Genomic DNA, 136,758 nt, shown 5'->3' with positions numbered 1-136,758 from the left:
TAAGCATTTACTGCATGCCAAACACTGTGCTAGGCACTGGGGATACAAATGTGGTTACAGCTTTAGAAAACCAAATCAGTGAATGGATTTTCTGGTCGTATTAATCGAGATCTTTGGCCAGAAAGATGGAGGGGTTGGAAAGCTTTGACATGATTGAGCCTCCACTAGAATTTCATGTTTGGCTCTGGGGGCTGTCATTTCTGAAGGGTATTGCCATTTGGAAAGTTATAGCTTAGGTGGCTCTTCCTGGAGGTCCACGGACAATCCTCCTTGCATGCAAGAGGGAAGTTTGGAGATTTCTCCAAAAATAATTTTTCCGTCCCTTAAAAATAGGTGGCTTGATAAGTTGTCACCCTGAAATTGCAAGGCTCTGAGCTTTCTGTCCCAAGAGATAATGTATGCAGTTGAGACAAGGAAAGGAAACACAAGTGTGCAATGTTCTGTGAAAGTTTCATGTATTGTCTGTCCAGAAAATTCATACATGTTTGCTACCATATAATGTTTTTGTTAGAGCTGTGGGTCTCAAAAGTGTGATCCTACAGCATCAGCATCATCTGGAAACTCTTTGGAATTGCAAGTTCTCAGGCCCTATCCCAGGAGGACTGAATTAGAAACACTGAATAGAGGGGTGGGGTGGGGGCAGGGAGGCAGGATTCTCATTATAACAAGCCCTGAAGATACTTCTTCAAATTGAATAACTACTGAACTAAAGAATACGAAAAAAACCCATCTCTCAGTGACTCACATGTTAGAAAAAAAAAAAAAAGATGTAATTAGCTATCATCACTAAATTATATTGACTATAAAAGATGAGAGAATCAAAACAACTCAGTGCCATCTCCCATTAGACACAGTCACAGTTGACATTCAGCTGATTCACACTGATAGAGCTGCAGGGATTGTTAAAATATTGAAATAGTTTCATGACACATGGTAAATGGTCATAAGTGCAAAGACATAGGGCATTGCTGTGGCTGCAAAACTTGTAGTTTCTGCTGAATTAGTTCCAGGCCTTGCTAGACTAGCCTTGGCTTGTGGTTCCTCACACAGAACAGGTATCACTACTGACTGAAAACACACAACTCTTCCAGCCAACCGGCCAACCTCTTCTGAGATTCTGTTACTCTCACATTCACCACTGCGACATCCTGAATCCTGCCGCTCTCCTGCTCCCACCAGAAGGGGAACCTCACAATCGATCCTCTTACCTCAATTGAAAAAATTTCTGTACCCCATTCACATGTGTTAGATTCCACCGAGAACCCTGACCTAATATTTTTTGTTTATGCATCATAATTCAAAACTGAAACAGGACCTTATCAAGCAGGATATGCAATCACTTAGAATATCGTCCTCTACTTAAGGTAAAATCAGCACAGAGGGCAGAACTTATAGGATGTACAAGGGCTTATTGACTAGCCAAAGACCAGAGAGAAAACATATATTCAGATAGTAGGCACGCTTTTAGAGTAGTACCTGATCTGGGGATGCTTTGGAAACAAAAGGGGTTTCAAACCTCTTCAGAATCCCTCTCAAAAATGCACGGGTTAGGGCTGGCCGGTCAGTTCACTTGGTTAGAGCATGGTGCTGATAACACCAAGGTAAAGGGTCTGGATCCCCTTACCAGCCAGCCACCAAAAAAATAAAAAATAAAAAAATAATAATAGTAATAACGATATAGTCCTAGAAAAGCTGCAAGGTGGGACATGTCCAGGAACGTAAGCCTCAAGGAGCCTTAGAATATCTTCATATGGATTTTATCCAGCCTCCATCCTCCATGGGATTTGAATATGTTTTAATCATTGTATGTTTATTATTAGGATGGGTTGCAGCATTTCCTCGCACAAAGCTGCAGCTTTTAACATTCACTATAGAGCAGCTTGATTTTGTGCTTCCAGACAGGGGTGTAACTATTTTTATATCAAGGGCCAAGGTACATATTTTATAGGAGGCATTATAAAAGCACTCTGTAAAAATAGGTTAAAAGAAAAGAAAAGAAAAAAGAAACAAAAAATAACAACAACAAATAAAAAATAAAAAGAGAGGGGGGGAAAAAAAAGAACTGTGTAAGACATTACCCCTTACTCAAAAACTATACTCCCTATCTTAGATTCTTATTGCTATTGTACTAATTACTACAAACTTAGCAGCTTAAAATAAAACAAATGTATTACCTTGCAATTCTGGAGGTAAGAAGTCCTAAATGAGTTTCACTGGGCTAAAATCAAGGTGTCAGCAGGGCTGCATTCCTTCCAGACGCTTCAGGGGAGAATGCGTTCCCTTGCTTTTTCCAGTTTCTAGGGGTCATGCAGTCCCTGCCTCATGACCCCTTCCCCATGTTCAAAGCGCAATGGCCAATCGAGTCTTTCTCACATCGCATCACTCTCTCACTGCTTTCATCATCACATCTCCTTCTTTGACTCTGACTTTCCTGCCTCCTCTTTCACTTAAAAGGACTCTTGTGATTACATTGTGTCCATCTAGATAATCCAGAACAAGCTTCCCATCTCACAGTCTTTAACTTAATCACATCTGCAAAATCCTCTTTGCCATGTGAGGTGACGTGCTCACAGGTGCCAAGGTTTAGGATGTGAACATCTTGGGGGGAAGGAGGCATTTTTCTGCCCATCACACTGTCCTTACCACCCATAATCTCCTGGAAAGATTGAAACAACGAATGGCATCTTTCAATTAAAATCAGCAAGACTTTCAGAAATCTTTGTGCTCCCTTGACCAAAGGTTCTTTCACTACCCATTATGGCCATATGGTCCACTCCCTTGGGACACACAAATTGCCCATTATAGACTGATTACCGAAAGGTTTACATACTTAAAGATTTCACCTCTCATACTCCCCTGTGCCCTGCTGCAGGTAAACATGGCACGAGGTACAAGGAACTCTTGTACTACACTCAGTCCTGTCACCAACAGGGGGAGGACACTGCCCCACACCATCCTGCTAAACAGTCTCTTCATAATCCTAAACCAGGACATTTGTGTATTGGAAGATACATTGGAGAAAAACTGCTCTTGGACCTCACTGAAAGGGATCTCATCAGGAAATATTAACAACAAATACAGCACCGAAACTTCAGAAGTCAATGCTTAGGTTCACATTTCACAACAAAAGAAGCCATCCAGATTCCAGACGATGGGAAGGCTACTCCTAAAGTGGCACTCTAACTAAGGATTCTCAAAGATCCTTTTGAGGCAGCCAATCATCAGAAGTAGACAGCTAACCCAAGACCTTTGCAACAAACAGATGACCTTAGATAGTGGGCTGCTTCTGCACAAAACATCAGATCGAGACCTCTGTCTAATTCCTGTTTTGTTTTGCATCTGCTTGCTTATAATTATTCTTCTAATTTTACACATACACCTGGTTGTTATCCACCCATAATTGCCCTTTTTTTTCTTTTGTTTTCTCTTTATATAATTCATTGTCGGGACATACTCATTCTGACACTATTCTTAGAATATCACCAATGGTACTCACTGTCCTCAGTTTTTTTGACGGATAGATACACCATCCATCACCAGACCCCCATGATAAAAACGATTTGACAATTCCAGTCTCATCAAGTGAGACCACAGGCAATCATAGCCAATGGCATTTCCCCTTGCACCTACATGGACAAATGACCTTAAACAAGTCAACGGGAGACTTTGCTAGTGTCCCTCTGTTCCAGAAAAAGAGTCAGTTATGACAATCTATTGATCAGACCCTAAGTAATTCTAAATTTTTATTAAAATGTTTTTTTAAGACTAATCAAGTGAAGCAGTGGGAGTGGAGAAGGAACAAAGAAATCTGTAACTGGTTATGATCAATTAGTTGTAAGCACCACTACACCCAGATGAGCCAGTAATTCTAAATTTATTATTATTATTTTAGGTGGCTGGCCAGTACGGGGATCCAAACCCTTGACACTGGTGTTACCAGGACTTTGTTCTAACCAACTGAGCTAATGAGACATCCCCCAGTAATTCTAAATTTAAATTCAACAACTTTTGTAGGGAGATGGGACAAGTACTTGCCACCTAGAAGAACGAATATTTCTTGCTATGCTTGGATTAATGAAACAGGCGAGATAGAATAGGCTATCCATGGCCTTAAAAACAAGCTTTTTGGCTCTCAAAAACTGATTCTCACAGCCGATGAGATTTGTCCTTTTGGCTCAGGTTGGGTAATTGAGGTGCCTGGTGCTGAAGCATCCAGGGGCTATTCATCACTTTTGTTTAATCTGGGTGGCCATGCTGCTAGTCAATTGCAGTCCATCCCGTCTTCATGCTGCTGCACAGATGCTCTCTCATGGGATGATTGTCATTGGTGTTAGAATAACAAAAAGGTTGTACAGTTGACTGTAAAGACACCTAAACAAACAGAAAAGACAATTGGACCGTTCTCAAGCAGTGGCCATCTGGATCTCTGTTTTTCCCTGAATTGGCTAATCTCACACAAGCAAGGGAATGACAAAAGGGGAGACTGAGAGATAAAACATACAAGCAAACAATGGCCAGACTATAAATAACAATAGAATTCTGACCTATGACCTCTACAACGACCAGTCTGGGAAGCTGCACCACAAGCTTTATAGCAATCAGCCCCAAACTGTCAGGACTCGATGACTGTAGATTCCCTACAACTTGCCTGCTTTCAACTCAGGATCAACCTGAAAAAGCCAAATATGCTTCCCAAAATAATCACGGAAGATGCCTTACTTCTAGCCCACCTCTGGCTTCCTCATGCCAACAACTTCCAATAAGAGCATATCTTAAGCTCTTTTTCTCTTTCTTTCCCCACTGTAAAACTTTCCCATACTCCTGCCTGCCTTTGAGTCTCTAACAAATGCAAGTGGTGCTGGCAAACTTTCTTGCTATGGAAACCTCTGAACAAATAGCTTCTATTTGTTTCCATTTGGTTGGTCTTCTTATTTATTTATTTATTTATTTTAAAAAAGATGACCGGTAAGGGGATCCGAACCCTTGACCTTGGTGTTATCAGCACCACACTCTCCCGAATGAGCCGTGGGCCAGCCCTGGGTGGTCTTCATTTATTTCCACAAATGAAACACTACGCAGGAAAAATTTTAAAAAGGAATGAATGATTGACACGAGCAAGAATTTGGATGAATATTCAGGGCATTATGTTGAGTGAAAAAAAAGTCAATCTCAAAAGTTTACATACTTTATGATTCCATTTATTGAATATTCTCCAAGTGAGTTTTTTTGTTGTTGTTGTTTTTTTACCAAGTGACAAAATTATAGAGGTGGAGATCAGATTAGTGGCTGCCAGGGGTAGGAATGGAAGGGAGTGGGGAAGGAGAAGGGAAGGTGTGACGATAAAGGGGTAGCATGAGGGGGTTCCTTTGCGGTGATGGAACTGTTGTATATCTTGATTTTAGCGATGGTTACACAAAACTATGCATGCACATACACATACACCCATGCAAGTGCATGTAAAACTGGTAACATCTGAATAAAGTCGGTAGATTTACTAGCATCAACTTCTTAATTTCACTATCTATATTACTATAGTTATACAAGATGTTACCAGTGGAGGGAGCTGGATGAAGGGCACAGAGAACTTCTCTGTACTACTTTTGCAACTTCCTCTGAGCCTATAATTATTTCAAAATTGTTTTTTAAAAAAACCATACACACACACACATATTCCTCAAAAAATTAAAAACAGAATTGCAATATGGCCCAACAATTCCATTCCTAGGTATATATACTCAAATGGAAACATATTTCCATATAGAAACTTATACACAAATTATAGCAGCATTATTCACAATAGCCAAAAGGTAGAGATAACCAGAACGTCCATCAACTGGTGAATAAATAAACACAGAACCATGAGTGATAAGATGCTGGTTGTTTTAATCCATTAAACTTGGGGATGATTTGTTCCATAGCAGTAGACAATGAGAATAGGAATCTTCAAACTGCTGGAGGCGTTGTTGAGTCTGCCCTCTAGAGTGTCACCCATAGTGACACAAATATGCTGTGGTCACCAGTAACTCTTTCCACCTGCTCATACATTTTTCCACCCCCTTTCTTTTGGAGGAACACCTCTGCCCACTCTGAGAGGTTAAGGTGGGAGGCTGTCAGTTAAGCTAACCCCTCCCTAATCAAAAGAGGAGGTTCATGACCTAAGTCTGGCCAATTAGATAACCCCATTGCCTGGGCTACAGGGATTGGTTCAAGAGTGACCACATGCTCCAAGCTGAGCCAATCAGATTTTCCCTGGAGATCCTTAACCACTATGGGTGAAAGCCTTCCTCTTGCTTTGACATCACCATGTGGCCTGGCTGCCCTGGTGTCTGTGTTCCCTACCATGTAAACATAATCACAGCTAACATTTATAAAGTGTTTGCTCTGTGCCAGGTATGTCCTAAATGCTTTTGCATGTGTTTAAGTCATTTAATTTTCAAAGCACCTCTATGGAGCATGTGCTATTGCTAACCCCTATTTTATACATGTGGGAAACTGAGATGTGCTAGCTTCAGTAGCACACATACTAAAATTAGGATGATGCAGAGAAGATTAGCATGGCCCCGGTGCATGGATGACATAAAAATTTGTGAAGCTCCGTATAAAAATTTTTAAAATAATAATTAAAAAATATATGGGGGAAACTGAGGTCCTAAGAGGTTAAGAAACTCATTTAAAGGGGCTGGCCAATTAGCTCAGTTGGTTAGAATGCAGCCTTATAACACCAACATCACAGGTTTTGATTCCCAGACTGGCCAACCACCAAAAAAAAAAGACAGAAAGAAAGAAAGAAAAAAAAACTCTCTCAAGGAGAGAAGCCAGATCCCAAGAGTTTATACTGTATGAATTATCTATTTAAAGTGAGAGTGGGTGTTAGAAGGTTAACAAAGCCAATGCCATTTTGTGCCCCTTCCCCCATGTTGACTTCTGTTTAACTTCGTTCCTTTGTTTCACCGACCAATTATACCTTAACCTTAGGGCAAGCTGTAAAAGGAACATAAGTTTCAGGGAGTGAGTGATTTATCACAGCAGGTGGCATCAGTGGTCTGAGCACTAACATCATGAGACACCCCCCTGACCCCGTGAATCTGCAAGACACCTGGTCAATGATGTTATCACCTGATTTTTTTAAATGTGTTTCCTTAAAGTTATTTTTAGTAACAGAGCTTTTGCTATAAAACTACTTTACCTAAATGCAGAGAGCTAGAGCTCTCATCTATCGATGTCTGTCTGATTCTTCACAGCATCCAGCTTTCCTGTGTGTAAGTCATCCCCATTAACAGATATCTTGCTGGATCACCGTACTGGCCAGCCACCAAAAATAATAATAATAATAATAATAATAAATAAAAATTAATAATAATAATAATAAATACCTTTGTATATCTCTGAATAGACCTGCCAAATTCCTTCTTTCATCTCAAGGTACCCTCTCAATTTGGAAGGCTTCATACTTTAATCCCCTTCTCACACAGTGGGCAAACTACCACTGTGGGCCAAATCTTATCTGCTGCGTGTTTTAGTATGGCTCACAAGCTAAGAATGTTGTTTACATTTATAAATGGTTTAAAAAAAAAAAATCAAAAGAACACTATCTCATGACAGATGAAAATTATGAGAAATTTAAATTTCAGTATCCATAAATAGTTTTACTTGAACACAACCAAGCACATTCACACATGCATTGTCTGTGGTTACTTTCACACTACGTCAGAGTTAGTTGCGACAGAGACTCAGTGACTCACAAAGTAAAAATATTTACTATCTGGCCCTTTATTCCGATTTCACAGGTAAAAATGGGTAAAACTATTTTTGGTGTGAGAGGTATGAAAGTTGGTAGTTCAAATTGAGCATTCTTGTCATACCCAAACTAGAACTGGAGTTGAGGGGCCAGGTGGAAAAAGCACTCAGGCCCCATAAACACCTGCTCAAAGAATTTTCTACAAACCCAGCTGTTTGTTACAGTCTCCTGTAACCCTAAGACTAGGTTTCATGTAGTAGCTGCTGAAACAACCTGCCATGATTCTAATTTTTTCTATCTACATCACTCACTAATCAAAGCCTGTTATCTCCCAAAAACCTTGCTAGTGCCAATGAGCTTTCTTTCAAATCAATCCATAACATTTCTATCTCTAATAAAACTCTGACTTTTCTTTGTTCTTAGGACATACCAGAGACCATCATGGTCTATTTGTGCCCTGGATTACAAACCTATTTACCCAAATAAAATGTTCTCTTCGACTTATAACACCAAGGTCAAGGGTTTGGATTCCCATACCAGCCAGCCACCAAAACAAAACAATAAAACGTTCTCTTAGAAATTCTTTTTTTTTTTTTTTTCACTTTAACAAAAGTCAGGGTAGTGGTTACGTTAAGGGATAATTACTGGAAGAGGGCACAAAGGGCTTCTGGGGGGTCTGGGGATATTGTTCCTCCATCTGGGAGCTGTCTGCATGGATTTGTCTGTGAAAATTCAGCCAACTATACATTTATGAGGTGTGCAGTTCTTTGCATGTATGTTAAATACCAATAAAAATGTTAAAGTAAAAAAATTTGCTCAAAGTTACACAGACATTAATCTGAGAAATCCCCAAGGGGAGAACCTGATGTCCACATTTGAGCCCCCTGAATCCTGTTGGGCCCCTCCTGGACTACCCAATACCGTGGTTAGACGACTTTTCTCGTTTATACCTGATGGAGTTGGATTTCTGTTTTTTGCAAACCAGAAACCCCATCTCCCAGACATCTATTGTGTCATCAGCCCACTTCTCTGAAAAAATTCCCTTCTCCCACTCCAATCCTATGTCAGATGGAGGCTTCCACAATCCCACCTCCCTGGCCATAATCATTGGCTCAGGGCTGGTTCTTTATTCAAGTGGAGCCAATCACAGTAGATGAATCTGCAGGTCAAGTTGATTGATCTACAGATTGGCCAATCACAGCTCTCCCCTGGTATTTTTGAACTTTGGGGCCCAAGGCAAGGCTGCTGGTTGATATGGGCTTTGAAGCTGCTGAGTGCCAAGTTTTCATTCTGTAGAGAATGCTGTTTCAAGAGAGAAATGCTGACTGGATGGCTTTTAAACCCAGAGGAACGCCTGCACTTTCTTGTTTGGCTATGTAGGCCAACCATGTTGTCTTCTGGCCCAAGTTAGAGCAAGATGATTTCTGTCACTTGCATCCAATAAAGACCTAATAACAGTCCCTTATTAAAAACACTGTAACACACACACACACACACACACACACACACACAGAAACACTACAGTCTATGCACACACCAAAAAAATACACAGACCCTGACACCACACCTCAGTGCACGTTTTTATTTCTGGATGATATAAAAGAATAAACTTAAAAAAACACCCCAAACCAAACACCAATGGCTCCCCCAAAGCAATGTGACCCCTTTTCCTACCCCGATAAATAGAGATTCTGTCAGTCCACCCTCCCACCCTAATAACCCCCTCTGCTATAGACATAATCTGGGTATATATTACTCTACTCGGCAATAGACATCTCCCGAAAATAGAATTCCAGCCCTTTCACCTGACTCTATCCCGGCCCCGTGTCCCTGGGAACCCTGCTTCAGACCACCCGCCACTGCAGCACGCTGGTGTCTTTGCCCCCCGTGGTCAGGACGATGCTGTCATCCCACAAGAAGGCCACGTTTGTCACGTGGCTGCTGTGTCCACCATATTTGTGGCCGAGGGCCTGTTATAGGGAAAGAAATAAGTTAAAAAAGGTCAGAGGGGTTGCTGCCACCTCACAGTCTTCTTGTCCTGATCCTTTATTCTCTGCTTAATAAACCCCTCCTTTAAGAACCAACAGGGCAACTGAACAGGTTTTTTCAACAAGGTAAGGGCATAAAAGAAAAAAATGAGTGTGCCTGTCAGGGAGGCTGTTCTACACGAAGAGATTTGAGACATAAGCATATGCAATGTTTGGATCCTGATTCAAAACAACTGTAGAAGGCTATTTGGGGGACAATCAGGAAAATGTAAATATAGACTGGGTATTAGATCATATTAAGGAATTAGTGTTAATGAGTAGATGTAATCATAGATTTGTGGATATGTAAAAATTACATATCTTTAAAAGAGGAATGGGGCCAGCCCGTGGCTCACTCGGGAGAGTGTGGTGCTGATAACACCAAGGCCACAAGTTCGGATCCCATATAGGGATGGCCGGTTAGCTCACTGGCTGAGCGTGGTGCTGACAACACCAAGTCAAGGGTTAAGATCCCCTTACCGGTCATCTTTTTAAAAAAATAAAAAAGTAAAAATAAAAGAGGAACACTTAATTTGAGGAGCTAAAAGGCCAATATGGTGTTTGTTTTTAAAAATTACAGGAAAGGGGTAGGGTGAGGGGAAAAAAAAAAAAAAAAAATTACAGGAAAAAGGGCCGGCCCGTGGCTCGCTCAGGAGAGTGTGGTGCTGATAACAGCAAGGCCACGGGTTCGGATCCCTATATAGGGATGGCCGGTTGCTCACTTCGGAGAGCGTAGTGCTGACAACACCAAGTCAAGAGTTGAGATCCCGTTACCGGTCAATTAAAAAAAAAAAAAAAGTTACAGGAAAAGAGAAAAGGAGAAAGCAGAAACAAACATGCCAAATGTGTAATAGTTAAACATAGGTAACAGGTACAGGAAGGATCACTGCACCATTCCCTCTTTTTTTTGGTGCCTGGCTGGTATGGGGATCACACCCAGGACCTCGGTGTTATCAGCACCATGCTCTCACCAACTGAGCTGACCAGCCAGCCTGTCTCTGCTTTTACGTGTGAAAATTTCCTAGTAAAATGTTAAAACAAACTCCTCTTCTGTTAGAGCCAGAGAATGGTAAAATTAATGTCCAGGTGTATCTTAGACACAGGTTCGCTGCTGGTGAATGAGTTAAATATGATCCACAGTGTTTTTAGAAAGATAGCTGTTGACATTACTTAAAAATTGAGGGAGTTTACATTAAAATCCTGACTTATGGACTCTTAAAAGCTTGCAAGATCTGGCTGCACTGAATCGGCTTCCCAGTAAAAGTGGGGTGTAAGTAGTGGCTGCCCCTTAGTCTCAGTCTATTTGTTTGACCTTGTGGCACTGGAGCTTATGACTTTTGTCCTAGGACTGCAGTATAATCATAGATCTTAGACCTGTAGCATCTTGGAACCATCATGCCACTTAGAATGTCAGCCTGTTGAGGGCAGTGACCTCACCTGTCTTGTTCACTGCTATATCCCCGGTGCCCAGGCATAGTAGGTGCTCAATAAATATTTCTTGAGTTAACAAGGATAAGAACCAAAGATCTCAGAATAGCAGATCCTAGAACTTTAGAGAGCCATGTCTTCAGCAGTAGATTGTGAAGTTCATCAACCTCCAGGTTAAGAAAGGCCCTTGGCATCAAGCCCATTGTCCTTCTCATACAGATGGGGCCTGGAGAGGAGTGTGGTTGGACCAAATCTGTTTGAATCTTGCCCCCAATCCTGTTTGCTATCCCCTGCCTCACCAGCCCCCCCTGAGGGACTCACTCGAGGCTGAAAGCAGGGGTAGCTAAACAGGTGGACTTTGCCAAAATCATCAGCTGAAACCAGTAACTTCCCATCGTGTGAGCGGGCCACAGCGTTGATATCAGTACCATCAGCCCCCTCAGGCCAGATCCCTGTGGGCAAGATGGGAGATGAGGGAGTGGTAAACGTCAGCTGGGGTCAGGGACCCCCAAGGGGAGCAGGCCCTGCCCCAGCCTCCCTGCCTTTCCTCCTACCTGGCCTTTATCTATTCAAAGATAGGAGTCAGAATTATCTTACAAAAATGCACATCTGACCCTGTCCCTCCACTGCTCAAAACCCTTCCATGGCTCCTCAGTGTCCTCAGGAGAAAGCATATGACCCTCAAGGTTCTGCTTGGCCTGGTCTCACCCAATGCCTCAGCCTCATCCCTCACCAGTGCTCCCCTTGAACTCTGCAATGACTTAAGCACCCTGACTTCTTCCATTTCTCCAAATGCCAAGTTCTATGTCACCTCTGGGCTTTTGCGCATGCTATTCTCTTTGCTTCAGACGGCACTCTTCTTCATTGCCCTGGAAGGTACCTCCTCATCCTACAGGTACTAGCTCAGATGTCTCTTCCTCCAGGAAGCCCTCCCTGCCTCCCTCCCCAGACTGGCTCAGACACCCTCCTGGGCTTCCCTGTCCCAGCCCTGCCCACTCTGGGTCATCACTGTCTAGGCGCAAGTCTGTTTCCCCGACTGGACTATGAGCCCCATGAGAGCAGGGCCCGGGCTGTCATCACTTCTGTGTCCTAGCACTGCCCAGCTCAGGGCTGGCACAGAGGTGCTTAGAGAGTATGTGCTGACCGCATTAGTGGCTGAATGAATGGGTGGCTGGGGCTCTGGCAGTGTGAGTCTCTCCAGGCCAGGTGCCACCAGCCATTTGTTCTCATTTCATTACAGCTCTAAGGAACATCAGCAGTCACCTCACCCTATCCTTTCCTCTTAAACAAATACTGCCCACACATGTAGAGGAGTTAGTTCCCTGTCCTGGGGGTAACCAATAAGAGACCAAGAAAACCACCAGTCAGGGATATTCCTTGAACTCTTACCCTTAGTGAGATCTGCCTCATTGCAGAACTTACCAAACACCCCAAACCCCAGGACACAAGTAGCTGTGGCCCATTCCACATTCCTCACAGCATCTGCACTGGTGATCTGCTTACAGGTGGCCGGGTCCCCTGGGGCAGAAAATGACGTGAGGCGTTCAGAGCCAAAAGAACTACTCACTAAACCCATCCCTTTCACAGACAGTGGGCACTGAAGTCCAAGACAGAGGAAGCAGAGGTTCCAGGGTTCATTCCACCTCTCTGGACTGGCTGAGGAAGCTGGATCCTGGGTCCTGACACCCCAAAGCCTGGGCAGGGGCATCTGCTTAGAAGCCTGCATCCCTCTCATCCAACCAGAAAGGAAGGAATTGGTTAAGGGAGAAAAGCTGAAGCCAGGGGTCCCTGAATTCCAAATCAGAACAGCCCCCTGAAAACTGAGAGCCAGAGGAGAGAGACTTGAAGTCCCTATCTCCCCTCCCAGAACTCGAGGGAGTCTATGCACATCATATATGCAAAGAAGGCTAATGGACGAACATCTTAGGGTCTTGGAGAACTCACAGTACAGAATCTCGTAGTCCCCAGAGTTGGTGACAAAGCAGCTGCTGTCCTGGGCCCAGTCCAGGTGAGTTATAAAACTAGAGTGGCCCTGTGGGGGAGGGAAGGGGTAGAGTTAGAGCTGGAGAGGGTAGAACCAAGCAGAGGGGTCGAGATTAGATCAGGAAGGGTGGAAGGCAAAATACAGAAAGATAGGGTGAGAACACAAAGGGACTAAAGAAAGGATACACAGGCCTTTAGAGTGTGGGGGCGGGGCCAGAAAACATGGGCGGGGCCAGACTGTGATGGGTGGAGCTAGACAAAAAGCACTTAGAACACAATGGGAGTTTAGCACATTTAGAATGGGCAGAGCTAGACACGGAGAGGCGGGCTTTGAATGCAAGGGGCTGGGCTATACAGAGGGTGTGCTTAGAATGTGAGGGGCGGGGCTACACGAAGGGGCGGACTTAGAACGTGAGGGGCGGGGCTACACGAAGGGGCGGTCTTAGAACAACGAGGGTGTAAATGTGTTGGTGGGACCAAGGCTCCTTGAAGTGATCAGGGAAGTCAGTTGAGTGTTGAAGCTGTGCTCCCTTGAGGTAGAAAATTGGTTAATTCTGCATTCCCTGGGCTGGGTGGCGGCGCAAGCTGGGGGCCACTGCCCACTCACCAAGCACTTGCCCAGTCGGCTGACCTTGCGGCCGCCCTGGTCCACCGTGTACACGTACACCAAGTTGTCGTGGGAGCCCACGGCCAGGTACGCCCCGTCTGGGGGAGGGGGAGGGGGCTATGAGGAGGCACCCAGGCTCCGCCCCCTCCTCTCCCAGATTCAGCCTCTTCACTCTCCCAGACCGACTGCTCAACAGTCCCAAGCTCCACCCGCTTCCACATTAGCTCAGAGGTCTTGCCGCCCACTCTCTGTCTCCTCCCGCTGTCAGTAACTCTGAGCCTCTGTCCTCGGCCCGGCCTCTCCTGGGTCCCAGGGATACCCCTTACCTGGGGAGAAGCTGACCACTGAGATCTGCTCGTTGCCGTCTGTATGGATAGCCACCAGGTCATGGGTCTCCGTGTCCAGCAGCAGCCATCTTTAAGGAGAAGGCATGGTGGGGTAGGAGGAGTGAGTTGATCTGGCAGAGAGGGGCAGCAGAGGGACCCCAGAAGAGATTTGGGAGATAGGCTGACTCCAGAGGAAATGCGGAGAGATCAGGACATAGTAAACAATGGTAACAAATTAACCTCTGTATGGGCTTTGGGGTCGTAGGGAAGGGGGAGGTCAAAGGCCATTTCCACAAATGCCCTCCCCAAATGCCCTCCTCAGCTTTACCTGCCAGTCACTGTGCCCACAGCCAGGACAGAACCATTGGGGTGGAAGCTGGCAGAGCATGCAGGGTCCTGAGAAGGGAGAGAAGAGGCAGGGCCGAAAGCTGGCACCCCACATCCATATAACCATTCCCCTACCTCAGAGCCAACTCTCAGCCTGGCATGAGGGCTCTCCCCTCCTGCTGCTGCCCTCCAGGAACCCACCAACCCAGACACCCTGGAAATCATTCCTCTTCCTTTAACGTGTCGGCCTGAACAGAAAATATTCCTCCTGTCACTGCTGTCTCCGGATCCTTTATTACTCCTATTCTAAATTCCCTATTTGATAATTAAATATTATAAAGTAAAAAAATTTTTTTCCACTTAAATAAATAAGAAAATTCCCCAGATTTATTCATCCAAGATGACTTCCTTAGGTAATTTCCTAGATATGGATCTGTTGAGACAAAGGGTATCCATATTTTTAAGACTTTTGATATATAATACCAATTTGCTTTCCATAAAAGTACATCAACTTATCACCCCTTGTGGCTAAGTGCCTGTTTTCCCACATCTTCATCAGCACAGGGTATTAACATTTTTTATTTTGGGGGCATCTGGTTGGTTCACAGGCAGTACAGCACAATGGAGTCAGGCCTGGGTTCAAACAGTGGCTCTTACACTTTCTAGCCGTGCAAATGACATCAAGTGACTTTCCCTGTTCAATCCCTGGTTGCCTCATGTGGCCAACAGAGCTCATCAATACACACTTTCCAGGGCTGGCCGGTTAGTTCAGTTGGTTAGAGCACAGTGTTATAATACCAAAGGTCAAGGGTTTGGATCCCCTTACAGGCCAGATGCTCTGCCCCCCACCCAAAAAAACCACTTTCCAGGACTGTTATAAGCAAGGTGTAAAGTCCTTAGAATGGTAAGCTAGTAAGATGGCCCATAGTAAGTACTCAATAAAGGTTAGCTGTGACTATAACTACACTGTGACATTGGGTAAGTGATTTTGCCTTTCTGAGCCTGTTTCCAAGTGGGGATCCATCATCCCTACTACCTTGTGGAGTTTGGGGGAGGAGTCAGAAAGATGATGCAGGTAAAATGCTAAGCCTGTTTCTCTGGGCAAGGTCCACAGACCACCTGAATCAGAATAACCTGAGGGAGCTTGTTAAAAAACTGTAGATTTCTGGTCCTACATTCAGACTGCCTGAATCAGACTCTCTGTGGATGGTGCTCAGGAATCTTGTTTCTAACAACTCCCCGGGTGACCTGATGCCCTAGTGACCTGGAGAACTTCTGTGCTGAGCACAAGGCCAGGCATATGTAGGTGCTTAATTAAGACAGCCAGGATGAGGATTATAATACATTCCCCTAACAATTTCCAGAGCACACTAGCTATGATTCAGAGGTTCAAAGGCCATAAATTGTTCAACGATCAGAGGTAACCCTAGAAGGATTCCAGAAGGAAAGCCTCAAAAGACAGTGTGGGGGATGCAGTGGACTGACCACTTTTCTTCTCACATGCCTGCCCATACTGTACAGGCAGGAGAGCCAAAAAACCACACTTCCCAAAATCCTTTGCAGCTAGAGTGCTGCTGTGATTTGGGTCTGACAATCGGTTGCACTTTTGAGGGCTCTGGAAGCCAGAAGGCAGAGGCCCGCTTCTGCCACTCCTACTGACCAGTTGGGTCATGAAAGAAATGGGATTTGCTATGCAAGTACCCAGTGTGCAGTCACTAGCCTTGTGCATATTAAAAGGAAATGGCACAGAGTATGTTTCTAGACAGTGCAAATCTAGCCAGCATTTGAGTAGCTCTGGAGCACAACAGTCCAATAGGACCTTCTGCAGTAATGGAGATATTATATATCTGCACTTTCCAATATGGTAGTCACTAGCCACATGTGGCAATAAAGCCCTTGAAATGTGGCTAGCGTAACTGAGGAACTAAATTATTAATTCTATTTACATTTTAATTCATTTAAGTTTGAATAGCCACATGTGGCCAGCGGTTATCGCACAGGACAGTGTAGCTCTAGAGTCAACAGTTGCAGGAGCCACAGCCCCTGGTTCCTGGATAGCAACTATGCAGCGCGTCCTTGAACTCAATGGTTCCTATCTCCCTACCCTCCTCACTGTGGCACAGGCTCCCTTGGAGGGTCAGTTCTGTGCATTGTTCTGGTCTTCCTTTCAGCTAAGAACTTGTTCCTCCAGCCCTTCCAAGAGACTTTGTAAGCACCTAATACCCCGTATTCAATCGTCCTCTGCTTAAAAAGACCTGTGTCGTTTCCGTCTGATATTCTGAGCCCTGCCTGATGCATGAAGAAAGGTATTTCTGGTAGAACGGTGTGTCCAGTCCCCTTTCCCCTCACCTCAATGATCCTACTCCACAGGGGCTGGTGGGACTCTGTACTCCACAGATGCACCAGCTTATCCTGCCCACAGGTCACAAACTGTGCCCGGCTGGGGTGTGTGGCCAGGCCCCACAGCTCTTCCACATGGCCCTGGCACAAAAGGAAGACAGCAGGATGGAAACTGCAACCCTAGCACTTCCCCACCCAACCCTCATACCAGAAAGAGGTGCTGGACTAGCCCCATCACCCACCCTGCCCCAGTATGACCCAGGAAAGACCTCTCCCCAGTGTGTCTGACGGGGATCGAGATCACGCCAACCCCTGCCCCAGTATGTAGCTTGAGGCAAATCTTGCCCCTTCCCCCTGGGCCTCTCCTTTCCTCTTTGCACAACGGGAAGCAGGAGGGTGTGGTGGCTCAGAGCTTGACATTGGGAGCCAGACAATCTACAAACACCCTGGCCACACACCTCTCAGGTCTCCAGCTCCAAGGATCTGGGAAGGCCCTATGGGAGTCTTCCTAGAATCAGACAGACAGGGTAAGCAGACAGAGGCCAGGAGTCTGTGGGGTCTCATGGAGGGTCCTCAGGCTGGAGGGTCGGACCTTCAGCTCTCTCTTACTGACTGTGGGCACTCAGTCACTGGGGCAGGCCACCTCTCCTTGGAGCCTCAGTTTAATCTTCTGTAAAATGGAGCCAACCAATGAATATGCCTCGTAGCACTGTTGCGCTCACTCACATCATGGATGGAAAGTTTTAAACATAAGACTAGTTCAGAGAAGGTGCTCAAGAAATGGAAGTGGCTATTATTATTATTAACAACATAAAATATTAATATACTATGAATTAATATTAATATTAACAATAAATCAATACTTAATCAGATAATAATATTGTGATTAATGGCAATATAATTCTAATAATATGATTATGCTATATTAAGAATATAATAAATCATATTAATATTATTATTAGGGGTCTCTTCAGTCCCTTTGGCCTCGGGACACCTAGGAAATCCCTCTAGCCTTTGTTTTCCTTCATCTTCTTATGGAAACCAGAGCCAGAAGGGAATCTAAAGGCAGCAGCAAGGATTTCAGCTAGACTGTCAGAGGGAAGATGCAGGGAGCAGGTGAAGGAAAGGGAACCACTGAACAAGGAGTATGTCTGGCCAAGACATTGTGAGCACTTACTCTGCCCAGCTCCATTCTTTTACTTTATTTTATTTATTTATTTATTTATTTATTTTATTATCATTATTTTTAAAGATGACCGGTAAGGGGATCTTAACCCTTGACTTGGTGTTATCAGCACCACATTCTCCCGAGTGAGCCATGGGCTGGCCCTCCACTACATTCTAAATGCTGTGTATGAAATGACTCATGGAATTCTCACAAAACCCTATGCAATAAGTTCTGCTGCTCTCCCCATTTCACAGAGACACAGAAAGGTTACTCGCTTGCCCAATATCACACAGCTCATGAGCAGCAGGGCTGAGATTTAAACCCAGGCAGTCACACTCCAGAATTCATATTACTAACCACCACTCTATACTGCCTCCCAGTAGGTGGGTTTTTTTTATTTGGGTGGGGAGTAAGGCTGTTGCAGGCCTTGAGAAATTTGAGCTGCAAGAAGAAATATAGGGAGACTCCAGCAAGGCCTTACAAGATCCTTGTAGCTAGAGACCTGGGAGGTGTGTGGCCAGGGTGTTTGCTGCCCATGTGACAACCTGCTGGAGCACCTACCAACCAGACAGACAGATGGACTGCAGCCACCACTCCCAATCAGAAGGGCAGGAGGCAGTGTAGTTGGAGCCTGGGGACCCTCTGCTGTGCTAGCAGTTTACTCATACGCTGCTGGATCATGGGGAGTTCTGGAGGGGTCCCAGGTCAGGGCCAGGGCAGGGTAAGGTTATGAGGGAGGGAGGTGAGGACAAATGGGAGGGGAAATAGGGAGGAATGGATGGTGCAGAGAAGAGAAATAGTTGGGGAAAGGGGAAGGGGTGCAGAAGGGAGACACTCACCTGGATAAGCAGTGAGAAGCCCGTATGGACCGAGCCCTGCAGGATGCAGTTGCGGGTGGTCCCCACATACAGCGTGTCTCCCCGGCCCTCTGCCACAGTGCGCACAGGGCCGAAGTCCTCAGGGACCTGGGAGGGCAGATGAGTATAGCACACAAGCAGGGGTGGGGGTGGGGGTGACACATTGGAGGAAGGAGGGTCCCGTGTTAGGAGCCCTGGTGGGGTGATGGGGGGCCTCTCCACCCTCATATGGCCCACTCCCCCTCCTCACCTCCACCTCCTGCAGCTTGCTGTAGTCAGAGCCCCAGAGGACCACCCGCCGATCACGGCCCCCTCCAGATACCAGCGTCCCGTCCCGCAGGGCGCAGAGCCCAAACACACCACCATCATGGGCACCCAGCACTGCCTGTGAGATGCGGTTTCCACCTGTAGGGTTCCAGGGGCAGATGTCAGCCTGGGGAAGCTGCCGCTGCACTGATGCCTGAGAGCACCTCAAACTCTCAAGCCTATATCTATCCACTCACCCACCTTTCCATCCTTCTCTCTGCCTTTCTACCCCCTCCAGCCATCCAACCACCCACTACCCATCTACTCAAATACCATGCATCCATTAAACCATCTGAACTAACATCTGCCAATCCACTCACCCACCCATCCACTCATCCACTCACCTATCTATCGGTCTGTCCATACCTCTATCTACCCAGTCATCTATTCACTTACCTATCCAGACACCAGTCTGCTATTTATCTACCCACCCATCCATTCATCCACCAATCTACTGATCCGTCCATCCATCCACCCTTTCTTCCATCCATCCATCAATCCACCTCTCATCCATTCATTCACCCTCTCTTTCATCCAACTACCCACTCACCAGTCAATCCATTCTTCCAAACAAACATCCACCCATTTTCCATCTATTTTCCCATCCATCGACCCATTTACCACTCACCTGTGTATCTACCTATCCTGTCATTCATCCATCCATTAGCCCATTTAATCAACAATTATTTGACTAGCATTTATTCTGGACCCAGCCCTATAGTGGGGACACAGTGATGACCAGGACAACCTCAAATCATACCCTTACATGGCTCACAGTCCAGTGGCAGAGACAGACTCACTACAAGCCAGTGACAACCCAAGGCAGTTGGGGGCGGAATGGGAAAACCCAGGAGACTCTGAGATCCCATGAGGGTACCCAGCCTGGTGGGTGAGGAAGGGCGTCCTGGAGGAGAGGATGGCTGAGTGTGGATCTGAAGGTTGAGTAGGAGTCAGCTGGGACAAGAGAGGGTAGGAAAATGTTCCAGGCAGAAAGAACAAGTTCTGTTGCAAAGGGTACAGAGTAGAAAAGCATAGACTATTTAGGGATCTAAAAGGAATCTGGTGTGATTAAGTGTAACAAGCAAGGGCCAGAGTTTCAAGGCAAAAGAAGACGTGGCCAGACCACACAGGGTCTTGGAGGCCTCAGTTAGGAGCCTAGATCTTGTCCCCAGGGAACCAGGGAGTAGTGGAAGTAGAGGGACAGGGTCAGATTTACATTCGCTTCTAGAAACAAACTGAATTGGAGAGGGCAAGACTGAAGGCCGTGAGACGAGGGAGAAGGCTTAAGCAGGAGAGGAAGGAACCACTCTCTTCAATTCCCATCTGTCAAGACTCAGATGTGGTATCACTTCCTGCAAGCAAGCCAGCCTCTGTTTACACCTGACGTGTCCGTACATCATTCTGTCCATCTATCTTTCCAATCACCCATCCCCCTGACAGGCCGAAGCCCTGCAGGATGGGCCCAGGGGTGGGCCTGGGGATGTGGAAACGAATCAAACTCAGTCCCTGCCCCAGAAAAGTTAACAGTCTTCCAGGAAAGACACAGTGTCACTGATTATTCAGAGCTTATTTTTAGCTGCCTGATCTCAAGGAAAGCTCAGAACAACCCTGTGGGGAATTCGTGACAGTATATGCACTTTACCAATGGGACAACTGAGTCTCAGAAGGGACATGACTTTCCCAAGGCCACACAGAGCACACTACGCCACTGGGACCTAAAACTCAGGCCCTCCCAACTCAATTGCCCTTCCACTATACATCTGACCTCGGGTAACCCCACAGGGGGCCAGGCTCCCCCAGGTCAGCAGAACTGGTGTTTAGAGGGAGATAATCCCTGTCTCCCATTCAGCTTACAGGCAGAAAATCTGAGGCCCAGAGAGGGGAAGGCTTTTACCCAAGGACACAGAACACCACCTAGTTCAGGCCTATCTCTCACCCATGTACAAGGGGGCAGCTGGTGTGAAAAGGACAGGGGCCTTAGAGACCAAGTGCCCTGACTCAGCCAAGCTTGGCCTTATGCTGGGCCACTTCCCTTCTCTGAGCACATTGTTTCTCATCTGTGTAATGGGAATAATACTCAGTGTAGCCTTGAATAAGGAGTATAGTGTAAATGAAAGCAAAAGTACCCAGGCCAAAATACTCATTCATTTGTTCATGCTTTCCACTGGCTGGGACAACCCATTACTTCCTTTATTCACACATTTACTCAAAGACTGAGACAAATTTTTACTCACTCCTTTATCCTTGGCTGGAATAACCCATTAATTTATTAGTAGAGTCATCTACTGGTTGGAACAAACATTTATTCATCCATTCATCCATCCATTGGCTAGGACAATCAACTCATTTATTCATTCATTCATTGATCCACAGTCTGGGATAAACCACCTATCCATCGATCCATTCATCTACCCATCTGTCTTTCCTTTATCTACCCATTCATTCATCCATCCATCCATCCATCTGCAACTGAACTAACCCATTCATTTATAATTCAGACTTGATCCCTAACATGGGATCTGCAGAGGACAAGTGTGCAGGGAATCAATAAAGATTTCATGGAGGTGGAGATATTTATACTGAGCCTTGATGGGCTGCTGGAATTGGACAGGTAAGAATTTAATCCATTTTATCATTCATTCCACACAAACAGGGTTAGAGGAAAGGAGGCACAGCCAAGGGTGTTTGGGAAGACTTGGTTGGTGACCAAAAGATGGGATGACACTGACCTTTGCCCCACACATAGAGGTTCCCCCCAGAGTCTCCAGTGACCACGTCACCACCCTCCAAAAAGGTCACACACAGAACATATTTCGGTTTCTCGTGTTTCTAAGGTAGGGGAGAAAAGGAAAGTTTCAGAGTGCTGCTGAAGCAGAGTGGCCTCCCAGAGGTCACCTATCACCCAGGACCATGGGCCAGAGGATCCCCTCTGTGCTTTTGGGTGTAAGGCCTCATGAAAAGCATTCCCATCTCCAACCTGCCTCCACCCTGGATTGCTTAGGTCGCCCAGTTTCTGACCATATTGTCTCTCCTTCCCACCCCATCCTCCTCTCTCTCCTCCCTGACTTCTCTCCCCTTCTCTCTGCCCCTCATTTCTCCCCTCTCTCTAACTCCCTCCTAATATTCTGTCTGTCTCTCCAGGCCCCTTTCTCTGCCTCCCCCCATCTTCTTCTCAGTATCTCCATTCATCTCCATCTGCCTGGTGTTCTCAGGGCCTCTCTTTTAGGGGTGGAGGCCCCAACTCTAACCAAAGGCAGGGGAGCCCTATCAGAGGTACCCCTGTATCTTCTCTCCCAGGCCCTCTGCTTCCTGCTCAGTTTGTTCTGTCTCAGTTCTTGTCTCTCAGCCAGTCAGGCTCGGACCTTTCTTTGGTTATCTATAATATCGCCAAGCACAGCACCCGTTTATTGAACATTTACTATCTGCAGGAGCTGCTATACTCTCATCCCACTGAGAATTAAGGAGGATCATCCATGGATCTGAGGCCCTGGCAGGCACCCTCGCAGCAGCCTCTGGGACCCTCTGGCTGTCTTGTTATCTGCCTGGGTATCTCTGCCTGCCTCTCTCAGGGCCAGCCTGTAGCTGCACCCCTGGCACTCACCTCAAAGAGGCCCTGTCTCTTGCTCATACTGCCCCCCTCCAGGCTCCAGAAGTAGATGTGGGACTTCCCGCAGGTGATAAGCACAGTGGGGTCCATGGGGTGGAAGGTGGCCACCAGCACGGCCTCGTTGGAGCACTTTAGAGGTGGAGGAGATTCTGAATGAGGACCTCAAAGCCACCAGGACTACCATACCCACCCCACATAGGACTGCCTTATTCGGCTGTGTGGGTTGTGCACTGCATACTCTACTTGCCTGTACTTTTCCTATACAGCAAACTAAAGTACAGGAGGCAGGACCAGCCAGTGAAGCATTATCAGCTTCTTTATCACCAACATAGCAGCAGACACTCTGAGAGCCCCTACTCTGCACTAAGCACTGCGGTAAACATTTTACATCCATTAACTCATTTAATCCTCACAGCACTCTGTGAGATAAGGTTCCTTACCTCTCCCCCCGCATTGCAGATAAAGAAGTGAGGCTCAGAGAGGGCAAGCCACTTGCCTAAGCTATATGGCTAGGTAAGAGCCATGTCTGAAATCCAACTCACCGAGGTCTGACTCCAGAACCCAGCCTTTTAACCATTTTTCCTTTCCCTAACAGTGAGCCCTGATCCAGAACCCAGGTTTCCTGCTCCCGGCTGAGGACAGGCATGTGACCTTGGGCAAATATATCTCCCTCCTACCATGCCTTATCTATAAAATAGGCCACTGACCAGAAGAAAATCAAGGTCTATCCTGGACCTCACAAGACTGTAGAGTCAGCAGCCACCTCATATTGACCTTTCTGTTGGGCCTGGTCCACCCACCCCACATCCCAACATGTTCACCGAGGCCCTATGAGGAAGTTGCTACCATTATCCCCATTTACAGATGAGGTAACTGAGGCTCAGGGAGGGCAAACTTGCTCAAAGTCACATAGCGAGCCAACGGCAAAACCAGGACTTAGACACAGGTCTACCTGATTCCAGACTCCTAACCACTGAGACTGGGTGAGTCCCACAGGGGCACCCCAGGGGGAGGGGATAAGAATGGTCACCCCACCTTGCTGTCTACCACTTTGGCCTCCTTGGCCCAGTCCCACACGGAGAGCATATGATCATTGGATTCATCCACCGCACATAGCAGGGTGCCCCCATTCTACAGAAGAGGAGAGAGAAGGGGAGAGAGGCCAGGTGGGTCAGGATCCGCCCTCCCTCCCTAAAACACACTAGGGCATTCACCTCGCAGGCCTGTTTTAAGACTTTCGAAGACCCTCGCCCACATCATATGAAAAACATTAAAAGACACCCTCCCCTCCAATCTAGGGGCCATAAAAACCTTTAAAGGGTTTTTGCAATTTGCCTTTTAAAGTGACTCATCTCTGAGAAACTCATCTAATTTACCCTTAGCTATGATTTCTCTGCAACCAGCATACATAGTTGGGAATTCTTGCTGACACCAATCTGCATTTTCCTATGGAATGACTTTTATGAATATAAAATTCAACAATTAATAAGGTTGGTATAATGTTGGGTTTTTATACCTATGGTTAAGCAGGTTAATTTTGATTTGGCAGGGTTTTTTTCTTCCCCTCACTTTGGCACCAATATAGCTTTTCCCCCGCAGGCTCTCCTTAGGCCTCAGAAAGCCTGGGAGGCTCCAATCCAGTGCTTCTTAAACTATCTGTAAGGAGTACTGGTTGTATTTTACTCTCCAATCCAATTCAGACCAATATTTTCATAAAATACGACAAAAATGTAAAATATGATTTTAAAAAAAAAAAGCCTACCAATTACACACTTGGATGTTGTGGCAATGTCAAATGGCTCTACAAATTCCTAAAGGCTTACTCTCAATTTCTATACTTATCTATGCCTGGACCTGCCAACACCGCTCCGAAACTGCACAAGGAGCAACTTGGCTTTAGACTCTGGGCCTAAGGGACAAGGACCCATCAAGAGTGAAAGGGGGTGCGAAAAATAATTCAACAGAATTAGCTGATCTACAACAAGAGAAGAACATGGAATTTGTCTGGGGCAAATCAGGTTATAGGGTCTCCCGCAGCATGGTTAATAGAGCAGGCCTGTGAGATCAAAAAGATGGGAGGACCTGGAATACCGCCAGGGGCGTGGCCTGCCTTTACGACATCACAATGAGGGTGTGGCCTCATCTCCAAGGGGCAGGTGGGAAGGTGCCCACACTTGCCCCTGCTTTTGGAGGTGAGGGGGTGGGTAAGGTGGGCACAGAACTTACAGATTTGGAGAAGCCTACACAGCACACAGCTCTGTCAAACACCCCCAGGCCCAGCACATGTAAGGTGGAGAGTGACACTGAGTCCCAGATGCGCACATGGGGTGGCAGCGGCTGAAAAGAGAGAGGCCTGTTACCTGGGGGGACCAGCTGCCTGCCCCTGTGGCTCCACCCCAGTCTCCCAGTCCTGCCCCCTCTTTTCTGCTTGCCCCCTCCTCTCCATTACCTTCCCATCCTTAGTGGTGCCTGCCACCTGTCCAGTGGCGATGGTGACCATATCTGGGTGGACAGCCAGGCTGAGGCAAGAGGAGACAGATAGACAGACCACAGTCACAATGCCTGGTTATTCATTCCACAAATTGGTTGATTGAGTTATTTAATCAAAAAGCATTTATTTAGTCCTTCAATAGCAATAAGGGGATACACTCTGGGTACACGAGCTCAGAAGCAAGACTCAGACTTCAGGTCTCTAACTAAAATGCTCACAGGGCTCCAGCACATACTATGAATAGTGGCCAAGAGAATACACTGATTTAAAACGGCCACCATCACCCTGCTTCAACCCCCCCCCCCCACCAAATTGTCTGAAGTGTCAGTTCAGAGTTTTCAAAAGAAGTGAAAAATCCAGGCAATGAGTGAATTCACCAATCAATCCACATTTTCCCACTGAATTCAGCCTGGGGATAGCTGGTGGCTTTCCAGATGGACCAAAGGCTTGGCCCTGTCCTGCACCTCAGCTCTATCATGTCTTCTTCCCATGCCTCACCATTTGATGTCATCATTGTGTCCCAGGTAGTGTCGCTGCCTCTGCTCCTCCACACTGTATAGCACAGCCACAGAGGCCACAAAGTACACTATCTCCCCTGTGGGCAGCAGGTAAAGGTTGGCCCGGCAGTCTCGGCCTCGGTAGCCATAGCTGGAGATGCCCGGTGGCTGGTTAAGGAGCCTGTTTTGCAGTGCGGGCGCTGGCTGACTACCAGACTCAACGAGGTCATTGGAATGAGGTGTTCCTGCTTCCACTCCTACCTCTGTAGTGGGTTGAATAATGTCTCCCTAAAAATATGTCCACATCCTAATTCCTGGAACCTGTGAATGTGACCTTATATGAAAAATGGGTCTTTGCAGATGTAATTATGGTCTCAAGATGAGGTCATCCTGGATGATCTGGGTGGGCCCTAAATCTAATGACAAGAGTCCTTATAAGAGATAGAAGAGAAGCCACAGATACAGCAGGAGAGAAGGCCACGTTTAGACAGAGATTAGAGTGATGTGGCTAAAAGCCAAGGAACCCAAAGATTGCTGGTAGCTACCAGTAGCTAGGAGACAGGCAAGATACAAATTCTTTCCCAAAGCCTCTGGAGGGAGCACGGACCTGCCAACACCTTGATTTTGGACTTCTAGCCTCCATTACTGTTGGAGAAAGTTTTTCTGTTGTTTTAAGCCACCAAGTGTGTGGTAATTATTACAGCAGGCACAGGAAACTAACACTCCCTATCTGTGCCATAGAGGCCACAGGGATCCTGTTAAAACCTGTTAACATTCAATTCAGCTCACATCTCTTCTGTGGCTCCCATCTCACTCAGATCAAAAGCCAAAGTCCTTATAAAAGCCCAGGCCTGCATGGATCTGGGCCCTGGTTCCTCTCTCCCCTCCCACCTGCTCAGCTCCACTCACACTAGCTTCCTCCCTGTTCTCACCTCAGGGCCTTTGCACTTGCTGTTTGCTCCACCTGAGTAGTCTTCACCCACTGCGCCACAGCTCCCTCACCTCCTTCCAGTCCCTGCCCATTCTATTTAAAATTGCAGGGGGCTGGCCAGTTAGCTCAGTTGGTTAGAGCATGGTCTTATAACACCAAGGTCGAGGGTTCATATCCTGGTACTGGCCAGCCACCAAAAATAAATAAATAAAACGAAATTGCAAACCCACCCACTCTTTCCCTGCTGTATTTCTCGAATGCACTTATCAGCATCCCATATGTTATCTATTTAACTTATTACCTGTCTCCCTGACTAGAGTGACCGCTCTAGGAGGGCAGGGATTTTTGTGTTTGTTCACTGCTGTATCGTTTGTCCCCAGACAGGGCCTGGTACACAGTAAACACTGAGTTTAATATCTGGTGAAGGAAGGGCTGTCCCTTCCCTGTTCAGAACTTCCTGTGGTTCCCCAGTGCTCTGGGAGAAATTCTAAGCTCCTTCCTACTGGCCTGATGGGCTCCTCCCTGGCCTTAGCAGGGCGACTGTCCTCCCTTGCTCTTGGAGTTCTTCAAAACGCCAAGATCATTACCACCACCCCAGGCCTTGCCATCAACCTTTCCCTTTTCCTACTACACTCCTCCCACCACCTTCTCAGCTGCCACCTCCTCAGAGCAGTTCTTGGACTCATTTCCTCCAATGGACTTATCTTCCTTAGTAATTATCTGGCTTATTTGTTAACTGCCCATATTCCCTAATGAGACCTATGAGCACCATGGTGGCCAAGACTGAGCTATTTTGTTCACTTCTATTTCTCCTACTCAGGAAGCCCTCCTTGACCCCAGGCTGGGTCAGCTGGCCCACATCCTGTGGGTTCCCCCATCCTGGCCTTGCACACTCTGGGTCATCACTGTCAATAAGGCTGTTCCCCCATTAAACTGTGAACTCCAGGAGGACAGGCAGACACTGTCATGGTCACTGCTGAGTCCCTAGCCCTCTGCACCAGATGTTCAGAAAATATTTGAGTGATGCCAATATGCATATCCTGACTTCACAGAAACTGATCCACTCTGCAGTCACTGTAGAGATGGGCAGTCTGAGGTCCACACTAACTTTTGCAATCTCAGCCACCTCTCATCAAATGCTTATCAAGTCCCACCTAGCAGGACAGTTGGCACAGATTCCCATGAATATTCCCAGTTGCTGAGAAGGCTCTGGGCTCCCAGAAGGAAAAGCCATTTCACCAACCTCCCTGACTCCTCCTGAGGAGAAACCAATGCCCAGAGAGCAGTTCCTGGGGTGCAAACTTCAAGCCCAATGGGCGTTTTGGAAAAGTTTGGGTCCCAGAGTCAGGGTCCTTGCCTCAGATCTGCTCTGACTCCCTAGGACAGGGCTTAGCCCTCTCTTCTGGCCTCAGTTTCCTCATCTGGAAAGTGGGGATAATAATTCCCAACATGCAGGCCTCAGAGAGCTCTTAGAGGCCACTGGTGTAAAAATACATTCTCAGTGCTACCAAAGAGAAGGATCATATTATTCAACATATTTATACAAGAAAGAACTTAGAATAGTGCCTGCCATATAGAAAATGATCAACAAAGGTTAGTTGTTATTTTTTAAATTGGAATTAGTTATTATTTTTTCAATCCCTGTGTATGGGGCGCATACTATGAGCTCAGCACCTTTGCACATTATTCCACAGTCCTAAGAATCTGAGATCATGAAACCTATTTTTCGAAGGAGGCAACTGAGGCACAGAGAGGTAAGGTGACTGATCCAGGGTCACATGGCCAGCCAAAAGCAGGGCTGGGGTTTGAACCCATTTCTGCCAGGCTCCAAATCCAACAAGGCTCCTAACCATTCCCAGCTTCTTCTATTTCTCAGATACATCAAGCTCATTCTGGCCACAGAGCCCTTGTACCTGCTGTGCCCTGTGTCTGGAACACTCTCCTTCTAGTTCTTTCTATGCTGGCTCCTATATATTCAGTTCTCAGCTCAAGCATCCCCTCCTTAAAGAAACCCAGTTACTCCCCTAACATGACCTTAGGTTACAGTACACCAAGCATTTATTCCTAACTGAAATTATCTTGATTGTTTAATCACAGGCTTCTGTATTCTCATCTGTCTCCTTCCTTTAGAAGGTGAGCTCCATGAACACAGTTCACATGCAGGAGAGAACCTGACATATGGAAGGTACTCAGCAAACATTTGCTGCATTAATGAATCATAGAAGTTCATTTCAGCTAACCTGCTTTCTTCCACTCTCTCCTGAGCCATGGTCTTCCTGACCCCTCAGCCACAGAGGCCTGGGAAGTCCCACTTTCAGTACCAAGTCCCTCCCTCCTGCTGAAGTCAGAAGGGCTTCTGCCTCCTCCTGAGGGGGCAGGAGCGCCAAGAGAGGGATTAAAGCAAAGGATACACCCAGTCCAGCTTGAGCCGGCAGGAAGGCAGCTCCGAGCGCATGTCCAGGCTGTAGGTGGTCACCAGCTCGTCTGGGATCAGCATGGGCACAGGGCGGCCCCTCAGGAACATTTTCACGAAGCCCTCCTCTGCCAGGATACCCCCAGAGGTCAGGCGCTGACACCATCTCCCATCCCTATTCCCTCTCCTTTTCTTCAGGCTTCAACTTTTTGGGCGTTTTTTTGTTGTTGTTGTTAACAGGTGGGGAAACTGAGGCCAGAGAGACAAAGGCCCAGTAGCCAGGTCTCCAGTTCTGGCCTGTCACCCTAGCAAGCCTCTAACCAAGCCCCTCTCCCTCTCCCCACTCACCCAGGCTGAAGATAACTTCTTTGGTTTTGCTGTCAGGAAAGGACACAGCAAAAAAAAAAAAAAAAAAAAAAGTGCCTTAGCAAGCAGGCCAGAAAAGGAGAGAAACCACTCCCCTGCCCTTCCGCTCCCCAGAGGTCTCTGATGAATAACGGGGGCCGAGTAAGGGGCGGAGCGCTGCCTCTCTGCAGGCCGTGTGCTTTGCTCGGTTGATCTTGCAGAGCCTAAGACACAGGCCCAGAGAGGCAGTGATCGCCAAAGATCACACAGCACGAAGTAGCAGAGACGCGATCCTGGAAGAGGGGAGTCAGCGGGGATCCCTCCCTCCTAATCAACACGGTGCTCCCCAACGCTCCCCACCCCCAGTCCCTCAGCGCCCCAACTTCAAGCAGCGGGAGAAGCGGCGGTGAAAGTTTAAAGGAAGGGGCGTGTCCCCACATTCCCTCAGCCGGCGGAAAGGGGTGAGGCTCGCCGGCCTGGGTCCCAGGGGATGGGGAAGACCTGAGATCCAGGCCCCGGGAGCGCGGAGAGGAGGGGGTCTGCGAGAGGGTCTCACCCGGCTCCAAAGCTACTCATGGCGGCGGCCGGCGGAGCTTCGGGGCCGGGGGTGGAGCCGGGACCGGCTCCGCCGCTTCCGGCCCTGGGAGGTGCCCGCGCCGCCGCGCCCTGCCCCGCCCTCTGCGACTGACCCCTGGAGCCGGCAGGTCCCACCGGGTCCCACATCCTGGGCTGTGGAGTCCTGATATCAGGCTCTTTTGTGGGGCTGGGTAGAGTGGTTGAGAATATGGACTCGGGAGGGCGCCTGCATGAGTTCAAACCCCAGTTCTGCCGCTTCCTAGCAGTGTAGACAAATTGCCCAACCTCTGCCTTGGTTTTCTCATTTTAAGAATGGGGATAAGAATACCTACACCTCCCGGATGGTTGCGAGGATGACATCTGTTAATTCATGTAAAGTGCCTTGGAGTATTGCCTGACACATAACACTATATACGTGTTTGCTAGCATTTGAGAGGAATTGAAAACCGTGGTTTTGAACCCTGGTCCTGCCTTAGCCCGGCCTCCAAACCCTGACCACGCCACGGAGTCGTGACTCCAGCCTTAAGTTTTGACTTCCCACACACCTTCAGAATGGCCCCGCCTCCGGGGAGTCGACCACGCCCAACACTCTGATCACACCCACCTCCTCCTTCTAACCCTGCCCCTGAGTTGACTCCCTCTCTTGATAATTGACCGCTCCCCCCACCTCCGCCGACTCTGGCCCCGCCACCCATTCAGACCATGTCCACCTTCACGTGGCTCGGTTCCTGTGTTGAGTCCTTTCAAGGACTCCAAGTTAGCCCCGCCTCCTGATATTTGACTACATCCACCTACGTGCCCTGCCGTCCACTTCTGCTTGGCCACTGATTCAGATCTGTCAGTGCTTCTGGAATCTGACACGCCCCCACTTGCCTCAGCTCCTGTGACCCTCACCCCAGGTTCTGGTTCCCTCCAGGCTAACACTCTGGCCACATCCTCAAATTCCAACCACATCCCCACCTCCAATTCCCCCATTCTCTGCAGAAACTGAGGCTTCTGCCCTGATTGCACTCGTGGAACTCAATGGGGACTCTATACTACCTTCATAGCCACCCATAAGACTGGCTCCACCTAGACTTCCTCTCTGGCTCACCCGGGAGATCGGTGTTCCAGTCTAGCTCAAGGATCTGGCTACGCCCCTCAATATGGGCCTGGCCCTTTCAGACCTTCTCCCTTGACTGTACCAACTCAAGATTCGTCCCTCCCGTCCTCCGGCACTGTCCTCGCATTCTGAACTAGCTGGCCCCTCTCTAGGTTATGACCTCGTGGCCTGGAGCATGATTCTAAATTCCCCATTCATTCTCCTGCCTATCTGGGGTCCTGCCCCCACTCTCTGTGACGTTACCCCTCCCCGATACTTACCCTTCCTTTTTGGCGCTACAGTTGCTGCTGGAGGATGTGGTTCGGCTGCGGGGGTCCTCGCGGCGCACCGAGGCGAGACGCTCTGGCGACAAGTAGCGGCGGCCACTGCGAAAAGAGAGCACGCAGCTGGGGACAGAGCTCTAGATTAGCAGGTGAGTGCTGAGGGCGGGCGACAACGTCCCTGCACCCTCCGTTGCTGGAGCTCGGGTACTTGAGTCCCTCCCTCTCCGTGCAAACAGCCTTCTTCTCCCACAAGGTCTTGGAAGAGGCTGGTCATCCGGGCTGCCGTCTTACCTGCGCCCAGAGGTCGCCTCCTTCTTGGGGGAGGATGGGGATGTTGCATAGCCCCCCCCACGCCGCGGGGGGCCCGAGCCATTGAGGGGCGTCCTGGTGGGAAGGCCTTTCAAGAGCTGACACACTGGAGAGAGGGGGTTAGAGGACAGAAGAGGGTGAGTGTTAGGTCCGTGCCCCTGGCCCTCCCCATCTCACCCCTCCAGTCTCAAGAGGATACCCGAGGCAGTGGTGCCTAGCCTTGGGGGCGCCCGGCCCTTGGGGGTGCCCCGCGCGCGCAGCGCCGCGCCCTGCTCTTCGCACGCCCGCAAGCGGCGCAGCGCGTCAGCCAGCGCCGCCTTTAGGACCGCCAGCTCGTCTTCCTGCAGCTGCAGCCGCTGCTCCAGCGCCGACACGCGGTCGTCCACCTCCATGCCGCTCGTGCCAGACAAATTGTCATCTGGAAGGCGGGGGAGCGTCGGCTGCGGGGGCCACCCAGGAGCTCCAATGCCCGAGGCGTCCCTCCCGCCTTCCCGGGTCTAAGCGGGGCCAGCCACACCCCTTTCCTGTCCCGTAACGTGGGGCTGGGACGCTTGAAGATGGGCCAAGAGGGGCACGAAGGGGGAAGGAAATCCCCACAGCTCTCCATCCCTTCCCCACACTCCTCTCTCTGCCACAGCGCCCTGGCCGTGTGACCTTGGGGAAGTCCCTTCCCCTCTTACATTCTAAGATTCTACGAATCCAGGAGCCTCTCACTCTAGTTTTAAGATTCTATGACTAAGATGCTAAATATCTATGAGCAATACCAACACTTTCGGGATGATACCAACCTACTCCTAGTGACATCAATGTCCTAGGATTGATCCCCAACATTCTCTGACGAATATTCCATCAGGGATACTAACGTTCCCTAAGACTTTCCAAGCAAAAGGTCGCGTCTGGTTCCTGCTCTTCCCCTCCTCTCTTCACCAAGGGGTTCGACCCTAGAGCCAACTGCAAAGACAGAGCCTCTGCGGCCCCTGGCGGCTGACTTGGGGGTTGCAGGCAGCGCGTCGCAGACCCAGGAGACCCAAGGAAGGGAGATGCGGGAGGGGTTGACACCCAAACTCTGTTCCCCAGCCAGAGTTCCTCTCCTCTGTTCCTCTTCTTTATTTCGCCTCTGTACCCCACGCCCCAGATTCGGCCCTCCTCCTCCTCTGCAGTCCGTGACTGGAGCCAAAATGACTCCCCCATCGTACCCCACCCCTCCAGCCCATTTTCCCCGAAGTGAGAGGGCGGAGAACCGAGGTGGTCCCCCTTTCTTTCTTCCCCACCCCCAACACTCATACCTAGACTCATTGCTGACCACAACCGAGAAGACCCTGGCTCCCAGCCTGGTGGAAGTAAAGGTGATAGCATAAACAGGGACGGGGTATGGAGGTCGCCCCTGCCATCCCGCGTTCATACATTTCCCAGCCTGCCCGTTCCCCGCCTGCCCGCTGGGCTCCGCAGTGCAGCCGCCGGTCTTTCCCCTCCCTCCCCACCGTGGCCCAATCGCCTGCTGAGCCTCGCCCGCCCTGCCCCCCACCCAGCGCCTCCCAAGTCCGTGGCTAGACCTGCAGAGGAAGGTGGGGGCCTCCCGAGGTCAGAGGAGAAAGCTGTCAAGATTTGGAACTTATAACAAGCGGAATCGCGGGGTCCTGTTGGCATCACGTTTTGCGAACCAGGAAACTAAGAACGGAGGTTGGAGGGAGTGTGCAGAGACACTCCAAAGGTCACACAGCCAATAGGTGGGAGGCAGGGGGACCCAATCACCTCGTTGCGCTGAGGCTCTCCTTACTTTACTACCATTAATAATAAAGGGGTATGTTATTGTGACCTTACATGTGCCAGGCGCCACTCAAGAAAAACACTTATCATGTTTCCTGGCTCATAGTATGTGCTCAATAAATCCAGAATAAAATTACCTATTTTTATGGTTCTTAATGCTCCTGTCAACTACAGTAGTTGTATTATAACCATTTGAGGAGGAGAGGAGGAGGAAGGAGACTGAAGCCCAGAGAAATGAGGTAACTTGCACATGGACACACAGTGTTTCAGGGGCAGAACTCCAACCAGGCTTAGGCACCCTGCCAGCTTGTCTCTTAGAGGGGCAGAAGAGGACAAAATGAGCACTCTGGGTTCTCTGCCAACTCCAGTAGTCCTTGGCACTAGGGCGTGTGCTCAGGGGACTGAGCCCCCAAACTGGAAGATGGTCACTTCTCAGGGCCTCCTGAGTGAAATGGAGGTTCTTTCATCTTTATCCTTCAGTCCCCACCCAGAGAAGCCAGCTGCCTTCTGAGGCCTTGGCCTTGCCCATCCCATCCCCCATGACTCAAGCCCTCTGCTCCTTCCTGATCATTCCCCTACCCTCAGCCCCTTTGACCAGAGACCACCTCCCACTTCCCATTTCTCTTCCCATCTCCTCTCCTCTCTGTCCCCAACTCCCCTCCTCTGAGCTTGACACCCACAAGGGCCCTTCTGGTATCATACCCATTTGTCTAGGGAGAAGGGATGGGTTTTAATGGGTGGGAGGGGGGTATAGAGGAGGCAAAGTCCTCTGGCTGTCCTACCTGGTCCCACACCCTGCCCTCAACTCAGCATCCAATCCCACCCCCACACCCCTCTAATCTGTCTGTCCATCTTCCAAGGAGAAAGGGGAGGGTTCCAGAGGCTTGAGAGGGGAGAGGGAGGGGAGAGTTCCAGGCCCTGTCAACCACCAGGCCTACCCTCTTCCAATCCCAGGTTCCTGAGGGTTCTACTCCCCTTCTGTCTCACTAGCCACCACCTGGGGAGCAGGGAAGGGTCCAAGAGGATGAAAGCCAGAATCAGGGCTTTGGGGATGCGGACCTTACTCTGGGGTCAGGGTCCTGCTGAGGGGGAGATGGGGGGGTCTTCAGCAAGGGAGGTCGATGGGGACCTGGAAGGAAGAGGTTGGGGCAGGAGGAGAGGGTCCAGCCCTGGGCGGCGCTAGGGTCGGAATTGAGAAGGGGTCTCACCGTTGCAGTATTGCAGCAGCGAGGACGTGTCGTAGAGGCCGCAGAAGGCCGGGCCGCGCTCCGCCATCGCCCCGCCACAGCCACCGCTAGCTCCCCCGGCCCCAGCCCGTGCCCGGTCCCCCCCCACCAGGCCCTGCCTCCCGTTGCCATAGCAACGCCCTTCGTTCCAGCATCCCCAGCTCGGCCCACTCGGCATCAGGCGGCCGGCGCTGGGCCTGGCATCAGGGTCATCCCCCAGGATGCCCAGAAAAGGGGGTCGGGACACCCCCCTGCCAGGCCCCCCAACAAAATCCTTGGTCTAGGATTGGCTGCTCCGGGATTCTCCTAGGTACTGTCTGGTCCCGCCCACAACCGGCGCATATTTTCTCTAGACCCCCTTCTCGCCTGTTCAAAACCAATGAAAGCCTGTCGCGCAGGCCCCTCCGCCAATAGGGATGCAGAGGGATTGGAAGGGGCAGGGCCTTCTCTGCTTTTTAAGCCTGAAGTGTAGCCTCCGGCTCTCCTATCCCCCAAACCTTCTCCCTAATCTTTTGTTGGATTTCCCAAAAGCCCCCTCGCAAGACCAGGTCCGACCTAAGATCCTCAAACCGGCCCAGGTATCCACTAGCTCCACCCCAGAACACCTATTCTAGCCCACGCCTTAGAGCTCTTGTTTATGAGATCTAGACCCACCCCCAGGGCTGTTAGCTCCACCCCCAGAAGTTCTATTCCCGCCCCTAGAGCCATTAGCATCGCCCCTGAATGTCCGAGGGTTTAGTAAACTTCGCCCAGAACTCTTGACCGGACTTCTAGTAGGATTAGTTCCGCCTTCGGAATTTAGACCCCTCTCCCGGAGTCTGGTAGTCCCTTCCAAACCTTCCCTTCCACTTTCTCATCTGCAGCCCCAGACCCTTAGCTCTGCTCCTAGAGCCCTAGTCTTCCACAACCGCAATATCCAGTCCGGGTTTTGACATAGACCTAGTTGTGAGGCCTGGACCAGCTGGCAGTGTCAGTCAGAGCCGGCTCTGAAGTTGGGGGGAGGAGGGGAAGTCAAAAAACCTGACAATTAATTTAAAGAATATTGGACCGCCTTCTCCAAGTCTCCACTGAGGAGCAATACCTAGCGATGACTCAGACCATGTTTTATAGACAGCGAAAGCGAGGCCAGGAGCTGAAAGAGATTTGCCTCTGGACGCACTGGCAGACAGTGGAAGCTCTGGAAGCAGATTGTCCCGGGATTGAGTCTTGACTCCACCAATGTCTGGTTGTGTGACGTTGAGCCTCAGTTTCTTCATCTAGAAAGTGGGGACTCATAATTGTGCCTACCTCTTTCATTTATCCAAAAATGTTTACTGGGTGCCTACTATGTGCCAAGTTCTGTTCTAGGTGCTGGAGTTTCAGGAGTGACCAAGTCACTGTCAAAGTTTTCTCTCGTGGGTCTTGCAGTTTAATGGAGGAGGTAAGCCACCATATACAACAGAAATGATAGGTAACATTGACTGAGCACTTACTATGTGCCAAGCATTCATTTATCCTCAAACAAGCTCTTTTTTCCTCATCACTTTACAGATGAAGAAACAGGCATACAACTGGTAAGATCATTTCAGATCCTGGTAAGTACAAAGATGATAAGACAGGATGATATGATCAAGAAGGATGAGGGGAGGGCCGGCCGGTGGCTCACTCGGGAGAGCGTGGTGCTGATAACACCAAGGCCACGGGTTTGGATCCCTATATAGGGATGGCCGGTTAGCTCACTTGGGAGACCGTGGTGCTGACAACACCAAGTCAAGGGTTAAGATCCCCTTACTGGTCATCTTTAAAAAAAAAAAAAGAAGAAGGATGAAGGGGTGAGGCTAATTTAGAGATGGGGAAGGTCTCTCTGAGGAAGCAACATTTGAGCTGACATGTGCGTGACAGGAAGGAAATAATTATGCATAGATACCTGATTGATCCTACCAGTAAAAAAAAAAAATTATGCATGGAGTGAGGGGGGAAAGCTTTCCAGGCAGAGGAAACAGCAAGGGCAAAGGTCCTGAGGAGGGTGTGCGTATGCCATAGTCCTGGGGCAACAAGAATGCTGGTGAGGATGGAGCTACTGAAGGAGAAGAGAGTGGGAGGAAATGAGATCAAGGAGGTGATGTGCCCGCCAGGTCTTGTAGGCCCTCAAAGGCTGTGGGAAAATGTCTGCAGTTTGTCATTGTGTCTTCCCTGAGCCCCAACGAGGCCACAGATATAAATGACACATTAGTACAGTGCCTGGCACACCGTAGGAACACATAAATGATAGCAACACCTCTTCATTTCCCAGTGAACACCTATTCTGTGGGTCACCAAGATCAATGATGGGTTCAAAAGTGATGACCAGGGCTAGCCAGTTAGCTCAGCTGGTTAGAGCACAGCCTTATAGCACCAAGGTCATGGGTTCAGATCCCTGTACTGGCCAGCCACCAAAAAAAAAAGTGATAACCAAAATAGATGCGGAATATTATCATTCTATGATCACAGGTAATTGTGTTACTGAGAGAAACAAAGCAGGAACCCATATTTCCTGCCTCCCAAACTCCCACTTCTCCCACTCCACAATAACTCCCGCTTCTCCCATTCCTCAATCCCCATGGGATCAGATTCTAGGAGAGGGGAGGTCAGACTCCTACAGGCAGAACTCTGAAGCAAGCAGAATGCAATGTGTTTAGTGCTGTTACTGGGGTGCCCCAGAAGACTGTGGGGGCCCAAGGGAGTTGAGATCCTTGGGCTCCATATGGCAAGGGAGGGGAGTAGAGCCAGGGTGTGGATGAAGGAACAACAAGCAGAGAAATTTAGGATGGGGGGTTATGGGGGTGGGGGATGACACACAAAGATGAGTCAGACCCAGTCCTTGCCCTTGATAGGCTCCTAGCCTCAGTACAGGGACCAGATACTGTCAGGATCCATGTGAGCAAAGTGACCTTGGCCCAAAAGGCTTGGCTTTTCCTCCTCTGGAAAATGAGAATCCTAGCACCCACCTCTGTGGGAAGAAAAGCAGGTTCAATGAGCTCGTGCTTGTAAAGTGTTCAGCACCGTGTCTTCTGGGCACAGCTAATGGAGCTAGTCTTATTACAAGTGCCTTCTCAGGGAGAAATGTCAAGGGCCCAGACAGGAGTGGGGAGGAGGCAGCTCTGCTAGAGGAGGGGGATGGGAGTAGGCGCAGCGTACAGTCATTCCTTGTCTTTTCTCTCTGCCTCTAGGTTTCCTTCTCATGCCACTTTTCTCTCTCTTCTCTGTCTCTGTCTCTTTTATATCTCTGTCTGGAAATTGGGTTTTAAGTTGGACGTCCTGGGTCCTTGTTTCATTACTTATGAGCTATGTCAGCTTGAGCAAATTACTTTCCTTCTTCGAGTTTCAGTTTCTTTATCTAGAAAAAGGGGATAATACCTCTGCTAGAGGGCTGGCCGCTTAGCTCAGTTGGTTAGAGCACAGCTTTTGTTTTGTTTTGTTTTGTTTTTGGTGGGGGGAGCAGCTTTATAACACCAAGGTCATGGGTTCAGATCCCTGCAAGCTGCCAAAAAAAAAAACTGAACAAAAAAACTCTGCTACGGGTCTAGTATGAGGAGTAAGTGAAATTAATGCGTGCATGATGCCCAGTGTTATTACCATTATTATTATTGCTACTTATCTCTGACTCTCCTTTTTTCTCAGCCTCTTTTTTTCTCTGTCTTTCTGACTCTTTGTGTTTTTCTTTTTACCTCTCCTTCTGTCAGTCAGTCTTCCCTATTTGGGTCTATGCTTGAACTGAGAGCTCCATGAAGCCAAGGCAAAAGTTGTCCAAGTCACCAGGGTCCCCAGCATTGCCAAGGTTAGAGCCTGGGACATAGCAAGTACCCAGTAAAATGAACTGAAGCCTGCTCTCTGCTGAACCAGCATTGGGTGATGTCAGGGACACAGCAGTGACTGGGACAACCCCAGCCCTGCCCTCACAGGGCTCACAGTCCAATAGAGGAAAGAACTATTAGTTGAGTGAATGAATAAGCTAACTTTGAGATGGGCTTGGAAGACTTGACAAAAATTAGGGGAAGACCTTTTAGGCAGAGAAAATTTCTAGAACAAAAGCTGGGGGGCTGGGAAGGGTTTAAAGAGTTAGGGAGTCATGGAGAAAACGCTGGAAGAGCTTAGCAAAGGCCTTGAAGGCCATGGAGAGGAGCCTGAGCTTTATCCCAAGGGCACTGGGGACCCATGGCAGGTTCTGAACAGGGAAAGGACAGAATACGGTTTGCGCTTTAGCATGACCATGCTGGCTGCCTGGCGGCACTATCGCAAGTGGTGGTGGATAGGACCAGATTCAAGAAGCCTGGTGGAGGGCCTGCCTGTGGCTCACTTGGGAGAGCGTGGTGCTGACAACACCAAGTCAAGGGTTAAGATCCCCTTACTGGTCATCTTTAAAAAATAAAAATAAAAAAAAGATCCCCTTACTGGTCATCTTTTTCAAAAAAAAAAGAAACCTGGAGGAAAATGCCCAGGCTATCCTGCTCTCCTTGACATGCTTGGAAAGGGGCTTCTGGCTCATCCACCACCACTAGGGGGTAGCCAGGGACCCCTGCAGATTCAGATGTCTCAGCAGCTCCTCCCAGGGCCAGGATGTTTACTACCGGATTTGGACATAGGGGGAGGCTGGAGCTGTCTGTAGGTCCCCAGCTGAGAGCCCCTCTGCTCTCTCCCACCCCCATCCTGGCCTCTGGGCCCTTGGAGCCTCCACCCCACCCAGCATGAGATTATGTCAACATAGCCCCGCTGCTTTTGGCCAGGACAATATTTGCCCTCAGGATCTGGGGAGGTTGCTATGGAGACATACCCCCCTCTCGGCTTGGAGAAAATGGAGGGGAGCTGTGTGTCTCTGCCTCATCTCTGTTTGATTGTGGCTTTGAGAGTGTTTACCCCCCACCCCCATCTCTCTAGGCTCCAAGTCTCTGTCTCTGCCTTTATCTCTCTCTGAGTACTCATCCCTGGGCTCTTTGTTTCTTAGGTCTTGTCTCTCGGTCTCTTTTTCTGTCCCTCACTCTCTCTCTCTGGGTCCCCATCTCTGTGTTTCTGTCTTTTCATGTCTCTTTCTTCTCTGGGCTTCATGTCTCTTTGGATCCCCATATTTTTGTGTTTGTTTCTTCAGGCCACTGTCTCTGGATCTCTGTCTCTTCCTGTCCCAGGGTTCCTAGCTCTCTGAGTCTTGTCTGTATGCCTGCGTGTGTGTGCCTGAACCAGTGTCTCTCATCGGGTTTCTGTTTCTCTGGAACCCATGTCCCCTGTGTCACATTCTCTCAATCTCCATCTCCCAGGTCTTCTCTCTCTGAGCCTCTGTCTCTTTGCCTCTTTCTGGATCCTCTGGTTTGTGGGCGTGTCTCTCTCTGTCTCCTCTCTGTTCTGATCTCTCTCCCTCTCTGTATCTCTCTGTCTTTATGAGTGTGTGTCTCTCTCTGAGTCTCTGTCTTTCAGGCCTCATCTCTCTGCAGTACTGAATCTCAGGGGGCCTCTTGGCCTCCCATTTCTGGCCTCAGGCCCCATGGAGCGCCCCTTCTCCCCATCTCTCTCTGCCTCATTTCTCCTAAACCATCTGCTGCTCTCCAGGCCCCTCCTGCTCCCTGAAGGCTCTGCTTGGCCAGGCAGCCCCATGGGGGGAGACACAGGCCTTCCAGCTTCCTCCTACCATTGCATATTGAAGTTGGGGGCAGGGGGGAAGAGCTAGGAGACCTGGGACCAGGGGCAATGGAGAGAGACAAACAGACAACCAGAGAGAAGATGGGACAAGAGGGGAAGACAAAAGAGAAAGCATAGAGACAGGCAAAAAGAAATGACCCAGAGGAAGAGAGGGACAAATAGAAATAAGCAGAAAGGCAGAATGAAACAAGGAGAAATGAGAAAAGACAGCCCAGCAGACAGGAGAGAGAGAGACAGAGACAGGCTGAGAGGAGGGCTAGAGAAAGGAGATTTGGACCAAAGAAAGAGAGAAGATAGCATGGAGAGAGGCAGGCAACAGAGAAAAGAAGGGAAGGAGGAGAGAAAAGGAGAGAGACAGAGACAGAGAGGGAGAAAGACATGGAGAGGCAAGGGAGGAAGAGAGATGGATGGAGAGGTGCGGAGAGGTGGCAGGCTAAAGTTAGAGACAGGAATTGAGCAGGAAAATGGAGATCCAATGGGGAGAGTGTTAAAAGCCACGGGGAATGAGGCTCCTCTCTTTCTGGGTCCCCTGAGGTGGGGGTAGCACATGTCATGTGGCTGCCTGGGAGAGGCTGGGTAGCCAGGAGGGCGCATAGCTGCTTCCCTGCCTGGTTTCCATATGCCCTGCGCATGGGAGCTGGAGAGAGCCTGTGTGGGCACCCCTGTGGCCCTGCTGCCCCCTCCTCAGACCCTGGCAGACTGCAAAGGACCCCAGAGGGGTGGGCAGGGGGCCAGCCAGGGACCCAGGCATCTACCTGGTCTACCCACCTACCCCACCATCCATTCTCCATGCCCGCAGCCTGTGTTTTACTAGAGGGAATGATGAGGGAGGGGTGAGGAGCACTGAGCCCAAGACCACCAGGCTCATCTTCATGCGCATTCCCCTGCCCTGTCACCATCTCTCATTCTCTCCGTCTCTCAGTTGTATCTACCATCTCTGTTTCTCTCCCTCTCTTGGTCCCTGCTTTCTCTCACTTAGCTTTCTCTCCCTTAGCTTTCTCTCTCTCCCTCCTCTCTTTATTATCTCTCTGTCTCTCTATGTATTTCTCTGTCTCTTTTTTAAAAAAAAATTTAATATTTTTCATTTATTTTGGGGGTGAGGGGGCTGGCCAGTACGGTGATCCGAACCCTTGACCTTGGTGTTGTAACACCATGCTGTAACCAGCTGAGTTAACCTGACAGCCCTCCATGTATTTCTGTCTATGCTTCTGTCTCTTTCTTTTCCTGTCTTTCTCTGCCTGCCTCCCCTTCTCCACCTTTCTTGGTCCTTGGTTTCTTTTCCTGTCTCTCACTCCACCTCAATTCCTCTCAGACTCTCCCTGTCCTCTCCCCAGCCTCCCACCCCTCCCTTCCTCCTCAGTGAAGTGACCCCCTAGGTCCTCTTGGGGCCAAGGAGAAACTCCTTCCCAGCCCCATTCTCTCCCTGAGGTGCCGAGGTGTCGAGCAATCTCAGACCCCTTTCCGTCTCCACTCCACGAACTGAGCCTTTCCCAGGCCCAGAGGGCGCCAGGAATGTGGAGCAGAGAGCAGGGAGGCCTGCCAGAGGCCAGGAAGCAAGGACCTTGGGCCCCTCCCCAGACTTGTCTGTGTCCTTCCAGCCTCTTGTGTGGGACCTCATGCCACTCCTTACTCCTTGCCCCTCCTTGGACCTCTGTGTCTTAGGGCCTCAGTTTCTCCCCTGCAATATGGGCAGGCTTGCCTCTGTCCCACCTATCTTATAGGTCCCAGGGGAGTGTGTGTTCATGATGAATGTTAACAGTATGATTAATGTGCATGAACCCATGGTTTGTGTTAAAGGGCAATGAAGGTGCTGAGAGCTGGGACTGGATTCTAAGCTCTCCCTTCAGTGTGCAGATGTCCCCCATATTTGGGGCAAAGGAAGAGATTGGAAAGAGAGATTGTAGAATGTGTGTGATTCAGTGGTGACTGTGACCATGAGACCACATGAGGCTGTAGATTAGTGTGTGATTGTGGGATGATGGTGTGTGACCCCGTGATTCTGTGTGACTGTGGGATGGCGGGATTGCAGTGTGACACTAGTATGATTGTATGTGACTGTGGGGTGGTGGGATTGCATGAGAGACGTGTGACTGTGACACATGTGTGGCTGTGTGACATGTGTGTGACTGGGGTAGTGGGATCCTGTGTGTGACACATGTATGAATGTATGTCACTTGTGAGTGTGAGTGGGACTGTGATGAAGAGTTGTGTGTCTGTATGACCATATAATTGGGTGTGACTGTGTGAGTGAGGGTGACAGTGTGATGCTGAGAGCTTGTGAGAGTGTGTGCCTCAGTGACAGGGAATGTGTGTTGTTGGGATGTGACGGTGGGCTCTGTGGATGATATATGAAGTGGGTGAGACTGTGAGAGTGTTAACGGGTGTGGTTGCTTAACACTGTGACTTTCAGCTTGCATCATGAAAGGATTTTATGACTGTGTGAGTAACCACATAACCGTGTACATTTATTTCATCAATAATCATTCCTTGAATCCCTGCTCTGGATGAAGCTGGGGACCCACTGGTGACTGAGTTACCCTGGCCCTGTACTCACGGGGCACACAGTCCAGCAGGGGAGACGGGTATTTGTATCATGACCTAGTGATTGTGTGAATGTCTGTGTGATTGACAGTGTTATTGGAACTGTAGAGAACTGTTATTGTGTTACTGTAGGAGACCACATGTGGCACCAGGCATTGGCTATGTGTCACTGTGGATGACTGTCAAATTGTGAGTGAGAGACTGTGGCTCTCTGGGTATGACTATGGGACTGTATGACTGTGAATGAACGTGTGACTGTGAGAAACAGTGTGTGAGATTCTGTGACTGTGCCTCTCTGTGGCTTGGTGTACAGAATTGTGTGTGATGCTGTGTGTGACTGAGGCTCTGTGTATGAGTGACTGGGAGAGTTGGGGTGCTTTGTGACCAGGGGGCTGTGGGTGGGGTTTTATGAGAGATAGTGCACACGTGGTTGGGGGTCCTCAGCACAATCAGGATAACTCCATGACTGCTTTCTTAAGTGACCTTGAATGACTGTGATATTCACACGACTGCCCCCTCCCAGCTCCCCGCTCCTGTTCCCTGTCTTGCCCTGGCCCCGCCCCCTCTCACCACCCAGGCTGCCAGTGCCTGTCACCTCTTCCAGAGCATGAGTGAGACACGGGTGGCAGGGGCTGTAGGAGCAAGTGATCAGGAGCAGGACTGGGGACAGGTGAGTGTCCCCTAATCCCAGCTCATTCCTTCTACCCCCTCGTTCCCTTCAAGTCTCTGGCATTCTCTCTTGTTCTCTCTGTTTCTCAACCTATGAATTTGTCTCTTTCTATCTCTCTGTGGCCACAGTCTCTATCCTCAACTCTGTCTGTCTCTTGGTGTCTCCATCTTTATGTCTCTCAATCTCTGTTTAGCCTCTGGCATGCTTTGTTTCTGCACTTCTAGCTCTCTTTTTCCCGTTCTCTGTGTCTCTCTCTGTCTCCATCTCCTCTTTGCCTCCTAGCCCACATTTCTGTCTCTGTCTTTCTCTGTCCTTTGGTCTGTGATCTCTCACTGTGTGTTTCATTCTGTCTCAGCTTCTGTGTCTCTCCGTCTCTATAGTTCTCATGTATCTCTGACTCTGTGTCTGTCTTTCTGGGGCTCCATCTGAGATCCTCCCTGCTTCCCCCTTCCCCTGCATGGTGCCGCGGGGGTGGGGGCGTAGGTGGGTTAGATCGAAGGATTTCCAGGCATCTGGGCCTCTGCAGACCTAAGCCCAGAGTCTGACACGTCTCTAGTCCCTAAGTGTTTGGATGCTGGGAGAGTTGTCCCATTGACTCTGGGCTTTATCTACCCAGAGCGGAGAAAGTTTTATAACGTCGGGTTTCCTATTCGCGATTTGAAAACCCTTTGGCTCAGAGAGTTAGAATTCGGAAGGGCGTTTCAAGCTCCTCTCCAGTCTTGGAGGGCGGTTTCTACTCCCTCCTCTCCAAAGCGGTTCCTAGGTTCAGGCTCCTGGTGACACTGACGCTTCTGCTCAGCTCTAGGGCAACAGCCCGCTCAGCAAACACCTCCTCTCCCACCCCGACCCCGCCCTTCCACCACAGCTGCCTCAGCCACAGTTGGGGACCGCCTGGGAATCACTTACGGGATCTCAGCCCTGCCCCCCACCGGCGGCCTCGCCCATTCTCCACGCGTCTCCCCCGCCCCAAATCATCGTGCATTACGGGCGCTGCCTCCGAGTCCTCGTGTTTGAATCCCCGAGGCTGGATGGCGCTGGGGTGGGAGTCCGAGGACGGAGGGCAGAGGTGCTGACTCTGCCCTGGGACCCTCCAGGCCCCACTGGCCCTGAGTAATCGCACCTTTCGCTGCTCTCAGGATGCCCAACTCGCCGCCCCTGCGGCTACTGCTGCTGCTGCTCTCGCTGTGGGGTCTGCTGCTCCGGAGGGCAGAGGTGAGGACCCGAGGAGCCACAAGAGTTCAAGGCTTAGAGGGAGGGCTGGAGACGGTTTTAAGTCTAAGACTGCCCCAGATTTAGGTCTTGATGGTTGTTCCCAGCCCCCTTTCGCCCACAGATCCTCCTGATGAGTTCCAGCCACCCCCTCCTCAATTTCCTTGAAGGTTTTCAGTCCCCCGTAGCAACTTCCTAGGCACCCTCCCGCAAGACTTCGCAGACGTTTCCAAGCCACCCAAGACTCCCGAGCAAAACGGGACAGCCCAGGGCCGGCCCGTGGCTCACTGGGAGAGCGTGGCGCTGACAACACCAAGGCCACGGGTTCGGATCCCATGTAGGGATGGCCGGTTCGCTCACTGGGTGAGCGTGGTGCTGACAACACCAAGTCAAGGGTTAAGATCCCCTTACCGGTCATCTTTAAAAAAAAAAAAAACAAAAAAAAAAAACAAAAAAAATCGGGACAGCCCATCCGAGGCTCTGTAGGGTGTTCCTGCCCCACACGAATCGCGCTGTCTGGGAGCGGAGGTCGGTCTGGGGGGTCCTCCCTTCTCCCTTTTCGTAGACAGGCTCTGAGAGGCAGACGGCGGGGGAGTTGTACCAGCGCTGGGGACGGTACCGCAGGGAATGCCAGGAGACTTTGCAGGCTGCGGAGCACCCCTCAGGTGTGACCAGGCTGGCTGGGGGCAGGTGGGAGGAGCTGGGGCTGAAAGGGGTGGGCTGGGGGCGGTCCTGGAGTGGGGCCTGAAAGAGGAGAACTCTGGTGTTGCTGTGGGCTGGGTCGGGGAGCCCGGGGTGGGCGTGGCATCGGTGGGAGGGGCCTAGGCCTGAGTGCGGTGGGGACTGGGGAGGGACTACGACAGTGGCAGAGGCCAGGGAAGAAGCTTGAAAGGAGAGGGGTCTTGGGCGGCGCCTGCACTGAAGTGGATCTTGAAGGGGGCGGAGTTTGAAGTGGAGCCTGGGAAGGGCCTTGCTGGGTGGGAAGAATATGGGGCGGGGCCTTGCTTGGTGGGAGGAGCTGAGAGTGGGGCTCAGATGATGGGCGGGGCCTTGAGGGCTGGTGGGAGGAGCTCGTGGCCGAGGATGAGACCTGCTCCGGGTGGGAGGGGCTAGAGCAGGGCTTGCGTGCGCAAGGCGGAGAAGCACGCAGCCCACGGCGCAGTAGATCCACTCGGCATCTGGCCCACCCCCAGGCCTCGCCTGTAACGGGTCCTTCGATATGTACGTCTGCTGGGACTATGCTGCACCCAACACCACTGCCCGTGCGTCCTGCCCCTGGTATCTGCCCTGGCACCACCACGGTGAGGTGCCCCCTAATCCCCGGGCCCTCTCCAGACACAAACAGCTCCCAACCCTTGTCCCCAGATACCACTCCGCCGCAGGTCACCTACACCCCTCTCCTGCTCCTCTCTTTCTGTCAGGCTGGGTGTTTTCTGTCTGTTCAACCTTGTATTTGTCACATTATGCTCCTTCTCTGTCTCTATCTCTCTGAGGACTGTTTTTTGTTTGTTTGTTTGTTTTTTCTCTTTTTTTCTTTCTCCTTTTCCTGAGTCTGTTCGTCTCTGGGTATCTTGGTCTTCTTGGTCTAACTAGCTGTGTGGCCTCAGACAGTTTATTTAACTGTTTTTTTTTTTTTTTTTGGCTGGCCAGAGAATTTAACTTCTTTATGTCTCAATTTCTTCATCTGTTAATGAGGTTGATGATCATACCAATTTCATAGGCTTGTTATGAAAGTTAAATGAATTAGTACATGTAAAATGCTATAGAAGTGTTTATGGTCATCGCCGTCATCTCTTTGGCTCTCTGCCTTTGTCTCACAGTTTGTCTGTCTGTCTCCATCTCTCTTTCTCTGTGCTCCTGATACCCTCCCTTGTTACCCCACAGTGGCTGCAGGCTTCGTTCTTCGCCAGTGTGGCAGTGATGGCCAGTGGGGACCTTGGAGAGATCATACCCAGTGTGAGAATCCAGAGAAGAATGGCGTCTTTCAGGTAAGAAGAGATGAGGGATTCAGGTTAGGATGTCCAGAGAAAAGGAGGCAGATTCAGGCCGAGCCTGAAACCCCTTGTACTGTTCAGGATTCTGGGTTGCAAGTGATAGAAACCTAACTCAAGAGGGCTGGCTGGTTAGCTCAGTTGATTAGAGTGCAGTGTGCTAACATCAAGGTCAAGGGTTTGGATTCCTGTACCTCCCCCACTCCCCGCAAAAAAGACTTGTTTAAAGGAGAAAGAAAGAGAAATGGATTGGCTTCCGTGACAGAAAAGTACAAGCCAACAGCTTCAGGCACAGTGAGATCTAGGTGCTCAAATGATGTGGCTGAGATTCTCTCTGTCCCCCACCATATTGCACCTCTGTTTTTCTCTGCCCTGGTTTCATCTTTTTTGTGGGGTGGAAAAGGTGATCCCCATTTGCATCACACTCACATTTTACCAACCAGGCAACACTGTGGGAACACTGAGCTTTGTTTTCAATAACTCCAACATAATGTCCCAGGACTGACTGTCATTGGCCTGGTTTGGGTCATATGCCATCCCTGAACTAATCACTGTGTGAGTATTGGGGTGGGGGGCAGGTGTTAGATAGAATACTCTGATTGGCTGGTCATATGCCTGGAGCTGAAGGATGGAGTCAGCCCCACTCAAGCAAAGGTATGTGGTTCCCCAAGAGAAAATTGGGGTGCTGGGCAGGAACAAAGAGCAGATATCCTTCCAGCCCCTCTCTAGCCTGCAGGAAGAGTTGAGTCTTGTTCCCATGCCCTCCTTACTCCCACCAGGACCAAAGGCTGATCTTGGAGCGGCTGCAGGTCATGTACACCGTTGGCTACTCCCTGTCCCTTGCCACGCTGCTGCTAGCTCTGCTCATCTTGAGTTTTTTCAGGTGGGACTTCCAGCTCTGAGTGGTGGTAGCAGAGACATGGGCCTCAGTTTGCCCAGTAAGATGGGATGGTTAGGCTCCACCAGCTCCAAGCACCCACTGGTGGTTCTATGGGAAGGGCTGAGGGTTGGTGAAAAGGGTTCTATGTCACTGGGGACAGCTCTCCAGGAGTCCCCAGACTGCCTCCCAAATCCCTCAGGCGGCTGCATTGCACTCGAAATTACATCCACATCAACCTGTTCACGTCTTTTGTGTTGCGGGCGGCGGCCATCCTCACCCGAGACCGTCTGCTACCTCCACCTGACCCCTACCCTGGGGACCGGGCCCCTACCCTGTGGAACCAGGTGTGCATCATCCTTCTGTTCCTCCAAATAGGAATCTGCCTCTTCTGATGGGACCAGGAAGTTACTATTTACTACCTCTTACTCTACCAACAGTTTATCTCTCTTAACCCCTCCTGGTGATACTGACAGCCTCTGCCCAACGCAGCTCTAGGGCAACCACTACTCAGCAAACCCCCTACTTCCACCCTGCCCCCCACCCTTCCACCACAGCTACCTCAGCAATAGTTGGGGACGGCCAGCTTAGAGAGGGGCCCCATAATTGAACTCTCCCACCCCATCACCCCTTTATTATTGGAATTTTTCATTCACTCTTCCTAATTATCTCACCCATCATTGGACTTTTCCACAAATGAGAGAATCACCCGTTGGAGGTGAGCAGTGACAGGATGGAAGAAACTAATTGGTGGCGGGGGCGGGGGGCGCGGATTTGACAGGAACCAATAAGGCTGGGAGCAGAGGTGGGGAAAATTACCTGGTAGCAAGCTACCAAGTGCCAATTAAGAAGACTTGAGAGAGTTCAGTTCTTAGAAGGAGCTAGGGTAGCAGAGGCCATATTTGGGGGGTCTGGGGGAACTCTGGTGGCAAGATGGACGATACCAATGGTTAAGGGAGTCAGAGTGGGAGAGTCCACATAGGGAAAGAGAATAGGGTGAGAGAAAACAACCACAGATACCATCCACTGGGGATATAGAGTGGGAAACCGTTTGATGGCAAGAGATGGGGATGGAAAGGTGACGGGGAGGGGGAAGACTTGGGGACAACCTGGCGGCTTTGACTGCCCTCTCCCCCGTCTGGCCGCTCCCTAGGCCCCAGCCGCCTGCCGCACAGCCCAGATCGTGACCCAGTACTGCGTGGGTGCCAACTACACGTGGCTGCTGGTGGAAGGCGTCTACCTACACAGTCTCCTGGTGCTCGTGGGAGGCTCCGAGGAGGGCCACTTCCGCTGCTATCTGCTCCTCGGCTGGGGTGAGCCTCGACCCCGTGCCCCACCCAGCCCAGCGCTTCTTGGCTCCCCCAACTGCCCAGCTGGTCTACCTCAGGGGGTCTCCTCCCCTCTCTAGGCTTCTGTCTCCCCACCCCGGCAGAGGAGTTCCGCGGGTCTTGGGCCTGGCGGGGCCTGTGAGCGCGCTGACAGCTGCGGCGGGGTGGGGGGCGGGGGTCGGGGTCTGCACAGGGGCCCCCGCGCTTTTCGTCATTCCCTGGGTGATCGTCAGGTACCTGTACGAGAACACGCAGTGAGTAGCAGTGTCTGGGGCGGGGTCTGGGAGGGGGCGGAGCTTTAAGGGACGTGGGCGGGGTCTAATGGCAATTCGGGGATTGGGAGAAATGTGGGAGGGTCTAAATGAATCTGGAGCTTGGAAAAGTTGAGTTCGAGGACTACTGGGAAGGGAAATGTGGGTGGGGCCCTAAAGGAAGTGGGCGGGGCCTGGCCAATAAATGTGTGCGATCCGGGGAGTCTGAGGGTTTTCTGTCTCTTGGCTCTACCCACCTCCCCTAGATGCTGGGAGCGAAACGATGTCAAGGCCATTTGGTGGATCATACGCACCCCCATCCTCACGACCATCTTGGTAGGGCCGGCCCCGCCTCCTCCAGGCAGTCCTCGGGGGATTTCCCAGTCTGGGAAGTGGGACTCCACCTCCTGCCCCCCAGAATGGGATCGCGGCTGGCTCAGCCTCTATCTCACCTCGCAGATTAATTTCCTCATCTTTATCCGCATTCTTGGTATCCTCGTGTCCAAGCTGAGGACGCGGCAGATGCGCTGTCGGGACTACCGGCTGAGGTGAGGGTGGGCGGCAGGGATCAAGGGGAAGGGGGCCGCGTGCGAGATGGGGGACCCGGGGCTGCGGGACCACTGCTGCTCTCTATCCCCAGGTTGGCTCGGTCCACGCTGACGCTGGTGCCCCTGCTGGGCGTCCATGAGGTGGTGTTTGCTCCGGTGACGGAGGAACAGGCCCGAGGTGCCCTGCGCTTTGCCAAGCTCGCCTTTGAGATCTTCCTAAGCTCCTTCCAGGTGCTCAGGCGCGGTGCAACAGCTACACCCTGCCACCTTGGGCCTTCCTCCCCAGAGGAGCACAAGGGCTGCAGGCATCCTGTGGGGCAGCCACTGAATAGGTTGTAAAGATGGGATTTTGTTCGTTCATTCTTCAACACAAAGTCTTAAGCTAGGGCTGTGCTGGGCTGGGGAAAGTAGCATGGACTGACACAGGAGGCTGGGTAGCCCCAGTGGTACTGCCTCCTGGTGAACAGCAAGGGCTTTGAGGCTGGACAGAGCTGGGGCCGAATTTGGGTTCCATGACTTCCCAGCCAGCTGCTTTCCAGCTGTGTGGCCTTCACCTCTGGGTCAGGAGGCTAGGGAAAGAGAGGTGCCTAAGGTGCAGAATTTAAGGAGGTGCTTATTCAAAAATTTAAGGCCAACACTGTACTTGCTTGCCTTACCATAGTTCTCACCCCACTTCGGCTAGTTGGGCATCGGTTTTCGCATCTCTAAAGTGGGTACAATACCAGTCTCACCTCACAAGGTTATTTTATTCATTAAGTTTGGGAGGGGGAATTGAGCATTTATACTAGAGTACTTGAAAAAGTTCATGGAAAGATTCATATAATCTATTTTTTTTTTTTTAAAGATGACTGGTAAGGGGATCTCAACCCTTGACTTGGTGTTGTCAGCACCACGACGCTCAGCCAGTGAGCCAACCAGCCATCCCTATATAGGATCCGAACCCCTGGCCTTGGTGTTATCAGCACCACACTCTCCCGAGTGAGCCACGGGCCGGCCCCATATAATCTTTTAATTTAAAATTTTCAACGAACTTTTTGAAGTACCTTGTATGTACTAAGCACATCTGCAGACTTATTGTGAGGATACGACCAATAACCAAATGGTCCCTATCCTCTAGTGGGAGAGACAGACACTAAACACATGACATACACAAAATATACCGAATGTGAGCCAGGGAGTGGGGTGGGGGGAGGAAGGGAGCAAGAAAAGAGAGATGAGGAGTGCCCAAGGAAGGATAGGGTTGTTGTTTTTTATTTTTAATTATTTATTTTTTTGTTGGTTAGCTGGTGCAGTGATATGATCCGGGGTTGTTATTTTAGACAGGGGATCAGGGAAGGCCTCCCTGAGAAGGAGACATTGGAGCAGAAATCTGAAGAAGGTGAGAGAAAAGCCAGATAGATATTTGGGGGAAATGTTCCAGGAAGAGAAACACCAAGTGCAAGATCCCTGAGGCGGGAGAGTAGCTGGTGTGATAGAGGAAGGCCAGGGTGCCTGCAGTATGGGAGTGAGGGAAGATGAGGACAGAGAGGTTGACGGGCTTTGGGGGCCAGACGAGGACTTTGGCTTTTCCTCTGCTTGAAGCAGGAGCCACGGAAGAGCTCTGAGCAAAGGGATGTGATCGGAGTTAGATTTTAACAGGATTATAGGAAGCAGTAATAAGATAAGTAATATTATAGTAATGGCACATATAAATAATTGATTTTTTAAATTTATCAATTAATTTATTATTTACAAAATAGAAAATATTATATATTTAAATTTAGATGTAGAACATGTATAGATTTTTATAAATATAAAACAGCTGATTATAATGAATAATATATAATATAATAAGATTAATAAAAAGGTTAATGCTATGTGCCAGGCACTACAGCTTCTTGCATATGAATAATACCTCAGTACTCACAACCACCACTGTATGAGGGTACTTCAAAAAGTTCGTGGAAAGATAAAATTAAAAGATAATACGGGGCTGGACGGTTAGCTCAGTTGGTTAGAGCGTGGTGCTGATAATACCAAGGTCCGCGGTTCGATCCTTGTACCGGCCAGGCGCCGTACACATACACACACACAAAATTAATAATAATAATAATAATATGAATCTTTCCATGAACTTTTTGAAGACCCCTCTATTACTGCCCCATTTTCGAGATGAAGAAACTGAGGCACAGAGAGGTTAAGCAGCTTGCCCAAGTGGGGTAGAAAGAGGGGAAGCTCTTTTCACACCCAGGTAGCCTACCTCCAGGCTTCCCTGCTCAAACCCCAGCCCTATTGGTTGGCACACCAGCGAGGGCCAGGGGGAAAGCCAGGAGCCAGTGAGAAAGTGACCGAAAGGTGGCGGCAGCCGAGGTGCTCTGGGGCCTCGCAAGGGTTCGAGTTCATTAAGAGGGTGGTTACAACCCTCCCACACACCCGTTTTAACCGTCGCGCCTCCTTTGGCAGGGCTTCCTGGTCAGCGTCCTCTACTGCTTCATCAATAAGGAGGTAGGGAGAGCTTCGGCCCGCCGCCTGCGCCCCCTGGCGGCCGTGCAGGGAACGGCGCCGCCTCTGAGCGCCGTCCGGTTGCAGGTGCAATCGGAGATCCGCCGTGGCTGGCACCACTGCAGTCTGCGCCGCAGCCTCAGCGAGGAGCCGCGCCAGCTCCAGGAGCGCGTCTCCCGAGCCCTGCCCTTGGGCTCCGGCCGCAGCGAGGTCCCCACCGGCCGCGCCTTGTCCTCGGAGGTCCTTCCAGGACGTGGGGACGAGGCCAATCGGGTGCTGGAAAGTTTCTGCTAGGTAGAGAGATTCCTGTGTCCGTTCAGTTAGCACGAATTTACTGAGTGCCTACTGTGTGCGAGGCCCGGTGTGGGGGACGCTGGGGAAATGGGGGTGAAGTAAACAGAAGACAAGGTCTTCGCCTTCCTGGAGATCACAATTGAGTGGGGAGAGCAGACCGTGAACACAAAACATCAAATTGTGTATATGCTGTGGAATGGTTTATGAAGGGAAATTAGAAGGTGGCTTAGGGTGGTCTGGGAGGCCATCTCTGACAAGGCGACACTTATGCTACGCCTGAAAGAAGTGAAGGAGACAACTTTGGGAAGAATTGGAGGACACTATTCTAGGCAGAAGGAACAACATATGCAAAGCCCCTGGTGCAGGATGGAGCTTGGTTGTGGCTGAAAAACAGCGAGGACGCTAGGTGGCTGGAGTGGAGTTAAGTCAGAGCCAACAGATGGGGAGAGAAAAGTGGGTAGGGGCACGATTTGGGATTTTATTCTCGGTGCATTGAAGATTCTTAGCAGGAGTGTCTCATGGGCTAATGTTTTGAACAGATACTTTTGTCTGCCCTGATTATCAGGGGCAGGGGTGGAAGTCAGGAGTCAAGTGAGGAGGGCCTGCAGGCAAGAGGTGATGGTAGCTAGACCAGGATGGAAGCCACAAAGAAGTGTGAAGCAGTTGGATCCTGGAGCTATTTAAAAGGTAGAGCTGAGAGGATTCGCCAATGGATCACATGAGGAAAGTGCAGCAAAGAGAGAAGTCAAGGAAGACTCCAGGTTTGGGATGGTGGAGAGGGGAAAGAGGGAGATTGGGTTCAGGGTGAGGAGAACCTAGAGTGCTCTCTGTCAACCTGGTAATGCCCATAGGACTGTGAACTCCTGCACCTGCTGGTATTTGGCCCTATCTGGAAGACAGACAAGAACAGAGCAAGCCAGGTACACACCAGAGCAAAACAGGGATCGTTCTTAATTTTCCCACAGTAAATATGGCCTCCTTTTCCCACCTGTCTCCTCACATTTGTCAGAAAATTCCTCTCAAGGGTAATTAAGTTGTAACATGAGGGCAGCAGAGCTCATGGGTTAAGGCACAGGCTGTGGAGTGGGGCATGAGGGAGCTGGGTATGAGGGTCTGGAGCTCGTGGGAGAGGTTGGAGCTGTAGATAGAAATGTGAGAGGCACTGGGATCTAGGGAGGAGGATTCGGTGTGTGGCTATAAGCACAGAAATTCAAGGCAGGCCTCAGAGCTGAATCCTTACATCCAGAGTAGCCAGGACCACTGCTAGCTGGGGAGTGAGGATGCATGTCCTACCCTCCCGAGATGGGCAACCCCTGGGAGCTGGGAGAATTAGGGGGGAAGCTGATCCCTCATTGTGGCTGGGCCACCTGTACACACACCATACCCTCATTCCTAAATCCTTCCCCACACATACACACACTTAGACTCAGTACCTAGGTTGTCAAGTATTTTCTCTGGCTCCCTGGATAGATGTGGCCCATTGCTGAGCTCAGAGCCTTTTCAAGCTTGTGGCCCTGCTGGGCATCCCTTGTGGGTTCTAGTGATGTGGGGGCCCTAGGGTAGGGCCCTTGCAAAGAAAGCATGAGAAAGAGTTGATTTTTTTCTTTCTGTGGAGGGAGAATCTTCTTGGCTAGGCCATAAAGGGAAATGACTGTGGCGGGCTGCATGGCTGGGTGGGGGCCTGAGGCAGCCTTGCTCAACTTCAGCCATATGTTGCCACAAGAAAATATGGATCCCGTGCTGCCACTGTGCCCCCTGCCTAAGAGAATCCCCAACTGGGGATGTTGCATGTAATCTCCTGATACTTGACTATTTGTAACGTATGAAAATTAAAATTTTCAGTGTGTGTATGTATGCGCATGTCATATTTTTTGAGGGCTGCTTCTCTAGGAAGGTAGTGTAGAAATAATAAAGTAGTAGGAATCAGCCTGGTTCATAAGCTTTTTTTTTGGCAGCTGGCTGGTACAGGGATTGAACTCTTGACCTTAGTGTTATCAGCACCATGCTCTAACCAACTGAACTAACCTCCCAGCCCCATACCTTAGTTTGGCTACTTGTTAGCTGTGTGACTTACGGAAAATTCCCAATTTCTCTGTACCTCACTTTCCACTTCTGGAAAATGGGTATAATGATGGTAACTACATCTTAAGGTTGCCTGAGATCCCAGTGAGTTACTCTTGGGACACTGCCTAACACATGGTGCACCGTCAGTGCTTGGCCAGTCTGCTACTGCTGTTTGCTTTCACACTCTGAAGAAACCATTTGGGGCAGTAGGGTGGGTGAAGAGTTGAGGAAGAAAATTTAGACTGATGCCAAACAGGATGCCCAGGATTGGAATCTTTGGGGATTTTTTTTTGGGGGGGGGGGCAGCTGGCTGATAGTGGGATCCAAACCCTTGACCTTGGTGTAATGACACTGCACTCTAACCAACTGCGCTCTAACCAACCAGCCCCCAGACTGGAATCTTTGATGCCAGCCTGCAAGGCAGGGAAACCTGGTAAGTACAAGTCAACAACCAGGGGGAAGAGGGCAGGAATTCAAACCCCAGACTGTGACTCCAGGGTGGCCTCCTGCAGCAGCACCACTGCCCCACTTTACAGATTAGGATATTGCAGCTCCATCCTGCTCCCCAACAGTTAAGACTGTTCACGAGTGCCTGGCTTCCTGGATTTGGATGTAGCTTCATCAGTTTCTAACTGGGTGACACTGGACAAGTCATTTACAATCTCTGGGCCTTGGCTGTCTCATCTGTAAAATGGGATGGCTCTAGTATTTACTTCAGATAGTTGTTCCAGCTAGATGTGGACCACTCAGTAAATTAACACCTTTACAACCTCACAGTAGTCATCCTGTGTGTCAGGCCTTCTCCCTACTACAGGGTCCCAGCTCTGCCACTAATGGGCTCACAGGGTACTCAAGCTGTACCTTCCACAGCTCAGCGTGCATCTGATCATCTCATTTAATCCTGACCTCAGGACTGTGAACTCCTATTTGGCCCTATCTGGAAGACAGACAAGAGACAGAGCATGCCATGTACACACCAGAGCAAAACAGGGATCTTCTTTAATTTTCCCACAGTAAATATGGCCTCCTTTTCCCACCTGTCTCCTCACATTTGTCAGAGAATTCCTCTCTAGGGTAATTAAGTTGTACCATGAGGGCAGCAGAGCTCATGGGTTAAGGCACAGGCCGTGGAGTGGGGAAGCTGAATCACAGCATCATTACTGCCTGGCTGGGTGACCCTGGTAAGTGACATCACCTCTCTGTGCCTCTGTTCCTTCTTTAGGAATGAAATTAATAACAGTGACTGCTTCAGTTCTTGGGAGGACAACTGAAAAGCACTGAGCCTGGCACCCCAACAGCTCAGCAGGCATTAGCCATGATCCCTGTCGGTATTTGGCTATTGACTGCTTGAAACACGTCTCTATTCCTCCTGTTTGTGAGGGCAGGTCGAAGGCTGTCTTTAGCTTTGCTGTGTCTCCAGTATTGCAACACAGGACTGGGCACAGAAGAGGCAGTTGGGGGATGCCTGCTGACAGAACAAATGGAAACTTCCTCCAGCATCAGAACTGAGAGGTCATTTCCATCTAACCTATTTGCTTCACAGATGGGGAAAGTGAGGCCTGGATGGGGCAGAGACAGGGCCTCTTCACCTGCTCAGGGGTCCTGGTCCCAGTGCTTAGCCCCACGTCCAGCTACCTCCCTCCCTCCCCTGAGTCCACCCCACTGACAAGGGCCTAGGAACAGACAGATACCACTAGAAAAAAACACACACAACTTTATTATTCCCATCACAAAGGGCAGTCTTTGCAGGATGGGGGATGAGTTCTGACAGCAGGCAGGGAACCCCTACTTGCCAGCAATGAGCGGGTTCCGCAGGACCACAATGACTGAGTCCCCACGCAGAAACATCTTGGAGATGTAGCGGTCCTTGTTGACTGGCTTGGACTTCTTCTTGCCCTTGCCACTCTTGGGAACTTCAGTCCACATCTCCTTCACATTCTCCAGCACCATGTTGCAGTGCCTGGTGGGGGCAGGGGGTGGGGAGGCACCAGGAGTGAGGGGGGAAGGAGCTTTTGATCACCCTTCCTCTGCCCAGTATTGCTGTCCCCCTCCAGCAGCATGACCTGGGAAAGGGTGCAGGCCCTGGGGCCTGGAGGGCCTGGCTTCTAATGCCACCTCTGCAAGTCCTGAGGCTGAGGCCGCACCCCTCTGTGCCTCGGTTTCCTCCTCTCTAAAACAGACAATCAGGGCCGACCTGTGGCTCACTTGGGAGAGTGTGGTGCTGATAACACCAAGGCCACGGGTTCAGATCCCATATAGGGATGGCCAGTTAGCTCACTGGGTGCTGACAACACCAAGTCAAAGGTTAAGATCCCCTTACGGGTCATCTTTTTATTAAAAAAATAATAATAATAAATAAATAAATAAAACAATCATGGTACCTTCCTCATAGGGCTGTTGTGAAGATTAAATGAATTAATATAGCATTTTTGTAAAGCACTTAAAACAGGGCCAGGCACAGGGTAAAGGCAAATAAATGGTTCTGCCTGTGCCTTTCAACTCTGAGTACTTAGGGAAGCAGCAACAAAAGAGTTGCTTCTCTCTAGGCCCCAGAGGCTCCTCAGGTGCTGGGGCTTGAGGTGGGACCTGACACCTCCACTCCAGTAGTGCTTTGTCTCTGTGTTCAGGGTGTTGAGTGGGCATGTGTGATGACAGTACGGATTAGCTCATAATGCTTGCTGAGCACCTACTACATGCATAGCTTGCAACACAACGGATATGGCAATGAATAAAAGAGATGGCATCCCTCCCTTCATGGGGTTTGCACTCTAGTGAGGGGAGAAGAACAAGAAAGAAGTAAACAAAGAGACCTTTAATAACCTGTCAGGTGGTTGATAGCTGCTAGAAGAAAAATTAAAGCAAGTTTAAAGAATAGAAGGAAATGGAGGAAAGGGAGATGAAAGGACAGGAGACACAGGAAGCGCAACTGTTGCTGGTTTAACCAAGCCAAAGTACATACGCCTGATGGAAATATTACCAAGTAGTAAGAATAAAGAAGAATGAGGGAACTCTATATGCTTTGCTATGGAATAACCTCCAGGAGATACTGTGAAAAGGGCAGGGTAGAGAACAGTATGTATGGAAAGTTATGTTTAGTAGGAAAAAAAGGGGTGGGAGAAACATATACACTGCCCACTTGCCAGTACAATTCAGAATCCTTGGAAGATTTCTAGAGTGATGGTGGTGGGCGGGCTGGCCTAAGTAAATTTAGTATAGGGCTATGAGTCAGACATGGCAGGATACATACTAGGGTGCAGGCCAGGTAGGGTGGAGGGATGGAAGGTAGATGGGGTTAGAGGAAGAAGCTAGAGAAAAAGGAAAAAAAGACTCAGCTTAAGAAAACTGAGGCTCAGGGCCAACCCATGGCTCACTTGGGAGAGTGTGGTGCTGATAACACCAAGGCCACGGGTTCGGATCCCTATATATGGATGGCCGGTTAGCTGACTTGGAAGAGCGTGGTGCCGACAACACCAAGGCAAGGGTTAAGATCCCCTTACTGGTCATCTTCAAAAAAAAAAAAAAAGAAAAAGGAAACTGAGGTTCAGAGTGAAAGACTTGCTTATGGTCATATAACAGGTATTGGCAAAACTTTTCTCAAATTAAGCCTTATCACACTGATGTGAGGAAGTACCTCCTAAATGCTAATTAAAGGTTGCAAGTTATATGTTTATCGTCAAATGCTTTTCATACATAATATCTTTTTTCCTCACGACTATTCTATGAGGGGTATTATGACGATGCAATTTTTCAGATAAGGAAAATGAGGCCCACAGAAGAAAAATTACTTGGTGTTCCCTCTGGCCTAAATATGAAAAACCTCGCTTGCTCCTTCATTTTTACTCAGGTCTATTTACTGTTACCTCTTCAGATAGGGCCTCTCTGATTATCCCATCTGAGACAGTAGCCCCTTCCCAGTACTCCATGCTCTTTCCTGGTTCTATTTATTTTTTTTGGCGGCTGGCCGGTAGGTAACAGGGATAGACCTCTGCACCTTGGTGTTATCAACACCATGCTCTAACCAACTGAGCTAACCAGCCAGCCCTTATTTTTCTTCATAGAACTCATCATCACTTATATTTATGTGCTTGCTGTTGGCTTCTCTATGGACAGCATAAGTTCAGTGAATAAAGGAACCATATTTGTTTTAGTCACTGCTGTGTCTCCAGAGCCTAGAACAAGTCCCTGACATGGGTAGACACTCTACTTACGTAATGACTGCAAAAGCTGATTCAGTGACCTGTGTGCTAGATGTTGTACTAAGCACTTCACACGTATTAAGTCACTAAATCTTTGCAATCACCATGATTACTGCCACTATACGGACAAGATAAAGTCATGCTGAAGATCAACTGGCTGCTAAAAGGCAGAGCTGAGATGCAAACCTAGGTGAGCTGGCTCCCAAGTACATGTCCATAACTACTGTAGTGTACAACTGGAGAAGAAATGAGAGACAGTTGCACCCCAGCCTTCTGAGAAACCTTGTCTTCAGGCTCCTCAGACTGGAGCTGGGGCTGCTTCTCAGGACCTGGACAGAACACCTCCCAGGACCCAGGCGCTCACCTGTCAAAGGCCTTCACACGACCCAGGAGTTTCTTGTTGTTTCGGCAGTTGATGAGCACTTGGGTGTTGTTCTTGACTGACTGCGTGAGCACAGAGAGTGGACCTGTGTTAAATTCTTCCTCCTCCCGCTTCTGCAGCTCCTCTGGGGTCATCTCACTCTTGGGCTTGTTGAGGAGGCTCCTGAATAGGCAAATATGGAACACATATGTGAGAAGAGCTGGAGCTGGGAGCATGGGTGGTCATGGCCTTGCCCTCAGTGTCTCCCCAACCTTGCCCCAACTCATTTTCTTGCTCAGTCTTCTCTCTTGGTATCACCACCTGGATGCCTGCTAGACACTTCCAACTTTGCACGTCCCAGGTTGAGCTCCACATCACCCAACCTACTCTATCCACAGCGTTCCCCATCCTTCTGGTTCTCTGTGCAAAAACCCTGATGTCAACTTGACTCCTCTCTTTCTCTCACAAACTACATCAAATCTATCAGCACAATATATCATCTGCCTCTAAAATATATCCAGAATCTGGCCATTTCTTACCGTGGTCTAAATCTCTATTATTTCTCTCCTGGAGTCTTAATGGGAGTCTCCTGCCTCCACACATGTTCCCTGACAGACTGGTCTCCACAGAGCAGTAGGAGGGGTTATGCTAAAACCTAAATCATACCAAGTCACTCTCCAAAACCCTCCCATCTCAGTGTAAAGAGGAAAACCCAAAGTTTTTGCAAAGCCCTACATGTGCCCCCTCTTTCACTCTGCTCCAGCCACAGTGGCCTCCTGAGTGGTCCTTGAAAATGAGTCAAACTTTCATCTTAGGGCCTCTGCATTTGCCCCCTCTGCCTGGAACCTCCAGATATCTGTGTGTTTTACTCCCTCACTTTCTTCAGGTCTTTGCTCAAGTTTTGCCTTCTCAAAGTGTCCTTCTGTGCTAGTTATTAAGTTCTGACATTCCCCATTATTTTTACCCTAATCGACTGTTTCTTTATTCAGAGCCCTGATCACCTACCTAACACACCACATACTTTGCTTGTTTATTATCTATTTATTGCCTGCCACCCCTCCCCCCCATAAGCTGTAGCAGGGGTTTTTTTCTTGGGGACGGGGAGGTTTTATTCATTAATATAGCCCATGTGTTTAAAGCAATACCTGATACATGGGCACTCAATATAATATTTGCTGAATGAGTAAATACGCAAAATCATTCCAGTGACGCGGTATCCATAAAAGTCGCAAATTATGTCTTAAAGCCACCCATCTCCAGAGTCCCTCACCTCAAATCGTTATTCCTAAAACTCTGCACTCTCTCTCCCCAGGTTTCTTTTATTCGTAAAATTTCTTCCCCTGAAAATTCATTTCGACAAGACTAATTAGATGGGAAAGCTCCCAGCCCGTTATCTGATAAAGCTGTCCCCTCTCCCGAACTCATAAGTCGTCAAAGGCCTCATGCTGGTTCTCAAACTCATCAGGAAAAAAGTACTCCAATTTATCCCTAAAATCTGGGCCTCCGCCCCCGATTTGCTCACCCCCTTCCACTGTAAATCGGTTAAATTTACACCCTTAACCTCACTCCCGCTGCCGAAGCCTAGCCGGGCCTCACATGGTGGCTCCGCGTACAGATCACTCCCGTCTCCTCCGCGCTGCTTCTGCCTCTGGGGAGAGAGGGATAAGCGGGGCTTCCGCTTCCTGCAACCCACTTCCGTGGACGCCTGCGCAAACCCGACTAGAGGGTGGGGGCGTGGCCTGTTGCCATAGTGATCCCCGTCCGCCCTGCGTAGTAGTGGGGTAAAACCCTCGAGTAGTGTGGTTCGAGGCCATTCAGGATCATACGGGGCAGATGTTCACGACAATGGAGAGAAAAAGAAAGGGGATCCGACTCAAAGCATTTCTTTGTAGAACGGTATAGGTCGAAGGAGGGAAACGACACACCATTTCCAAATGCCCGCCGACCCCGTCTTCGGGGGCGCGGCCTCCGCGAAGCCAATCCGCTCCTCGCTTCAGGGATGGGCACTGCCCCTTTTCCTTCAGGGCCGGTTTATTGACGTGTCTATTGATCTATCAGACCCCACACAACCAATCCCTTGCCTACATTCGGGAGGGGCGTGGACCTGCGCCCGGAGGTCGAATGTTTTCCACGATCAAACGCTGCTCATTGGCTTTCCTCTTCCGCTGAGGTGGAACCTACCCCTTTCGCGCTCCCTTTTGGGTTGTGCCAACTCTCGGGGGAACCAACCCTAATGCCCCAAGGAGGCAGGGAGGCGTGTCCTCAGGACTAGCATTCCCATTGGTTTCACTGTTCGCTGATGGGTGGGGTGGTGCAGCCGCTCTTGCTGCTCATTGGTCTTGTGATTCCGTGGGGTGGAAATTGGCTGAGCCTAAGTTCAATCCACGGTCCGGGATCGGTTTCAGGCAAAGTTGCCATGCGTTCCGGGGGCCGCGGGCGGCCTCGGCTACGGCTCGGGGAACGTGGCCTCGCGGAGCCAACCTCACCATCCAAGCGCCGCCTGCTACGGCGGGTGCAGCTGTTGCCCCTGCTGCTGCTGACGCTGGCCGTGGGCTCGGCGTTGTACATCATTTGGAGCGGCTGGCACCGCAGGACGGAGAAGCTGCCGCCGGGCCAGGAGCTGCGGGTGAGGCCGGAGGGGGGGGGGAGCGGGCACCTCGAGGGACTTCATTCCCTTCCTTCTCTTCCCCAGAGTCTCGGGTTGACGTGGCTTTATCGCATGGTCCTAGCCACAGGTACCACCGTCTCCGTTATTTGAGCGCACGCCCCTTACCAACGGAATAAGGCTTTGGGCTTGTTCTGTAACAGTAGCTCGGCTTTAAGAAGAAGGGTCTAGAGTACTAAGACTGGGAATTCCGGGTTCTACTCCTAAAGTCCCTTACTCTCTCTGGACCTAGATTTCCCCATCAGGACTGGGGTAGGATGGACCGGATGGGCTTGGAGGGAGTTTTCCTGAATCTAGGATTTATCTTCCAAGTCTCTGATGCTGTAGACCGAACAGGAACCGGTACTCTGGGGGCGACAGCGCCCGGGGTAGGGTCGGTATAAAGGTTGCTGCCATTCTTTTCCCTCTCCCACCTCCCTCTCAAGGCCCCGTTGATCGGAAGCCTATCCGAAGCCCGGCTGCGGAGGGTAGTGGGGCAACTGGACCCGCAGCGTCTCTGGGGCACTTTTTTGCGCCCCCTGCTGGTTGTGAGAACCCCAGGCAGCCCCGGCAATATCCAAGTCAGAAAGGTAAGGGGTCCCACCTCCAATCCCTGACGCTCCAGCCCGCCAAAGAATGGGAATAGGCATCCTGTCCAAGATCCCAAAGCAGCTGAAAGGCAGAACTGGGGCTCTAACGGAGTTAATCCGACTCTACATTCCCACACCGGTAACCAACCAACAGGCTGTACCGCCCCCAACAAAAGCTTACTATGTGCTAGGCACAAGCAACAAACAGCCCTATGAAGTGGGTATCAATATAATCTCCATTATGCAGATGGGGAAACAGACCCACAGAGCTTATACACTTTGCCCAAATCCCACAGCTAATAAATGGTAGAGCTGGAGTTTCAACCCAAGCAGGTTGGCTCCAGAGCTTGTGCTGTTACATCTCTATATTGCCTCCCAGGAAATATCAAGGATCCTTTCAATACTGCTTGCGTTTCAATCCCGCCTCACCCACTTAGAGTGTGTGACCTTGGACTAGTTTCTTAACTTCTCTGGGCCTCAGTTTTCTCATCTGCAAAATTCCTTGGCAGTCCCTATTGCATAGAGTTCCTAGAACAGGGCTTGGCATATCGTGAGAACTATTTAAGAGTAAGCTGTGATTAGTCTTGTTGGCATCAAGAGGCGGGGTCACCCCAATGTCTGGCACCCAGTAGGTACTCAGCAGAACTTTTAGAGAATGACTTAAACCAGTTTGACTTGCAAATCAACCCTACTACTCTGCATGGCTCAGGTCACATGGCCCTTCTCCCTACCTCCTCCCCAGTCCCCGTCCACCCGCCCACCTTTCTCTTGCCACTAGTTCCTGGAGGCCACGCTACGGGCACTGACAGCAGGCTGGCATGTGGAGCTGGATCCCTTCATGGCCTCAACGCCTCTGGGGCCACTGGACTTTGGCAACGTGGTGGCCACGCTGGACCCAGACGCTGGCCGTCATCTCACCCTCGCCTGCCATTATGACTCAAAGCTCTTCCCACCTGGGTCGGCCCCCTTTGTGGGGGCTACAGATTCAGCTGTGCCCTGTGCCCTGCTACTGGAGCTGGCCCAGGCCCTCGATCTGGAGCTGAGCAGGGCCAAAGAGCAGGTGAGGAACAGGGGTAGGGTGAGGAGCAGTAGGCTACCTCTACCCTAGTCCAAGCCATCATCCTTCCTTGCCTGGCATTTATCATCCTTCTCATCTTCCTCCACACACAGAGCCACAGGGATCTTTTTACCTCCTGAATGTCAGATCCTGTCCTTACTCTGCCCAAAACCTGCCCATGCTCCCACCTCATTACAAGCATAAGCCAGAGTCTTTATCTTGGTCCATGAGGTGTGCCTTGTTACCTCTCTAGTGTCACATCCAGTTCCTCAGCCCTTGCTCACTCTCCTCTGGCCAACTCTTCTGTGTTCCTCAAGCCCACAGGGTTCACTCAGGGCTTTTGCGCTTGCTGTTTGCTCTGCGTAGAATGTGCTTTTCTCAGATGTCTTCCTTGTCGTCTCCCACCCTTCATTCAGGTGTCCAGTCTACTATCACCTCTTCAAAGCACTCTTCCTAATGGCAGACAGTTAGCTCAGTTGGTTGGAGCGCAGTGTTATAACACCAAGGTCAAGGGTTTGGATCCCCACACCAGGCCAGTGAACAAAAATAAAAAAAATCATAACAAAGAGGTCTTCCCAAGCACCCTAAAATAGCTTCCTATTACTATCACATGCTTTATGGTGCTTTCTGTTGATTTGTTTGCCTGTCTCCCCACCTAGAATAAGTTCCATGAAGGCAGAAACTTACCTTCTTTTGTTGCCTTCAATATCCCCTGGGCTCAGAATATTGCCTGTCAAAATGTAGGATGTTAATAAAAATTTGTGGAATGATGGAATGAAAACACAACTTTCGTTATGCTCCTCACCTGCTCAAATCGCTTCCATGGCTCCCCAGTGCCCCCATCACAAAGCCCAAACTCCTTGGACTTTACTAAGCCCTCTGGTCTTCTCTCAAACCTCTCTGGCCTCTTCACTGGCCCCAGCCTTGGTCCATCTTGTTCCCTTGGTCAGGAACACTCTTCCCTCTGGTCCATTTTTGCCAGGCCAGCTCCCACCCTCCCTCAGTGCAAACATCCCTTTCCAATAGACCCAGTGCCCTCCCCAGACCAGGTCATTCCCCAACCCCCTTCTCTCTATTCTCAGGACCCTGTAGTTCTTGGAAGTATTTGTTCCGACTGCATTTCACTGTTTGTATATTCATTCGTGGGTTTGTCTCTTTTGCCAAAATGAGCTTGAGGAATAACAAAATGAGCTAATCCTTATTTAGTTATTATATGCCAGGCTAAGACCTGCACCCTGTGAATAGAACTGTTATTAATCCCATTTATGGATGAGGAAACTGATGTTTTGAGAAGTTAGTAACTTAACTGTGCCTGTTTGGCTATAAAGCAGCTGAGTCCAGATTTGTGTCCAGGCAGTTTGGCTCAGAGACTGTGCTATTGGCCATCACATTCTGAATGAGGACACCTAGTTTGTTTCATTCAGCTGTGCAAGCAGGCAGGAAATGTGGGTGGTTTGAGGCCGAGGACTGGCACTGAGCTGGCCCTGGCCACCTGTTCCCACAGGCAGCCCCGGTGACCCTGCAGCTGCTCTTCTTGGATGGTGAAGAGGCATTGAAGGAATGGGGACCCAAGGACTCCCTTTATGGCTCCCGTCACCTGGCCCAGCTCATGGAGTCTATACCCCACAGTCCCGGCCCCACCAGGATCCAGGCTATTGTAAGACCAGGGTCCCACTGGGTTCTGGTGAGGAAGGGAGAAGTTGAAGCAGGGTTGGCAGAATCCCACTCAGTTCCATTCAGTCCTGGTTTCTCTCGCTAGGAGCTCTTTATGCTTCTTGATCTCCTGGGAGCCCCCAATCCAACCTTCTACAGTCACTTCCCCCGCACGGTCCGCTGGTTCCATCGGCTGAGGAGCATTGGTAAGGGTGAAGATGGAGGTGGGCACCAGCCTGGGATGCAGGAGAGAGGGCCGGGGCAGGCCAGGCACCTGTCCTCTAAGGGCTCATCCAGCCTTCCTCCACCTCCCTAGATCCCACCACAGTCAAGTGTAGTGATTACAAAACAGGGACTCTGAGGTGAGACAGCCCTGGTTTTGAATCCTTCCTCTGCCTCATACCAGCTGTGAAAACGGGCAAATGGCTTCATGTCTTTGAGCCTCAATTTCCTAGCTATAAAATGGACACGATAGTATAGGGGTATCTACTTCCTAGACTCAGAGGAATGAAATGAGACCAGGAACACAGTAAGCCCACAGTTTGGAGTAACTGTCATTCGTTCTTGTTGGGATGACTAGTGCTTTATCTCTAAGGTCCCTCCTTTTACTGATTTGTGAAGAGAGGACCTTTGACTGCTGAGGATTAACTCTTACTCTCTAATCCCCACCACCTCCAGAGAAGCGTCTGCACCATTTGAACCTGCTGCAGTCTCATCCCCAGGAAGTGATGTACTTCCAACCTGGAGAGCCACCTGGCTCTGTGGAAGATGACCACATCCCCTTCCTCCGCAGAGGTACTTGTTGCAGGGAGGGATGGGGAGTGGGGGTCCAAGGAATCGACAAATTGGACCTGGCCATGACCCTTCCCAGGGCTGGGGATTGGTGGCAAGTTGCTGAACCTGTTTGTGCCTCAATTTCCTCATCTGGGAAATGAGGATAATAGGAAGAGGGTTAGGGTTAGGGTTCAGAGTTCTTAAAGTGCCAGAACAGAGTATCTTCTGTTGGGGAGGGGGGCAAGGCAAGGTTACCCAGAGCCCAAGGCTGGGTTTTGGCCTGTGGTGGGCCACAGCAGGACTGATGGAGTCTCCCCTCTCCCCTTCAGGCGTCCCAGTGCTTCATCTCATCTCCACGCCCTTCCCCACTGTCTGGCACACTCCCGCTGACACTGAGGCCAATCTTCACCCACCCACGGTACACAACCTGAGCCGCATCCTTGCAGTGTTCCTGGCTGAATACCTGGGGCTCTAGCCTGCCGGCTAATGCCCAAGAGGGGACCCTACTCTGAGCAAGAAGTGCCCAGCAGGGGATATGCCAAGTGCACCTGGAGCTGGTGGATCTCAGGCCACGCCCACTGTGGGTGTGCTTGCTTGTCCTTTTTTATACCTTTGGCTCCTACTTGTGCTCCAGTTGGAAGACCCCCTTTCCTTGGATTATCTTCAGGGACATGGAAGAGACCTTTGTGGGGATGACAGCCAAAGGAATAAGAGCTGGGCCCCTGCCCTGAGGTAAATACTTGGTCTGAAAGTTTGCAGGGACCAAATGCTATTCTTTTAGTCAGCAAACCATGGACTGGCATCTGGACTGGCATTCCAGCAAGCAACACCACCCAACCAAATGAATTCTCCATGGCTTATGTTTTTTTGTTAGTTCATTCTCCAGAATGTCAGCCTTGCTACTGCACCAATCCAAACCTAATTCCCACCCACCTGGGATCCACAGAGGATGTTCTCATAAATAGGAAAAGAGGAGATGGAAACCAATACTTAGGAACTCCAGATTCTGCAAGACCCAATGGGCAATAAACTGGTATTTATGCAAAATATATTCTGCAGAAATAGTGTAAATAGGTGTTGCAAGGAAAAGGGGATCCAAGATCAAAGAAATGGGGTGAGACAACATTAAATTTCTTCAGTACACGGTGTAAATTTTCAAGAGTAAGACTGAGAATGCAATGGTTCCCAAAGTATTTCACCATGGAACCCCTTTATTGGAAAGCACCTCACAAAAATAGGGTACCTCGGAAGATACTTTGGGAAACACTGGGTTTGGACCATTTAAGAACATTTATGGTAGGAATGGGTAAGACAGACCTAGATTCAAAGTAGTTATACCAAACCATCTTTCCTTTTCAGCTGTGTGTACAGCAGTATGAGATGTGAGGAAGTATTTCCCAACACAACCTAATTTTTAGACTCAGCTGGAGGGCTTAATAAAAAAATGCAGACTCCCACGTTTCACCCCGGCCCTACTGAACCAGAACTCCGGGGAGGGGCTGGGGCTCTGTAACAAACACCTGAGGGAGTGTCATGATGAACAGAGTTTGGGACGTGCTGTACTTAGGATATAGTTTGGTGGATATATAGCTGCTTAGCAAACCTATTCAAAAGAAAACCATAAGATGGAGGGAGCCTAGAAGAAGAGTCCTGGGCTCTGTGCCTGCTGGTTTTGTGACTTCGATGGAGACTTGGTAGGTGGCAGAAATGCCAGGCCAAGATAGAGGACTATTAAATGTTGAAGGTGAGCATTGGCATTCCAAGCCAACTCTAGGCTGCAGAAGACTCAATAGAACTCCAGGACTGAAACTGAAGATATCAATGAGAGAAGATAAACAGAAGGTCCTCAGTTCAGGTGCCTCCACAGTTGCTTTTTAGTGGGCTCCTAATATGTGCCAGGCACCATAAGCACTTTACATATGTCAACTCATTTAGTTTCCCTGCAAGGGTACAATTTCGGTTCTCATCTTGCAGGTGAGGTGGCTGAGATTGAGAATCGTGAACCAGTTGTTTGCAGAGTCCAGATTCTCACCCAGGTCTGTGCTCCCAATCCCCATGTCTTACCTCCTTTTCAGAAGTCACCTGTGCTGGATGAATAGTTCGTTGACAAAAAGGAACCCAAAGTTTTTAATTGGCTTTATGCACATTTTTGGCTTGAATTCAGGGTAAGAATTATTAGCCCCATTTTCAGATGAGGCTGCTGATGCTTGGCAAGGTGATGTTTCCCCAGGTCCCATAGCCAGCAGGTCCTATGGCTCTCATCCAAACCTGGGCTCCCCCCGCTTCACCCTATGAAAGGTCCATCAGTGTATTTCTTTCTCTTTGGGGCGGTGGGGGGGAGCAGCTGGCCAATACAGGGATCTGAACTCTTCACCTTAGTGTAACACCACCACACTGTAACCAAAGCTAACCAGCTAGTGTTCATCGGTGTTTTTCTTTTTTTTAAGATAATTGGTAAGGGGATCTTAACTCTTGACTTGGTTTCATCAGCACCACGCTTTCCCGAGTTAGCCACAGGCCGGCCCTATCAGTGTATTTCATAAATACAAACTATGTCTCACATATTTTTTGAGGAACTGCTAAGTATTCCCATTGTTCAGATTAAGAAACTGAGCTTCAGATAAACCAATTGCCCAAGATCACATAGCTGGGAACCTTGACTGCAATGTATCTAGGGGTACGTTTCTTTTTATTTATCTAGCTTATAACTCATTGGATTTAATTAGTATCTTCTTTCAGTTTGGAATTCTAAACTATCATGTCTTTAAACATTGTCTGCACCATTGTCTTGATTCTGGAATACCAATGAAATATGTTATTGGTAACTCGCCAGTTAGGTCAGTTGGTTAAAGCACAGTGCTGATGACACCAAGGTCTGGGGTTTGATCTGTGTACCAGCTGGCTGCCCCTGCACACCTACCAAAAGAAGAGAAATGTTAGACCTCAATATCCTCTGTAACCCTTCTTTCATATTTGTTTTTGTTTGTTTGCTTTTTGTCTCTGCATTTTTTTTTCACCCAGCTCTATATTTTTTGGCTGCTGACTGGTATGGGGATCTGAACCGTTGACCTGAGTGTTATTAGTTCAGTAAATCTTTCTTCAGCTGTCTCTAATTTGCTATTTATCCCAGCCATTGAGTTTTTACTTTTGGTTACTGTATTTTTCATTTTTAAAAGTAAAGTCGGGGGCCAGCCCGTGGCTCACTCGGGAGAGTGTGGTGCTGATAACACCAAGGCTGTGGGTTCGGATCCTATATAGGGATGGCCGGTTCGCTCACTGGCTAAGCATGGTGCTGACAACACCAAGCTAAGGGTTAAGATTCCCTTACCGGTCATCTTTTTTAAAAATAATAATAATAAATAAATAAATAAATAAATAAATAAAGTCGGTGGGTTTTTTCCATTCCTATCTGCCTGGCCATTTTTTTTTTTTTTTTTTTTACAGTTCTGGGTTCCTGCTGATAATTCCAAGCTCTTTTTAAAATTTTTAACACAGTTTAAAATAAATGTTGTATTATAATGTGACTGACAGTTTCATCTGAAGCCTTTGTGGGTCTGTTTTTGTTCTGTTGTTTCTGCTGGTTCTTGCTCTTATTGCTTTATTTCCATGTATGTTTGGTTGTGTACTACTCACTGCCTGAAAAATTATTTGTGGGGATTCTAGATGACAGTTTCTTCCACCAGATTTGGTGTTTCTTTCTGCCAGACATCTCAGCTAGAATAGCCTGGATCACATGGGTGATGTGAACCTGGCTACAAACCTGTTCCAAGGGTGTCTGTGACCATAAATTCTCAATTTTTCTTTTTCCTTTGGTCCTGTGCTCCTCGTAACGTTCTAGATATTTCTGCAGTCTTCTGGATCATCCTTACCTGAGTTTGTGGTTCTCTGGGATCCCAGCTCCTGTTAGGTTTCCTACCTTGGGCAGGCTTTCACCTTGACTTCTGCCTGCTTATCCCAATAAGGCTGCCAAATAGGAAACCCAAGTTTGTCCACATCAGCAAATGCCCTCAAAGCAAAAGTGGCTTCAGGACCTATGTACCTTTCCCTTAAATGTTTGACTGTATTTTATTGGCTACCTGATGCTTTTTTTTTTTTTCCCCCTTTTGGTGGCTGGCCAGTACAGGGATTCGAACCTGTGACCTTGGTGTTATAAGGCTGTACTCTAACCAACTGAGCTAACTAGCCAGTTACTATCTGATAATTTTAAGAAGATTTTTTTTTTAAATTTCAGTTGCTTTCAGCAGGAGGGTCCAAATAATCCAACCACCCTCCACAAAACCAAGCCACGATTCAAACCCAAGTCTCTTTGACTCTAAAATCTAAGAGTTAAGGTCAATGGTTTGGATGCCCATTCTAGCAAGCCATGAAAAAAAAAAAATCAAAGTGTTGAATAACTACTATGATATATCCTAGTCTCTCTGGAAATTCTGATTCCCTGATAAGGATATCACAGACTGCTAGCTGCCTCTCAATATCCATTTTTCTCTCTTATTTTATACCCAAATTTAAAAGATGTCTTAATTTTCTCTTTTCATTTAGTAAAATAATTAAATTCATATTTAAAACTTTAATTACAGGGATCTTTAGTAGAGTTTTTTGTTTGGCGTACTGTACCCAGCTAAAAGACTGCATTTCCTAGTCTCCCTGGCAGCCCTATCGTCTGGCTAAGTTCTGACCAGTCAGATCTAAATAGAAGTATAGTACTTCTGGGAGGAAGGGGGCTTCCCTTCCTGCAAAATGGTGATGGTAGGAATTGTAGCTGTCATCTTGGACTATGAGGATGAGGACCATAACCAAAGACTGATAGAACAGTGAGCTAGAAGGAGCCTGGGCTCTTGATCACTTGAGGGCCACCATACTTGCACAACATGGGATTTTTAAAGAAATTTAAAAAACAATCTTGTTCAAGCTATTGCTATTTGGAGATTTTCAAATCCAAACTGATACAGATGAGAAGAGCCGAAAATAATCTCAGGCTAAGGGACTTGGCTACAGACCCCTTCTCTACTTCTTCCATCCCACCATGTACAGGCCCTTATTTCCCTTCTCTCCCCAACCCCTCTCCCTTAACAACACACAAATGAGTCTGGGCCCAGCCTTATAAATATTGATTTTATGTAAAGGACCAATTCATAGTTGGTCAGATGCCACAAGCTAGAAGCTTCCAGAACCACAATGATGAATAAACAACAACAAAAAAAGCCAAACAGAACAAACAAAAATACCCCAGACCAAACTGCCTGAAAAATCAAGGTCTCAGTTGACCAAAGGATTCTAAAGAAACATACATGGCTAGGGGTGAAGAGACCCCAACACCTGAACAAGTACCCAGAATGGAAGGAAAAACCCAGAAATTCAAACCCACAGTCCCTGCCCACTGGCCCCTCACGCTGTCAAGAGCGAGGCAAGGGCTTCACAGCTTTATTGGAGGGAGGGGGGATAATGGCAATAGCTTAAATAATGGGAGGAGGGGGTTTTTATGCTTCAACTTCTTTTTCTTCTCTTCACCTATAGGGGAAGGGGAAAGATCTGTACCTTGAGCTTAAGGAAAAAGCAGTGATTTTTATTTCTTTCATGGGGGAAAACATCTAGAAATGGCAGGCTGCCATGAAAAAAGTGCCAAATTCATGATCTGATGGCCCCCAGTTCCTAAAGAGGAGGTGAGCCCTGGTGTGGTAGGATAGGAGAAGTATCAACCTTGGGTGCCACAGCCTCTTGGAAGAAAACAGCTCCAGAGAGCAAGAATTAGAAAAGGGAGAGGAAGGGGGCCAGAATAATGAGGGACCCCTTAAGTGGTACCAAAATTAGCTGCCGTCTGCTCCCTGCTAGTGAGTTGCTGGGGTGTAGAGAGTGGCAGGGAGGGTGTTGGGACTGAATGGAGAAGAAATTGAGATGCTGATAAAAAACACCCTACTTGAGGGTCCTTGGCCCTGGGTCTGAAGAGTAGAAAACCAACAGGGGTAAATCAGAGTGCTTTCTTGGGTCATCCCCCCAAATGCTGCCTCAGTCCTGGCGGGGGATCAATGCTGCCTGGACTGGGGCTATGGGCTGGTGACCCAGTCCTGGACCTCAGCTCCAGGGGAGGGGGAGGGGCGGATATGGTGGGCTCGCCCCCCCCTCCCCCGGCTTCACCTTCCCTCCTCCCGGCCAGCCCGACCCCCACCTGGCCCATTGCAGGGCAGCACCCAGTTGTTATCGTGCAGGCCCAGGCGGCAGCCGGGCGTCTCGCGATCGGCTCGGCGGCAGCACATCCAGTACGAACGTCCATAAGGCAGGTCGTGGTGGTAGGGCTTGGGGTGCCAGCGGCAGAGTGACACATCGCCCTTCTCGTATCTCTTGCGGCACTGCTTGCAAGGGTCATCACGGTAGAGTGGGTCGCGGCTCCAGCGTGAGTCTGTGGCCCGCACGCCAAATGCCTCAATGATGCCCTTGAAGTGGTGGCAGGTGCACTTGAGGGCTGCCAGGGCCCGCGTGGGCAGGAAACTGAATATCTTGACCAGTACATGCTCAGGCAACAGCAGCATGTACTGTCGTGGCTCCAGCAGCCGCTGGATCTTGAAGCGGATTTCCAGGAAGTCATGCGACACATGCCGGTACAGACGGCACAGGGAGGTGTCCGCTGTCCCCTCAGCATCGTCTGGGCCTGGCACTGTGGCTGGTGAGTCAGTTGGAGGTGGCTCAGGAGGCCCATCTGGCCCACGGGACTGGAGGAAGAAGAGCTGGCCAGGTGGGGGTGGCTCCTCAGGGCTGACTGTCAGGCACACTGTCTCTTCCTTCACGTTCTTCGTGCCATCCTTGCCGAAGAAGATACATTCATCCACTACACCCGTCACTACCACATCCACATGGAAGCCTGATGCTCCACAGTCCCGGGCAGGGGGTGGAGGGGGAGCTGGGGGAGTGTCCTCAGGCCTGGAGGGGGCTGGGGTCTCACCTTCACTGGCTTCATCGGCCCTAGCCAGCAGGAACTCCACATTGCTGGGGAGGGCATCCCGTGAGGGGCTGATGAGCTGGTATAAGTCGCAGGTGATCTTGTCCTTGGCACGGGCCCCTGGACCTGGGCTGCCAGGGTAGACGCAACCAGGCCGGCCCCCGCCCCCACTGGGCAAACTGCCATCTGGCACACGTGGCTCCCGGCCATTGGAGATGCGGAAAGCGATGCGCACCTCTCCGGGGCCTGGCCCAGGCCGTTCCTCTTTGCGAAGGCCTTTGGTCGGAGGGTTGTCCCGCTGGGCCTCAAAGTGGGCCACTGCCTCAGCTACACGACTGCAGTCCCCACCACCAGAGCGCCGTTCAGACCCCAGCCCCTTGGCTGGTGTGCCCTGCTCAGCTGACACAAAGACCACAGGTGCTGGGGTGGCGGGACGCGGGTAGCTCTGCAGGGCCAGAGCAGCCCGCTGTTCTACCAGAGCCACCATCTCTGCCACAGAGAGCAGGTCCACGTCCTCACCAGCTGAGGCAGGGCCCCCCTCAGCAGCAGGGGGCCCCTCCCGGCCCCCTGGGTCCGGAGGAGCCTTGGTGGGCTCAAGACAGCGTCTCCTCCGCTTGGCCTTGGTGCTGTCACTGCCCCAGTGCCCTTTGACCTTCATGGAGCTGGCGCGGCTGCCCCCACCACACTGGTGGGCTACAAAGAAGGCCACCTTCTCCTTTGTATTCCCGGGCTTGATAACATACCATGTGTCCAGTAGGACTCGACCCTCATCACCAGCAGCTGCTGTGGAGAGAAGCGGAGCAGGCTGGGTGGTGGGGGCCTCAGTGGCCAAGGCCGGTGGTGTGTTCTCTGAGTGCGCAGGACCATGGTCTGGCTCAGCCCCGCTGCCAGGCTCAGGACAGGCTGATGACTTGAGGGCCGTGGAAGGTGGGCGCGGCTGGTTCTGTGAGTAGGTGCCAAAGGGCCGGGGGCACCACAGCTGGAAGGGCAGGAGGCCACCGCGGTCCATTCTGGGGGATGACGGCAGATAGGCAGGGCTTCACTGCATCTCAGGACCTGAATGGTGGTGGGGGACTCCACATACCACCTGGAGACAGGAAAAGAGGAGGTTGGGGAGCTGGGGAATACCCTTCCCTCCCAGGACCACCCTGACCTCAACCTCTCCCAAGGGGACAGACCAAATTTGAACACCAAGACTTTGGCTGACTGGTTGGCTCAGGTGGTTAGAGCACAGAGTTACAACACCAAGGTTAAAGTGTTCGAATCCCTATACCAGCCAGGCATCACCAGAAAAAAAAAAAAGAAAAGAACTCTATCCCACCCCACTGCTCAGGTAAGCAAACAGTGGGTTACAGGAGGGATGAGACCTGCTCTTTTAATGCACAGAATGTGCCCCTAGCTGGCAGCTTGCTCCAACTCCACACATCCTACACCACTGTCCAATTGCTTTGCTCACGATCCAGAGGCCTCCTGCTGCCACAACCTTTATTTACTTTATTTTATTTTATTTTTTGGCAGCTGGCTGGGTAGGGGGACCCAAACTTGTGATCCTGGTGTTACAAGGCTGCACTTTAACCAACTGAGCTAACCCGCCAGCCCCTGCCATAACCTTTAAACTTAAGTGAAAGTACCAGTTGACAGAAAAGCTCTTCCTTTTTCTACTTGCTCCCTCAGTATCCAGTTTCTGAAAAGACAGGAATTCCCAGCTCTGCCCACAGCTATAGCCACTTGAGCCCACAGAGGGAGGAATGAGGTGTGCTGGGCAGGGAAGGAAAACCTGAGGTCAGAGCTAGACGGGCCCTTAAGAAATCAGTTCTTCACTTTTTTTCAGGTTGTGGGGCTCTTAAATCTCTTAAAGCTGTATATTCTCACCTAGAAAAATGCACACCCTTGCAAAGACTGTGCAGGTAATTCCCCGAAGCACAGCCAGACCCCTGGAATAAGAAGGCTTGTTCTAGTCTAGTTCTTTCCTCAAGTTGCACATAGGTAAGCTGAGGCTCAGAGTGGGGAAGGGTTCTATAGCTAAGATCACAGTGGGTCCAGAGCAAAACCAGGCTCTCAGACTTGGTTTCTGGACTCTTCAATTCAGAAATCTATTAATGATTGTTTTATTTGACGACATTCTGTGCATGACCTAATCTGGAGGCAATTTTGGTAATAAATCCAATATGACCACTTTCCACTGAACTTTCTACTTACCAATAAGTAGCATATGCCTCAGTCTCATTCTTTCCCTGGCCCATCTCCCTCCAGACACACTGAAACCAAAATAACCTTCCAAACTTCAGACTGTCCCCTGCCTGCAGATCAGAGAAGACCCACAGGCCAAATCCAGCTTGTTGCCTGCCTTTGTAAATAAAGTTTATTGAAACATGCTCATTTGTTTATGGTTGCTTTCATACTATAACAGCAGAGTTGGAACAGTTGCAACAAAGACCATATGACCTGCAAAGCCTAAAATATTCATTATCTGGCCCTGTATAGAAAAATGTTGCTGACTCTTGCAGTATAGACTACCCCTTTAACTTCAGGTAATTCCACAGACACCCCATTCACTTTCTGGTCCTGTAGACACCATTCAAAATTCAGACAGCCTCCAAACATTCACAGACACTGGTAACAAAAAGTTTTAATCTTAAGAATCCTTACCCTACCCCTATAATGCCTAATCCTACCTACCTCTCAAATACTTACAGCCCCTGCTGAAATACCAGTTCATTGCTAAAAAAATCATCACACAGCCCCCAATACCTATAGATGGCTAAATTTATCAACTACCAATTCAGATTTATCTAAATTCTCAGGGATAGAAGCTAACACAGCAAACGCCATTCTCTATAGATGCTATAACTCTATAACTTAGCTATGCCCTAAAATCCCCTAATCAGTTCCCACCCTTATCTCCAGAATCTCCATGCCCTCCCCCAAATATCCAGTCCCTTTCAAACCCTATTTTAAACCCCCAAACCTAAAAATATCCCCTCCAGCACAGAAGGGCCCAATCTCAATGAACTTCTCACAGATCCCAACACACACAGCAGTTTCCCAACCTCACAGATATCTCAAACAACAGGTCTCCCGGAATTCTATACTCACCCCCAACCCCCACACGTTATCCCCTAATTCCACAGAAGTTCCCCCAACCGCAAAAGAACTTACTAAAACACAAAAGCTCCCTAACACTTAAAACTAATCCCAACCACATAAGTATTTCTCAAAGCCAAAAGAACCCCCAAAAGAAACCCCACAAATGTTACAATAGCAGACATGTGCTCATTGAATGCTCACTGTGAGTTTACTAAGTGCGGTTCTAACAATTCTTGCTAATCCTCCCCTGTCTTTAGGAAGCAGAGTGTTAGTCCCAGTTTCCAGGTAAGGCACGGGAAAGGTTAAATCCCCTGTCGGGGCTCCGACAGGTAGGAAGACAAGACAGATGCAAGCCCAGGCATTCTGGCTCCAGAACTGGTATTCTTTGCTTCTAAGTCTCTCCAGGAGTGGCCCAAATCTATATCCACTGAACACCCCAAGCCACAAAGGAGACCCCTAAAACAACTGCACCTTGCACTTTAAAAAAGAACCCAAACAGCAAGAAGATCCCTTAAGCTCAAAGGAACACCAAACTATCCCCAAAACACATGCAAAAACTTTCCCAAGCCCCAAATACTGCTTAAATGCAAAGGGAACCCCCAAATCTTGTAACCGCCACCCAGAAGAATCTTCCAAGACCCTCAAGTGACCCTGGAAACCTAGACACGCCCCCGAAGCGCCCTCACCCGCAACCCTCCCTCTGCTGCGGCGGGAGCGCACGGCAGCACATACGCATGCGCACAACAGGGAAGTGGGTCCATCCCCCTCGCCCTTTCCCTCCGGCCCCCGCGCGGGCAGGCACACGACCAGCTCCCTCCGCCCCTTTGTTGACAAGACGCGCGCGTGACGCCCCCAGCCAATGAGCGGCCGCCGTTCGGAGCCGTGACCATATAAGGAAGGACTTGGCGAAGGAGCCCAACTTCGAAATAGGGAGTAGGCGAGAGGTGACGGGAGGGGGTGGTTGGGTGGAAACAGCCGGATGTTAGGGAGCGTGGAACAATACCCACCGTCCAGCTAAACGGAGGAACAAGGCCAAGGCAGAGGCCACGACACTCACCGGGAGGCTTATTATACGACCTTCCCTCTAAACAGGGGTCCTGATTGAAGCTGAGATTTAAAGGACCAGGCCGGGATTGAGAACCCCAGGACGGAAGCGGGCGGAGATATCCGAGAGTGCCCAGCTTTGACTGGCAACCGTGGGAGCCGAAGTTTCCAGCTCGGGAAACTGGGCACTAATATCACCTCACCCTGAAAAACAAATGGACAGAACCCTGCGACGGTTCCCATGGCATTCATAAGCCTCTGGGCCTGCCATTCAAGGCTCGGGCCGTGTGCGGACTTGTCGGTTCAGCCTTTCCAACCAGACGCCCTACACCTGACTCACATTTAGTACAGGAAAACAATAAGAGATACCTCAATAATGATTTTTAAGTACTTATTACCTGTTAACTTAAAGTTACATATACGGCTCGCATTATATATCTATTGAATAGGGCTGGTTTAGATACTTTCGATGCCGGGCTACTTCCAGAAACACCCAAAGGTGGCTCCAGTGCAGGCCCCTGTTCAGGTGTTCCCTGTCCCCCTACAACCCTGCCCAGCCTTGCTTGTTTCTAACCACTTCCACACATGACAACCAGAAGGGCCTTGGTAAAGCATAAACCTCTAAACCTGCCCCTGTCCCTACCCTGCTCAGAACCTGCAATGGCTTCCTTGTGCCCTCTGGGAAAAGCCCTCAACTGTCCAGCCTCATCCCTCCCCACTCCTCCTCCCCACACTTCACACCCCCAGTGGGCCCTGGTGGATACCTAATCTGGCATACAGAGTAGTTAGAATATTCAGGCTCTGTCTGATCTGCAGTAGGAGAACCAAGAGATAAGCAGAGAAGTGACATTACCGTAAAAAACAAAAACAAAAAAACTGACAACAGCAAAAGGTAGGATTAGGAACAAAGATGGTGACAAAACAAGCTGACCCAATACACAAAAATTCTCAACATACATGATCCTAATACTATGGCCACAAAATATATAAAGCAAAAACAACCATCCCTGCACATGACAGCCATAAACCTTTTAAAATGACAAGAGTTTGGCAAATCCACAACTGTAATGGAAAACTTTAACATATCTCTTAGAAGAGATCATCACCTGAGAAAATAAAATTAGTAAGGACCTGAAGAACACAATCTACACCCCTGATTGAATGCCCTCCACAATTAGAGAATCCACATTTTATTTCTTTATTTTTGACCTATACACCACGCTCAGTGAGCGCACCAACCATCCCTATGTAGGATCCGAACCCGCGACCTCAGCGCTCCCAGCACCGCACTCTCCCGAGTGAGCCACGGGGCCGGCCCTGAGAATCCACATTTTTAACACCCCTAGATTACATGGAGCACTTGCAATAACTTGTCTTTGACATTCATTTAGGTCTTCTTGCGTGCTGGCCCTGGGCTGGGTGCTGGGGACACATAGGTGATATTGAACTCACCAGGAATAGCTCATGGGAAAGGGGGTAGACATCCAAATAAACAATCACAACCAACATGAATATATTAGAAAGAAAATAATGGTCACAACAGCAGTTAACACTTGAGCACTCACTGTGACCCAGGCTTTGCTCTAAGCACCTGTCAAATATGAACTCATTTAATTCTCACATCTTCTCACTATTTTTAATCTCATGTCAAAGATTAGGAAACTGAAGCACAGAATGGCTAAGTAATTGTGTTCCTTTACAGCTTTGTGGCAGAACTTTGAATCAAAATTTGGCTGATTTGAGAGATCAAGGTCTAAACTACAGTATGAACGTCATCCCAATAAAGATGGTGAGGGCAGCATCATGGAATGAGCATACTGAGCACTTTGCATCAATTATCTTAGTGAGTCCTCAGGGCCTGTGCACTCAATGTTCCCCCTGCCTAAAATGCTCTCCCCCAAATATCCACAGGGCTCTCCCTGTATTTCCTTCAGATTTTGCTCAGAAATCATCTCTGTGACCTTCCTTGATTTAAAACTGCAGCCACTCCACCCAACAGACACACACACTCTCATTCCCCTTGCCTGATTTTTCTCCCTTAGCACATATTACTATCTAATAAACTATAAACTTTGTTTATAAAGTTTGTTATATCCTGTGGCTCACTTGGGAGAGCATGGTGCTGACAACACCAAGTCAAGGGTTGATTCCCTTACCGGTCATCTTTTAAAAAAAAAAAAAAAAGTTTATTGTCTGTTTCCTCTTACTAAAATGAAAGCTTTCCCAGAGCCGGCATTTTTTTTTTTTTTTTTTAACCATTGTATTCCCAGCTTTCAGAACAGTGCCAAGCACCTGGCTACTGAGTGTGGTCCCTGGAGCAGCAGCCTCATGACATCTCCTGGGAATTTGTTAGAAATGCAGAATCTCTGGCCCTATCCCCAACCTGCCAAGTCAGAATGTGTACTTCAACAAGCTCTCCAGAGGAGATGTGTGTATGTTAAAGTTTTAGAAGCAATGCCTCAGCATATTATAGATGTGCAATGCACATTTGTTTGAATGAATTAACTTAGCCACACTGTCCAGCTTCCGCCCATTTGCAACTGGGGACCTCTTGTGAAAAGCCAGCTGGTTCCAGCAAACACGACCTGCAGAAATCCTGCTCCCTGCAAGAAGCCATCTCCTCTAGGGAGTTGTCTGGTGCCTTCCCAAGTTGCATGGGATCTCTTCCCCTGAGGCTTCCTCTTGCAGCTTCTGCCATCTCTCATTGTTGAATGACAATGACCTGCGTGAAGGCCTCTCTCCCCTCTTGCCTGTGAATTTCTAGAAGGCTGAGACCTCTCCTCAAAGGCACAGCTGTTCTTGTCTCTGCACTTGGCTCATGGAGCTAGTTTAGTTCTTCCCCCTCCATCCTTTCTGTGGTAGCCAGCAGGACCTTTCCGAACATGAATTGGACCATATCACTTCCCTGCTTAAAACTCTTCCATGAGAGGTACAATTTCTCAAAAAAATATATGTCCCATGAACTCTTTCTCAGGAAGCAGCTGGAAGATTTGCTTCACCAAAATGAAGGAGTAAACCAAGAAAAAAGGAGATATCAGATTAAGGAAGTAAGATCTAACCCAGAAGAAAGGCAAAAGGAATCTCCAGGTGAAGGTAAAAAGAGATCATAGAAGGACAGCTTTGTAGCAAGTCTAGGGACAGCCTGTCCCCATAAATGTACAAAGAAAGGAGAAAGGATGAAATTTAACAAGGTAATCAATTGGTGGGGTGGAGGCTGGCCAATTAGCTCAATTGATTAGAATACGGTGTTGAGGGCCGGCCCATGGCTCACTCGGGAGAGTGTGGTGCTGATAACACCAAGGCCACGGGTTCGGATCCCTATATAGGGATGGCTGGTTAGCTCACTTTGGAGAGCGTGGTGCTGACAACACCAAGTCAAGGGTTAAGATCCCCTTACCAGTCATATTAAAAAAAAAAAAAAAGAATACGGTGTTGGTAACACCAAAGTCAAGGGTTCAGACTCCCGCACTGACCATCCACACACACAAAAAAAGTTGGGGGGGTGCAGGTAACATAACAGAATAAACCAAAGAAAGAAGGGAAAAATGATAAAGAGCAGATTTCCCGAACCCTCTCCATCCCAGGGTTGGGACTATTACTGTCATCATTTGCCCAGTCCCACAGAAATTGGTGACAGGACACCAGGGCTGTATTCCTGGTCCTGTAGCTTCTATCCCCCATCTCCACTGCCCTTTTGTACATAATCCTGACCCATTCATACCTTTCCCTTGGCTTTTTGGCCTCAGGGTCTGCTAGCCTCTCTCCCTCTTAAGTTTTCTTTTCTGACTAGTAGCTCCCTGAAGGTAGGAATCATCCAAACCCTCAGGACCTAGAGATCCTAGAAGCACAAAAATCCCAGGCAGGGCCTGCTGAATCCGAGCTTTCCCACTTCTGGGGGTGTGATCTTAAGCAAGCTGCTTAATCCTCCATGCTTCAGTTTCCTCTACTATAAAGTGGAGGTAATGACAGCATTCACCCATGGGTTGGCTGATGATTCATTGATATCAACTCAGTAGAGCATCCAGTGCCAATATTCTAGCACTGGGATTATTAAAAAAAAGTGAGGCTGCTGAAGAGCTTGAAAGTCAATGGCCAAGCCAAAGACTTCTTCCCTCTTTATTTCACATTCTGAAATTAATCTGATTCCAAAGACTCACAGAAACCATAATATGTTCATTTCTTTGTCAGTGTTGGGTACTAGGTCTCACTTATTCACTGAACATATATTTACAGAGCACCTACTTTGTGTCAGGCACAGTTCTGGGCATTGGGGATACACAAGGAACAGGAGACAGAAATCCCTATCCTCACACAGCTGACATACTAACTGGAGAAGGGACAATAAATACATGGTAAGTTTCAAGGTGGCAAGTGCTCTGGTGAAACAAATATAGCAGGTAAGGAGGGTTGGGAGTGTATGACAGTGGAGGTTATGATTCTAAATCGAGAGATGAGGGACAACATCACCAAGCAGGTGCCATGAGCCAAATATTTTAGAAAACCTGTGCTGTTAGGAATAAGACAGCTTTACCAAAGCAGCTAGAAATATACCAGTAAAAATGATAAAAATACCATTTTGTATGAGTAAGCTTCAGACAGACACAGGCCGAACACAAATTTAAGATTTTAAGAAAAGGCAAAATAACTTGGGAAGCAGACAAGTTTTCTGAGACAAACAAATGAAGTCAAAGAAAAAAAGCATTAGATCACCCAAGACATCCAGATGTGACATACAGGAACAGAGACAAGTGAGAGATTGGCAACTTTTCCTTAAACCAATAGGTTTTCAGATTACTCAATGAGAGCTACAGAGAATGTTAAAAATCCATGAAAGCAATGACAAACAGACAAAGCTGGCATAAGAGGCTGAAAATGAACCCAAACCTGAAAAATGAGCACAAATGCCACCAGCACTGCAAAACTGCCCCAGCACTAAGTCAACAGGCAGCTCCCCAAGGGTGGGGTGGCAGTTTGCACCCAGTACTGGCCCTGACACATAGTAGGTGCGCTATTAACACTTGTGGACTATTTAAGGAATGAATCTCCATTTTCCAGAAGAGGAAACTGAGGTCTAAAGGGGTTAAGTGACTTTCCCAAAGTCACACAGCTGGTGAGAGATGGAGCCAGGATTCAAACTCAGGAGGGCCGGCCCATGGCTCACTTGGGAGAGTGTGGTGCTGATAACACCAAGGCTGCGGGTTCTGATCCCTATTATAGGGATGGCCGGTTAGCTCACTTGGAAAAGCATGGTGCTGACAACACCAAGTCAATGGTTAAGATCCCCTTACTGGTCATCTTTTAAAAAACAAACAAACAAACTCAGGTACTCTGGCTCCAGAGTCTATGCTCAATACATTTTTCTTGAAAGAATAAAAATCACAGAAGGACCTCACACTTATTGAGAACTTAATACACCTCAGGCATTTCGTACAAATTACCTCATCGATGCCTTAGGAGAATCTCATGGTTTGATATGGTCCTGTTTTACAAATAAAAAAACAGAGGCCCAGAGTGGGAATGCAGCTTGGCCAAGGACACACAGCAATAGAGGCGGGGATTTGAATCTGGGCCTATCTGAAGGGAATACTTTTAACCACTAGCTTTACTATCAGAGTCACTGAATTTATGCGATTAACTCCAGAAGGCTCACAGCAAATGAAATAAACTGTTTCAAGGTGAATTACAAAGTTGCCAAAGTGCCCAGTGAGATGGGAATGACCAAAGGCTTGCGGGGGTGGGGGAAGTTAGGAATATTTCCTATTCGCTGTAACAACTGGAGTTGGGCCATTCAGGGCATTGACTTATGAATTATGTATATCTGGCTGAGGACAGGAATGGGGACATATTGAGTTTCTGAGCAACCTCTTGGGGAGTCATGCTTAGACTTAGGAACCCAGGGGTAGAGGGCAGGGAACTAGAAGGGTCAGGATATGGAGGCAACCTGGGAGAAAAAGAAAAAGAGACAGGCTGACTGATGCTTCTCTCACTGGTTCCTCTTTACTGCCTTTCTATTGGATCTCAGTTTCCCATTCACGTTAAAAGATGGCAGCACAAGTGTATTGAGCATTTACTCCAAGCAATTTATGTGCATTCTCTTTCTGAACCCTCTAACATTCTTAGGGTTACTGATCCCATTTATGGGATAGGAGAGGCCGAAAGACTTACCCAAGGTCACACAGCAAATAAATGGCAGAACCAAAATTTTAACTGAAGACTGCTTGGTCTCTGTCCCTACTCACCACACTGTACTTCAGTACAAGGAGAAGGGACTAGATTACAGTGGTGAAAGCACAGATTCTGAGCTAGGCTGCCTGGGCTGGAATCCTGTCTACCATTTAATGTTCGTTAACCTTGGGAAAGTTATTTGGCTTCTCTATGCCTCTGCTTCCTCTTGGTAAAATGAAGATAATAACAGCACCTACACCTTAGGGATGTTGTCAGAATTAGAGTTAACGTGCACAAACAGCTAAGAATTGGGCCAGGCATGTCATAAAACAATAAAACAATAAGTGTTAGCTGTGATCACTGTGGGGAACCCTTGCATGCTTCTGAACTGGGGTATGCCCAGATCAGTGCCAGGTTTGGAGAAAACACCCTTGGGATGGACTGAAAAGGATGGAATCCATAAGCACTTATGACCCAGTCACATTCCTGGGGTACGGAACTTCCAACCAACACCTCAAAGACTCGGACTTACTTTGCTTTCCCACTAACAGTAAATTTTTTTTTTTTTTTGGCGGCTGGCCGGTAAAGGGATCTGAACCCTTGAAGTTGGTACTGTTGGTGTTATCAGCACCACGCTCTGAGTGAGCTAACCCGCCAGCCCTGTAACAATTTTAATGAGCTTCCCTTTAGCTCTCTTCTCACTGGCATACTTGTTGTTCCCATGAAACAGATAAGGGCACTGAGGCTCAGAGAACTTCAATGGGGGCAACCCGGCAGAGAAGAAAAAGGAGACAGCCTAGCTGATGCTTCCCTCACTGTGCCCAGTTCACAAAGGAGTGGCAGAATAAGGTATCTGAATGCTACAGTGCCCATACAGATAAACCACTACACTCTTTTAATTTCTCTAGGGAAGTGGGGCCCCTTCTGGCCATATTAATCTAGAGTTCTGTGACTGTCCAAATTATCAGGAGTTTCTGGCTGGACTAGGCAATCTCTACATTCAGGCCCCTAATCTCACGCTCCCCACTGCACGTCCAGTCCTGAAGCCTAAACCCACACTCTATCGTACCATTGATTTCTCTCTTCCACCTCCTCAATTTACCCTCCTGCTCCCAATCCGATCCAGAGTCCCCAGCCCATCACATCCACGGCTGGTCTCTCCCTTGGATCCTCCAGATCCCTCACTCACCCCAATGCCTTTCCACATCCCCCAGGCTAACCTCCCTCGAAACTGCCCCCTTCAGGGCCTCTGCTTGGACGCCCAACCCCGTCTCCAACTTGGGGCCCCGTTCCCCAGCTCTGAGCACCCTTCAAATCAATCCCAAAGTCAAACTCCCTGCCTGCCTCCAAAACCCCTCCCTAGCCCCCATTCTTCTACTCCCTCCGGCTCCCATTCCTCCCAATCCCCTGCCCCAAGCGATCTCCCCTCGCCAAACCCCTTATTTAGTCCCTGCCTCTTCCCTCTTGCCACCCGGTCCCGAACCCCCGCCCCAACTCTGAAGCGCCCCCGGCCCGTGCCTGGGGCTCTCACCATCTCCTCGCGCTGCATGCAGTTTCTTCGGCTACGCGGGTTTCCCCCACTCGCTCCTCTCCAGCCTCCTCTTCCGGGTTCTAGCCCCGAAGCCCTCTGGGAATTGGAGTCCGGGCGCCCACGGACTACACCTCCCAGAAGGCAACACTACGAAGCTTGGAGGTCGGATAGGAAGCAAACTAGGCGGGCGAGGAAAAGATCAACTCTAACTCCCAGGAGGAAAAGAGAGCTCTTGCCTGCGCAGGCGCAGGGAGCTCCCCCGCGAGGCGCGCTGGGAAATGGAGTCCAGCCTCCTCCATTTCGTCCCGGGGCCTTGGGAGAGGGAAGAGAAAATTGTAAAGGGTTGTTGGTGAGAGGCAGAAGTTGGGGAAGGGCAAGTTTATTGATTTGCTTATGCTGATTAACACAGTAATTAACAGTGCCTTGTACATTCCCAAATATTGTCCCATCTATTTTCTTCTCCGATCCCACCACCTACCGCCCTGTATTTTACCTACCACCACCTCCTTATTTACAAATGAGAAAATTAAGCCTCAGGAGGGGGCGAGGTCCATGCACAATTAGGTAGTCTACATTACAGTTAGAATAGAAGCTCCAGGAGGGCAGGGATCTTTGTGTACCTCGTTTAAGCACCTAGAACAGTGTAAATATGTTAAATAAATATATATTGCATGTTAAGTATATGCCAGACACCTTACAGACAACCCTAGTAAGAATTATTGTCCCAAATTTGTAGAAGTTAAGGCAGAAAGAGATTAAGCCTCTTGTCCATGCCAGCAAAGTGATTTGAACCGAAATGTGTTGGACTCCAGGGCCTCTGCACTCTACTAGGTTGCTAGATCACCTCTTCTTAAGATATATTCTCCAGGGTTGGCTGGTTAGTACAGTTGGTTAGAGTACAGCCTTGTAACACTAAGGCCAAGGGTTTGGATTCCCATAGTGGCCAGCTGCAAAAAAAAAAAAAAAAAAAAAGTTATTTTCCAGTCCATTCTTCTCATGGACTATGAGAACTAATTTTCTAAAATGTATAGTTTGCTTACATCTCAAGGAACTTACATCTTTGGGGGAGGAACTGCTACTAAGGCCCAATTCTAATGGCCCTCTTCACTGAATCCTTTTCCAATTCATTATTCTCTGCTAACATATAAACTCTGAGGGCCGGCCCGTGGCTCACTCGGGACAGTATGGTGCTGATAACACCAAGGCCCCGGGTTCGGATCCCATATACGGATGGCTGGTTTGCTCACTGGCTGAGCATGGTGCTGACAACACCAAGCCAAGGGTTAAGATCCCCTTACTGGTCATCTTTTTAAACAACAACAACAACAAAAAAAACCATGTAAATTCTACCTTAAGCCCTGCCTAGCTTAAAGGGATCTGAACCCTTGAAGCTGGTGCTATTGGTGTTATCAGCACCACGCTCTGAGTGAGCTAACCCGCCAGCCCTGTAACAATTTTAATGAGCTTCCCTTTAGCTCTCTTCTCACTGGCATACTTGTTGTTCCCATGAAACAGATAAGGGCACTGAGGCTCAGAGAACTGCTAGGGTCAGGTATGGGGGCAACCCGGCAGAGAAGAAAAAGGAGGCAGCCTAGCTGATGCTTCCCTCACTGTGTCCAGGTCACAAAGGAGTGGCAGAATAAGGTATCTGAATGCTACAGTGCCCATACAGACAAACCACTAGACTCTTTTAATTCCAGTGGATTCTCATGGTCTGTGAGCCTTCCCGACTGCACTGGGAAGACAGTGGCTAAATTCCCAGCATCTACTACGTTGCTTGGTACACAGTAGGCCCTCATTAGAAATGCACTGAAGGGAAAAGGCGGAAATGGGGCACCAGAGGGCCAGAAGGGAAACTCGCGAGGTCTCTCTTCCTGAGAGTTGGCAGTTGGAGAGACCCCACCTCCTTCTTAGGATCCAAAGTCCCTGGACCTTGGGAGTCGTGGGGGCGGGGCGGTGGGTCTTGTCAGGAGGGAGCGTGGCCTGCTAAAAAGGCGGGTAGCAGAGTGAGCGCTGATTGGTCAGCACTTTGGCGCGCGCCAGCATAGGCCTTGTCAGGAGGCGCGAGGCTGATCTCCGCTGTGAGAGAGGACAGGGCCAATCCCCAGGCGCGCGTGCGCACGGCCACTTGCACCCTGCCCTTTAAACCCTTTCCAGTCTCTCACCCCGCACACCTTGGCGGGAACTGGTGGGGGCGTGGCCTGGCCTCAGGAACTGACTCTTGTTCTCCTCCTCAGGCCTCGCGCAGGGGCCTCGCGCAGGGGCCTCGCGCCCAGGGGATCCGCACCTACAGCGGAAGTGGGAACGAGGCGGCCTGGGGCTCGCGTGCGCGCGGCCCGACTACTGGGACAGGCGTGAGACCCTGTCTGATCGAGCTTCCAAGTGTGGGGCTGGCGGGAAACCAAGAGGGCCGCCTCACGCCATTTTGCACTTCCCAAGGCGGGTGCTGGAGGCCAAGGCGAATGGGGTGGGAGACTTCCCTTGCACTAGTGGGCATGAGGGAAGCCTGTGATCCCCACAGGAATGGCACTTTGCAGCCGCGGCCTCCCTTTGGGGGTCTCAGGGAGTTAGGGTGGACATGCCCTGGGTGCAGGGCCGTGGGTGAGGCAGAGTTTGAGGCTAGGCCTAGGTTTGGGGATGCAGGCTAAAATCTGAAGGCTCTTTTTGAGTAGTTTGGGGGAACCGGGCTCTCAAGTTTAGGATCTGTGGTCTTCAGATTTGTGTCTGGAGATAACTAGTTTTGGACATGGAGGTCTTAGGTTTTGTGACTGGAAGTTTCCTATTGGAATGCAGAGATCCTAATTTGAGGATCTGAGAGTCTCAATTTTGAGTTCTGGAGTATCGTTTTGGGGGTCTGGGGTCTGATTTGGGAGGATGGAATCATCAGTATAGATTTTGGGCCTAAACTCTCAATGTAAAGTATGGGATATGAGATTTAGGGTCTGGAGTCACAGTTTGGTCCTTGAGAATTAAGTTATAGGGCCTGGTGTCCCCACATTGAATATGGGGGTTTCAGTTTTAGGGTCTGGAGCCTCAGAGTGGGATTCACATGTGAAATCGTAGTGTTAGGGTTGGAGATCACAATTTCAGTGCCTGAAGTGACTGTTTAGGGGTCTAGAGGTCTTTACTTTAGGATCTGAGGTCAATTTGGCGGGTTGAGGTTTGTTTTAGAGAGGCCTGGATTTATCATTTTAGGATTTGGGTTCTCTTTTAAGGTTTGTGGTCTGTGATCTTAATATTAGGGTTGGAGTCAGTCATATGCGGGACCAGAAATTGACAGTTTGGAGATCTAGGGTGTCTCAGTTTAGGGTTTGTAAGTTTAGGAGAGCTCCTTTTTGGGTTCTAAGTCCTTACTTTGGGGATTTTTATTTTTTTTGCAGCTGCCCGGTAAGGGGTTCCAAACCCTTGACCTTGATGCTATCAACACTGCTCTCTAACCAACTGAGCCAACCGGCCAGCCCTCACTTTGGGAATTTAAAGTAATAGTTTTAGTATCTTAATATCATAGTCTAGAGGTCTCAAGCCACAGTTTTCAGGCCTGGTAGTCTCTATCTCAGGGTCTGGCATCTCACTAGTAAGATCTAAGTTCTGAAGTCAAGTTTGGGGATTTGCTGGCTTTAGTTTTAGGTCTGGATCATGATTTAGGGGCCCAGATTTACAATTTGGTACTCATGGACTTCAGTTTATAGGTTTGGGGTTTTAATTTGGGGCTCTGAGTCCATATTTGTGGGGGTTGGGGACTCTTTTGGGATTGCTGGGTGCCCAAAGGAGCATCGTGGGGAAAATGAAGGGTGCCCATCATGCTGCCCATTCCTCCTGGAATCCCAGAGGTCACTAATTATTCTTTTTCCTTCTTTATAGATGTGGGGTTCCAGCAGGCACAAGTGTTTCCCTGAACAGCCCAGAGACAGTGCACTGGGTTACAGTGGCAGGTAAGGGCTTCCCCCCATCTCTCCTATAGCTCCAGCCACTCTGGCTGAATGGTAATAACAACCATACTGCCCAGCCACCAAAAAAATAATACTAGTAATAATTACAATAACAACAATGTTTATTGAGCATTTGAGCATTTAATGTTTACTGAGATTCTTTGCTAAACTCTTTGTGTGATATCTGTTAATCCTTACAACAACACTTGAGAAAATAGGTGTGAATAATCCCACCATTTTTCAGATGGGAGAACTCTGAAGTGATTGGGAAAGATCTTTTCTAACGTCCTTGCAGGCTTTGACATTTTGAGTTTCATCCATGGATACTCATTCATCCATCAAGCACCTACCAAGGTGTTAGGAATCTTATACAGGGGATTTTCACAGCAAGGTGAGATTTCTCCCTCCAAAATCTGGATAAAGAAAAATAGCCAAAGGTGGAAGGTTTGGATCCTTGTACCAGCCAGCTCCAAAAAAAAAAAAGAAGGAAAAAAATAGATAGAATTCATCTTATCCCCTACTGTTTCCCCCTATGACTTTCCATTGAGCCATCTCTTCATTCATTTATTCTCCAAAATTAAGCACATACTTTGTTCAGGTTCTCTACTTAGGTCCTGTGCTCAGAAGGAGCACCGTGAAGAAAATGAAGAATGTTTATCCTGCTGCCCATTCCATCTGGAATCCCAGAGGTCACCAACAATTCATTCTCTTTTCCCCCTTTTGAAATGTGGGGTCCTTGTATTAATAAAGACTCTTAGTTGCAATGAACAGACCAAGCTAAAACCAGTTTTAGTATGAAAGGGGATTTATTGGATCATTTAAACAAAAAATTCAGGGGTATCAGTCTGGGCCAGTTCCAGGGTGGGGGTTAAATGATGTTTCCAGGAAACTGCCTCTCTTGGCTCTGCTATTGTCTGTGTTGCCCTCCTTCTCATGCAGGCTCTCCCTTTGGGAGGGCAAGATGATTCTCAGCAGCTCCAGGTCCATATGTTGCCAACTTGACAACTCCAGCAGAGAGATCCTCTTTCCAAGATTGATTGACTCTGATTGGCTAAACCGGGGGTCACAACTCCAACCCTGAACCAATCACCATGACTCTTCTTGGCTTGACCTTGGTTCTGTGCTTCCTAGTGGAAGGGGAAGATGGGGTCAGTCTCTCTGAACCACTTGGACTGAGAGTGGAGGAGGAGTGGTTGCCCAAAGGAAAATTGAGGTGGGATTGGATGTTGGTCGAGCAAAAACTATGACTATAAACCATAGTCATCGGGCCAAGCCCGTGGCTCACTCGGGAGAGTGTGGCGCTGGGAGCGCCGAGGCCGTGGCCGTTTTGCTCAGTGGGTGAGCGTGGTGCTGACAACACCAAGTCAAGGGTTAAGATCCCCTTACCGGTCATCTTTTAAGAAAAAAAAAATTTAAAAAAATAAAATAAAATAAACCATAGTCATCCAATATAATTCTTCTACCCCATGCTCCAACATCCCTTACCCCTACATTATTCTGACAAATTACTGTCCTGAACTAACATTTCATGAGCATTCCCTGTGTACCAGGTACTATGCTAAACACCTTTCAGACAAGGTCAGATTTTTCCTAGCCACCTCCCTTTTATAAATGAGGTAAAAACAGACTCAGAGGGATGAAAGCACTTGCCCAAAATCCCACAGCAAGTGGCAGAGCTAGGATTTAAATCCTGTTCTGTGCTTCAAAAGCTGGAGCTTATAACTAACTATTATGCCACCTCTCAGGACTTCCCCTGCTTTGCGCCACTTTGGGGTAGCTCTTACTCTTAAGTTCCTTCACATATTAAAGCAAATTAGGGCTGGACCTTGTTTTTTCCATATCTAATCTGAGAAATTTGGACTGGCCCTTGATTAGGGCTCCTTCTAGCTCCTATAAAATAGACTAACTAGAGGCTGGCCAGGTAGCTCAGTTGGTTAGAGCACAGTGTTATAACATCAACATCAGGGGTTAGGATCCCAGTACTGGCCAGCAGATACCAGCCAGCCACTGAAAACAAAAACAGTAAAGTAACTAGGGTGTGTTTAGGCTGATTAGTGAAGGGAAGAGGAAACTCAGGAATTAGAGTCATTTGCCACTGGAAAAGGGGCCATCATAACAAGACGGAAGCAGGATACATTAATTCAATAATTTTTTTATTGAGCACCTACTAAATGCCAGTCATTATTTGAGAAGCTAGATATAAAGCCAGGGCTGCATTATGACTTCTGTGGGTAATTTTGCCTTCTTGGTCCCCTTCCTCCATAAAATATATATATATATATATATATATATATATATACACACACACATATATATAAATTATCATTTACGATAGCATTGATATAAAGACAAATATACAGGTTGATTATACTCATTTCCTCTTTTTTTTTTTAAGGCTAAGAAGTAATTCATTTTATTTATTTATTCTTCAGCTGGCTGGTATGGGATCCAAACTCGGGACCTTGGGTTATAAGGCTGTGCTCTGACCAACTCAGCCAACAGGCCAGCCCTCATTTTTTCTTCTAATTTAAAAGAAAGTGAAACATTTTCATGAGCCTCTAAATGTATCACAGCTCCTAGACACTGTGCTTACTGTGCCTAATGAGTAAGTCAGCTTGGGACATAACAGTAAATAAAAAACCCTGCCCTAATGGAGTTTATATTTACAATCAATAATTAATTAAAGAAATAAGACTTCAGATGCTGATAAATGATAGAGGATGTGACAATGTGCTTATTTAGACTGGGTGGTTAGGAAAGACCTCTCTAAGGAGGTTACATTTAAGCTAAGTGCTGAATGGCAAAGAAGAAACAAGCCACGCAAAACTCAGGGTGAAAGAACATCCCAGGCGGAGGGAATAATAAAGTCACCAAGGCAGAAATAAACTTGGCCGTTTAAAGAAACAGAGGACCCATGTGGCTGGAGCTGACCTGTTCCCTGCAGACACCAAGGGTAGAGTTGGGATTAGTAGTGAAAATTACGGAGACTGTGAGGAAAGAGGCAGCATCACAAGGGCTTACTCGGCTCCTGAAGGCACCTGAGAACAGAGCCCAGGTTGTTCTTATTCAGGACTGCTGCCCAGAGGGTGCCAAGGTTTGGGGATTCCTAACCACTTTTTTGCTCCTTCCAGATTTTTTTTTTTTTTTCTTACTTCTGTGTTTGCCCAGAAGGCTCTTCCAGTACTTTGCAAAACCCAGAGTAAATACCCAGGGATGATATGAAGCCCTCTTAGATATAGTCAAATAACACCTTGAACTTAAATAGACCTGGATGCTTTTTCTTCCTTGCTCCTTATGTTGTTTCTTGCTGGGGCCTAGAAAGTCCCCTCTAGAACAGACGAAAAGTGGTATGCAAAAAATAAATATTAGGGATAGATAGGACTTTAGAGGTCAGCCTACTAAATTTCTCTCTAAGTTTAGCACCCCAACATCTCTTCCTCTCAAGGTTATGGTTTCTACTGGGAAGTAATTTGGAGACCAATTGGTGATTTTTTTTTTTTTTCTTTCATTCCTTCATTCAATTGACTAGTTTGTACAGTCTCCTGGGTTCATAAACATTTTGAGGAGGCGAACTAATGATGTCATCTCCTGTAAGTAGCCCTTTAGTGGCTTCCCATTGGTCTCAGGATAAAGGCAAAACTCCTCTGTGCTATAATCCTACAAGTCCCTGCCTCATCCAGACCATCTCCTTCTCTAGCCTTTTCTACACCCCACAGAACTTGCTTTCTGTGCTCCAGACACTCCAGACACTCCAGTTTTATTTCCTTTGAATTCTCCATGCTCTCTTGTGTCACAGGGCCTTTGCACATATTCCCTCTATCTGGAATGTTCTTTTTCCCTCTTCACCTATACATTTGAACTCATCCTTCAGAGCAGGTTCTGGTCAAGCTACTTCCTCAGGAAAGACCTCACTGATTAGGTCAAAGCCCCTTAATACAAGCTTTCATAACACCAAGCAACACTTCTCCTTGTCCTCATCAACGTCAACTTCATAGGCATGCAACCTGTGTAGTCACAGAGGGCCTTGCACTTAGAAGGGCCCAATGCCTGGTTTAATGCTCTGATCATGCCATCTTGAAATTCTTTATTTTCAAACAAGAGGACCCACATTTCCATTTGCAATGCCTCCTCATCCGAGCAAATTGCGTAGCTTGTTCTAGTCTTAGTTGCAATTTTATGTTTGTTTTTGTGACAATTTGATTACTGACTATACTGTCAGCTCTAGAAGAAAAGATTATATTTGTACTTTATACTTTTGTTCCTGTCATCTATCACAGTTCTTGGCACATAGTAGGTGGTCAATAAGTAATTGTTGAACGAATGAGTGAGAAAGATTCTTTTAGGAATTTAGAGTTTGGTTGGGGAGATAAATGTGTCTACCATACCGCACACCCATCTCCTTGAAGGCAGTAACTGAATGATTCTTCTCCCTTTCCACGTGTGTGAGTCAGCACTAAGCATACATCTGTAATCAAGAGAGTGTTTTTGGCTTAGCCATGCTGGAAGGTGCCACAGGTAACAAAAAGTGTTATGGACATTCAGAGTGTGGGAGGAAGACAAGGGAGGTAACAGTTGAGCTGGGCCCTGAAGGAAGATGGGACAAGAACTGGTGGCAATGAAAGTGTTTGGGCACCAAGGAGTCAATGAGCAGTGACAGTCGTGTGTAATTTGGAAGAGGGGCACTAGCATCTTTGTTTCTCCATCTGTTAGGAGAGAGGGGTGGAGGTGTGTGTGCATGGGTATATTATGAATTATGGATTCAGGGATTAGGCTCTGGAAGTTCTGCAGCTTCCCAGGAGTCAATTTCTTTTATGCCTTTATTTATTCATTCGTTTAGCAAATGTGCAGTGAGTTGCTGTAATGTGCCAGACCCTGTTCTAGATGCTAGGGATTCAGTGGTGTCCCCCACTCTGTTAACATCTCAGTGCAGGGATCAGAGACATGTGAGCACAGGAGCTGGGGAACCTCAGCAAAGGTACCTCACCTGTCTTGTAGAGTGAGGGTCAGTTGATGGGAGAGAGCCAAAAGAAATAAGACCAGAATAATCAGCCAGGCCCATTAAAGGCATTACAAGCCACGTTAGGGGTTTAAACTTGATCCTTAACAACGAATGGGATGGCGTTGAGAGGTTTGAAACAAGGGTGTGACGTAGTCAGACTGTGTTTCAGAAAGATCACCCTGACTCTAGTAGAGAGTGTGGATGGAGGTGGCCAGATGGGGGACTGGGAGATCTGTAAGGATGTCAACATATGGACTAGGGCAGGGGCTATAAGGGTGAAGAAAAGGAGATAGGAGGAATGGAGCTTTTGTGATTGATTGGTCAAGGGGGTAAGGGAGACCAATGAGTTCAAATGATGCCTCAGATTCTGTCTTGGATGCCCCAGAGTGGGGTCGGATGGGCAGCCCCGATATGGGGAACACTGAGACAGGAGGTTAGGAAGTCAGATGCTAAATTCAGTTTTGTATATTCTTTTTTTTTTTTTTTTTTTCTTTTTTTTTTTTTGTCTTTTTCGTGACCGGCACTCAGCCAGTGAGTGCACCGGCCATTCCTATATAGGATCCGAACCCGCGGCCGGAGCATCGCCGCGCTGCTAGCGCAGCACGCTACCGAGTGCGCCACGGGCTCGGCCCAGTTTTGTATATTCTAACCAATATAGCTCTTGTCCCCAAACAGGAAGCAGAAGAAAAACCATGCCAGAAAACTGCAAGAGCTGGCATTGCTGCTGCCCGTGGCCCTGAAGACTGGTCCCAAAAAGCTCACGAAGGTATGGGGACTGAGGAAAGGAGGCAGATTTGGGAGGCAGGTCTTAAAAGAGCAGTAAGCATGTAAAGCTGTCCTGGGAAACTTAAAGAGACCCTTTCACCGATAGCCTTGAAATGGGAATGGTCCTGCTCTGAATGGGAACTTCTGTGAGTCTGTGATCCCAAGCCTGGGGGATTTTTTTTGGAAAGGATGCAGGGGGAGTGGAAAGGGATATTACTTCGGGAGTCAAACAGCCATGGGTTTGGGCCCTCCAGCTTCATGCTGCAGAATTCTGGGCAGGTCCCTCAGGCTACTCAGTCTTTCTTTTTTTCTTTTCTTTTTTTTTTTTTTAAAAAAGATGACCGGTAAGGGGATCTTAACCCTTGATTTGGTGTTGTCAGCACCACGCTCACCCAATGAGCTAACCGGCCATCCCTATATGGGATCCGAACCCACGGCCTTGGTGTTATCAGCACCGCACTCTCCCGAGTGAGCCACGGGCCGGCCCAACTACTCAGTCTTTCTAAGCCGCAGGTTTCTCAGCTGCAAAACAAGGAAAAATAATTCCTGCTACCTAGAGATATTGTGAGACCAAAATGACATAATAGCCATGACAGGCCTGGCACATAGCATGCCCTGAATAAACGTTGGCTCCCTTGTTTTGTGACCTGTGGTTATCATCTCTACAAGGTAGGAATAGATAAGGGTTCTCTGTATGTTCCCATAGTCTACTCAATAAACGTATGTAGTGCTGAGCTAACACCTTGCTCTCAGTGGGAATAACTTAATATGAAACCCAGAGATCTTGAAGTCTTAGTGTGATGTTTTCTTGCTATATTTCCTCTCATTCATTCATTTATTCATTCCTTCATCAGCCATTAATGGAAAGATTGTTGGATGCCAGAAGCTGTTCTGGTTACAAAAGGGAAGGCAAAGAAACTTGAGACCTGGTCTTTATCTTCTGGGAACTCAGAATCTGGTCAGGAAGATAAAGGTTCTAACACGTGAATAACTGATCCTAGCTGGAATGCGCTACTTGCCTTTAGAAAGGTTCAGAAGAGTGGGTGTTTGGGACAGATTTGCCTGGCCCTAACCCTGACCTTTTCCCTGCCAACCACATTCCATCAACCACCAGGTCATGTTGGTTCTTCCTCCTAAGTGTCTCTCAGTAGTGTGTGCTTATATGAGTTTCCTAAGGCTACTGTAACAAATCACCACAAATGTAGTGGCTTAAAACAACACAAATTTATTCTCTTATAGTTCTAGAGGTCAGAAGTTCTGAAATCAGTCTCACTGATCTGAACTCAAGGTGCCAGAAGGGTTGGTTCCTCTGAGAGGCTCCAGGGGAGAATCTGTTTCCTTTCTGTTTGCCAACTTCTGGAGGCCACCTATATTCATTGGCTCATGATGGCCCCTTTAAAGCCAGTAGCATAGCATCTTCAGATCTCTGTTGTCTCCTACTCTGTCTATTGTCACATTGCCTTCTCTGCCTTTGACATTCCTGCCTCCCTCTCATAATGACCCTTATGACATTGGGCCCACCCAGACAATCCAGAATAATCACTCCATTTCAAGATCCTTAACTCAGTCACATCTGCAAAGACCCCTTTGCCATATAAGGCAACATATTCATAGGTTTTGGGGACTAGGACATGGACCTCTCTGGGGGGAGGCATTATGCAGCTCACCACAGTGCTCAAAAATATTTGAGGAATTTTTTCCTTTGTACTCAAACATTTGAGTATTTGGTGTGCATAGGTGCTATAACAGGCTTTTGGAGAGCCATTGATGACAAGGACAGTCCCTCCCCTCAAGGAATGACAGTCTAGTCAAGGGACAGGCAACCTTTTATAATTGACCAGATTATTGCATCTCTTGGGCTTCTCCCCAGGTCTCGGCCTACTTTCTTTACCATTTATCCTCTGCTATCCTAAGGATTCCTCTTCTTCTCCCTCTTCATCCTTCTTTAGGTTCAACCCTGGGCCCCCTGCTCCACATACAACCTGCATCCAGTTAGTGTCCAGACTCCCAATTGATCCGTCCCTGCCTGAAGAGCATCATCACAAACAGTCCCAGGGCTGTGTGACATGTTCAGTCTGGGGCTCAGTGAACTAATAAGAGCTATTGTGTGTTGCCTCTCCCATGTCTGAGCCATGGGATGCAGCTTAGATTCATGTCATGCTATGATCCTGTGGCTTCTCCCTCTGACCATCAAAGCCTCAGCATATTACTGAGATTGTCTCCTTGTTTCTGAGTCCCTTTAGATGGAGAGTTCTGTGAGGGCAAGGGCCACAAAGGGTAAGTCTCTATCCCTATTGCCCACAGGACCTTGCTTAGAGCAGATAACAATAATAATTGCTCCCAACTTATTGAGAGTTCTAAGTATCAAACCCTGAGTGCTAAGGATCTTATATACATGTTCTCATTTAATCCTCCCACAAGATTGGTGAGATATGTATGGGTATGCTCATTTTTTGGTTTGAAGAAGCTGAAGTACAGAGGGGTCATTTGTTTAGAGGCACACAGCTGGGTAATGGCAGTGGGAGAGAGAGAGAGAGAGAGGGTCAGGTGTATCTCATTCCAAAGACCTGTGTCTTCAACCACGCTGTCACTTGATGCTTAATAGATGTCTGTTGAATGACTGAATGAATTCCCTCTGTTGAGACAAGACAAGGACATGATGATCTTATCTTCAGAAAGTCTCTGGGATTTGAACCTCTGATGTAGCCCCCAAGCTAACCTTCCTGAAATATCAATTACTGAGCCTTCCTGAGATCTGGGATGATGCCCAATTGCCTTCTGCATAAAGTCTTCATACTAGTAGTAATAACATTTATATATTATTTCACGGTTTACAAAGGCTTCATCTTAGTGAATGCCAACCATATGGTTGCCAAGCCTGGTATTAGGTATACTAAGCTAAAAAAGATGGCATCTGCTCTTGAAAAACCCATGGTCTAGGTATATTTTTTCTCATTAATCTCTTGAGAATCTGGTGAAAGTGGTTTCATTCAATCATTGACCAAGCATTTATTAGGTAACAAATGTATAAGCTTCTATGTGGGGTGAGTTCATACACACTAATTTATTTAGTCCTAATGAGAAGCCTCTGAGCCTGAATGAACATCGTTATTCCCATTCCACAAATGAGAAAAACAAGGCTTGAAAAAATAAAATGACCTGAACCCCTACACAGCCAGTAAGTGGCAGATTGGATCCAGGTGCTTCAAAACCAGTGGTCTTTTGGCTGTTAGATTATGATCTGACTATGATCATAACTTCCTTCTATGGATCACTCTAAACCATTTCAGTGACTGTCTTATGTTTTATGGAACAGTTTTACATAAGTTCCCTCATGAGACCATGTTTCTCGATTTGGGGTTTGGAAGATTACTAAGTGTTTTATCATTATTCTAGGGACCCAGTTCAATTAAAAAAATACTTATTGGGCACTGGCTGGCTAGCTCAGTTGGTTAAACCATGGTGCTTGTACCAGCCTGCCACTAAAAAACAACTATTAAGGGCCAGCCCATGGCTCAATTGGGAGAGCGTGGTGCTGACAACACCAAGTCAAGGGTTAAGATCCCCTTACCGGTCATCTTTTAAAAAAATTAAAAATATAAATAAATAAATAAGAAAAAAAAATGTATATATATTGTGTTCTCTCACCTTTTCACCAGGCTAACTCCTTCCACTCCTCAGTTTAAATGCTGCTTCTTGACTGGTCTGATGATAGTGGGTTATCAGAACATATTCACATTAGTGTCACTAATGTTAGTATATGAGGGTACTTCAAAAAGTTCATGGAAAAGGGCCAGCCTATGGCTCACTTAGGAGAGCGTGGTGCTAACAACACCAAGTCAAGGGTTAAGATCCCCTTACCGGTCATCTTTAAAAAAAAAAAAGTTCATGGAAAGATTTGTATTATCTTTCAATTCTACTTTTTCACTTTTTGAAGTACCCTTGTACAACCCTCCACTGCTAAATTTGACTGGCATAAATAAATAAATAAATAAATAAATAAGTAAGTAAATGCTGCTTCTTCAGAGAGGGCTTTCCAGATACCCTTATTTTAGAATCCCTTGTTATACTCTTTTATTCAAAATGCTTATTGCACAGTCAGTAATTTTGTATGATTTGAGAGTTTATTAAAGTCTGTGCCTCACTAGATCGTAAGCTCCACAATGGCAAATAAAAGCATATCTAGTTGGCCCCCTAGTGAATAGTAGTCTTTTTTATGTTCTGTCTCCAATACCAACTCAGAAGGCATTGGGTGGCTGGATGGGTGGAGCCTCCTGGACAGGAGGCATCATGCTTGGGGCTGGGAGGGAGATTCATTCCTTCCATGGTCCTTGGCCGAGCAACATCTTGATTCCATGCACTTGGGATACAGAAGTCAGTTAGCTACAGTCTCACCCTCAACTAGTTCAAAGTCAATGGGAGAGAATGACACGTAAACAGATAATTATAAAAAAGTGTGGCAAGTGCCTTAGTGGAAATAGGCCCAGGGTGTTACAAGAGTGCTGAGGATGGACAGCTGACCCGGTGTGGGCCAGAGGGTCAGGGAGGTGGGCACTCTTCTAGAGAGAAGACCACTGTGCTGAGGCTCAGTGGAGGAGAAGCCAGGAGAGGGAGTTTGTGGAGAGAAGAGGAGGGCTTTGCAGATAGAGAACAGAGCATGAGCAAAGGGCCAGGGGCAAGAAGCCAAGCAGTGTGTGGACCAGGAGGCAGGCAGACCTGGTTTCAGATTCCAGCTCTGCCACTTCTCTTTAACCTTAGCAAGGCCCTTTAGCACTCTGAGCCTTAGTTTCCCTAGCTGTAAACTCTATCTCATTGGGCCGCAGTGAGGGCTAAACAGCAGAATAGGAACTTCTCTGTTGACTGAGGAATTGTTGGGGGTTGGAGTAGGGAATGAATCCAGAAACCTTTCTGTCTCTGGTCTCCAGCAGCCTTATGTTGGATTGGGCCCTGGCTCTTGTGCTCAACCCTGTCTTTCTCTTGGGGGCAGAAGGAGATTCTGCTGCATGCCCTGTACTACATTCAGTACCTCCAGAGAAGCATCGATGTAGCCAAGGCCTTGCTCAAGTTCCACACCACCAATGGGGAAGGTGGACTTGGGGGTAAGTAGTTCAGCCAATGTTTTCTGGTGCCTGCTACGTGCCAAGTGTTATCCTGGCTGTTGGGGACGGCGAGTGACTTAGACGAATCCAGGCCCTCTAGAATCTCACAGCCTGGCTGAGGGCACAAAGTCAGAGAGATGTGCAAGATGCTGTGGGAACTTAGAGGAGAGGGGCCTTAGAGCTGGTCCTTCAAGGACAGTAGGAGAAGTGGGGGAACCCTGGCAGGCAGAAGAAATAATATGAGCAAGAGTGTGCAGGCATGAGAAGAGACATGTGGAATGTTTGGGGACAGGCAAATCATTGGGTGTGATTGAAGAGACTGTGTAGCATTGAGATGACATGTTTGGGCTCCAGAGTCAGTTCCTGACTCAGACATGTCTTTGTGACCTTAACTTCTCTGTGCTTCAGTTTCATCATCAGCAAGAAAGGACTAACACTAGCACTCTCCTTCTGTGTTTGTCATGAGGATTAAATGAGTTAATACATGTAAAGAAACATAGCACCATGCTTGGAACCTACCAGTCATGCAGTACTGGATGTGCCAGGTGCTGTCATTACTGGAGTGTAAAATACACAGGCAGAATGATAGGCGATGAGGCTGGAGAGATTGGGCAGGGACCAGGATGGCAGAGATAAGGTCCTGAAGGGCTTCTAGCTCCCACCTATGGAGGGAGATAAAGCAGATGAGAATTACTGAAGGATTGTAAGCCAGGGAGAAATCATGATCAGATTTCTTTTTTTTAGAACAAGGTCCTTGACATGGAGTGTAGAGGGTTGGTTATGAAGAAAGAAACTGGAGTTAGGGAGACCAGATAAGACCATCAGGAATGGTCTGGACAAGAGATGATAAGGCCCAATGTAGCACTGTAGCTGAGAATGTGGACAGAAGTGGGTAAATTTTGGAGATATTAACAAGGAAGAATTGAGAGGTCAGAGGCCTAGAGCAACCCTAGGGTGGGTGGTGGCACCCTCACTGTGTTGATGAAGGTAGGAGGAACTGGTTTGGGGTGGGGAATAATTAAGCATCTGGGAAGACTTGAATCTTTCCCCCCTTGGCTGAGGGCCAGAATAGCACTGGGGAAACCTGAATTTTTGCCCTAAACTTGTGCTTCTGGGCTGTGCAATCTCAGACAAGTCCTATCTCCTCCTGGCACCTATTTCCACATTGGTAAAGTCAACCCAGGTACCTGTCCTGTCTCAGGTTTGGGAAATATTGTCTGAAAAGTAGGAGAAGGCAGGAGATGAAATCGGATGAGGAGGGGAGTATCTGACCTGTCTCCTCCTCTATCCTGTGCAGGGCTGGGTCAGAACCCAGCTGCGGGCCCAGCCAGGTGGAAACACTCCACCCCCTCCAGCTCCCCGTGCTCTTGGAAGTCCCGTCTTCAGGGGGCCTGCCGGAAACCTCAGAAGAAGAAGCTGACCCGAGTGTCAGGTACAAACTGTCAGTGGACATAAAACGGGAAGCAGAGGTGAGATGGGAGCAGGACTTCTCCAGGGCTGTCTTAACTCTGGGTGGCTACTGAGCAATCTGTGATTGGCTTTAACTCCTAGCTCCTCCTAGCACTAGCTCTGAAGCCTGGAGTAGGTCACTCTTCTCAGAGCCTCAGCTTCCTCATCTGGAAATGGTAGCACCTGCCACAGGGTGGCCTTAAGGATTATAGAAGAGCCTGTATAGATACTGCTCAAGTAATGGTTAAGTGAGAGGCACTAGTTTACCCATGCCAGAGGAAACTGCAGCCTCAAACCATTGCCCAGCCTCCTTACCTATGGGCTGTGAGCACTGAAGGGGGTTGCACAGTGTGTAACAGACAAACAAACAAATAGAAATGAGAGGCACATGGCCAGTGCTCAAGGAATGGAAGCTGCCATTATTATGATTGATTGTCATTGTGCTCAGTCATCCATCACTGGGGCAGGGCATCAGGGAGTGTGGGGTGGTGGAAAGATCCAAGTGTGGGAAGCAAAGCTCCTAGGTCTGGCCCCAGCTATGTTACTAACTCACTATATTTCCCTTCCCCTTTGTGGGCCTCATTTTCCATGTCTTTAAAATGAGAGTTGGACTTAATTGGTGATTTCCAGCCCTGGCTGCACATCTGGATTATCTAGGGTGCTAAAAGAAAAAAAAAAAACAACTATGCCTGTGCCTCACTCACACCCAAGAAATCAGGACGTTTCATTGGTCTGGGATAGAACCCAGGCATCAATATTTTTTTAAAGCTCACAAGGTGATACTAACGTGGAAATGGGTTGGACTGAGTGAACTCTAGTTGAGGATCTGGGCATACCTAGAAGGACTGGTGAATGAGCAAGTCAGGCAAAGCTTGGAAACAGGTTGTAAGGTCCAGAGCAAAGAAGGCCCCCACCTGAGCCATAGTCTGGTGACAGTCAGGAAGCCCCCAGAATTCTCTGACACACATCTCTCTACTCTTACAGGACATCAGACCCGGGCCCAGAAGCCTCGCCGCTCTCTGGCCTTGGACAAGCCTGAGAAGCTGGTGACCCTAGAACAGAAAGGAGGAGACGTCGGGGGGACCTCCACCCCTCCAAGATGCCCCGACTCCTGTGGTCACCCCAAGGCTGCACCATCCTCATCTCAAGGTGGCAGAAAAGAAGGAAGATCCCAGCTGACGTTGCTGGATATGGCTGAGAACATCGTCTACCGTGACATCTCAAGTTGGTCTCTTTCCTCACCATTAATTTTGTCTTTCATTTCGATGCTATTTTTCAGACACCTGCTGTGTCCTAAACATAATACTAGTAGCTGGGGATACAGTGGTGAACCAGATAGACACTCTCACTTCATGGAGCTTACCGTCTTGTTCCCAATTTTCTTCTTCATTTCAGGCTCTGTTGTGGGTATGAAGGTGGAATAACATCAGTGTCACCCTCACATGCAAGCTTCAGGTCAAAGAACTGGGGATAAGGGCAGAGCTTCCTCACTAGGCTTTCTTTGAAACAGCCAGTCTGTCTCTCCCTGTCTGCCTATAACTGTGCCATCTTGGAAAAGGTGTGATGGTACATGCAGCAGAGAGCTGGGTGAGAGAGAGGGAGATTTGAACACAAGGCCCGGACCGGCTGCAAGGCCTTGAGTCATCTTACTCCTCTATTCATTTATTCAGCCCTAACTCCTTAAGCACCTCTGTGCCAGGCCATGTGCTGGGTGCTGGTGACAATCAGTGATCAAGTTTGCAGTCCAGTGAAGGAGTCACCCACATCACCAGATAGTCCTGAGTGATTCAGACTTCCTAGGGTTGCCCAGGAGGTTGTGGGCCCCAGAGGATTCTGGGCCTGGGGGTCAGGGAGGGCTTCTCAGATCTTCCTGCTATTTGTGTGACCTTGGACAAGTTACTTGATATCTCAATGCTTCAGTTTACTTACCTGTAAAATAGATATAATAATGGTACCCTTCAGCAAAGCGTTATTGAATAGTGCATAAAATGTTTAAAACAGTGCTGGCCGTAGTAAGCATTATATACTTGTTTGCTATTATCATTGTCTTTGTCATTAATCCATTTAAGAATGTTACAGCTTCTTTCTTTCTTTCTTTCTTTCTTTCTTTATTTTTTAAAAGATGACCGGTAACGGGATTTTAACCCTTGACTTGGTGTTGTCAGCACCACGCTCTCCCAAGTGAGCTAACCAACCATCCCTATATGGGATCCGAACTCGTGGCCTTGGTGTTGTCAGCACCACACTCTCCCGAGTGAGCCATGGGCCGGTCCCTTCTTTTTTTATTTTTTATTTTTTTTAAAAAGATGACCGGTAAGGGGATCTTAACCCTTGACTTGGTGTTGTCAGCACCATGCTCTCCCAAGTGAGCTAACCGGCCATCCCTATATGGGGATCCGAACCCATGGCCTTCGTGTTATCAGCACCACACTCTCCCAAGTGAGCCATGGGCTGGCCCAGGATGTTATAGCTTCTGATAGGGATGTGGTATTCAAGAAACCTGGGGGCAATTTGGGGTGCCATCAGCCTCACGCAGAGGCCCTGCAGCCTGAGGTTTTGGTGGGTTTGGGCAGTGGAAGGTCATGTGGCAGGCAGAACCTGGCACTTCTTCCACCCCTGTGTCTGGGAGTCCTGGAATCTGGCTTAATCCACAGAGTGGTCACTCTGATTTTCCCCCTTAGGCTGCTGTTGCCAAAATGGTGCCCAGGACAATAGGCCTTCTCCCACCTTTGTGGCCCTGGAAGGTGCTGAGACACAGCCCTGCCCCAGGTAAGGGAACCCAAGGGCGCTAAGTGGGTGGGGCTGAGGGGTTTGGTCTGGTGTGGTTGAGGGGTAGTGAGAAATGAGATGGATTTACATCCTCTGTTGGGGCCTCTCCAGCACTGCTGTGTGCCTAGCTTTGTGCCGGTAGTGGTGAGCTCACAGGAAAGCCTTACTTCCCATCTCCTGGACTGTGGCCCCGGCCTCCTCACTGGTCCCCCTGCCTCCCATCTCGCCCCTCCAGCCTGTCCTCACTTGACCAAGTGGCTATTCTAACACACAGACCTTGACCATGTCAGTCATGGCTTAAAGTTCTTCCTCAGTGCCCCTAGGGTAGAGCCCAAATATCTTAATTAGATTTGGGAACTTCTGTGGCCCCCAACTCACCTTATCAGCCCTGTCTTCTGACCTTCACCCATGAATCTTATACTTAACACCACCAAATATTCACCATTTCATGCCCTGGCCTCTGCTGGGCTTTTCACACTCTGGTCCCTCTTCTTGGAGAGCCAGCTCCCCTGTCCATATGGAAAACTCCCCCTCCTTCAGGCTGAGCTCACTGTGGTCCTCCTTTCCTTTCTGTCTACCCACTCCTTCATACTCCTCAAAGCCCCTCAATCATAGCACTTCCCCCTATATTGTCAGTGTCTGTTTACCAGCCTGTCTTTGCTCACGAGACTTGAGACTGCTTGAGGGAGCCTCAGCTGATTAAGCTTTCTGCCCCCAGTACTCCCCCAGGGGCCAGCAGGGAGCCCACCCATGTCTCACTTCACAGTTGGCCACACTGAGACACCTGAAGGGATCACACAGCAATCCCCAGCCCAGGGCCCTATGTCTGCCTCTTGAATTCCATCTCTTGAAGGCAGAAGCTGGTGCTCTACGATTCCAGTGAGGAGATGGATAAGGAGTCTCCAGACGCTGATCCTTGGCTTCCTGTCTGGACCCCAGGGAGCAGCCCCCATGGTGACTGGAATTCTGTCTCTTCTCCTTATATGCTGATGTGGGGCTTTCTTGTACCTTCCTTCTGAGGATGTCTATGGAAGGGGAAAGTGGGAAAAAGAGTGGAGATCCACTAAACACAGGAATGGCAAACGCACAGTGTGCCTGCTGTCACTTTTTCATCAGTTGCTGTGGCAGACATTGCTCTAATCAATCATCACCCTTGCCCCTGAGCCAAGACATGGTCTATGAATCTTTCTTTTTTTCTTTTTTTTTTTAAAAGATGACTGGTAAGGGGATCTTAACCCTTGATTTAGTGTTGTCAGCACCACACTCTCCCAAATGAGCTAATTGGCCATCCCTATATACAGATCCGAACCCGTGGCCTTGGTGTTATCAGCACCACACTCTCCCAAGTGAGCTAATCGGCCATCTCTATATAGGGATCCAAACCCGTGGCCTTGGTGTTATCAGCACCACACTCTCCTGAGTGAGCCACGGGCTGGCCCATGAATCTTTCTTAACATATAGCTGCAGGCAGCTATAATCAGTTTGTCAGATTTGGCACATTATAATATTGTGGATTTTTTTGCCATCCCTGACATAAGGCCAAGCATCATGCTTATTTTATTTTATTTTTGGCAGCTGGCAGGTACAGGGATCTAACCCTGAACCTCGGTGTTACCTGCACCATGTTCTAACCAACTGAGCTAAATGGTCACCCTTCTGTCTTAATTTTCTCTACCAAGAACTCAAAATGAGAAATCAACAGTCATCTTTCCCCAGTGTCTGGCACCATCTCCTCAAAGCCAGCTTCTGTGTTGGGGGAGAGATATGGTCAATCTCTGATCATATCCTCGAGTTTGATGTTTCCTTTTCAGGGAGCCCACTGGCCTTGGGGCATCCCCAGATCGATATCTGGAGTGTGACAGGCCACCCAAGTGAGATCCTAGGACTTAGCCCTTCCCTCTTCAGCTCCCCGGGCAAACTGCTGCCAGAACACATCTTGGAGGATGGCACTGAGTATCTGACCCAAGGTGAGCATTCAGTGCTAGATCTCATGCCTGGTTCATTCATATGGTGATGCTCACCAGGTGCTCAGGCTTGTGCTGGGCCATGCTGGATACCCAGAGGTGAATCCCACCAGGCCTGGCCTCAAGGTGCCCACAGCCTAGCAGGGGATGAGTGGAAGGCTCCTAAGAGCCCACTGCAGGGAGCTGGTTGCTTTGCCCAGGGGCTGGAGGTGCTCCAGGAAGCTGGCCTGTGAGCCAGATTTGGATGTGGGGTAGGAGATCCCAAAGAAGAAAGCCAGAGAAGGGGATTCCAGCTAGTGGGGACAGCAGGGCCAAGGCATGATACCGTGAGAGAAACATTTTCCTTCTAGTGAACTCTCTGATCTCCCTCCCTGACAGCTCTCTTTGAAGAAGTGTTCTTAGATCCTGAGTCTTCACCTTCTGCCTGCATGCCTGGAGCACCACAGAGGAAGGTAGGCATTGTCTGTCCATCTGTCCACAGATACATCCATCTGTCTTTCCACACACGTTACTCACTACTTTATTCACTTGTCCATCTCCTCCACCTTTCAGCTGTCTCCCACCCACCTACACACCTGTCCATCCTCTCATGCTTCCCCTCATTGTTCTAAAAACTCACCCACCTCTATGCACTCATCTGCCCATACTTTGAACATTCACTGCTGGTCACCAGATGCCCAGCTCTGTGCTGGGCATTTGCAATGAAAAAGGATAAAAGCTAAAAGCTATCAGGTGTCCATAAAAAGATCCCATGTAATTTTACAACTACTCTTTTTTTTTTTTCTTATAAAGATGACCGGTAAGGGGATCTTAACCCTTGGCTTGGTGGTGTCAGCACCACGCTCAGCCAGTGAGCGAACCGCCCATCCCTATATGGGATCCGAACCTATGGTCTTGGTGTTATCAGCACCACACTCTCCCGAGTGAGCCATGGGCCAGCCCTTTAAAACTACTCTTTGAAGCAGGGTCTCTTGTGATCCCACTTTACAGATGAGGGGAGATCAGAAGAGGGATCCTAGGAATCCTCAGTTGGAATAGAGATCAAAACCCAGGACTGCCTCCCTCCTGGGGCTCTAGACTAACCTCTATAGCTACCATCCACTCCAGGAAGTCATCTTCTGGTGGAGAGGCAGCCCCAGTTCTAGTCCCTGACTGATTCTTCCTCCAGTATTGCCTCAGTGAGTAGCTAAATTGGTAGTAGAAACAAAATAGACACCATTAGCAGAGCTCTAAGTAAGCGTCTGGCACTCTGCAAGGTGCTTCTCAATCTTGCGAGGCATATTTTGTGACCACTATTTTGTCAATGAAATCAATGCTCAGACAAGTTAAGACTCGCCCAAGGCATCACAGCTACTAAGGACTGGTAAACTGACAGGCTTAAGAGATATTGCCCAAGAATAGGAAGCAGATGCCGAGTCCAATCTGGGCCCTCTGTGGGAACTTCAGAACATTATGTCCAAGGGTGCTGAGATGAGGTTGCCTTTTTAAAAAAAAAAATAAAGATGACCGGTAAGGGGATCTTAACCCTTGACTTGGTGTTTTCAGCACCACACTCTCCCAGGTGAGTCACGGGCCGGCCATAAGGTTGCCTTTTTTTTCTTTGAGATGTTTGTAATGCTCATATTATATCCTAGAACAACAGAGAGTGGGGGGATGAAGGGACACTGCTTGTCTTCCTCCCATCCCCTCTTGTCTTTCTCATTGTGGCCCAGGACATACCCTCAGAAGCTCCCGAAGACCCTCGCAACTCCCACAACCTGTACCAGTCCTCAGTCTCACTGGACCACTCCTACCTCTCACTGAGTGAGAACAGCAAGGTGCTGTCCAGCGCCATATCGAAGGACACCAACACAGAGTCCAAGTGGAGGCAGCAAGAGGTGAGAGGAAGGGCCGAGCCCGTGGCGCACTTGGTAGAGTGCTGCGCTGGGAGCGCGGCGACGCTCCCGCCGCGGGTTCGGATCCTATATAGGACTGACCGGTGCACTCACTGGCTGAGTGCCGGTCATGAAAAAACGACAAAAAAAAAAAAAAAAAAGAGGTGAGAGGAATATCTGCTGAGGTGGGGCAGGCGTCTCCTGCCCTCTCTCATCTCTCTCTCACACCCAGGACATGCGGGCCGACCCTGAGGGCTTGCAGTCCTCCAGTGGCGAGGACAGAGACTATACGTGGACCCCCACCCGGAGATCCTCAACCCTGCCCACAGCTGGAAGAAAGGCCAGGAAGGGCCGGGCAGGCAGGGGCCCCGTGAAGCCCAAGGAGAACAAGAAAGTCCCCTGCTCCACCCAGATGAAGAAAAAGTGTGTCAACGGCTTCATCATGTTCTGCAGGATGAACCGGAAGCAGTATATCCGGTGGGTCAGGGGTCCTCTTTGGCCGTGGGCAAGGCCCCACCTTCATTTTCTGTCCCCCCACACCATGTGATTCCTCATTGCTGTCCAAATTATTTGCCCCTTCCTGGAACCCACCAACGCTTTCCCAGACAATTCTCCCCAAGAATCGAACCTGGCCCCATTGTAGTAGTCAGGGCCTATCAATTGTAAGCAATGAAACCCAAGCAACTTTAGACTTAAGAAAAAAATGAAATCAATTGGCTCATATAACTTTAAAAAAAAAAAAGTGCGTATAGACTGCCCTCAGATGTGGTTGTTTTTCAGGATCCAACAATGCCTTCTGGAACCTTCGTCCCCCTCTCTCAGCTCTGCTGTATTCCAGGCTGACATCATTCTCCAGCATGCTGGACCATATTGGGGCCAGGCTAACCCCCAGGAGGCTCAGGCTTATGTCCTACCTCCCACTCCCTGTGGGAGGGGAGCTCCTGTCTCTAGAGTTTCCCACAAAAGTTCTTAGGGCTGACTGATAGATCAGGTGCCTAACATCGAACCAGTCATTGCCAGGCCTGAAGCCAAGGGATGCACCCCACCCCCACCCCCTTGCCCAACAACAACAAAAAAGCCACAGCAGAGAAGAAGCTGTGTACCACGAGCTGGTACCAGGGGAGGGGAGGTGGCTACAGGTTCCCTGCACTCTCTGGGACTCTGGGGGCTCCTTTGTGAACAACTGTTGAATCCATCTCCCTTCTTTGACTGTTCAGCTCTAGAATACATAATGGAGGCCTTTCAGGCTGACAGGGATAGAAAAGATCTGAGTTCTCAGATGGGAAAACTGATGCTCCAGGAGGGCAAGGGACCTTCATGTGGATACACTGATGGCTTCCACCATGCCAGGGGATCCTGCAGGCCTCTTCTTACCTCCTCCTCTTCCTCCTCCTTCCTGTTCCAGAGCCTGTCCTGGGACTGCATCCACGGCTGCCACCAAGGAGCTGGCCCAGCTCTGGCAGATGATGACCGAGCAGGAGCGGAGACCATATTGGTAAGAAGCTCCTGCCCAGCAGGTGTGGGTGGTGGAGTAGAGGAGCCTGCCCGATCCTTAATCCTCCACTTTTTTTTTTTTTTTTTTTCTTTTTGTGACCGGTAAGGGGATCGCAACCCTTGGTGTGGTGTCGCCCTCACCGCGCTCAGCCAGTGAGCGCACCGGCCATTCCTATATAGGATCCAAACCCGCGGTGGGAGCGCTGCTGCACTCCCAAGCACTGCACTCTTCCAAGTGCTCCACGGGGCTGGCCCCTCCACTGATTTTTATAGCCTTAAGCTTCATGGTATTGGAAACAGGTTGGGAGCTCACTGGGCTGAGGGTTTTGTGTGTTGCAAATTTTTATGAAAGACTTGGGGCTAACAAAGGTGGAGAGCTAAGAAGGGCAAATAGCTTAATTGGGGATTTGGACCCCAGGGCTCTCAATTTCTTTTGCCCTTCTCTGCTACACAGTTTCTCAGAGCATGGTTTTATTTTCCTATTGCTTGGCTTCTTCCTTCCTTCCTTCCTTCCTTCTCTCCCATCCTCCCTCCCTCCCCCACTTCCAACAACTTTTTTTCTTTTCTTTTTTTTTTTTTTTTTGCGGCTGGCCAGTAAGGGGATCTGAACCCTTCACCTTGGTGTTATCAGCACCACACTAAGTGAGCTAACCTGCCAGCCCTCTCCTCCAACTTCAAAGAGCTGCTACCTGTCCGTTTCTGAATTGGCCCCTGAAATACAGGTGTATGTGCACAATTTTCAACAGATCCTCAAAGGAGTATGGGACTCCAGCAAAGAGTCTTTGGCTGAGTCTCATCTTGTAGACCGGTACTTGAAGGCCAGAGGCTTGCCCAGTAGGACTTAAGACTCTGGCCTCCTCCTCAGTCCAGGCCCTGGTCACTGCTGGGGCCAGGGGACTAGGAGTGGGACAGAGATGCCTGGGAGGTGGGTGAGGAACCTCTGCCTGTCCTGCCACTGTCTCCCCCAGCATCAAAGCTCGCAGGTTTAGCCGCCAGCACAACCGCATCGTGAAGGACAGCTCCAGCAGCGAAGACGAAGACTGGGAGACCCCCAAGCCCTTCTACCAGTTGCTGGCCAAGAAGGCCCACTCTTCCCCCTACCCGGCCTTGCCACTGCCCCCTCATGAGTGAGAAGGGGTAACCCCCCTTCCTTTGCCTCTCTGCCCTCGCCTCTCCCAGCTCCTCTAGCTGTTGTTGAAGCCAGGAGCCAATGAGGAAAAGGTTGTCCCCTCCTGGGCCTCAAGGCCCTGCTAATATAGGACCCCTTGGCCAGTTCCCATGAGGTTGTGGAGGGGGCATATTTATTGACCCCTGATGCTTTGTGCAATTACCTTGTACATGGCAGAGTTGCCAGCAGGGCACAACTGCCCTTCTCACAGCTCCTTTTCTACCCTGTGGCTTATCACAGGAACTTCAGGGTGTGAGGAACGAAACCCTACATGAAATGCAGGAAGATGAAGTTTTTGAGGGGAGGGGCTCCCCTCTGCCCTCCCTTTCCCCACTCCAGAATCAAATAGTTCAAACTCTGTTCATTCTCATCTCACCATCCTCCTCCCTCCTGTTCTATTTTTATACTATTTATTGTTTTAAACAAAATAAAGTGGAACCCTTGTTACCAGCAAGGAAGACAAGGGCAGGCTCTCCTGCATCCCCTGCTCCCTTAGGCCTGGGGTGGTCCTACCCAAATCTGGAGTCCCCTCAGTCCCAGGCCTACAGTTTGAAAGAAACCTCACTGCTCACACCTTGTTGAACTGCACCAAAAATCTGAGTCAAACCCCTCCTCTCCCTCAGGAAGTAGTGTCCAGAAAGCTACAATCTTAAATTGTGCTTTCCATTGTTCAGCTTTTCTTTGGGCAAATTGCTTGGAAGATAACCCATACCCCTGGTAGGTCTGTTGTCTGTCAACTTTATTTTAACTGAAATGGAGGCGTAACACGTCCTAGAAAAATAAAGATTTAGGATACAAACTAGACACAGGGATCAGGGTTGCCCAGTGATGAAGGAGTCTTTGGTCTGGGGCTGGATGTAAGAATGAGGGTTCTAGTCCAGGAGAGCTAATGGAGGAAGACTCTTGCCCTCCCCACGCCTGCATCCCTTTGAAGGAAGGTCTGCCTGCCCTCCACCCTTGGATTCCCAGCAGTTCTGACAACACTGGGTATCAGTGGAGCTATTAATAGTGTTTTAGGGAGTGATAGGGAGAGGGCATATGGGGGTTGCAAATCCAGCCATTTGGCAGGGTTTCAGCTCACAGCTAGTACCAGGTAGAGGGGGGCAGAGCTCTTTAGTCAGGACCCCCAAGTTCCCCATATATATGGTAGGACACAGCAAGTAGAAGGCTGTAACAGAGGAGGCCTCTCATCCAGAGAGAGTGAGTGTCCTGGACACGGCAAGTCCCCTTGGCACCTCCTGGGCTTGGAGAGGTTAACTGGGCAGGAGGGGCACAGTGTGCGTGGAATCTTCAGATTGCAGCAACTGAGTTTCTGAGAGGTTCCCTCCTCCCAGGTCCTGTCCCTGCATCATGAGCACCATTGTCAGGAGAGATGATGAGGCCAAGCCAGGTCACAGTTCCAAGGGCTCTTCCACAGGCACCGACTGTAGCTGTGTCAGGACCTTGGCCTCAGCTTCCAGTCCTTCATCAATGTCGGCCCCAGCTGTGGCCCCAAGCAGCAGCCCTTCAGGGTCGGGGTCTGGCAACCTCAGCACGGTGTGGGGGGCCTGCGTCCCCAGCCCCTTTTCTGCTTCTAGCAGCCCCTCTGCTCCTGCGCTGAGTTCCAGCCCTGCTGGCCAGATGGGCACAGCTGCAGGTGATAGCATGAGCCCCTCCGGCGGGGGTGCTGGGAAGCTGGGCAGGAGGCTGGAGGAGTCTGGGGAGAAGGACAGGCTGGCTGCAGAGGTGGTGGAGGTGGCAGGGGGTGGAGGCTGCTGCTCAGAAAGGGTGCCTAGGGTGTGGGCCTCTGGGAGAGCAGGGCTGGGGGCAACTGGGAGGGCTCCTTCAGGCACTGAGATGGCTGTCTCTGGCTTCAGGGGCAGAGCCAAGCTGGGGGCTGGTGGCAGGACCTGGGAGACCAGCATGCTGGTAGGGAAGGTGGCTGTGAGGATGATCTTGCCCTGCTGCACAGCCACACCCGTCACAATAGGGCTGCCAGATACAGGGTTGGCCAGGAGGAAGTTTCCTGTGGGGAGAGGAGATGAGCCAAGCACAAGATTAGAGACAGAGCAGCTGCCCAAGAACGGAGGTGGAGATTGAGCTGCTGGAAGGCAGGCAAATAAGTCCCTTTGGGGTGGGTCAAGTCTGTATGGCTGGAGCCTGAAGGCACCAGGCCTGGCACAGAAGGGCACTAGGACTTGCCAGGGATGAGGTACCCTCCCCCCGAGAAGCCCACTGACAGCCCTCTCCATCTGAGAAAACTGTGCCTCCTCCCCCCTGCTCTTACCCAGGCCCAAGGGAGGCAGAAGGGGGTACCTGGGGCAGTGGCAGAAGGCAGCTGCAGAGCAGTCACGCCTACCCCGGAGTTTATCAGGTGCACATTGGCAGGGCCTGCTGCAGCTGCCACCTTCACAGGGCTGCCTGGCCCAGCTGCCAACAGCTGCAGTGGCCCCACAGCCTGGGGCAGGGTCATCACCTGTGAGGTGGGCACCACCTGAGGCAGGTTCAACAATGGGGAGGTAGGGCCCAGGCCCGTAGGGTACCCAGGTGGTGGGGAGAGTGGCACCACTTGTGCAGCAGCCACAGCAGGCACTGGTCCTGGGGGCAGAGGAAAGGTGGCAGCTGGTGGGGGGCCAGGCACCACTTGGGGCAGGGGACCTGGAACCTCCTCTCCAGCTGGCCCTGAAGCAGCCATTGGGGCCCCCTTGGTCTCAGGGGCCTCAGGCTGAGCCTCCTCCAGCCGAACCTCCCCTGTCTGAGGGTCCAGAACCAGAGAGGTCTTAGCCTCGCTGGCCCCTTGGGGACTTGGCTGAGGTGGAGGGGCACCCCCGCCCCCTGTGAGTAGCAGGGGACCCAAGCTGGAAGCCTCGCCCAGGGCCAGGCTGTTGATGATGACTGGACTCCCATTGAGAAGTACTGCTGGAGAGCTGCTGGCCGCCAGGAAGCTCCCATTCACCAGGATGGAGGAAGAGGCAGGGCATGGCACAGGAGGAGTGGCCCCAGCCAGGAATATGGAGCCCTGGGTGGGAGCCTCTGGGGCCACTGGGGCCACCCCCCTCTCCAGGTCCTCTGGACTTCGGCTGGACTCATCCTCAGTAGTGGGGTTCCCATCAGACTCGCTGGCAGGAGAAAGGATTGTAAGTTGTGGTTCTGAACGCTGCGTTTCCCTATCAGCCAGCCCCATTCCTGGACAGAGCCGGCTGCAAGCTGCTCTGCAGGAGCACAGCTGACCACAGCCTCCCCACCTATCTCCAGTCCAAGCGTTTTTGTTTGCTTGGTTTTTGTGGACCTTTTCAGGGGTTATGAAACCTGAGACCATCCAAGGATCCCAGGGTCCTCTGCAAGCCCTACATTGACACCACTGAAAAAAAGCTAAAGCTGGACGGGATTGGGAGGGAAGAGGCCCTGTTTTTCCCCACCGTCTTGGATCTCTGGGCCCCAGGGGATAAGCACCCAGGATGCCCCCAAGTTTCCTGGGTCAGGCGGAAAGCAGGCGAGTGGCGTGGAGAGAGTGAGGAGCAGAGGCCCGCTCAGTTCCCGGTGCCCTCCTCCCCGGGGCGTCAGAGAAGGGAGTGAGAGGCCGGCGCACAGGGTGGGAGGGGAAGGGCTTGGGTTACAGGGAAACCGGAGCTGCGGAAGGTTCACGTTTCACAACAAAGACAGACGACGAACCATGCTGTTTGGGCCCTGAGGAGGGTGGGGTGGGGGCGGGCGGGGGAAGAATAACGGTCAGGGAAGGGCCCGGCTGCAAACGGGGCCTGAAAGCGGCCCCTTGCCTTTTTTCGCAATCTCCTAGAGCCCCCCATTTTCTCCTCCAACCACTGTAGTCTAACACGGATGGAGCCTAGGATAGACCTTTGGTGCGGCGGTAAGAGGTCTCCTAGCCTCCGAGGGCGGAGCAGTGATGCCCGAGGAGAGAGGGACCCGAGCGTGTCCCTGTTCCGTCCCCACCTAGTCCCTCCACTCCGAGGGTGTGAGCGGGAGGTGTCCGAGGAGTATGGCGCTCTGACTGCAGCAGCGAGCACGGGGGAAGAGGGCTTGGTGGTTAGAATGTCCCCGGGAAAGCGGGACTTGCGCCGCCCGCGTCCCCTCACCTCTTGCAGGGCGTGCCGCCGCCGCCCCCAGTCCGGTCGCGCTGTCGCCGGTTCTTAAACCAGTTGCTGACCTGCGTGAGCGAGAGGCCGGTGAGCGTGGCCAGGCGGCGCTTCTCGTCCGGCGTGGGGTAGCGGTTGCCGCGATAGCAGGCCTTGAGCGCAGCGCGGGAGCGCTCTTTGAAGCAGTAGACGGTCTCTTCGCCGTCCCAAATGGTCTTAGGCAGCGGGAACTTCTTACGCAGTCGGTACTTGTCCACTGCGCCCAGCGCGCGGCCGCGAGCCCGCTCCGCCTCGTGGTAGCGCGCGCGCAGGTAGAGGTCCTGCAGGAAGGCGTGGTGGGCGGCCGGGAAGGGGCGGCTCTCGAGTAGCCGGTAGAGCTCGGCGTACTCGCCCCGCTGGAAGGCCACCAGGGCCCGCGCGCGCAGCACCGGGTCGCTGCCACGTAGGCGCTCGGCCGGGGGCAGTGCGCCCAGGAAGCGGCTCAAGCGGCCGGCGTGGCCCGCCTGTAGCAGCGCCTCACATACGCACGCCACCTGCTCGGGCGAGAAGCGGAGGCCGGTGGGCGGCTCCGTAGCGGCCTCGAGGGGCGACCCGGGGACGCCCGGGGACCCCGGGCTCTCCGCTCCCGCCGCCGCTTCGCCCGCCCCGGCCCCGGCTGCCGCCGCCGCCTCACCCTCAGCCGCCTGCAAAGTCTGCAGGAGCTGGCGCGCTTCCTCCTCCTCCTCTTCGGTCGCCGCCGCCGCCACCGCCACTGCCTCCCCCCCGGCCGCCGGCCCCGCGTTCGGCTCCGCAGGCAAGGTAGCCATGTTTTGCAACTTTGGGAAGTTCCACCCTCCTTCTCCTCCCTCGGGTTTTCCCCAGCCCCTTTCCCCGCCTGTCCCCCCTCTCCGCCCCACCCCCCGCGCTTCCCGATCTTCTCTCCTGGCAGACCCTGAGCCCCCTTTCCCCCGCCCCTAACCAGGCCCAGCTCTTCACTCGGGTCTCTGTCCGTGTGTTTGTGCGCGTGTCCGTCCCCCTCCCCGTCTGGCCGTGATTCTCCCTTTGTTTTCCCTCCGCCTCTGCCCTCGCTTTCTGCCTCCCCCCGCGTGTGCCTCTGGCTCAGGGCCTCAGTTTCCCCATCGGGACAACGAAGAAGGTAACGGGCCGCCCAGGAGGGGTAAGGGCGCGAAGGCACCTCCGCCCGGAGACTGAGCTTCTGCACACCTCCGTCTCCAGGGTCCTCTGAAGGCCCCCGCACTCCGCATCTCGGCCGCGCTCCGCCCCTCGGAATTCCCGGCTCCGCAGGGGGGCGGGTCTGGCAGAGGGGAGGGGCGGGAGAAAGGGGCTAGAAAGTTTGCAGCAACTTTTCTTAAGCGTAAGTCCCTGGAGCGGATGCGCGTGGCCTGCGCAGGCGCAGTGGAAGGAGGATGGCCTCGCGCGCTGCAGGCCCAGCCCCCTTCTCCTGGACGCGGGGGTGGCACAGCTGGGCCACAGCTGGGCGGGGCGGTGCCTCCGGCTGTTCCGCTCGTTCTTTCCTATTGGCTGCGTGTCGAAGCCACGCCCCTTCAGTTTTTTCCTCCCTAATCCTGATTCGTCCGCTTTACGTCCCGCTAGCTCCCTGCCAGGCCATTGGCCGCCTCCACTCGCCTTCTGATTGGCTTGCTGAGCAGTCCCTGCCCACAACTCAAACAGCGGAGTACAGATCTTGGGCTGACGAGAGGGCCTTTTATTCGCGAGGGTCGGGGGTGGGGTCCTAGGTGGGGAGAGACAATAAATACCGAGGAATGTTGGGGTCTCAGTGCATCCAAAACGTGGATTAGGGTGCTGGGGTCCTGCAGCCTGTCAGCGGGTCGGAAGACAAGGTCAATAAATAGCCGAACCGTCGAGGCGGGCGGAGCCGGCTGTGGCTCCGACAACAGCGCACGTGAAGAGGGGAGCGCGGGAGTCCCCGAAAAAGCGGGGCCGGCAAAAGCAAAAGGATCCCGAGAGAGAGGACGGAGGTCGCACCGGACGTTCGCCGCGGTAACAGAACGTTCCCCGGAGAGGAGGGCCTCATGCACAAAGAGGGTTTGTGGTTGGAGAGCCGATGGTGTGGGGGGTGCGTGGAGAATGAAAAACGGATGGCCAAACCTGGGCCTGCTGCTTTCTCATGACTGCAGTTTGCCCATCCACGTCGGGGCCTCAGCCCAGCCGGAGGAAAGAAGTGGCCCGCGATTTCCCCTAGCAGCAGCAGCAGCAGCATTCCCGGCTACAAGCCACCCGCGAGCCCCATTCGCCGGCTGCGGACCGGGCTCTTCCCTCCCCGGCCGCCAGGGGGCACGCCCGGATCACAGGACTGGAGTGGGGCGGAGACCCACGCTGGGAGTGATGTGAACGGCAAGGCGGTGGGAGCGGTTTCTGGGTTGTACCCGGGCCACCCAACCCTCCAACGGGGCCCGAGTGGAGGATAGTCTGGAGTTCTAGGGTTCAGGGGTCGAAGGCGGCTCTGGAACGGCTTCAGACTGAGGCGAGATGGCCGGTGCGGGCCACCAACCCAGTGCAGCCCAGGGAGGTGGCACGAGCCAGAGCAGCGGCGAACAGGAGCAGGGAACGCGCCTCCGATAGGTCAGTCCTAGTGATCTGCGGGCGAGAGGGCGGGATCAGCACCCGGCGACGCCGGCCTCCGATTGGCTCCTGGGACTCGCCCCGCCTACGCCCATAGGTGGGGTCCATAATCCATCCACCCCGCTCCCGCCCCCTGACATCTGGCTGTGGTGGTTGGTCTGGTCGTCTCAAATCCCGTCCCAACTCGTTATTGGCTGCTTCCTAGTCCCTTGTGTTGATTGGCTGCCCAAGCATCCTCCCTCCCTGCGGTGGGCCGAGCCCTGCAGAGGCGCAGCTAAGCGATGTTGGCACCGGGGGGCGGGGGGAGGGAAGAGCGGCGGGCGGGAATGTGCAGCCGGACGTACCCTGGCAGGGAGCAGCAGGTGGCGGCGGTGCATGGAGCCTGGCCCCACCAGCGGGCACTGGCCCAGAGCCACGGCCGGGGGGCCATCTAGCTGGAGAGAGAAGGGACAGGTGACCCGATCGGAGCCCAGCCGGGCCCCGCCGCCCTCGGCAGGGGAAGAGAAACAGCGAGGGTAATCGAGGCCCGGGGATAAGGGGGGAAATCTAGGGAGATCCCGGAGGGGATTGGTGAGAGGCCCGAAGCGAGGAAGATGTAACGGATGTGGGGCTGAATGAAGGGGCGTCTGCCCGCTGGAGCCCCAAAGAGGTAGGATAAGCCCTAAATCTGGACGGGAAGACGGCGAGGGGGTCTGCAAAGAAGGCAGCAAGCCTGAGGCAGGGGAAAGAGAGGGGTCTTACATAGGAAGGTGGATCCGTGGCCCGGGGACTGGGGACCCCCGTGACAGCTGGAAGGAGAAGAGAGAGGCGTAGGGCGCGTGGAGGGCCGTAGGAGGGCGGTGGCGCGGCGTGCCCCAGCCTGGGCCCCTCCCCTTCCCAAGGTGTCCACAAACGCCCCGCCGAGCCGCGGGCCCACCTCCTCCCGGCGCCTTAGCGGAAGGGGCGGTTGAGGGACTCGCCTGCGGCTCCCTGGGCCTGCAGCAACTCCATCCGCTCCTGCAACTGCCGGACATGCGCCTCCAGGTCTCGGTTCCGGGCCTCGGCCTCGCGCAGTTGACTGCGGGGAGGTAAGGACGGTGAGCCCGTCGGGTCCAGGCAAGAGGGGCTGCAAAGGGTTGTCAAGGCCCCGGAGCCCCGACCGACCTGGCGAAGTTCTGGTTGGCCGTGCGGATGGCCTCCATCTCCCGGCCCAGGCTCTGCCGGGAAAGCACTTCCTCCTCCAGGGCTTCCTGGAGCTCCCGAAGCGTCACCTCGGCCTCGGCCACAGGGAGAGCCGCGGGAACTGTCACTTCAGCCTGTGTACGGGGACCCGGCTCAGGGCTGCCTGTGGCTGCTAGAGCACTCGGGACTTGGGCATAGGTTCCAGGCCTGCGATCCTCGGTTGTCCTCTACTTCCCCACCTCCTTGATATTTCTGGAATCCCCATAGCTCCAGCAATGATCCCAGGCCCCTCCTTCCCTACCCCCAGCCCCCTCCCTGGTCTGCAGCCTTCAGTCTGGTCCCCTCCCATCTACACGGGAACCAAAAGGCTCAGCTTGACCATGTCCGTCTCCTGCTCAAAATGTCTCCAGCTCTCAAGTGCCCTCAAGACAAGGCCTGCTCTACTAAAAGGCTTGCTTGGTTTATTTCCTGCTGACCTCTCCAGAGGCTCCCCTCCCCTCCTGTCACTTTCAAGAACAAACCCGCTGTTCCCACCTCAGGGTCTTTCCCCTAGCAGGTTCTCTTTACTGTCCAACAGGCACTTTTCTTCCCATGGTTGCCTCCTCCCTTCACCAGTGCTCGGCTCAAGGATAAACTCAGAGCCTGTCGCACGTACGCACAATTAATGCCCAGTTGTGGTTTCTTCCTAGGGACCACCTCTTGACAGCAGGAACCTTGTCTCTACCTGCTGTCTGTCATCTCTGTCCTGTAAACTCCCAGAGGGCTCAGCACTCCATAGCACACACTACCCTGGAAGCCCTGGCCTTTTGTTTCCTATCACCCCTGATGGATCCTCTCCTCCCTCCACTCACTGTTTCCTTTGGTGGGGACACCGTGGGCTCCAGGCTGGGCACTTGGATATGTGGCTCAGGCAACTGCTCGGCCTCCATTTCCATGGGTATGGGGACTGGGACCTCATTGTCCCTGGGAAGAGGAAGAGGGAGAGGGAAGGGAGAGCCATCCCCACCCAAGAGGCTGTCGATCCCCTGGGTTTAGAACCAGGACTCCCTAGCCTATTGGCATAGGACAGCCAGCCACTAAAACCCCATGGTTCAAGGACGGGGAGGAGGGCAGAGTGAAGGGAACCAATTGCCAGACTGGTTGACAGACCCTTCTCCAGTTGGGAAACGCCTCTGGTCCCTGGGAGCTGCCTTTTCTAAAACTTCTACAGGGATTGGGGTCTAGACACCCATGTTATAGGGCCTGCTCATCTCCTCCCCTGACACATGACCTTTGCAAAGTCCTCTCCTTAGGGCCTGGGGACAGGAAGGGGGGGGGCAAGATGAAGGAGACCTTGCTCAGCTCTGGCCACCTCCAAAGATGTAGTCTTAAGCCTGGGTATGGGATCCCAAGACTGTGACCCCAGATAGCAGTACACCCTCCTTCTACTCAGCTGCTGGGACAGGGACAGACCCTCCCTAGGAATATGAAATTGCAATATAAGTGGATGCCCTTCCAACCCAGGAATCCCCCCTTATAAGAATATGTCTCAAGAACCTGTTTTTTCCTGGACATGTACTGGGACCGACCACCTGCTGGCCTTTCATCCAGCCTGGACTACATAAAACAGAGGATGGGTTAAATCCTGATCCACCCTTTAATAGGATACCACAGATCGAGTGGTTTAGAATCATGCTATAGTTCATTCATGATAAAGAATGGGGATTGCAATACATTGTCCAATTAGAAAATGACCTGTTCTCACAGTTGCAAAATATGTGTCCTCTGCACACATGTGACCCAGGAACCATTGCTGGATGGTGGGCTCATGTATCAGCTTCCTTTTCCTTATCCAACTTTTCTAATTTACTTGTGATAAGCAATGTATTTTTAAAACCTTTATTGTTATGTGAGTGATTAAAAAACTCAACAGTTGCAAGATTCTGGAAGGCTGAACCTGTGGCTCTGAGGTTTTAGAGCTGAATCTAAAATTTTAAAGTACTTATATAGTCTGAGATTTTGATGTCCTGCCACTCTGGGCTCCTCAGAGTCATTGGTCACAAGAAAATAAGGTTCCAAGACTGATCCTGCAAATCTGCTGGCCACTGAAGAGCCAGGATACAGTAACCCCAAGCAGCCTCCGGGGCTCTGGAGGCTGGCACCCCACCCCACTGCTCACAGGCTGTCCAGGGGCAGTGCTCACCTGAGGGCCATGCAGGAGTAGGAGTAGCCCACAAAGGGCAGTTGGACCCCCAGTGGCATGTCTTCCTGCATGTCGGACAGCGTCTCCTACACAAGAGAAACACGGATGTGACCAGCAGTTGTCAGAGGTGGTCCCTTATCCCTTTCTGATTTTGGCTTAAATGTCTCCCTCAAACCAACCCCAATTCGGGCTTTAATCTAAAGTGGCCCCTCCATCATTTTTTTCTTGAATCCCTCTGCTTTCCTTCAGGACATTTGCTGCACTATAATTATATAATTCTCTAGACTGTAAGTGGATGACAGCAGGGACCAGGGCTAACTTGATCAGTGCTGTGTACCCAGAACTGCCCAGCACAAGGGCACTCAGAGCTAAGCAAACATTCCAGAACAGCTTGTTAAACAGGTGAGAGAGATGGCCTAAAGAAGGAAGGTTGCTCTGTCGGGGGGGGGGGGGGGAGCAAGAGGAGCAAAAGAAGGAGCCACTAGGGCCAGAGGCAGAACAAGAGATGAAATCTTAGAAGGCCAGGGTAACCAAGGGGATCCAGGGACTAGAGGTGCTTCCTGAGATGGGGGGAACACAGCCAGAGTGCCTCCCCCCTCCCTGTTCCACCCCAGCTCCAGCCCTGGTCTTTTTAATCCCTCTTCCCCCTGACAGAAGCTGTGACCCTGGCCATGTCATCTTGTGCCTGTGTCCCCTAAATGTTACCCACCCTTTACCCCCTCCTTTTGTGCAGATCCCATTACAATAAATTTTAAATAAAAAATGTAAAAAAAGAAAAAAAGATTGCTTTTGGGTCCCCATACCAGCAATCCACACATACACACACACAAGATTCCTTTCCTGCCTCTCTCCTCCTATCCTTCCAAGTCTCAACTCAGATAGCCCCCACCTCCAAGAAGTCCTCCAGGGTCTTTCATGCTGGGTCAGGAGCTCTGCTCCCTGCACTCCCCTGCACTACCCCATTTCAGCCCTGATCAGTCTGAGGCCTCACTGTCTGGGAACTGGTCTGTGTCCCGCAGACTGTAATCTAGGTCACCACTGGGTCCCCATCAATGGGTGGGCACAGAGCAGGTTCTCTAGGGAATGAACAATTCAGAATCCCCACAGGTAGGCACTGTCATTACCCCAACTTTATGGAGTGAGGATGGGAGTTTCTCTCATCCAAGCAGTGTCCGTAGGTACCTACCCCGCCCCCGCTCACCATGGCAGTGAGCCCATCCTCCACCACGTCGAAATTGCACGTGTCAGTGGCACCCTCGAAATCTGGTATAAAGGGGGGCATGCTGTCACAGAGACCATCCCAGTCGAGGCCAAAGAAGAAAGGATGCTTCTGGAAATCGCCTGCTCCACCCCGACCTAGCCGTGTCTCCGGGGGACACAGCAGCCGCTGGATGAGGTCTTGGGCCTCCTCAGGGACCCCTGCGTCCGCCAGCGGCAGAGACAGGTGCTCCTGCTCCGTGGGAGAGGGAAAGGGGAAGATGTTAGCCTGGGAGCACGTGGGAAGAGAGATCAGGGGTTCCTTGGGGCCACGCTCACCTTGTAGTGGACGATCTTGCCGTAGGTCTCGGCCGTGGAGTCAGCGTAGAAGGGCGTCTGCCCATAGAACATTTCATAGGCGAACACGCCCAGTGCCCACCAGTCACACTCGGGCCCGTAGCTGCCTGTCCCAGGCCCGCCACCCACGGCCTGCAGGATCTCGGGGGACAGGTAGTCCGGGGTACCCACAGCCACCAGCGACCGCACCTGCACCAACAAGAGGAGAGCTGAGCTCTGGCCCGCTCTTCCAGGCTCTGGCTCCGCCCCGCCCACAAGCTTTACCCCCTGCTTCTAACCACTCCCGGAACGCGTAGTCTCCCTCTGCCTGGTCTAACCCCTGCGCGCACGTATCGCCTCCTTTCTTTTCTCACTCCAAATCTAGTCTCCCCCAACCCCAGCTCCGCCTACGTGCCCCAGCCCCACCCCATACTCTGCACCTCCCTGTCCCCTCATTGGTGGCCCGAGTTGCCCCGCAGCGGGCACACCCACTCACCGTTCCATCCTCCCGCAGCTTGAGGCAGGAACCGAAGTCCGCCAGGCGGATGTGGCCGCAGCGGTCCAGCAGGATGTTGTCCGGTTTGATGTCTCTGCAATGAGGAAAGGATAGAGAAGGATAAGTGAACCTTCCTACCACCACCGTCCAGCCAGGCTCTGGCTCTCTGGGAGTACCGCCTCGGGCCACACCTCGGGCTCCGCCCCTGCAGGGATTCTACAACTCTGAACCCCACTCCTTACTCTCCGCCCCCAACCAACGAAGTCCCTCTCTATGCCCTGCCCCCTCTGGGTTCCAAACTTCATGGTACTTCTCTGGGCCCCGCCCCTCAGCCCCTGCCACGCCCACCTGTGCACATAGCCCAGCTGATGCACCGAGTCTATGGCCATGACGATCTCAGCCAGGTAGAAGCGCGCCATGTCGGCTGGGATCCGTTCCCCGAACTTGCTCAGCAGCGTTAGCAGGTCCCCGCCCACGTAGTACTCCATGACCAGGTACTGGGAGGGGGCGTGTCATGGGGATCGGTAGTCCCCCTATGCGCTAATCGCCCAGGACTAAGACTGTCAGAGACATCGCGTTCCTGAGCAGAGACCGCACAGCCCCAGCCCCGAGAGAGCCCCAGAGATCTCCCAGGCCAAATCAGCAAACTGCCACCCCCCCACACACAAAAAAAGAAAACACAAAACTGGACATTCACTTCCTATGCGACATTCAGGGAAAAAGAACCCAGAGACCTCCTAACGCCCAGGGTATAGATGACAAATCATCCCTGCCCAGTCAGTGGTCTCCACATAGAGATCCTAGAGAACAATCCCATTCCTGGTAAGAGATTTCCCAGCAGAGGCACGTTCATACAAGAGTCCTCAGAATCGGCCCAGGAAAAGAGCAGTGAATGACATCATTTCCCATCCCAGGTAATGAAGGCCCCTCATCTACCTGGGACAAGTTCCTACCACACACAGAGACACCCCCGCAGGCATTTCGGAGCAGCTTCCCCAATCCTAGAACTTCCTCTCCCTACCCCTTGCCTCTTTAATCGAGAGCGTGGGGGTCTGTCCCGCTTCCTAGTCACCCGGGTCTGGAGCTCACCAGGTAGTTCTCATCCTGGAAGGCGAAGTGCAGCTCCGTGATCCAGCGCCTGTCCCCATTCACCAACACATCCCTCTCTTCACGGAAGCACGACACCTGCGGGCACCCAGAAAAACTGAAGCAGGTGAGGGGGGCGGATCCTCAACGCCCCCACTCCCAGCCCGGGGGCTCACTTCGCCTCTCTTCAGCATGTCCCACTTATTCATGATCTTCATGGCGTATACCTGGCCCGTCTGCTTCATCTTTACCACCGCTACCTGAAAGCCGAAACAGAGTGACCGGCGGAGGTGGCCGGGAAAACAGAAGGGCTCGCCCAGGACGCACTCCACCCCTATGTCCACCCAGCCTGTGGCCCCGCCCCCGCCACGCCCACGGGCCCCAAGCCCCGCCCCCACGCCCTTGCCCAGTCTTTAGTTCTAACGCTCAGTCATTCATCAATTTCTAAGGCCCCGCCCCGAACCTCTATGCCCCGCCCACCACAAGTAAAGTTCCGACTCCAGCAGCTGCTCAGGGCTCACCTCGCTGAACGCCCCGCGTCCGATCACCTTCAGAATCTCAAAGTCATCCCTCTGCAGTCGAACCTCCTTAAGCTTCGCCGCGATGGGCTCCGCTGGGGATGGGGTGGGGGGCAGGAAGAAACGAGTTACTGGGACAGATACCGGAGAAGAAGGGAAATTTCACCCTCTGTCTCTCAGCTTCACCTTAGGACTGTCTATCTCCCAAGGGTTTGCCAACATAAACACTGTGTGAGATTTTGGGGATCCCAAAATGCCCTCCCATAGAGGTGAAATGCCTGAGAACCCCTTTTTGGGGCAGGGCATTTGGGCCAGAGGGCTCCAGTGGGATGCAGGATCTAGAGGGTGGGGTAACAAACGTCTGCAGAAGGGGAGGCCCTGAAGAACAGAGGGAGAAGAAAATAAGAGTCAGTACTTAGGCCTCCCTCCACCCCAATCCAGGTGAGGGTTAAGGTCCCCAGGCCCCACCCCGAGGTTCTCATTGTGTTATGGTTCAGAATGTGCAGTTTGTATCCAGTCCCTGTAGATTCAGATGCAGGTGGTTCTTGGACCACACTTAGGTAAACACTGGACTTGGGATTGGGAGAAGGACTGGGAGAGAGAGAGACAAAGGCTGCGTGACACATCCTGGCTCAAGCGCTCCAGCACTGTTCATGATGCATTACCCCGGTCTTCCCCACAGCTCCAGGAGGAGGGCTTTCACACTACCCTTTATTTACAGATGGTAATCAAGTCTCCAAGAGTTAAGGTCCTACAGCTAGGAACGCTAAACATGGCAGTGTGGGAGGGGGACAGGCCAGGGGTGGAAGCCAGAGACTCAGGGACAGTGGGGGGAGGGAGGCCTGTACTCCCAGGGGTGGAAGAAGGGGGGACTTCGAAAGACAGGAGGGAGAGAGGGATGGGTCTGAGCAGGAAAGAATGGAGCTAGCATGGGTAATGGAGAGGATGGTGGGCCCCCCATGAGGTTCTGGGGGGTTCAGAGAGAGTGGGCCAGAAGAGAAGAACCAGCCAGGGCCAGAGACGGGGGAGGGAGGAGAGAGCCAAGACATTGAGCCCTTTTAAGGCAGCGGGAACCCAGGCCCCTTCCCCCGCCCGGGAGGCCTGGCAGGGGAGGGACCGCAGGATGCAGCTCAGGCCACAAAAGGAGAGCTCCTCACAGGAGAGACAGACCCTGACCTCCATCCACCCCAGGTCTCAGTTTACCCTGCCAGCCCAACTTCATCCTCTGCAAAAGAGAGGCTGAGAGAGTCACTAAGGGCTGAGGGGGATGGGGGGGAAATGGAGGGAAGCTTCTTCCAGAGGCTGAGTGGCCTGGCCTTTGGCTTCCACCTTCCCATCTGTGAAATAGAAGGAGGAGGGAAAGGCATGGAGCTGGGCGAGAAAGAGGTGGACACAAGACAAGAGGGAGCAGAAGGTACAGAGACAGGAAACAGAGATACAGACAGTGAATGAGAGAGAGTGACACACACAGGCCAAGGACCAAGAGCAAGCCTTTGAGGGACAGGCACATGGAGGGAAGGAATGGCAGACACTAGAGTCCTGGGCCAGGGGTGGGGTGGAGGCATGCAAGGCAGGAGGCTGAAGATGGAAACATTTTTGCTCTGGACCTGACTTTGTGGGACAGCTGGAAGGTTGGAGGTCCTGAGCTAGGAGAACTGAAGGACATGGGGATCAGAGGGGAATCACAGGCTAACCCCTGCAGTTTAGCAGGACCAAGATGTTAGGTGTAGGGGTAAGGGCACAGAACCTACAGAGAAAGTGGGCAAGGGCCAGCCCGTGGCTCACTCGGGAGAGTGTGGTGCTGATAACACCAAGGCCACGGGTTCGGATCCCTATATAGGGATGGCTGGTTAGCTCACTTAGGAGAACGTGGTGCTGACAACACCAAGTCAAGGGTTAAGATCCCCTTAGGTCATCTTTAAAAAAAAAAAAAAAAAAAGAGAGAAAGTGGGCATACCCAGGAGCACCCAAATTGTTCCTCCTCAATCTGGGAGACTGAGGGGCTGCTGGGTGGCGCCTGTCTGCAGAGCTGGTTCTTACCCAGGGCCTGTGTGAGTCACCGCACCCTCCTAGTGCCTGGGCACCTGTTGGGGCAGCTGGAGAGGCTGGCGCCGAACACCTGCCTGTCGGCCACACCCCTGGCAGCTGCCCCATACTGTCCCTCCTAGCTCACCCCTGTGCTCTGGGAAACAAGGGTAAAGGACCATAGGGCCCATTTGGGGTGGGGGGAAGGTCCTAGGAGATGGGGATCCAGCATGCCCCTAGGCCTAGACTTGGGGAAGGGATGTAGGAAGACAAACCATTGTTCTGAGTCATGGCCACTCTGGCCTCTGCTGGGTGGCATGGGGGTAGGGGCATGTTGCCCCAAGACCCGGGTCCAAGCTCTGGGCCCCCGTATGGGAGGAGCTCCCCATGCCCAACTTGCCCCCACCCCCGCAGCCTGGGGGAACCCATGTAGGCTGCCACTTACCCCACTGCAAGAAGTCGGCCACATACTTGTCCTGGGCCAGGTTGGAGGCACCCAGCTCCTGGTGGACGCCCAGGAGAAGGTCGAGCAGGGGCTCCAGCCCCAGGAAGCCGGGGTCCAGCACCAGCTGCTGGAGCCGCCTCAGCCGCACCTCGGCTGACATGTTGGACAGGCAGCACCATGGCCCCCTCCCCGGGCCAGGGGCTCGGGGTCCTCCTGTCACAGGGCCTGGCAGCCCCTGTCCAGGCCCTGGAGCCCTGGTCGCATGTCTGCCTGTCCCTGGCTGTCCCCTGGGCCTCTCTGGCCACTTCTCTCTGCTGCTGAGGCCTCCTCCTTTTCTCCCCACCCCTTGGTCCAGCCCCCCTCCCGCCTCCCAGCCTTAACCCCTCACAAGCCAGCCCCCCCAACTCCCTCATTTCAGAACCCTTCAGAGTTGGACTGGGGGGAGGGACTGGATGGAGGATCCCAGCTCTCACACTGTCCCCCCCAATAGAAAGGTGGAGCAGAGAGGAAAGCTACAGGTGTGAGAGATACCAAGATGCACCCTCCATTGCCTAGAGGGGACCAATCGAGGATCAGAGTGACCCAGTAACTACCACCCCCCAGCCCCCCGCCAAACCCTAGAGCTTGGTAGTCGGGGAGGAAGGGGCTGAGGCCTGGGAAGGGGGGCAGGAGGCCAGGGCAGCTTCTTGGGTGACTCAGCGCGGATTCCGACTTTGGGACAGTTAAATTTAGCCCTCAGGCCCTCTGCTTTACACTGACTTTTTTTTGGCAAGAGGTGGGGAAGGGGTGGTGAGGAGAGGATCGGGAGGGGACGCCCTCAGGAGCTGGCCAAAACCTGGGGAGGCAAGTGGTGCAGCCAGGCCCTCCCCAGGCAAAGAAAACCCCAAAATAGCTCCTTGGCCCCTGGCCAGACAGCCACATTCCTGCCCAGGCTGGGATTAGAAACAGAAACATTTCGGGGGGTGGAGGGTGGAGCGGGAAGACACCACTCCCCAAGAGTCCTAAGATCCAGCCAGGAGGGATTTTAGCTTTTCTCTCCAGTGGACAGTTCTCCCGAGAGGAAATCATGACCTCCAGCTGGCACCAGACTGCACCACGGCAGAGGCAAGCCTGGGGCACCAGGAGGCAAAGACGCGTCTCCAAGACAGCTCAGACTCTACTCCCAGGCCTCCCATACCCCGCTCCAATGCAATGGCACCTCAGGAGCTGCCTGGCTGAGTCCCATCTGGGCAGGCCCCTGGAACAGTGGACTTGGACAGTTTTGATACTTGAAAGCAATTCTGAAAGCGCCTGATGAGGACCTTGAAGAGGGGCCCTTGCTGTCCTCTCCCCTGGAGACGTTCAGTGGCTGGTGCACCTGCTGTGAGCCCTGTCCACCCTTCCCTCCCTGGGCTTCAGCTGTCACTGCTAATAGAAGGGGCAGGAGAAGACAGGCCTGCACTCTGCCTTTGGTTAAAGCCGACTGACTCTGGGACAACAGCAAAGCACACAAAAATCCTCTACACCTCTGAGGAAGAGAACAGAGCTGCTGTGAAAATGGGGAACTTTAGTATAAATAAGGTCTTGGGGGACAGGGAGGGCCCTGAGGGGTTTCCATAATTTAACACTCTTCAAAAGCACAGACAATAGCAAGGGCAGGTGGGGTGGGGGCCAGGCAGGGGCAGGCCACTCCCTGCCCTGCCTCTCAACTGAGGGGCACACTGCAGAGCTGGGGCTCTGTGGGTGGGGATTTTCTCTCCCAGGAGTGACGAGTCACATGCTGGGGACAGGGATGAGGGTAACACTGATGTTTCGGAGGAAGGGGTCATTGTACTTGGCAGTGGGTGGGGACAAAGCTGCCAAGGCCACACTGGCCGCTACATTCCTGGGCCAGACTGGGAGACCCCCAAAATTTGTGCAGAGCGGGGGACTGGAGCAGTCCATCCATCATGGTTAGTCTTGTTAATACGTGGATCCGTGAGGTCAGTGGGGAGGGTTATGGCTAGCAGGTGGGGGCATGGGGTGGGAGACCCCAACATCCATGGCTTCACACCACTGTGCCGCTCGGGGAGTTGCCTGGTTGGGAGGAGATGCCCTGGGAAAGATGAAAGGGAGAGACAGGAGGGGTTAGAGACCACCTGGGACTTCTGCCTGTGCCATAGTGGGGGCAGCCATCCCACAGTTCCCAAGGATACTGCCACCCTGGCCTTGCCCCTCAGTCCACCCCAGACCCCCCAGACAGAGACTGCTGCTCTGTGCTCGGGAACTTCCATCTCAGCCAGCTTCCTGTCCTGGCAGTTAGCACTTTTATACAATTACAGTCCTTGGGTGATCCTGGGCTGAGACGCTGGGGTAGGTGTGAGGGCGGGGTGGGGAAAACTGGAGTACCCTTCTTACTTCTGGGGGGTGGGGGATCCTGAGATGCTGGAGGGGAAAGAACTCAGGGACAGTCCTACCTCTACCACTGACTTGCTGGGTGACCTGGGCCAACTTCCTTCCCCTGTCTGGGCCTTGGTCTCCTCCTCTGTGAACTAAGGAGATAGAGGGGTCTCTTTCAGGACTCAACCAGACTCCCCAAATCCCAACACCCTTGCCCTGAGGGGCTGAGACTGTATTCTCAAGTTCTAGGGACTCAGGACTCTTAAGATTCCACAACCAAGGACCCAAGGACCAAGCTGCAGCCCTCAGACCTTGGATCCTGGGCACCTGAGCCCAAATCCTAAAAAGCTGAGACATGCGAGATCAGCTCCGACCTTACAAGGTGCCAGGCCTGTGCTTCACCAACTGTGACATTCTGACCCCACAGCTACCCCAGGAGGTGGATACATCCACCCAACACCCATCTTAAAGCTCTGTTCTGAGTTGATGAGTCAGGGTCAGAGAGGGGCAGTGACTTGTTGGGGTCACATAAAGAGCAGGAGTGCAAGACTGGAACCCGGGCCTCTGATTCCCAGCCTGTGCCATCAGCAGTGGGCTCAGATCCTAAGTGTCCAACATCCAGGTTGGAAGCCAAGCCCACAGGCTCAATCTTGCTGCTAGAGTTTTGGCCCAAAGTACTCAAAAAAATTTCCCCACTTGAAAACCAGATTTTCCATAAAAATAGATTCTGCTCCAAAAGACATGCACTAAGTCCTGGCCTTGCTGGGCCAGGTTGGCTGTCCATCAGAGAGCTGGCCATGGCCCACCACTCCCAGCTCTCACACTCGACTGTCTCTCTCTGCTAACCAGGGGCCAAGGGCTCTAGAAGCCTATTGCTCTAAGATCTGAGAGCTCTTGTTCTGAGATTCTAACGTTACCATGGCTTTCTCTCGCCCCATGGGGCCAGAAGTTGCCTCAGTGACAAAGCCCTCTCTCTGCCAAAGGTCCTGCGGGTCCGGACAGGCTGGTGTTGGACGACTCACCGCCTTGCCTGGCCGGGCCCAGGTACAGATGAGGCCCTCCTGGCAGGCGGTGATGATGCAGTCCTCTAGGAAGAGGAGGACCGTGAGCCGCTCCTGGGCGATCTTCTTGCACACCAGGGGTTCCAGCAACGGCACCTCGTGGATGCGTGGGCACAGTGCGGTGCCCAGCACCTTGGCAGGGTCCAGGCGGCTGCGGGGGACAGGGCCGCTGGGCTTGTCCCCGCCGCTCCCACCACCCCCACTGCCGCCACGGCTGATGTTGCCCAGGCTGTGGTAGCGCTTGTGCTCTTTCTCTGCCCCCCGGTCCCGCCGCTCCTGCAGCGTGAGTGTGGCAAAGCGGCCAATGCTGAACGGCACGCCGGCTTCCACCGCCACACCTGGGCCACCTGCCTTGCCGCCACCCGCCGGGTGCGGGAGGCTGTTGGAGCGGGACAGCGAGCGGGGCAGGGGACCCGGGCCAGGCTCACCACCCCGGGAACTGCTGGTGGCTGGCGGAGTGGTGCCAGGAGTGCCGGGGAGGGTGCGGGTGCGGGCCAGGGGCGGGTGCGGGTAGAGCACGTCTTCAGTGAGGTCCCACAGACAGAACTGCGTGTCCTGGCCCGCCGAGCCGAAGCGGTAGGTGATGGAGCTGGCCTTGGGCAGCGGGGAGAGCGGGACTCCCCCGGCCGAGCCTGTGCCGGCAGCCTCAGGCTCCTCCTCCTCCTCCCCACTCCGGTCCCCATCACCGCTGGTTGCTGCAGCCTCCTCTGCCCGCGTTGTGTAGGGGTCGAAAGCCACAGCATTGACCCAGGACTTGTGGCCGTGGCCGCGGGCCACTACGCGGCCCTCGGTGAAGGACCACACAGTGACCAGGTCATCTTCGCCACCTGTCACCACGTAGCGGCCATCAGGGCTCCAGCACACACAGAGCAGGCCCCCAAAGTAGCTCTTCATGAGCCCACGCAGGAGCATGGAGTCGAAGTGGAAGACCCGCAGGCAGCCGTCCTGACTGACGCAGGCCAGGTGCCGGCCGTCGGGCGAGAAGGCAAACTCGTTGAGGGGCCCCTCGCCCACTGCCCACTTGGCCAGCGGGTTGCGAGGCGCCTTGCTCTTGGCAGCATAGACAGAGAAGCCCTCACCCTGCTTCAGCAGGCTGTACTGGGGCGGGGCCGAGGCGCATGGGTGGCTGACGTTGTATAGGTACAGGTGGCCACTGGCATGCGATGCCAGGAAGAGGCTTTCCGACTCAGGCAGCCACTTCAGATATGTCACCTTAGTCTTGTCGATCAGCCGCTGCCAGGGGAGACAGGGTGGGGGTTGGGAGAAGGCGATAACCCCCTGGCAGACCTCCTCCCCAACCTGGTCCCCCCAAGGCCTTCAGACGTGGCCCCGCTCACATTGCTGGCTCTCCTTGGAGAGGAGCTCCCAAACTGAGGGAGACAGGTGGATAGCAGATCATGGCAACGAAGGGGAATAGGGGCTGCCTAGGAGGTGGCCACAGAGAGCACCATGGAGCTTTGATATCCCATCTTCAGCAAGGAGGGATAGTCTTGCCCACCAGAGAACTATCCTCTAACTGCCTAACCCTTTCTCCCATCTTTACCATGTCAGGCTACAGGCAAGAAATTTACTCATGGGATGTCAGCGCCCCCGAGGAGGGATCGCTGTCCATCGGCTTCCCTGTTCTAGCCCCAGCACGTGGAGCACTGCACACAGGAGACACCTTAACAATATTTCCTAGACAAATAAATGACAACCCCATCCTGCCACCTGCTTAGATCAAAAACCTTCTAGGTGTCGTTGCTTCGCTTTTCCTCACAACTCTCATCCAATCCTTCAACAAATCCTGTGTGCTCAAAATTCAAAATATATCCAGAATCTGACCTCTTCTCACCACCCCACCCCAACCAGTCTTGTCCCATCAACCCTGTGATGCCTCCTAACTGGCCTCCAGGCCTCCACTTCCCCAGGGTCTATTCTGTACCACCTCCAGAGAGATGTTGTTAAATATAAGCCAGCACCTGGCCCTGTCCTGCTCTGAACACTTCTCAGCCTTTCTCAACCAGGGTTCCACAGAGAATGAAGCCCTAAAACCCTAGGCAGCCACTGTATGTGATGGATGAACTTCTCTCCCAAGGATCCAAGCTGCCGCCCATTCTTGGGAGAACTGAGAAAATCATCACTCAAATCATGTCTGTATTCTGTGGCTCCTATGAGCCTCAAAGGAGAAAGGCTGTTCCATAGGATTCCATCTAAGAGTAAAAGGCAAAGTCTCTTCCATGGCCTTCCAGAGTCTACAAGAACCGGCCCTCCCGTTATTTCTCAGAACTCTTCTACCATCCTCTTTCCCTCAATAACTGCTCCAGCCACACAGCCTTTTTGCTGTCTCGCTTCGGGGCATTTGTCCCTAGCTGTTTGCTCTATGCAGAATGTCCTTCCCCCACTCCTTCAGGTCTTTATCTCAATGGCACCTTCTAGTGAGGCCTTTCCTGACCACCCTATTTAAGCTCACCAAGCAGCCCTCTCACCCATTCTCTGATGTTTTTTCTCCATGCTGACACATACTGAACTTACTTGATAACTTTGTCTCACCCAACTAGACTGAAAGCTCCACAAGGACAGGGCCTTCTGGCTGTTTTGTTCACTGAGATGTGATACCTCTAGTGCTTGGAACAATGCCTGCCACAGAACAAATGCTCAATATCTATTTTGTGAATGAATGAGCTAATAAAATTTTAATCCATTCACTGTTCCACTCACTCCCTTCAGCCATGTGCTCATTCTGAGAATATTTTTGGGACACCTCCTCTGAACCAGAGAGAACAAGATACAGGACAAGAGCAGTCCCTGCCGGTGGATAAAGTCATTTGTTGGTATTTCCTCTTCTGCCAAGTTGGCCCAGGACTGAGCAATCTCCATGTATGATTTTACAACAGTCCTGTGAGATGGGATGAGAATCCCATTAGGCAGAGGAGGAAAACTGAAGGTCCGAGAATAGTCACCTTCCCAAACTCACACGGTGAGTAAATAATACAGCAGGGATTTGAGTCCAAAGACCACAAAGTCAAGAATTTGAAGAGCAAGGGCATCAAATAAATCCCAGCCAGTCCTAGCCTCAGTTCTCTAATGTGCAAAATGGACATCACAATTCTTTACCTGTTAGTTGATGAAAACTTGTCCTGGGAACAGTAAGCACAGCTGTCATTATTAGCTGCTGTCTGTCACCCCATTCCCCATCTCTCCCGCATCCTGCCTCTCTCAGGCCTACACTGTTCCCCAGGCAGCTGCAGCCTAATGGCAAAGAGTGTGTGGGTGGGTGGGAAGAGGGAGCAGTTCGGGGCTCTGGGAGTCTACAATCACCTCCTCATTGAATAGCTTGCTGGTGTCCTTCTTGATGAGATCCAGGTACTGCACCTGGCCAGCTGAGAAGCCCACCAGCAGGGAGATGGTCTCTGTGGCAGCAGTGAACTGGTTGAAATCGTGGCAGGTGGGCTGGGTGCCCTTGTATATCCGCTTGTCGATTGGCTTGTTGAGGTCAATGGACTTGAGTGGTGGGAGAAAAGGAGTTAATGGTTTATACCACTAAGAGGAAGGAAGAGGGTGTTGAGGTTGGGGAAAACCACTAAGAGGAAGCAAGGTTAAATCCCTGAGGGAAGTGGGTAGGTGGCTGGGGAGGGAGGGGGCAACCACAGACAGGAAGGGGACCTGAATCACAGAGTAGGGGAAAAAACCGACTGTAAGGATCCCCACCCCACAGACCACAACGCCTCCCCAAAGTTGGACCCCCAACCCACTCTTAATTCAACAACACCCTTGCCCACAGCATCAGGGTTTAGGGTCCTCGTAGTCCCTGAGTTTTGATTCCTTGCCAGTCCCCTCCCCCGTAATTTCAGAAACTCCCTTGGGACTCAGCACCACAATATTCCAAGACCCCAAAACCTCAGGATCACCCAAATCCCCCAGACTCTAAAGCCCAGCATCCCAGGATTCCTTTCACTTTGGAATCCCTAAACCTTACTACCCTATCATAGCACAGGGACCCATCAAACCTCATTGTCTGCCACATTTTAGATACATTTATTCCTCTAGGCTCTCAGGATCCTCATTACTCCTGGGAACCATAAACTCCAGGGGTCTGACCCCTCTGGGACCTCATCACTTTAGAAATGCCCTTGACACCTGAGGATATCCTCTACCAGGGCCTCTGGTCACCTTCAGATCTTCCATCAGCTTAGCGATTCTCATTTCCTCCAGGACCCTCATTACCTACAGACTCCAATTTTCTCTAGCATCCCACTCACTTTCTGGATACTATTAATCTCTAAGCCCCCATCACTTCCAGAATTCCCCTCACTACTGGACTCCCCAAGTCTCAAGACGCCCTCCCAACACTTCCAGACTGCAAATCTTCTGGTTTCTCCCTCACACCTGAGCCTGCATCACCTCACGATTCCCCATCACCTGCAGAATGCCTGCCACCCCAGAACCCAGGAGATCCCATATCTTCTCAGATGCCCCATCACCTCCAGAATACTCACCATCCCAGAACCTCCACACGCCTACGGCGTATGGGGGAGATTCATCCATCACCTCCAGGATACCCAGCACCCCAGGAGGGCCTCCCATCACCTTTCAGAATCCTGCATTACCTCCAAGAACCATGTCCTCCTGGATGTCCATCACATCTAGGACGCCTATCTCAGGGCCCCATGTCAATTCGGGGATCCTCCTAACATTTTCCAGGGGCCAGGACCCTACGATGCGGGCCGCTCACCCGTTGGCTCCCGCGGCGGCAGCAGCCCGGGTAGAAATAGAGCTCGCGGCCCAAGTTGAAGCAGACGCGGTCTCCCCCGGCGCCCAGCCCCGAGGGCGTGGTGGGTGGCTCCCCGGACCCGGCGCCGTCGGGCTCCCCGAGGCGCACGAGGCTGAGGCGCACGGCGGGCAGCGCGGGCCCGGGCCCGGGGCCTGCGGGCGGCGGGGATGAGGCGGGGCCCGCGGCACCGGGGCCGGAGGCAGAGGCAGGGCCAGGCGGGGGCTGCGGGGGCTGGGGCGGCGCCGGCGTCTGGGCGGAAGCCGGACCCGACCTGCGAGCGGCGCCGTCACCGGGGAGCAGCTTGTAGAAGCCCTCGCGGGTGCGGAACTGCGACTTGATCTCCGCACAGTCTCCCATGGCGGCGCCGGGACCCGAGCCGCCCTCCGCGCCGCCCGCCGCCATCTTGGGCGCCCCCCGGGCCCCGCCGCTGCCCGACCGCGGCCCGCCACGGGACCCCCTGCCGGAAGCCGCGAGCCCGCGCCGGAAGAGGTGGGGCCGTCACTCGGGCGACGCCTCTTCGATTGGCACCCAGGTTTGGAGGAGGGACGAGCCCGGGCCGTCGCTCGGGTAACGGTTCTGGGGCTGTGGGCGGGGCGGAAAGATGGGCGCGGTCTTCGTGCCTGCGACCGACTTGTGGTTGGCTGTGGGGGCGGGACCCGCAGTAGGAGGGGGCGTGACCAGTTAAAAAGCTCATGTCCCTAGCAACAGCGCCCTGGGAACTGTTTGCTTAGCAACGGAGGGACCCTCAAGAGAAGGCCTCGTCCATATTCCGGCCTTCCCATCATGTTACGACTGACCCCAGGTGACCCTAGTGTTGCCTTAGGCTCCCAACATACACCCTGCCGACCTCCGGTGTTTCCCACTGACATCTTAAAGTCCCAGACTGACCACAGAGTCTCCAACCATTCCTCCCCACCTTCGATGAACCTCCAAGTCCCCGCTGACTCCAGTGTCTCCACAAAATTCCAAGGACTTCATCTGACCCACTACGGATTAATGCTAACCCCAAACGTCCTCCATATTTTCCTCCAACATCCAATATATATCTCCATGACTTCACTATCTTCAAAAACCTCACTTGTCGGGCCGGCCCGTGGCTCACTCGGGAGAGTGTGGTGCTGATAACACCAAGGCCCCGGGTTCGGATCCCATATACGGATGGCCGGTTTGCTCACTGGCTGAGCGTGGTGCTGACAACACCAAGCCAAGGGTTGAGATCCCCTTACCGGTCATCTTTAAAAAACAAAACAAAACAAAACAAAACCTCACTTGTCTTCCCAAATCCATCTCTAATACCCAAATTTTATTGATCTCCGCAATGTCCGCAGTGTCCCAATGATTCACTAGTAACCCAAAGTTTCCCCCTGGTCCTAACGCTCCCCGCTGTTAAGCACCCCCTCACTTCTGCTGAATCCACCCTGCCCCCATCATAGATATTCCTAGACTCACTTGTGCAATGGGCTCCCAGTTTCTCACTGGAATGTCCCAGAGGCATCTCATACTCACCAAGTCCTACAATGAACTTGTCACCTACTTCAAATCCTGCTCCTCTCCCGTGCTCCCATCTTAGTGCTTGCCCTGGCGTCCACCCAGTCACACAGGCCACAGAACTGGATGGACGCCAGGGCAAGAACCCAGGCCACAGAATCTATTCCTAGATTTGTACCATTTCTCTTTACCTCCCACTTTCTAGTCTCCAAGCCTTTTGCATTCTACCACTTGAATTCCTCTGAGTTCCTTCCTCTCTACATCCCTGTTCAAACTTTTCTTCTCCTATCAGAGGTCCCCCTGCATAAGCCTTGTCTCTGGTCTCCCAAATTCTGCCTCACCCTTTCCACCTACCTTTCATTTGGCATTGAGAGGTGTCTTTCTGAAACACCAATATGAGGCCTTACCCTGCTCAAAACCTATCTGTGGCTTCCTAGTGCTCTCAGGGCAAAGTTAAGCCCTGAATAATCTGGCTCTTGCCAACCTCTTTCCAATCTCATCTCTCACCACTGACCCCTCATGCTAATGTGCCACCTAAAATGAGGTTTGAGAAACTACCCCAACACATCATACTCTCTCTTGCCCCAGGTCTTTGCACATGCTGTTCCCTATGATTGGAATGTCTTTCCCCATTCTTTTTTTGACCCTTTAAAAGTCAGCTCAGGGACTGGCCAGTTAACTCAGTTGGTAGGAGCTGGTGCTGATAACACCAAGGTCCAGGGTTCAATCCCTGTACCAGCCAGCCACCAAAAAAAAAAAAAAAAAAAAGAGTCAGCTCAGGAGATCTATCAATCCTCTGGGCTCCCCCATCTGGGTTGTCATTGTCTGGGTACAAGTCTGTTTCCCCTATAGCATGTGGGCCCCAGGAAGACAGGGCTGGGGCTGCTTGGTCACCTCTCTGTCTGTCCCGAGCACTGGG

General features: G+C 50.7%; 9 protein-coding genes and 2 non-coding genes across 24 annotated transcripts; 5 read left to right on the top strand and 6 right to left on the bottom strand.

Moving 5' to 3' along the window:
* Positions 1-6,499: 6,499 nt before the first annotated feature.
* Positions 6,500-6,610, top strand: LOC134389801 (U6 spliceosomal RNA). Its single transcript, XR_010024773.1, has one exon. It is a non-coding gene; the product is annotated as a U6 spliceosomal RNA (small nuclear RNA).
* Positions 6,611-9,306: 2,696 nt separating this feature from the next.
* Positions 9,307-30,016, bottom strand: EML2 (EMAP like 2). Its single transcript, XM_063108996.1, has 19 exons — positions 29,948-30,016; positions 29,395-29,423; positions 29,045-29,174; positions 25,704-25,853; positions 25,164-25,233; positions 24,941-25,051; positions 23,750-23,845; positions 22,709-22,843; positions 21,837-21,936; positions 19,052-19,206; positions 18,784-18,909; positions 16,786-16,917; positions 14,438-14,505; positions 14,110-14,198; positions 13,784-13,881; positions 13,138-13,225; positions 12,616-12,711; positions 11,515-11,645; positions 9,307-9,708 (listed from the first exon to the last, which is right to left on the bottom strand). Exons 1-19 carry the CDS (start codon positions 29,965-29,967, stop codon positions 9,583-9,585), a joined length of 1,950 nt encoding a protein of 649 aa, XP_062965066.1. The 5' UTR covers positions 29,968-30,016; the 3' UTR covers positions 9,307-9,582.
* Positions 30,017-44,628: 14,612 nt separating this feature from the next.
* GIPR (gastric inhibitory polypeptide receptor) lies at positions 44,629-52,470 on the top strand. Of its 2 annotated transcripts, XM_063112674.1 has the most exons (13): positions 44,629-44,703; positions 45,266-45,365; positions 45,894-46,001; positions 46,585-46,688; positions 47,471-47,574; positions 47,771-47,915; positions 48,722-48,881; positions 49,090-49,150; positions 49,414-49,483; positions 49,607-49,695; positions 49,788-49,926; positions 52,138-52,179; positions 52,264-52,470. In XM_063112674.1, the coding sequence occupies exons 1-13, from the start codon at positions 44,629-44,631 to the stop codon at positions 52,468-52,470; spliced, it is 1,404 nt and encodes a 467-aa protein (XP_062968744.1). The 2 variants fall into 2 exon arrangements, with proteins under 2 accessions (XP_062968744.1, XP_062968745.1); XM_063112675.1 differs by lacking the exon at positions 45,894-46,001.
* Positions 52,471-56,228: 3,758 nt separating this feature from the next.
* SNRPD2 (small nuclear ribonucleoprotein D2 polypeptide) lies at positions 56,229-60,775 on the bottom strand. 3 transcript variants are annotated; one of them, XM_063112338.1, is made up of 3 exons: positions 60,688-60,775; positions 59,095-59,274; positions 56,229-56,494 (listed from the first exon to the last, which is right to left on the bottom strand). In XM_063112338.1, coding segments are annotated over exons 1-3 (357 nt in total). In that variant the 5' UTR covers positions 60,690-60,775; the 3' UTR covers positions 56,229-56,319. The 3 variants fall into 3 exon arrangements, with proteins under 3 accessions (XP_062968408.1, XP_062968409.1, XP_062968410.1); XM_063112339.1 differs by having other exon boundaries at positions 60,653-60,741; XM_063112340.1 differs by having other exon boundaries at positions 60,614-60,688.
* A 732-nt stretch (positions 60,776-61,507) lies between these two features.
* QPCTL (glutaminyl-peptide cyclotransferase like) lies at positions 61,508-69,222 on the top strand. Its single transcript, XM_063111274.1, has 7 exons — positions 61,508-61,717; positions 62,182-62,325; positions 63,104-63,385; positions 64,887-65,039; positions 65,142-65,241; positions 65,714-65,830; positions 66,139-69,222. The coding sequence occupies exons 1-7, from the start codon at positions 61,508-61,510 to the stop codon at positions 66,282-66,284; spliced, it is 1,152 nt and encodes a 383-aa protein (XP_062967344.1). The 3' UTR covers positions 66,285-69,222.
* A 1,738-nt stretch (positions 69,223-70,960) lies between these two features.
* On the bottom strand, positions 70,961-84,636 carry FBXO46 (F-box protein 46). 4 transcript variants are annotated; one of them, XM_063111182.1, is made up of 3 exons: positions 76,514-76,543; positions 74,940-75,083; positions 70,961-73,827 (listed from the first exon to the last, which is right to left on the bottom strand). In XM_063111182.1, the coding sequence occupies exon 3, from the start codon at positions 73,747-73,749 to the stop codon at positions 71,938-71,940; it is 1,812 nt and encodes a 603-aa protein (XP_062967252.1). In that variant the 5' UTR covers positions 73,750-73,827; positions 74,940-75,083; positions 76,514-76,543; the 3' UTR covers positions 70,961-71,937. The 4 variants fall into 4 exon arrangements, with proteins under 4 accessions (XP_062967252.1, XP_062967250.1, XP_062967253.1 ...); XM_063111180.1 differs by lacking the exons at positions 74,940-75,083; positions 76,514-76,543 and adding an exon at positions 84,568-84,636; XM_063111183.1 differs by lacking the exon at positions 74,940-75,083 and having other exon boundaries at positions 76,514-76,561.
* Positions 84,637-88,428: 3,792 nt separating this feature from the next.
* MEIOSIN (meiosis initiator) lies at positions 88,429-110,040 on the top strand. The gene is made up of 16 exons (XM_063109866.1): positions 88,429-88,499; positions 89,605-89,709; positions 90,047-90,074; positions 94,154-94,261; positions 99,248-99,359; positions 100,657-100,791; positions 101,793-102,032; positions 103,490-103,577; positions 104,431-104,531; positions 105,389-105,544; positions 105,725-105,727; positions 105,920-105,993; positions 107,254-107,418; positions 107,648-107,892; positions 108,821-108,910; positions 109,878-110,040. Exons 1-16 carry the CDS (start codon positions 88,429-88,431, stop codon positions 110,038-110,040), a joined length of 1,884 nt encoding a protein of 627 aa, XP_062965936.1.
* On the top strand, positions 101,029-101,159 carry LOC134389839 (small nucleolar RNA SNORA42/SNORA80 family). The gene has a single exon (XR_010024799.1). It is a non-coding gene; the product is annotated as a small nucleolar RNA SNORA42/SNORA80 family (small nucleolar RNA).
* A 761-nt stretch (positions 110,041-110,801) lies between the features above and the next one.
* On the bottom strand, positions 110,802-114,971 carry SIX5 (SIX homeobox 5). Of its 2 annotated transcripts, none has more exons than XM_063110854.1 (3): positions 114,151-114,971; positions 112,373-113,175; positions 110,802-112,082 (listed from the first exon to the last, which is right to left on the bottom strand). In XM_063110854.1, the coding sequence occupies exons 1-3, from the start codon at positions 114,954-114,956 to the stop codon at positions 111,469-111,471; spliced, it is 2,223 nt and encodes a 740-aa protein (XP_062966924.1). In that variant the 5' UTR covers positions 114,957-114,971; the 3' UTR covers positions 110,802-111,468. The 2 variants fall into 2 exon arrangements, with proteins under 2 accessions (XP_062966924.1, XP_062966925.1); XM_063110855.1 differs by having other exon boundaries at positions 111,817-112,082; positions 112,373-112,654.
* An 863-nt stretch (positions 114,972-115,834) lies between these two features.
* Positions 115,835-126,507, bottom strand: DMPK (DM1 protein kinase). Of its 6 annotated transcripts, XM_063109016.1 has the most exons (17): positions 126,180-126,507; positions 123,713-123,804; positions 123,368-123,451; positions 123,195-123,290; positions 122,454-122,602; positions 122,106-122,199; positions 121,613-121,819; positions 121,433-121,526; positions 121,263-121,339; positions 120,077-120,162; positions 119,431-119,490; positions 118,746-118,857; positions 117,877-118,028; positions 117,693-117,790; positions 117,475-117,521; positions 117,078-117,163; positions 115,835-116,748 (listed from the first exon to the last, which is right to left on the bottom strand). In XM_063109016.1, the coding sequence occupies exons 1-17, from the start codon at positions 126,337-126,339 to the stop codon at positions 116,589-116,591; spliced, it is 1,854 nt and encodes a 617-aa protein (XP_062965086.1). In that variant the 5' UTR covers positions 126,340-126,507; the 3' UTR covers positions 115,835-116,588. The 6 variants fall into 6 exon arrangements, with proteins under 6 accessions (XP_062965086.1, XP_062965088.1, XP_062965087.1 ...); XM_063109018.1 differs by lacking the exon at positions 119,431-119,490 and adding an exon at positions 124,233-124,300 and having other exon boundaries at positions 117,078-117,167; positions 121,263-121,526; positions 123,713-123,807; XM_063109017.1 differs by lacking the exon at positions 119,431-119,490 and adding an exon at positions 124,233-124,300 and having other exon boundaries at positions 121,263-121,526; positions 123,713-123,807.
* A 1,201-nt stretch (positions 126,508-127,708) lies between these two features.
* Positions 127,709-134,821, bottom strand: DMWD (DM1 locus, WD repeat containing). Of its 2 annotated transcripts, XM_063111382.1 has the most exons (5): positions 134,313-134,821; positions 132,899-133,081; positions 129,560-130,831; positions 128,615-128,689; positions 127,709-128,253 (listed from the first exon to the last, which is right to left on the bottom strand). In XM_063111382.1, the coding sequence occupies exons 1-5, from the start codon at positions 134,751-134,753 to the stop codon at positions 128,206-128,208; spliced, it is 2,019 nt and encodes a 672-aa protein (XP_062967452.1). In that variant the 5' UTR covers positions 134,754-134,821; the 3' UTR covers positions 127,709-128,205. The 2 variants fall into 2 exon arrangements, with proteins under 2 accessions (XP_062967452.1, XP_062967453.1); XM_063111383.1 differs by lacking the exon at positions 128,615-128,689.
* Positions 134,822-136,758: the final 1,937 nt, after the last annotated feature.

Source organism: Cynocephalus volans, chromosome 10 (assembly GCF_027409185.1).
Source record: "Cynocephalus volans isolate mCynVol1 chromosome 10, mCynVol1.pri, whole genome shotgun sequence".
NCBI lineage: Eukaryota > Metazoa > Chordata > Mammalia > Dermoptera > Cynocephalidae > Cynocephalus > Cynocephalus volans.
Note: the sequence above shows the minus strand (reverse complement) of the source record. Positions and strands in the feature narration are given on the sequence as shown.

Excerpts from the sequence above, each read along its gene's own strand:
- GIPR (XM_063112674.1), top strand. The coding sequence starts at position 44,629 with ATGCCCAACTCGCCGCCCCTGCGGCTACTGCTGCTGCTGCTCTCGCTG. Across the intron at positions 44,704-45,265 it reads TGCTGCTCCGGAGGGCAGAG|ACAGGCTCTGAGAGGCAGAC; the intron begins GTGAGGACCCGA and ends CCCTTTTCGTAG. Across the intron at positions 46,002-46,584 it reads TCTGCCCTGGCACCACCACG|TGGCTGCAGGCTTCGTTCTT; the intron begins GTGAGGTGCCCC and ends GTTACCCCACAG.
- DMWD (XM_063111382.1), bottom strand. The coding sequence starts at position 134,753 with ATGGCGGCGGGCGGCGCGGAGGGCGGCTCGGGTCCCGGCGCCGCCATG. Across the intron at positions 130,832-132,898 it reads GCAAGCTATTCAATGAGGAG|CGGCTGATCGACAAGACTAA; the intron begins GTGATTGTAGAC and ends CTCCCCTGGCAG. Across the intron at positions 128,690-129,559 it reads GGGCCCGGCCAGGCAAGGCG|TTCACAGAGGAGGAGACCAA; the intron begins GTGAGTCGTCCA and ends CTATCTCCTTAG.
- FBXO46 (XM_063111180.1), bottom strand. The coding sequence starts at position 73,749 with ATGGACCGCGGTGGCCTCCTGCCCTTCCAGCTGTGGTGCCCCCGGCCC.
- DMPK (XM_063109017.1), bottom strand. The coding sequence starts at position 126,358 with ATGGTGCTGCCTGTCCAACATGTCAGCCGAGGTGCGGCTGAGGCGGCT. Across the intron at positions 122,200-122,453 it reads CAGCTGGGCTATGTGCACAG|AGACATCAAACCGGACAACA; the intron begins GTGGGCGTGGCA and ends TCCTCATTGCAG. Across the intron at positions 117,791-117,876 it reads GCCAACCAGAACTTCGCCAG|TCAACTGCGCGAGGCCGAGG; the intron begins GTCGGTCGGGGC and ends ACCTCCCCGCAG.
- QPCTL (XM_063111274.1), top strand. The coding sequence starts at position 61,508 with ATGCGTTCCGGGGGCCGCGGGCGGCCTCGGCTACGGCTCGGGGAACGT. Across the intron at positions 63,386-64,886 it reads TGAGCAGGGCCAAAGAGCAG|GCAGCCCCGGTGACCCTGCA; the intron begins GTGAGGAACAGG and ends CTGTTCCCACAG. Across the intron at positions 65,040-65,141 it reads CCACCAGGATCCAGGCTATT|GAGCTCTTTATGCTTCTTGA; the intron begins GTAAGACCAGGG and ends TTCTCTCGCTAG.
- SNRPD2 (XM_063112338.1), bottom strand. Across the intron at positions 56,495-59,094 it reads CGTGTGAAGGCCTTTGACAG|GCACTGCAACATGGTGCTGG; the intron begins GTGAGCGCCTGG and ends TGCCCCCACCAG.
- MEIOSIN (XM_063109866.1), top strand. The coding sequence starts at position 88,429 with ATGTGGGGTTCCAGCAGGCACAAGTGTTTCCCTGAACAGCCCAGAGAC. Across the intron at positions 90,075-94,153 it reads CTAAACACCTTTCAGACAAG|CTCTTGTCCCCAAACAGGAA; the intron begins GTCAGATTTTTC and ends TAACCAATATAG. Across the intron at positions 100,792-101,792 it reads GAAGCTGACCCGAGTGTCAG|GACATCAGACCCGGGCCCAG; the intron begins GTACAAACTGTC and ends CTACTCTTACAG.
- EML2 (XM_063108996.1), bottom strand. The coding sequence starts at position 29,967 with ATGAGTAGCTTTGGAGCCGG. Across the intron at positions 14,199-14,437 it reads GTGGGCACAGTGACTGGCAG|ATGGCTGCTGCTGGACACGG; the intron begins GTAAAGCTGAGG and ends TTCTCCTTAAAG. Across the intron at positions 11,646-12,615 it reads CCTGGGGTTTGGGGTGTTTG|GGATCTGGCCTGAGGGGGCT; the intron begins GTAAGTTCTGCA and ends TCTTGCCCACAG.
- SIX5 (XM_063110854.1), bottom strand. The coding sequence starts at position 114,956 with ATGGCTACCTTGCCTGCGGAGCCGAACGCGGGGCCGGCGGCCGGGGGG. Across the intron at positions 113,176-114,150 it reads GGCGGCACGCCCTGCAAGAG|CGAGTCTGATGGGAACCCCA; the intron begins GTGAGGGGACGC and ends TTCTCCTGCCAG. Across the intron at positions 112,083-112,372 it reads GCCTTCTGCCACTGCCCCAG|GAAACTTCCTCCTGGCCAAC; the intron begins GTACCCCCTTCT and ends CTCTCCCCACAG.